This window comes from Salmo salar, chromosome ssa04, assembly GCF_905237065.1.
Source record: "Salmo salar chromosome ssa04, Ssal_v3.1, whole genome shotgun sequence".
Lineage (NCBI taxonomy): Eukaryota > Metazoa > Chordata > Actinopteri > Salmoniformes > Salmonidae > Salmo > Salmo salar.
The window spans coordinates 18,251,799-18,395,977 of NC_059445.1; the positions used below are offsets into that span (position 1 = coordinate 18,251,799).

A 144,179-nucleotide genomic window follows, 5' to 3' on the forward strand; every position below is an offset into this window, starting at 1 on the left:
TTTAATCCATTTTAGAATAAGGCTGTAACTTAACAAAATGTGGAAAAAGTCAAGGGGTCTGAATACTTTCCAAATGCACTGTATTTTGCAGAATTGCCCATTGTTGATATGCTGTACGTGTGTGAGTGAGATTTAAACATGAACACACAATGAAAAGCTATTTGGCTTCAGCTTTTCAAACAGGCATGGCAGTGGCACTCAAAGTCTTATATATACCAAGAGCCTTATGAAACCCTTTTAAAGACTGAATAACACAATACAAAATAATAAAGGGCAATTTATAGTCAAATGGTATTATGGCAGCCATATTGGATTTTGTGGGTCCCGTGTAGCTCAGTTGGTAGAGCATGGTGTTTGCAACGCCAGGGTTGTGGGTTCGATTCCCACGGGGGACCAGTACGGAGAAAAAAAATTATGAAATGTATGCATTCACTACTGTAAGTCGCTCTGGATAAGAGCGTCTGCTAAATGACTAAAATGTAAATGTAATGTACCCATTGGATTTGAGGCAAAATACATGGAGGCCCTAAAGAAAATATTTGGTGGCCTGACTTTAATTACAAAACTAGGAGCTACAGATACAAAATCTTTCAAGCAACCTCAGAACCCAAAAAATCTAATTCCGATGTCTGAGTCCACTTGTTTTGAGCAGATTACAATAGCCACAACATAAAAAATTAACGTGTAACTATGTATTTTTGTCAGGCAGGACCATACAGCACTGAATGAGAGCACATGACTTGGAAAGTTGTCTATTAATCAGATACCAAAAAGTAAAGCTTACATTCATGAACGGATGATCTATGCATGTGTGTTTCCCACCATGAAGCACAGAGGTGATGGTGCTTTGCTGGTGACACTGTCAGTGATTTATTTAGAATTCAAGGCACACTTAACCAGCATGGCTACCACAGAATTCCGCAGCGATATGCCATCCCATCTGGTTTGCACTTAGTGGGACTATCGTTTGTTTTTCAACAGGACAATGACCCAACACATTGAGGTGGCAGGTAGCCTAGTGGTTAGAGCGTTGGACTAGTAACCGAAAGGTTGGAAGATCAAATCCCTGAGCTGACAAGGTAAAAATCTGTCGTTCTGCCCCTGAACAAGGCAGTTAACCCACTGTTCCTAGGCCGTCATTGAAAATAAGAATTTGTTCTTAACTGACTTGCCTAGTCAAATAAAGGTAAAATAAAAAACACTTCCAGGCTGTGTAATGGCTATTTGAACAAGAAGGAGAGTGATGGAGTACTTCATCAGATGACCTGACCTACACAATCACCTGACCTCAACTGAATTGAGATGGTTTGGGATGAGTTGGACCGCAGAGTGAAGGAAAAGCAGCCAACAAGTGCTCAGCATATGTGGGAAGTCCTTCAAGACTGTTGGAAAAGCATTCCTCATGAAGCTGGTTGAGAGAATGCCAAGCGTTTGCAAAGCTGTCATCAAGGCAAAGGGCAGTTACTTTGAAGAATGTAAAATAGTTTGATTTGTTTAACTTTTTTGATTACTACATGATTCCATATGTGTTATTTCATAGTTTTGATGTCTTCACTATTATTCTATAATGTATAGAATAGTAAAAATAAAGAACCTTGAATGAGTAGGTGTGTCCACACTTTTGACTGGTATATATAAACACATACATACATCCATCCACAAATACATACATACAGTTGAAGTCGGAAGTTTACATACACTTAGGTTGGAGTCATTACAACTTGTTTATCAACCACTCCACAAATTTTTTGTTAACAAACTATAGTTTTGGCAAGTCGGTTAGGAAATCTACTTTGTGCATGACACAAGTAATTGTTTACAGATTATTTCACTTAAAATTCACTGTATCACAATTCCAGTGGGTCAGAAGTTTACATACACTAAGTTGACTGTGCCTTTAAACAGCTTGGGAAATTACAGAAAATGATGTCATGGCATTAGAAGCTTCTGATAAATGACGTCAATTAGCCTGAGTCAATTGGAGGTGTACCTGTGGATGTATTTAAAGGCCTACCTTCAAACTCAGTGCCTCTTTGCTTGACATCAAGGGAAAATCAAAAGAAATCAGCCAAGACCTCAAAAAGAAATAGTAGCCTCCACTTTTCTGGTTCATCCTTGGGAGAAATTTCCAAACGCCTGAAGGTAGCACGTTCATCTGTATAAACAATAGTACACAAGTATAAACACCATGGAACCACGCAGCCGTCATACCGCTCAGGAAGCAGATGCATTCCATCTCCTAGAGATGAACGTACTTTGGTACAAAAAGTGCAAATCAATCCCAGAACAACAGCAAAGGACCTTGTGAAGATGCTGGAGGAAACAGGTACAAAAGTATCTATATCCACAGTAAAACGAGTCCTATATTGTCATAACCTGAAAGGCCGCTCAGCAAGGAAGAAGCCACTGCTCCAAAACCGCCATAAAAAAGCCAGACTACGGTTTGCAACTGCACATGGGGACAAATATTGTACTTTTTGGAGAAATGTCCTCATGTCTGAGGAAACAAAAATAGAACTGTTTGGCCATAATGACCATCGTTATGTTTGGAGGAAAAAGGGGGAGGCTTGCAAGCCGAAGAACACCATCCCAACCGTGAAGCACAGGGGTGGCAGCATCATGTTGTGGGGGTGCTTTGCTGCAGGAGGGACTGGTGCACTTCACAAAATAGATGGCATCATGAGGAATTAACATTTTGTGGATATATTGAAGCAACATCTCAAGACATCTGTCAGGAAGTTAAAGCTTGGTCGCAAATGGGTCTTCCAAATGCACAATGACCCCAAGCATACTTCCAAAGTTGTGGCAAAATGGCTTAAGGACAACAAAGTCAAAGTATTGGAGTGGCCATCACAAAGCCCTGACCTCAATCCTAGAAAATTTGTGGGCAGAACTGAAAAAGCGTGTGCGAGCAAGGAGGCCTACAAACCTGACTCAGTTACACCAGCTCTGTCAGGATGAATGGGCCAAAATTCACCCAACTTATTGTGGGAAGCTTGTGGAAGGCTACCCTGAAACGTTTGACCCAAGTTAAACAATTTAAAGGCAATGCTACCAAATACTAATTGAGTGTATGTAAACTTCTGACCCACTGGGAATGTGATGAAAGAAATAAAAGCTTAAATAAATCACTCTACTATTATTCTGACATTTCACATTCTTAAAATAAAGTGGTGACCTAATTGGCCTTAGACAGGGAATTTTTACTAGGATTAAATGTCAGGTATTGTGAAAAACTGAGTTTAAATGTATTTGGCTAAGGTGTATGTAAACATCTGACTTCAACTGTATATATAAACGAGTTTTAGTGATTCCAACCTAAGTGTATAAACTTGTACATACATGTACTGTACATACACACATACATACATACATCACACAATGGCTGAATTCAATATTCTACCCAGGAATATTAATCACTGAAATCTGTTACTTTCGTTATTACAAAGGCATCTGTGGATCTTTTTTGCTGACAATGAAATAAAAATTCATCTTTGACTTTAATGCAGGGTTTCAGGTATTGAGTGCAATGGTTACTTTCTATGTTATAGAGTGGAATGTTTTTTCAGCTGGTGTATGCTGAGGTAGCTCCTCTCTGAACCTCTTCCCGCAGTGCGTACAGGCTAACGGCCTTTCTCACGTGTGGACCTTCAGGTACATCTTCAGCTGGTTCTGTTGGGAAAACCTATTTTCACACTGGGAGGCAGCTGTAGGATTTCTCCCCTGTGTGGATCCTCTGGTGCCTCTTCAGGCTGGACGAATGGGAGAAGTGCATATGACACTGTGTACAGCTGAAGGGTTTCACCCCTGTGTGGACCCTCTGGTGGATCTTTAGGTTGCCAGCCTGGGCAAACCGCATGTGACACTGGGTACAGCTGTAGGATTTCTCCCCTGTGTGGACCCTCTGGTGGATCTCCACCTTCTGGAGGCAGCTGAAGCCTTTCTTACAGAACATGCAGAGGAACTGTTTCTCTTTACTATTACCTGATGTTGCTCCGGCTCCCTGAGCCTTTGAGTTCAATACCTGATCGAAAAGGACACGACTGTGGGAATCCGAAGGCCCTATTGACGGGGACACCGGGTCGCAATCCCTGAACGCGTGTAAAGGGGAGTGGGTGGCGACATTTGGATTTGTCTCTAAGCTTTCCCTATAATCTAAGAAATCTCTGCCTTGTGAGTGTCCTTCTCCTAAGTGAGTCTTGTCTGCATTCCATGTCAGAGGAACATCTCCATCCACTTCATCTACAACTATAACCTTCCTTTTCTTATCTTGGCACCCTTCAGAGTATACACTACTACTGTACCGGTTCCAGTCCCCTCTAGACAGATCAGTCTGTGTCTCTAAACCCAAGGGCATGTTGCCAGGGTCCATCTCTGTAGTGTAAGAACAAGACAGATCATCACTAGTGTCTAACGTGTCACCATCTCCACAGGAATGAACCATCTTCTGTCTCTGGTGAAATACCGGTAAATACTCTGAGCCGGGAGCAGGAGGACAGCCCAGTGGCCCCTGCCCCAGCCTCTCTGGGTCTGATCTGTGGTCAGATCCTGTGTGTAAGAGACTGTGTGTTACAGTTAAAGTCTCCGTGTCTGTCTCTGACTTGAGGACCGCGTTCGGCGTTCCACTGACCTCCATGATGCTGCGTTGAGTCCTGGGCGGTGCTGGGGCGGTGGTGGAGTCCTCCATGGCTATAGTGTGCGCTCCAGTCTGGATGTTTCTGCTGTGCCGTGGGTCCTCCTCTCCTTCAGACCTTCCTGTTTGACCCCAGGACCTGCAGCCTCTGCATCTGCAGACTGACACAAGAAGAGAGGAGGTTATTACCGGTAAATTTGTTTAATTGAATAACAATGTAGTAAGGAAGTCTCACAAGCTCCCATATGGCAGATAAATGAAGATGTACATGTAAGGAAGTGAATAGCTGAGGGGAGCCTTTCTGAAATAAACCGGCAACATTTGATGACAGCCAACAATGACAGCCTAATAAACTGGCCACATTTAATGTACTGGAATTTTTTATGCAACACTATTACACTAACCTCTATCACAATAACATGATGGGTTGAGGTTCCACTCCCCTCATCAACAGTGATTGGTTGGTCATCTCTCCAAATATTGCGTCCCGCTGGCTTCACAAAGCTCCTGTGGCCTCCAGTGAGATGTCCTTCACCCGAGAGTGATTGGGGGAAAGAAAGAGGTGGTTAGGTTAGCTACTGTCAATGGTATATTGTACACTATAGACACTATCTAGAATTGACAAGGATGTAAGGTAACACTTTGCATAACTTCTTAATACACTACTTATAGATTGATTGATTATGTTCCATGCATCATATTGTTTTCAATTAGTAAATGATAGGAAATGTAGTAAATCAAGAAAGTAGTTAGAATGATAGTGTCTTTGAGCAAGATAGTAAACTAATCACGGGAATTATTGAATAATACCCCAAAACTGAACAAGACACAATACTGGTTAACACATCTTAAGTCACATATGGGGAAGGGGGCGATAGGCTCCGCAGCTTGGCCTTGTGAAAAATGTACCTCTTGCCATTCTTCTGTTTCGATCGAGGATCTTGACACTACTTGGACGACTGCCGAGGACGCGCTCTCGCATTGTCCTCTCTGCCCGCTCCCGTGACACCTTCAGTTCCTGTAGCTGTAGTTTCCTCCGCAATGACCTGTTTTCTTTCTGGCTTTGAGTTATTTCCAAACGAAACACTGCATAGTCGTCGTCTACGAGTTTACAGATCTCTGCCACGGCTGCATTCGCTAGCTCCTCCATAATGGAAGTTATTTGAGTGTGAAAAAACATAGTTAGCCATTGTTAGCTAACGTTAGATAGCGTTACCTAGATAACGTCTATCAACCAAGTCCTGTCTCCAACACGAACTAAACATTACCTGGGAAAAGTATGTGATGCTGTGCCGTTAAATGAGTAATATTTGGAGTTACATGGTTTCAATAAACGCTAAAGTGGAAATTGTTCATGGTCAACGTTCACTTCCGATTAAACGGAAGAGAAAGGATCTATTGGTGGCGTCATAGCTCAAAGGGTGTGGTTAAATGTGCGTTTTGAGGTGTTTTGACTGATTTCATGTCAATACTAATATGGCCAAAATTCCTTAGCTAGCTAACCAACAACTTTAACGATGTATTTGAGATACAACAAGTGCTCATTGTACAAATGTATTTATGTTTTCAATAAACATTGGACACAAAATATACCTTACATGTTGTCAACAATCTAAGCCAACCCCATCTGTTTTTCCCCATAGTTGTGCATGTGTTGGTTTTGATGCTGATCAAAACCTTGTGGTTGGGATTGTGTGCTGTGTTATAGGCTCGGTACCTCTTGTGGTGAACGTCCATCCTTACCCTGTCTGTATTGGTTGGGTAACTCATAGGGAGGCTAGACCCAGGCCCAGGCTTTGTATGAACCCATTCACCAGGCATTAGATGAGATCCTAAAAGAGAAGACGGACTTCCTGTTAAGTCTACAACCACTTTCTGTGAATCCTGGAGCCCAGGCCAGAGTGACCTGCTCGGTTCATCATGGATACTGTGGTGTTTGTATCATAGTAACAGGAGGGTCTATCTTTATCAGCTTCCCCCCTCCACTGTGAAGAGAGAGACTGCCATACATATTTGCCCAATGTAGAAGTGCTCAGAAAGTGACTTTTTGGACCTGAATGCCAAAACATTCAAGAGGTTTGGAACCGGTTCAGGGAATAGAACCAAAAACTGTTAAAGAATGAAACAGAACCGGGAACAAAAGTGATATCTAGTGTTCCGGAATAGAACCGTTATTTTCAAATCTTGAGAACCGGGTAATAACATTCTTTGAAGTTCTGAGCCTTTTTTTCATTCCCATAGATAATGCCATCATAGCATCTATGCTAATAACTCACTGATACTTCTCCTTCCAGTGTCTGCATATCAGCTTTTTCTCAGTTAAGGATACTATTAGTTATCAAGTTTGACAAAGTTCCTCCATATTAGCTGCTCCTCCGTAGGTAACTAGCTATTATATCCTGGGTGGTTCCAGCCCTGAATGTTGATTGGCTGACAGCAGTGGTATATTTAAGCATTAAAGCACGAGGGGGTGTGGTATATGGCCAATATAGCACGCATTGCGGTGTGCCTAGACACAACCCTTAGCCGTGGTATATTGGCCATATACCACAAGCCCCCGAGGTGCCTTATTGCTATTATAAACTGGTTCCCAACGTAATTAGAACAGTAAAAATAAATGTTTTGTCATACCCGTGGTATAAGGTCTGTTATACCACAGCTATCAGCCAATCATCATTCAAGGCTCGAGCCACAGTTTATAAAAGACCATATACCATGGGTATGACAAGACATTTAATTTTACTGCTCTAATTACTTTAGTAACCATATTATAATAGCAATAAGGCACCTCGGGGGTTTGTGGTGTATGGCCAATATACCACGGCTAAGGGCTGTATCCAGGAACTCTGCGATGCGTCATGCATAAGAACAGCCCTAAGCCGTGGTATATTGGCAATATACCACATGGTCTTATATGGTCTTTTATAAACTGTGGTTCGAGCCTTGAATGATGATTGGCTGTGGTATATCAGACCTTATACCACTAAGACAAAACATTTATTTTTACTGTTCTAATTACGTTGGTAACCAGTTTATAATAGCAATAAGGCACCTCAGGGGTTTGTGGTATATTGGCAATATACCACACCCCCTAATGCCTTATTGCTTAAGTATATAATTATAATGCAAGTCATATCATGATGCTAAGCGCTTCAAGCCAATCCTCCTCATCTATGGCCACACCTCTCTCTTGCTCTCTTCTGTCCATCAAGCATGTAAACAATTAGCTTGCTTGGTCTATAGCAAGCTGCTCTGATTGTTGGAGTAATTTTAATGAGCTAAATGTAAAAACGATGTTGATTTCACAGGATGAAATGGAACAGAAAGGAACAATATAAACCTGTATTTTTCGGTGGGTTCATCATTTTATTTTGACCAGTTCAGAACTTTATATGTTGGTCGGAACATTGTTTGAGTATGATATGTTGGATAAAGAAATAAAGACAGACACCAATGTCAAGTTCAATAGCCTTGTTCATGCATTGTACAAATCCCTACACACGGAGTCCGGGGAACAGTCCGGTTAGTCGATTACCGATCAACTAGACTCCGTAACATCCCTTTCAATATGAAAGTGCAAACATAATGGCACAACTTTAAGTTCTTTTTTTTTAAGTTAAAATGTTTTTTATTTGATTGAATATCCGAAACATATATACTTGCAGTGAAGCCGCTCAACAACTACACCATACCAGTCATCCAACAGACTCCCATTCAGATCGACACACAGAAGCATCCAGGGTCAATGCCCTGCTCAAGGACATGTTGACAGATCTCCCACCAGGCAAAAAAATGTGAACCCGAACCCTCCAACAGTTCCCCAATTGCTGTCCCTCAACCATTTGAGACCCCTCCCACAGCCCCCCCTCCCCTCAGGAAGAAAAGAAAATACAATTAATTCCATTCCCCACCCCCAAGAATCCCCCAATGCACCAACAACCAACAGAACAAACTAAAGAGAAAAAAAACAGAAAAAAACAGCAAACAACAATGAATAAAAAAGGACATCAAGGACAACTAAAATCATAACAGCAATGCCAACTGTATATGTTTGTGTTCATGTCTGGCACTATTACATGTATGTGTGTGTTCTTGTATGCGTTTATTTGAATGAGTGTGTGTATATGCATGTGTACAAACACCTGAACAGCATCAGCCTCAGGCAAACCGGCTTTAGCAGTAAAAACACTGCCCCTCAGTGTCATTCAAGCATATTTTTTATTATGTTTTATTTTGACTTTATCTTTGACCATCATTCTATCTCCCGCACAGCAACTCCACTCTCACTTGTCTCCAATTCCACATCCCAACCCTCAGCCCATCCCACCTATCTCTGCTGGTCACTCTCTTCGGGTTTCTATGCAACACCTATCTTTCAACTATGCTGTGACGTTTAACATACAATTTCAATCTATCTAATCGAATCCACAGATTGCGAGTTGAAGATAAATACTTTTACTAAGAGTATTAGTAATTGACTGACCCGGTCTCTCCAAATCTCCTAACAATACTATTTCTAGGGTCAATTTTCGATCAGTCCTATGCATTTTCAGCCATTCCTGAACCTGAGACCAGAAACAGGCTACCTGAGGGCAATACCAAAATAAATAGTCTATTGATTCTGTGTCGTCACAACAAAATCTGCAGAGCTTCAATGATTTTATGCCCCAAATATTCAACATTTTGTCAGTGGTGAGAATTCAATATAATATTTTTAGCTGAAAAGCACAGTCTTGAATCTTGCGTTGTTTTATATATAAACTTATACACCCTGTACCATGGAATCGGTACATCCAAAATCTCTTCCCAACTATTTTGCAATCTGTATGGCACAGTTGTCAACATCCTGGTACTCAAATGAAACTTGTATACTTTCCTATTTATGCTATTTTTATTCCACCGCCAGTTTTGATCCTTTATATTGGGCAGACAGACCAGTTCCCTACTTCCTCCCGCTGCCACCTGCCTCCTCCATTTTTGGGGTAATGCTGTAATCAATTGGTTGTACTCTTGGAATGAGCAGACCTTCCCATGAAGGACATAACGCTACCATTCCAATTTCCATCCAATATCATTTAAGAACAAAATACCCTTTTCAAACATCTTTCCCATAAATACATTTATTTTATCAACCAGCATATTTGAGTTCAGCCATAATATTTGTTCTATCTTTTCAGGGGGATGAAATTGAAATTGTAGCCAGCTCTGCAATGCTTGTTGGAAATTTTGCTTTTTTTTTTTTAAATGCCATTTTTAAACAATGGATGAGCTTTTCTTAGTAATCTACTTGAGAACCATTTATGGTTCAAGTAAAACTTTTGAATAAGTGAAGCTTTTAGAGAGAGGTTTAGTACTTTTATATTTATTAATCTCAACCCACCCAATTCATATTCATTATATAGATAGGCATGCTTTATTTTGTCTGGTTTAGCATCCTAGATGAAGCGAAATATTTTTTGGTCATATGATTTGAAAAATGAATCATCAGGAGTAGGCAGCGCCATAAGTAGAGTAAACTGAGATATGACTAAGGAATTAATCAGGGCAATTTTTCCATAAATAGACAGGTATTTACCTCTCCATGGTTGCAGGATCTTGTCTATTTTTACAAGTTTTCTATTGAAATTCATTGTGGAGAACTTAATTATATATTTTGTGATGTAAATACCAATATGTCTACTTCACGTCAGCCCATTTTATAGGTAAACTGCAGGGTAATATAAAATGTGTATTTTTTTAAAGATCCAATACATAATATTGTAAACTTATAATTAGGTTTTAGTCCAGAGAGTACAGAAAAGTTATCTACAGTTGAAGTCGGAAGTTTACATACACTTACGTTGGAGTCATTAAAACTTGTTTTTCAACCACTCCACAAATCTCTTCTTAACAAACTATCGTTTTGGCAAGTTGGTTAGGACATCTACTTTGTGCATGACACAAGTAATTTTCCCAACAATTGTTTACAGACAGATTATTTCACTTATAATTCACTGTATCACAATTCCAGTGGGGCAGAAGTTTACATACACTAAGTTGACTGTGCCTTTAAATGGCTTGAAAATTCCTGAAAATTATGTCATGCCTTTAGAAGCTGCTGATAGGCTAATTGACATCATTTGAGGCAATTGGAGGTGTACCTGTAGATGTATTTCAAGGCCTACCTTCAAACTCAGTGCCTCTTTGCTTGACATCATGGGAAAATCAAAAGAAATCAGCCAAGAACCTAGAAAAATAAATTGTAGACCTCACAAGTCTGGTACATCCTTGGGAGCAACTTCCAAACGCCTGAAGTATAAACACCATGGTACCACGCAGCCGTCATACCGCTCAGGAAGGAGACGCGTTCTGTCTCCTAGAGATGAACGTACTTTGGTACAAAAAGTGCGAATCAATCCCAGAACAACAGCAAAGGACCTTGTGAAGATGCTGGAGGAAACAGGTACAAAAGTATCTATATCCACAGTAAAACGAGTTCAATATCGACATAACTTGGAAGGCCGCTCAGCAAGGAAGAAGCCACTGCTCCAAAACCGCCATAAAAAAGTCAGACTATGGTTTGCAACTGCACATGGGGACTCATACTTTTTGGAGAAATGTCCTCTGGTCTGATGAAACAAAAATATAACTGTTTGGCCATAATGACCGTCTTTATATTTAGAGGAAAAAGGGGGAGGCTTGCAAGCCGAAGAACACCATCCCATCCGTGAATTAAGGGGGTGGCAGCATCATGTTGTGGGGGTGCTTTGCTGCAGGAGGGACTGGTGCACTTCACAAAATAGATGGCATCAAGAGGAAGGAAAATGATGTGGATATATTGAAGCAAAATCTCAAGACATCAGTCAGGAAGTTAAAGCTTGGTCGCAAATGGGTCTCCCAAATGGACAATGACCCCAAGCATACTTCCAAAGTTGTGGCAAAATGGCTTAAGGACAACAAAGTCAAGGTATTGGAGTGGCCATCACAAAGCCCTGACCTCAATCCCATAGAACATTTGTGGGCAGAACTGAAAAAGTGTGTGCGAGCAAGGAGGCCTACAAACCTGACTCAGTTACACCAGCTCTGTCAGGAGGAATGGGCCAAAATTCACCTAACTTATTGTGGGTAGCTTGTGGAAGGCTACCCAAAACGTTTGAGCCAAATTAAACAATTTAAAGGCAATGCTACCAACTACTAATTGACCCACTGAGAATGTGATGAAAGAACAAATGCTGAAATAAATCATGCTCTCTACCATTATTCTGTCATTTCACATTCTTAAAATAAAGTGGTGATCCTAACTGACCTAACATTTTTACTAGGATTAAATGTCAGGAATTGTGAAAAACTGAGTTTAAATGTATTTGGCTAAGGTGGATAAACTTCAGACTTCAACTGTATAAACAGACTTTTTAGGCTTATATATCTACTATGTCTGGTGGCAATATTCTACCCAGGAATATTCAACACTGAAATCTGTTACTCTCGTTATTCCAAATGCATCTGTGGATCTTTCCTGCTGACAACAATGAAAATGTATCTTTGTCTTTAATGTAGGGTTTTATCTAAACTTCTAACGAGTGGAAAGGTTACTTTCTATGTTATAGAGTGGAATGGTTTTTCTGCTGGTGTATCATGAGGTAGCTCCTCTCGGAGAACCTCTTCCCGCAGTCCATACAGGCGAACGGCCTCTCTCCCGTGTGGACCTTCAGGTGCATCTTCAGGTTGCCAGCCTGGGCAAAGCGCATGTGACACTGGGTACAGCTGTAGGGTTTCTCCCCTGTGTGGACCCTCTGGTGCCTTTTCAAGTCACCAGCCTGGGCGAAGCGCATGTGACACTGGGTACAGCTGAATGGTTTCACCCCTGTGTGAACCCTCTGGTGCCTCTTAAGGCTGGACGAGTGGGAGAAGCGCATATGACACTGGGTACAGCTGAAGGGTTTCATCCCTGTGTGGACCATCTGGTGGATCTCCAACTTCTGGAGGCAGCTGAAGCCTTTGTTACAGAACATGCAGAGGAACTGTTTCTCATTACTATTGTCTGATGTTGCTCCCACTGCCTGAGCCTTGGCCTTTTGGCCCTTTGAGTTCAATACCTGATCAAAAACGATGCTGTCGTGTGAATCGGAAGGCCCCATCGTCGTGGACACTGGGACACGATCCCTGAACGCGTGTAAAGGGGAGTGGGTGGCGACATTTAGATTTGTCCCTAAGCTTCCCCTGTAGTCTAACAAATCTCTGCCCTGTGAGTGTCTGTCTCCTAGATGACAATCTACATTCCATGTGGGAGGAGCATTGCCCTCCACTTTCACAGTCACTTCATCTACGACTATAACCTCCCCTTTCTTATCTAGGCACCCTTCAGAGTACACACTACTACTGTACTGGTTCAAGTTCCCTCTAGACAGATCATTCTGTGTCTCTAAACCCAAGGATATGTTGCCAGGCTCGATCTCTGTCGTGTAGGAACAAGACGGATCGTTGCCTGTCTCTAATGCGTCACATGAGTCCCGATGGGAATGAACCGTCCTCGGACTTGGGTTACCGTAAAGTAAATACTCTGAGCCAGGAGCAGGAGGACAGCCCAGTGGCCCCAGCCCCTCTGGGTCTGACCTGAGGACAGATCCTGTATGTAAAAGCCTTTGTGTTACAATTAAAGTCTCTGTGTCTGTCTCTGACTTGAGGACCTCGTTCATTGTTCCACTGTTCTCTGTGATGTTGCGTTTTGTCCTGGGCTGGGGCGAGGCGGTGAGGTCCTTTGTGGCTACAGGGGGCGCCACTCCAGCCGCTACTCCAGTCTGGATGTTTCTGATTTGTTGTAGGTCCTCTCCTTCAGTCCTCTCCTGCTTTACCGGAGACGATCCTCCAGGACCTGCAGACTCTCCATCTGCAGACTGACTCAAGGAGAGCAGAGGTTATTTTCAGTACATGAGTTGCATTGGATAACAATGTCATAGGGAAGTCTCTCTATAAATTAGGATGTACATGCTAGCAAGTGAATAGCTGAGGGGAGCCTTTCTGATTTTTTAAAATTTTATTTTTAATTGAACCGTTATTTAACTAGGCAAGTCAGTTAAGAACAAATTCTTATTTACAATGACAGCCTACATTAATAATGACAGTCTACAATGACAGCCTAATAAACTAGCCACATTTAATGTACTGTAATTTATTATGGTACATTATGACACTAACCTCTATCACCATAACCTGCTGGGTTGAGGTTCCACTCCCCTCATCAACAGTGATTGGTTGGTCATCTCTCCATGTATTGTCTCTCACTGGCTTCACAAAACTCCTGCGGCCTCCAGTGAGATGTCCTTCACCGGAGAGAGTGATTGGGGGAAAAGAGGTGGTTAGGTACTCTGCTGTCAATGCTCAACACTATATAGTACACTATTGACAGTTTTGACTGTGGCCGTGTCCGAATGCCCATACTTGCGTCCTAAATAGTATGCTGTTTGAGTATGCGAAAACAAAGTGTAATAGTATGCGACATTTAAAAAAATCTAGTATACCTTAAATACTAATTCGGCCTTTGACAACAGCCGATCAATTAGATAAGCGGATGCGCTACCGAAATCAACGAATAGCGTGAAACAATGCAATCGCGCATTACACATTTTCAGTATGCGAAAATAGAATGTTCTATATTATGTGAATTTTTTTAAATCAAGATGGTTTAAATGCAAGGATGTTATAGTCATCTCAGCTCTTTATATAGTAGAATTAGATGCACACTTTTCCACAATGCATTGGAAGAGGTGGGCTGCAAGTGATTGGCTACTCAAAGAGAAATAGGGAAAAACAACAAAACTAAGCTACTTAATTGGGAAGATGTAGACTTTGTTCTCCTTAAAATAATTGAGTATTGAATCGTAGGCACTACATCATTGAAACGTGTTTATTGTTCTCTTGGCCATCGTCAGAGCTTTTAAACTAAATACTACAACATCTTTTGATTTCTGAACGTGTCGGCACTGGGGACTCGGGATGTGTCTGCGTTATTGATGTCATGTTAATCAGGCCGTTTGATTTTAACATACGGATTGTTTTCGTTTTGCAGGCTAGGCTACATATTTAATGATTTAATATATGGATGAAGCCTTACCAGTGATTCTGATCTCGTTCCCAATGATCAGTGCTTTAGTTTATGTTGATGTCCAGGGGTTCTGAATTTGCCATGCATCTGACTGTCCACGGTTTTCTGTGAAATAGCCTTTTTAATTGAACATTTGAAAAGTTTTGGTGTGTGTACTAGGCTATTTTGATTTCATGTATATACAGTGCATACGGAAAGTTTTCAGACCCCTCGACTTTTCCCACATTTTGTTACGTTACTGCCTTATTCTAAAATGGCAAAATCATTTTTGTTCCCCTCATTCTACACACAATACCCCATAATGACAAAGTGAAAACAGGTTTTTAGAAATTTCTGCAAATGTATTGCAAATAAAAAACTACCAAAGGTGCTTCAACAAAGTACTGAATAAAGGGTCTGAATACTTATGTAAATGTCATATTTCATTTTTTTATATTTTTTATATACATTTCCACATAAAATATATGTTACAGCATTTTGGTTTCACTAATAAATATGTTGAAATGGAACCAAATTCTGTTTTTGTCTTCAGTCCTTTTTAAATAGGACATATGGGCTATGGCAGGGGTAAGCAACCCTGTTCCTGGAGTGCTGCAGGTACTACAGGATTTTGTTCCAACTAGGCACCACACCTGACCAACTGAGCTCATTTATCAGTTCAGTGATTGCCTAAATTCAACACACATGGTCTTCCAGGTCAGTTAAAACAAAACCATGAAGTGCCTGTAGCACTCCAGGGTTGCCTAACCCCTGCAACCTTGTCTCAGAGCATTTCGTTTGATTCTGTACATAAATCCGAGACGCTCTATTTAGAATTATATGTTACATTTCGTATGGTATGTATTAATTTGTGGATGCCCATCACCCATTTTGTGTGATATGTTACGAATTTGCAGAACTTACAATATGTTACGAATTTTAGCTAGGGGGCTAGCTGGCTAAAGTTAGCTAGGCTAGGGGTTAGGGTTAAGTTTAGGAGAAGGGTTAGCTAACATGCTATGTAGTTGCAAAGTACCTAAAAAGTAGTTAAAGGTAGCTAAAGTTGTCCATCATGAGATTCAAACTCACAACCTTTGGGTTGCTAAATGTTCGCACTAACCGGCTAACATTTTTGCCTTAAATAACCATCTGCCATACCTAACATATCATACTAATTTGGTCTCCTGGATTTACAGTTACTATGTTATGTCTAGTCTATGAGACCAGGCTGACCCCTGGGCTACAGTGTAGGTCTAATGTGACAAGTTTCCTATAACCAGCCTGAGTAGGCCTTAATTAAGCTCTATTCCTATTCTATTTAGAGTTTAGAGAAATTAATCAAATTGGAAATTAGCCATTATCAGGTTGATTAACGTAATGTCTGTTGAATTTATAAAAATCCACCAGCACTCAGCCCTGCCCCACCTACTCAGCCAGTCAGAAGCAGTTACTGCGTTGCATATTGCATATTTCTTTACTAATGGTATTTGCTAAATAGTACGCGACAATGAGTACACAGTATGCAGTTTAAGTATGTAGTATGGGTATTCAGACATATACGCTGTCTAGAATTGGCACGAATGTAAGGTAACAAACACATAACTTCTTGACATACTATTTATTTATAGATTGATTATGTTCCATGCATCATCTTATTTTCATTGAGTAAATAATAAGAAATGCAGTAAAAAAATAAATCTGGTTAGAATATGATAATGTGTCTTTGTGCAAGATTGCTAAGTAATCAGGGGAATTATTGCATAACATCCCAAAACTGTCAAAGACCCAATTCTGGTTAATTAACTATGTGGTTAATAACGCATTAAAGTTACACATGCGCAGAGGGGAACGGGGCGACAGGCCCAGAAGCCTCGTCCTTCTGCAAAATGTACCTCTTGCCATCTCTCTGTATTGATCGAGGATCTTGACACTACTAGGACGACTGGCGACGACGCGCTCTCGCATTGTCCTCTCTGCGCGATCCCGTGCCACCTTTAGTTCCAATAGCTGTAGTTTCCTCCGCAATCCCCTGTTTTCTTTCTGGCTTTGAGTTATTTCCAAGCGAAACACTGCATAGTCGTCGTCTACGAGTTTACAGATCTCTGCCACGGCTGCATTCGCTAGCACCTCCATAACGGAGGCTATTTGAGTGTGAAAAACCACACAGTTAGCCATTGTTAACAGCTAGCTAACCGTTACCTAGATAACATCTATCAAAAAAGTCCTGTCATATTTTGAGTTCCAGGGTTAATAAACGCCTATAACCGTATAAATAACAACAAAAACGTTGAAATTATTATTGGCCGCTAGTCGTTCTTGATTCCGTTTACTTCTTCTTTGGTAGATTGGCGGTCTTAAACAAACGTTTAAAGGTGCATGCTGCCACCTATTGTGCTGGAGTGCGTGGTCAATTACGATTCCCAAAGCTCTACTTTGGTAAAAAAAAAGAAAACAAACCCATAAACCTAAATCCTCATACTACTAAGAAAATAAAAAAGAGCCCTACTAACTTCCAAAAGACCTTTTCCCATCCTCCAAACCTTAAAATCTCTCCCTCTCCTCAACATACTTGCAACAACACAACATTTACGTCATTTAGTAGACACTCTTATCCAGAGCGACTTACAGTAGTGAATGCATACATTTCATGCATTTTTTTCTTGTTGTACTGGCCCCCCATGGGAATCGAACCCACAACCCTGGAGTTGCACACACCATGCTGGCATTGCAAACACCATGCTCTACCAACTGAGCCACAGGGAAGATCACATACTCCACCATTACATCAACCATGTATTCCAGACACAAAGCATTCATATGCTGACCAAACACCACCTCTAACTTCCTAATCTGACCTTTGAATCTTGGTCCACCGACCTTTCTTTAGAGGGCATATAAATCCTGGCCCTTGGGCTCAGAGTCACACCTCTTCTGCCACACATCTATCAAAACAGCTCTGAGCTTACATTTGGCCTCTCCTCTACCCAGTGGTAGAGTTAATCTGTTTGTCCTCTACATACATACATTTCTGGGATTTCCGCTCCATCAGTGCAGTGCAGTTGATCACCATGGCTATAAACGCAAGAAATCCAACCTTTCTAAAACGTATCCTCTCCGGATCTCTTTTATTCGCTATAAGTTATTGTCTAAACTTGTTGGGAAAATGGTCAAAGTAGCTGATTTGTGTCAAAAGTTGAATGTTGGAAGTCATGTCACAATGGGCCATTTGGAATGATGTGTAAATCCCATGAAAGTAGATGGATAAAAAGCTTAATAGTTTAAAAAGTAGAAAATATATCAAACACTTGTTTTAAAGTTTGAGTGGCGTTTCTATCTTAAATGGTGTAAGAGGAGTAAGAGTGTTAAATAATAATAATAGCTAGATGGTAATTTTACATGAAGTAAAATTGTGGGACTTGCTTTACCTGTTTAAAAGTATTTTTGCAGTTTTAAGCAGTTAACTATAGTCAAAGTTAAATGTAGTAAAATAATTGGTCTGATTACTTTGATATACCACTGTCAACCTTATTACTTTGGATTGTGGGGCAATTAGATCACAAATTTCATCAGAAATATTTACTCTGACTCATAGACTTGTATACAGTCTCATACTAGAATACCACAGTACATGACAACTGTAATAATAGAGAAGAGAAGACAATGAGGCATTGTTGAAGCTAAGTAAATGAAAAAGCAATTTTTTCACAATGTATTTGGACAACAGCTGGATGTTCATGAAGTCCTCTCTGGGCTGTGCCTGGAACGGGGAAGCCCTTCCCTTGGGGCACCTCTCAGTTAACTGAGCAGAGCACACTGTACATCTGAGAGTCATTCTTTTAAATGCAAATGTAGATTGTTCATTTTATTTGGACTTTTGTTATTTATGCTAACATGAAGACAGAACTAATGCAAGCAGTGAAATGTGATACCAATGTTTTGGTCAAGAGTCATACCTGGGAGATGTCTGAAGTGGAATTGCAATACACTGGGTTGTGATAGCTTTAGTATCTCTGCAGCACATCTGAATGGAATCAACTTTGGGGTCGAGAAATGAACACTGGATCCAGCAGGGTATTCTTTTTTGTGGTAGCAGCTTGTATCAACTGTGCGTACCCTCTCTCATGAAAGAACGTCAAGATGGGCTTGTCGATCTAGACAGCAGATCCTTGTGGAAGGAGTGTGTGTGTACTGGTTTAAATGATTTTGTGACTTCTTACCTGTAGAAAACGATAATTGTGGCACTTCTAACAGACTGAGTAAGCAGGGCTATTAATGCAAAGTGAGACCAGATGGTAAAGTGAGACCTATGGTAACCAGGGAAATGTCACCAGCAAAGTTACATAAGTGGGAAGTTAGCTCAATGAAAGCAGTTGATGCGGTTACTAAAACAGCTCTCTAACCTTTGATTGGTAGAAGCTATTCCTGTTCTGATTTCATATTTGAAAAGCAGAGGAAGATTTCCCTCACTAACTTTTTGTCTAACTTCTTGGCAAAGTGTTCAGAATTTCAGTTGTTGAATTTTTTGGGGATGAGGTTACCAAAACAGCTGTGTAGTTCTTTTTGCTCTGATTTCAGATTTGAATAGCAGAAAAGTAGAAGAAGAGTTTATACACACTCCCTTTGTCTAACTTGTTGGGAAAGTGGTCAAAGTAGCAGATTTTTGTCAAAAGTTATTGTTGTTTACAGTGAACAGAATAGAATGTTGGAAGTCATGGTGTCACAATGGGCCCTTTAGAATGATGAGGAAATCCCATGAAAGTGGATTTCCAATGCCTCACAAAGAAGGGCACCTATTGGTAGATGGGTACAAATAAAAAAAAAAGCAAACATTGAATATCCCTTTGAGCATGGTGACATTATTAATTACACTTTGTATTGTGTATCAATACACCCAGTCACCACAAAGATACAGGCGTCCTACCTAACTCAGTTGCCAGAAAGGAAGGAAACCACTCAGGGATTTCACCATGAGGCCAATGGTGACTTTAAAACAATTACAGAGTTTAATGGCTGTGATAGAAAACTGAGGGTGGATCAACAACATTGTAGTTACTCCAATACTAACAGAAATTACAGAGTGAAAAGGAAGCCTGTACAAAATAAAACAATTCTAAAACATGGATTCTGTTTGCAACAAGGCACTAAAGTAATACTGCAAAACATGTGGCAAAGCAGTTAACTTTTTGTTCTGAATACAAAGTGTTAAGTTTGGATACCACTCCATATTTTCAATCATAGTGATGGCTGCATCATGTTGTGGGTATGCTTGTAATCTTTAAGGACTGGGGAGTTTTTCAGGACATAAAAAAGAATTGGAATGGAGCTAACCACAGGCAAAATCCAATAGGAAAACCTGGTTCAGTCTGCTTTCCATCAGACACTGGGAGATGAATTCACCTTCAGCATGACATTAACCTAAAACACAAGGCCAAATCTACACTGGAGTTTCTTACCAAGAAGACAGTGAATGTTCCTGAGTGACCGAGTTACAATCTATGGCAAGACCTGAAAACAGTTGTCTAGCAATGATCAACAACCAATTTGACAGAGCTTGAAGAATTCTGAAAATAATAATGGGCAAATGTTGCACAATCCAGGTCTGGAAAGCTCTTAGAGACTTACCCAGAAAGACTCACAGTTGTAATCGCTGCCAAAAGGTGCTTCTACAAAGTATTGACTCAGGGGTGTGAACACTTATGTAAATTAGATATTTCTGTATTTCATTATCAATACATTTGAAAAAAATGTCTAAAAACACATTTTTGAATTCAGGCTGTAACACAACAAAATATGGAATAAGTCAAAGGGTACTTTCACTGTATATTCCGGATAAGACTCATTCTAATATGTTTTAATTTCTTTATTTTTACTTTTTGGATTATGTGTGTATTGTTTTGTATTACTAGGTATTAATTACTGCACTGTTGGCGCTAGAAACACAAGTATTTGGCTGTACCTGCGATAGCATCTGCAAATCTGTGTATGCGACCGATTTGATTAGATTTGTTAACGCGCTGTCGGGTGTATGCAGAATAGGGTGAAAACCACACATACTTAGTTGAGGTCTGTGTATCTGCATTAACTTTATAAACTGCATTCATTTTCTCATTAAAAGTGTCTTAGAAAAAAACGAAGTAGGTGAATGGATGTAATAAAATAGGCATTTGTGAACATCATATAGCCTACACCAGTGGTCACCAACCAGTCGATCTTCAAGCCATTCCTAGTCGAACGCCAAACATTTCTGTAGAAAAGCAGACGATAAAGGCTTGTGCTCCTTTTTTTATTTGATTTGTGTAGCGCTGTTGGCGGTAGGTGCTGTGCACCGGTTAAGCAAAGTCTTCCCATTTTGAACCATTTAATTTGTCTGAAAAGACAAACCTACCAGACGGACCGAGAGATCTGTGGCTAAATCGAGTGCGTCTACTGCACTGGCCAATAGGATAGCTCAAATTACTGCGCCTACAGAGCTTCCACGACCCCGGCCACAGTAAAGTTTGATACTTGCCTACGTAAGATTTAATCACTTTTAAAACCATGACCACAGAGACTGTCAAATAATAAAGTGAAGAGCTGCTGTTATGAGTATATATATAAAAAAAATAATACTATTGCAAAACAAAACGCGCTTCTCTACTACTTCCACTCGCGATGCGGCTGCAATGAATGAGTAGCCAAGTGTATTGCTAGCCCTGCGTTTTTATTATTATTAGCCGTTCGTGGTGTCTATTTTAAGAGGAATATTTCACTTTCTCCGGTCATAGGAACAAGAATTTGTGCATGAGGCAGAGGTGGTGGGACTTAAGTTTCGCCATCAGGTGGACGTGTCCCCTCTCTGGTCAGTCTCACCAGAGGAAAGGTCGGAGAGAGCAGTTGTTTGGTGTACTTCCTCTCCAGCCTCTAGGTCATCAGGGTGCTGATTATCCCGCAAACCTGTCACTTCCGCCTGATGACACTCACCTGGACTCCATCACCTCCTTAATTATCTTCCCTATATCTGTCACTCCCCTTGGCTCTTTCCTCAGGTGTTATTGACCATGTTTTCATGTCGTTGCATTGTTTGTGTTCATTGTTTCTTTTATTTGTTAAAACACTCACTCCCTGAACTTTCTTCCTGACTCAGCACACTCATTACAGCAGGACTGTGAGAAGTGGAACCTATGCTGTTCTCTCCCTCCACTGAGACTAATGCTGTGTTCAAAACAACTGGGAACTATTGAGATCCAACTGGACATTTTTTTTTGAACGGTCATGAATTCCAAGTCAGAAACTCTGGCATCTTTCTAGACCTCTGACTTTCCAACCTGAAAATCACTGACGTCCTGATTTGACCTCGTTTTTTACCCCAGTTCCCATTTGTATTGAAAGCACCATGACAATCAGTCCAGTAAAATAAAAAAGCAAATTATTTCAATTTATGCTCAGCAAGTTGCTACACCAACTGATCTATTTTGTAATCAAAGCTTGAGTTTTGAAATATGGTCTGAGAGGACCAATATTGGCAGGCCAGGCATATACTTAATATGCTGTGATAATGTATTAGGCCTACTGCACAAACCTCAGTCCTACATAACTGTTCAGTAATGTTTAAAAAAAAATCTGAGTGAGAGATCAGTGAAAGTGATCTTGACTCAGAATAGGTTGGTGACCACTGGCCTACACAGTACAAACACAATATGTAACAGACTTTTTAGGCACAATGCCTGGATGCAATATTCTACCCAGGAATATTCAACACTGAAATCTGTTACTCTCATTATTCAAAATTCATCTGTGGATCTTTTCTGCTGACAACAATGAAAGTTCATCTTTGTCTTTAATGCAGGGTTTGATATAAACGTCAGAAGCTATCGAGTCGAATGGTTACTTTCTATGTTATAGAGTGGAATGTTTTTTCTGCTGGTGTATCCTGAGGTAGCTCCTCTCCGAGAACCTCTTCCCGCAGTGTGTACAGGCAAACGGCCTCACTTCAGTGTGGATCTTCAGGTGCATCTTCAGATGGTGCTGGTGGGAGAACCTCTTCTCACACTGGGGGCAACTGTAGGGTTTCTCTCCTGTGTGGACCCTCTGGTGCCTCTTCAGGTCACCAGCCTGGGCGAAACGCATGTGACACTGGGTACAGCTGTAGGGTTTCTCCCCTGTGTGTACCCTCTGGTGCCTCTTTAGGTTGCCAGCCTGGGCAAAGCGCATATGACACTGGGTACAGCTAAAGGGTTTTACCCCCTGTTTTTTGCCTGATGTTGCTTCCCCTCCCCGAGCCTGGGCTCTAGCCCTGTCGTTTGAGTGCAATGCCTGATCCAAAAGGGCGCAGTCGTGTGAATCGGAAGGCCCCATTGACGTGGACACTGGGTCGCGATCCCGGAACGGGTGGAAAGTGGAGTGGGTGACAACGTTTGGATTTGTCTCTAAGCTTTCTCTGTAATCTAAGAAATCTCTGCCCTGTGAGTGTCCGTCTCCTAGGTGACTATCTGCATTCCACGTGGGAGGAGCGTCGCCCTCCACTTTCACAGTCACTTCATCTACCACTATAACCTCCTCTTTCTTATCTAGGCACCCTTCAGAGTATACACTACTACTGTACCGGTTCCAGTCCCCTCTGGACAGATCAGTCTGTGTCTCTAAACCCAAGGATACGTTGCCAGGGTCCATTTCGGTAGCGTAAGTACAAGACAGGTCATCAACGCCAGTGTATAACACCTCACCATCTCCACAGGAATGAACAGTCCTCTGGCTCTGGTGATATATTGGTAAGTATTCTGAGCCGGGAACAGGAGGACAGCCCAATGGCCCCAGACCCAGTCTCTCTCCTGTGTGTAAGAGCCTGTGCGTTACATTTAAAGTCTCAGTGTCCGTCTCTGACTTGAGGACAGCGTTTGGCATTCCACAGACCTCTGTGTTGCTGCGTCGGGTACTGGACTGCGCTGGGGCAGTGTCCTCCGTGGCTACAGGGGACACTCCAGTCGGTCCAGTCTGGATGTCTCTGCTTTGCTGTAGGTCCTCCTCTCCTTCAGTCCTCTCCTGCTTAACCTCAGGACGTGCAGCCTCTGCATCTGAAGACTGACACAAGAAAAGAGGAGGTTGTTACCAGTACATGAGTAAAATTGGTTTCACAAGCTCCCTTATGGCAGATAAATAAGGATGTACATGTAAGCAAGTGAATAGCCGAGGGGAGCCTTTCTGAAATAAACTGGCCACATTTGATGTACTGTAATTTTGATGTAATACTATTACACTAACCTCTATCACAATAACGTGCTGGGTTGAGGTTCCACTCCCCTCATCAACAGTGATTGGTTGGTCATCTCTCCATGTATTGTGTCCCACTGGCTTCACAAAACTCCTGTGGCTTCCAGTGAGATGTCCTTCACCTGAGAGAGTGATTGGGGGAAAAGAGATGGTTAGGTTAGCTACTGTCAATGCTCAACACTATATTGCACACTATTGACAGTTTTGACACTGATTATAATTGGTAAGGATGTAAGGTAACACTTCTCATAACTTATTGATATACTATTTATTGATAAATGTATTATGTTCATGCATAACAATGTTTTCATTTAGTTAATAATAGGAAATGCAGTAAATCATGAATCTGATAAGAATCTGGTTAGAATATCATATTGTCTTTGCTCAAGATTGCAATTACTTAGCTTACTATCCAAAAAATGACCAAGACCCAATTCTGGGTAATACATCTGAACACCTGTGCAGAGGTGAACGGTGCGACAGGCCGCGTAAGCTCGGCCTCCTGCAACATGTACAGTACCTCTTGCCATTCCTCTGTCGTGGTCGAGGATCTTGACACTACTGGGACGACTGGTGAGGACGCGCTCCCGTGCTACCCTCAGTTCCAGTAGCTGCAGTCTCCTCCGCAATGCCCTGTTTTCTTTCTGGCTTTGAGTTATTTCCAACCGAAACACTGCATAGTCGTCATCTACGAGTTTACAGATGTCTGCCACGGCTGCATTTGCTAGCACCTCCATAATGGAGGCTATTTGAGTGTGAAAAACCATACTGTTAGCCATTGTTAGCTAACGTTATCCGCTAACTAGCTGGCTAGCGTTACATCGATAACATCTGTCAGCCAAGTGCTGTAAGTATGTGATATTGTGCAGTTAAATTACTCATATTTTGAGTTCCATGGTGTTAATAAACGTATAAATAATAACAAAAACTCTAATGTGGAAATTATTCTTGGTCGCTGTTAATTTCCGTTTACACTTCTTCTTTGGGTTTCATGTCGAACTACACGCAAAAGGTGTATTGTCGCCACCAACTGTGCGGAATGAAATAAAATGTGAATAAAAATACTCATACCGACTACCCAAAAATCACTCATCAACATGCTCCTTTCTTCATCTGTTTAAATCAATAATCCATGTCTGATCCCTGCACAGGCTCAGGAGCCTGGGTGGGTGGCACACTTTCCATCACCAATAACCCTTGTAAATCTTCACTGTGAATTCCTAAAGACCCAGATACTTTTTCTATCGTAGTCACAATGAGTTCCTTTCTACTTGAGCCGTACAATTTATCACAGTTGCAATGAAAGCCCCAAAATCCACTTTCTTTACATACAGCATGTTCGGTTCTCTTGGTTGACAAATAGGCCTATTGACTATGGGCATTGGTGCATCAACTACAATTTCTTCAACTTCATTTGCTCACTCAATTATTTTGATTGCCTCCGCATAGGAGCTCTGATGTACCGCCCTAACTTTTGCCACCTCAACCTCCTTCACCCTTACAGGGCACTCCACGAACTCTGGGCCATGATCCCAACCACAATTGCAAAAAGGCCATTCTTCACCCCGATCTGTATACTCCACCCATTTGAAACATGGCCAAATCCTTTACAATTTTTACACTGTAATGTTTTGGAGACAAAAGCTCTTACTGCGTAACTCATATACCCCAGCTTCACATGCGTAGGGAGGTGCTCATCATCAAAAAACTATAGAACCGACTAACTTTCTTCCACTCTTCCTTCCACCATGCAGGTCAAGCGACGGGCATTAACCACACCTGCGATTCCAGTTGCAAGGTTTTCATCCTTACCTTCCATTGACACCCCGGAGACACCCTACTCCGGAGTTCAAAGCACGATACTTCGGGTGACTCGATTCTTGTGAGACCCACTGCCTTCTTCCTCTGTTCCACAGACACAAAATGAATTAAGCCCACTCCTGGTCACTCTGGTCTAACTTTTCCCAACATACGAATCACCCTCTTCGAGACCCCAAACGGATATCCCAGTTAAACATCATCATCAAAAAAATCTCATCCCAACAAGAAACGAATCCTTGTTGGATATATTATCATCCCCTTCAATTATTGACACTTTTTAATTTTTCATTCCATTCTTCGACACTACTGTTCAGAGTCCATTCCTCTTCTCCAACTCCACTCAATGTGCTTTTCATTTCACTTCTGCCATCACCGACGGTTACCTCTGTTTACTTCTTGTTTGGGATTGGGTTCTTCTTCTTCTATGATATAATGGCGGTCCGCAAACAAACATTAGCTCCACATTTCTAAATCCTCCTACCTAACTAAGTAATTCTAAGAAAATTAAAAAGAGTCCTACTAAAAAAAGAGCCCTTTTCTTCAGAGGGCATATAAATGCAGACCCTTGGTCTGAGTCCCATCTCTTCTGCCACACATCTATCAAAATGGCTTTGATCTTACATTTGGCCTCTCCTCTACTCAGTGGAACATTAATATCAATTATATCTTGTTTCAAAGCTCTTTTGGCTATCTGGTCTACAATTTCATTCCCTTCCACAACCGAATGGGCTGGGACCCAGCAGAATCTCACTACTATAACTAGGCTCTCAATTCTTCATAATAATATGAATGCCTCCAATAGTAGGTCACTCCTATTCAATTTGCCAGATGATAAACTATTCAATACAGACAGGGAATCTGTTCATACTATAATTCTGACAGGTTGTACATCCTCCACAGTTCAACTGAGTATATGGAAAGTTCATCTGTTAGTCTTCTACATTACTGCACATCAAATTCAGGAACGCAAACACGTGCTCCTGTGCGCCTACTATCTGGGTCCATCTGTGAAAAGCGGTAACAATTCATAAAAACGTATGTAATTGTCAACCAGTTTCCCTATATCACTGACTTCTGACCAAACTTTTATTTTCTCTACCGAGGTTAGATCAACAACAGGATCTGGGAGTATCCACAGAGGAACATCCCCTATCACCACAGAAGGGCCAACCTCCAACTCCCTCAGACCACTCTCATCAGCAAGCTTTCCAACTGTCCAACCAAAACCACTGCCTTGTCTACTAGTATATTCCCAACAGTAATCTAGAACAGTAGCAGTGGGATTGTCAACCTCACAGCCTTTCAGCCTAACGTGCTTCTACACCTGCATTGCTTGCTGTTTGGGGTTTTAGGCTGGGTTTCTGTACAGCACTTTGAGATATCAGCTGATGTAAGAAGGGCTATATAAATACATTTGATTTAATTAACCCAATAAGCTAATGACAATTTTTTTACACTGTATATCCAAAGGCATCTCACCTCCCTCCACTAATAAGGCACATACATATGTTGATTTAAATGCACAGTGGTAAACCATGGGGTGTTGGGTTGAGCGTGCAGAGATTGACACAGAGACGCTTTAGTCCGCAAAAACAACTTTACTAATACAGAAAATAAACATAACAAAGAAAATCACTGAAGTTTTGCTAGGTCCTTCTTCTCTCCTTTCACTTGATGTGTCAGTCTCTCCCTGTTCTCTCTCATGGTGTGTCACCGTGCTCCTTTTATTTGGCCTCCACGGCTGGTTGGCACTTTCCTCTAATTACCTCCACTTAGAGTTGTCCGTGTCGGGGTGCCCAGCTCCCGTATTCCCAGCAGAGGGGGCCAACGTCGCCTCACGTACCTCCCCTCTATTACCATCCCCCCGGGGTAGACCTCCTGGGATACCACAGCCTCTGAAGCCAAGTCTTCGCCGCTGTTCCATAAACTATACACCCGTAATCAATTGTTGTCCGGATCAGAGCTCTATAAATATCCATAAACAATTATCTGTCAGCACCCCATTCATAATCAGAGACCGAGCGCATAACATTCCCCACCTTCTAACACTTTGTTTCAACATTTATGACATATGATATTTCCATGTATATCGCTCATTGAACCATAGACCCAAATATTTGAACTTAGAAACCCTCCCCATAGGCTGTCCATACAGAAACAACTGTATGTTATCAGCAACTTTCTTCTTAGAGAAGAGCATACAGCAAGACTTTCACCACTAACAATTTAAATCCTCAGTCAATTGACCATCTTTCAAAATCCACTATAGCTTGTTGAATAGATTTGGTCACGAGAGACATTCCTTGCCCCCTTCCAAATAGCTCTATCATCAGCATATACAGCAGATAAGCCCCAATACCACTACTTACATTAAAAAACACATTCTTAATCATAATATTGAACAAAATAGGACTGATAGAACTGCCTTGAGGAATGCCATTGTCAACTCCACAGGCATCAGATAAAATGTATCCTATTTTAACTCAAAAAGAGTGATTAAATAAGAACACCAAAACTCAGTTGTATGATCTCCCAGAAATACCAAGTATGTCCATCTTAATCACAGAGTCATATGCCTTTTCAATGTCAAAAAAGACAGTAGCCATTTCTTCATGACCAGAGTTTTTTCAACTTCATTGCTCACCTTTACTAATGCAGCCAAAGTAGATCTACCTTTATGGAATCCACTATACCATTGACTCAATAAACCTCTATGTTCCAGTAAATATGACAATCATCTTTTCCATCAGTTTACACAACTTAGAGATCAATGCTATTGGTCTGTAACTATCAGCGCATGAAGGGTCCTTACCAGGCTTTACAAAAGTTAATATTACTGCACGTTTCCAACCAGATGGTATAACCCCCTCACTCAAAATTGTATGAAATAATCCCAGCAGAACATGTATGACCTCATCAGGTAGATGCTTAAACATTCCATAGCACAACTGATCATGACCTGGGGCTGTATATCCAGAGCCTATTAAGGCTGAACGCATCTCATGTGTGGTAAAAACTGCATCCAAAGAAGAGTCAACAGTATCCCTTTTCTTATACACATTAACATGAGCATTTAAAATCTCCCACCTGTGTTGCTTATATACTTCATCCAAAGTAACCCCACTAGGTACCCTAGAAAATGTCTTGCCAAACAAGTCAGCTTTGTCTTTATCAGTTACAGCCATTTTTTGACCCACAACCAAAACTGTGGACTTGCTTCTTCCTGTCATCTTCTTTAACATAGACCATACATCCCCCAGCTCGGTAACCCTGTCTCTTGTAGAGCAGAACTGTCTCCATGCATTTCTCTTGACAGATTTAATGACCCTACGTACTAAAGCTTTCTTCCTTTGGAAACCAAATAGATTCTCAGGAGTCATATTCCTACACAACACTCTGTAAGCCCTATTTCTTTCTCGAATACCCACAGTGCACTCTTCAGTCCACCAAGGAATCACCTTCCTTTTCTCATCCACTTCACTCACTGGCACATGCAGTGCCTTCGGAAAGTATTCAGACCCCTTGACTTTTTCCACATTTTGTTACATTACAGCCTTATTCTAAAATTGATTAAATAAAACAAACCCTCAATCTACAGACAATACCCCTTAATGACAAAGCGAAAACACGTTTTTTTACATTTTTGCTAATTATTACAAATAAAAACAGAAATACCTTGTTTACATAAGTATTCAGACCCTTTGCTATGAGACTCGAAATTGAGCTCAGGTGCATCCTGTTTCCATTGTTCACTCTTGACATGTTTCAACAACTTGATTGGAGTCCACCTGTGGTAAATTCAATTGATTGGACGTGATTTGGAAAGGCACACACCTGTATATATAAGGTCCCACAGTTGACATTGCATGTCAGAGAAAAAACCAAGCCATGTGGTCAAAGGAATTGTCCGTAGAGCTCCAAGACAGGATTGTGTCGAGGTACAGATCTGGGGAAGGGTACCAATAAATGTCTGCAGCATTGAAGGTCCCCAAGAACACAGTGGTCTCCATCATTCTTAAATGGAAGAAGTTGGGAACCACCAAGACTCTTCCTAAAGCTGGCCGCCCAGCCAAACTGAGCAATCGGGGGAGAAGGGCCTTGGTCAGGGAGGTGACCAAGAACCCAATGGTTACTCTGACAGAGCTTTAGAGTTCCTCTGCGGAGATGGGAGAACCTTCCAGAAGGGCAAACATCACTAAAACACTCCCCCAATCAGGCCTTTGTGGTAGAGTGGCCAGACGGAAGCCACTCCTCAGTAAAAGGCACATGACAGCCTGCTTGGAGTTTGCCAAAAGGCACCTAAAGAGTCTCAGACCATGAGAAACAAGATTCTCTGGTCTGATGAAACCAAGATTGAACTCTTTGGCCTGAATGCCAAGCATCACGTCTGGAGGAAACCTGGCACCATCCCTACGGTGAAGCATGGTGGTGGCGGCATCATACTGTGGGGATATTTTTCAGCGGCAGGGACTGGGAGACTAGTCAGGATCGATGAAAAGATGAACGGAGCAAAGTACAGAGAGATCGTTGATTAAAACCTGCTCTAGAGCTGGGGCGCAGGTTCACCTTCCAACAGGACAACGACCCGAAGCACACAGCCAAGATAACTCAGGAGTGGCTTTGGGACAAGTCTCTGAATGACCCTGAGAGGCCCGGACTTGAACCCGATCGAACATCTCTGAAAATAGATGTGCAGCAAAGCTCCCTATCCAACCTGACAGAGATTGAGAGGATCTGCAGAGAAGAATGGGAGAAACTCCCCAAATACAGGTGTGCCAAGCTTGTAGCGTCATACCCAAGAAGACTCGATGCTGTAATTGCTGCCAAAGGTGCTTCAACAAAGTACTGAGTAAAGGGTCTGAACGCTTATGTAAATTAAACATTTGTAAAAACCTGTTTTTGCTTTGTCATTATGGGGTATTGTGTATAGATTGATGAGGGGGAAAAATGATTTAATCAATTTTAGAATAAGGCTGAAATGCAACAAAATGTGGAAAAGTTAAGGGGTCTGAATACTTTCCAAAGGCACTGTATACATTTGTAACACTCAAAATCAGAGAGGTCACAGAGGCAGCACATACATCAACCGGCCTCTCCAAAGACAACTCTCCAACAGACTTTAAGCAATGATCACCAAACTTTTCCCAGTCTGCTTTATGAAAGCCCCATCTTCTGAATGGTGCTCTATCTGGAATAGGAACATCACAGTTCATGGTACACCATATCAGGAACAAATCATGGTACACCAAATCACTTCCAACAGTAGAATCATACATTCCATTCACACATAGATGCAATAGAGTTAGAAGCCAGTGTGAGGTCCAGGCAGGATGTAACCCCTCTAACAACATCAACTCTTGTACCACATCCATCGTTAAGACATGCTAATGCTCTTGTTTCCATCATATCTTCCACAATAGTGCCATTAGAATCTGTATGTGTGCTTCCCCATAAACTGCTATGTGTATTAAAGTCACCGTACCATATCTCTCTAGAACTCAATTCTCCTGATATTTCATCAAACATCGCTACAGATGGTTGACGACAAGGGTTGTACATTTTTTTTAACTTAAAGATCAAACCTGATGTGATATGTGTTCAAGAAATGTGGCTTAGACCACATCTTGTTTTTATTATTCCTGGTTATTGTTAAATCAGATCTGACAGATCAATTGGCTGTGTTACGTTCATAAGGGAATGTCTATCGTAAAATACCTGTCCCATCTGAATATGAATGTGTGATGGTGGAAATCTACAGTGCAGGTAGTACTGTTAAATCAATTACATATATCTTAAAATCCAGACCATTAGAAAAAAGGTTTCTAGCATTCCACTGAAGGATGACAAAAACCATAACTCTAATTATCATCATACTGAGACATTCCATCATTAGTATTAGGAGTCAACATATCAACAATCATGGCGACATTAAATCAAATCAAAGCAAATTGTATTGGTCACATGCGCCGAATACAACAGGTGTAGACCTACAGTGAAATGCTTAATTACGAGCCCCTAACCAACAATGCAGTTTAAAGAAATACAGATAAGAATAAGAAATAAAAGTAACAAGTAATTAAGAGCAGCAGTAAAATAACAATAGCGAGACTATATACAGGGGGGTACCGGTACAGAGTCATTGTGCGGGGGCACCGGTTAGTTGAGGTAGTATGTACATGTAGGTAGAATTATTAAAGTGACTATGCATAGATGATAACAACAGAGTAGCAGTGGTGTAAAAGAGGGGGAGAGTGGGGGGCCTGGCATTGCAAATAGTCTGGGTAGCCATTTGATTAGATGTTCAGGAGTCTTATGGCTTGGGGGTAGAAGCTGTTTAGAAGCCTCTTGGACCTAGACTTGGCGCTCCGGTACTGCTTGCCATGCGGGAGCAGAGAGAACAGTCTATGACCAGGGTGGCTGGAGACTTTGCCAATTTTTAGGGCCTTCCTCTGACACCGCCTGGTATAGAGGTCCTGGATGGCAGGAAACTTGGCCCCAGTGATGTACTGGGCCGTTCGCACTACCCTCTATAGTGCCTTGCGGTCAGAGGCAGAGCAGTTGCCATACCGGGCAGTGCTGCAACCAGTCAGGATGCTTTTGATGGTGCAGCTGTAGAACCTTTTGAGGATCTGAGGACCCATGCAAAATCTTTTCAGTCTCAAGGGGGGAATAGGTTTTGTCATGACCTCTTGACGACTGCCTTGGTGTGCTTGGACCATGTTAGTTTGTTGGTGATGTGGACAACAAGGAACTTGAAGCTCTCAACCTGCTCCACTGCAGCCATGTCGATGAGAATGGGGGCGTGCTCTGTCCTCTTTTTCCTGTACTCCACAATCATCTCCTTTGTCTTGATCACGTTGAGGGAGAGGTTGTTGTCCTGGCACCACACGGCCAGGTCTCTGAACTCCTCCCTATAGGCTGTCTCGTCGTTGTCAGTGATCAGGCCTAGCATTGTTGTGTCATCGACAAATTTAATGATGGTGTTGGAGTCGTGCCTGGCTGTGCAGTCATGAGTGAACAGGGAGTACAGGAGGGGACTGAGAACGCACCCCTGAGGGGCCCCTGTGTTGAGGATCAGCGTGGCGGATGTGTTGCTACCTACTCTTACCACCTGGGCGCGGCCCGTCAGGAAGTCCAGGATCCAGTTGCAGAGGGAGGTGTTTGGTACCAGGGTCCTTAGCTTATTGATGAGCTTCGAGGGCACTATGGTGTTGAACGCTGAGCTGTAGTCAATGAATAGCATTCTCACATAAGTGTTCTTTTTGTCCTGGTGGGAAAGGGCAGTGAGATTGCATCATCTGTGGATCTGTTGGAGCGGTATGCAAATTGGAGTGGGTCTAGGGTTTCTGGGATAATGGTGTTGATGTGAGCTATCACCAGCCTTTCAAAGCACTTCATGGCTACAGATGTGAGTGCTACGGGTCGGTAGTCATTTAGGCAGGTTACCTTAGTGTTCTTGGGCACAGGCATTATGGCGGTCTGCTTAAAACATGTTGGCATTACAGACTCGGACAGGGAGAGGTTGAAAATGTCAGTGAAGACACTTGCCAGTTGGTCAGCGCATCTGGTAGGCTCGTGTCACTGGCCAGCTCGCGGCTGTGCTTCCCTTAACCTGTAATGGTTTGTAATGGTTTACATAGGGCGGCCCAATTGTGTGCCGCCCTATGGGACTCTCGGTCACGACTCACCGACACGTTTTATCTATACTTTGTCTTCATATGACAAGGATTGAAAAGGATTTGCCAGTAGATTGTCGACGTGATTCATGATGACTGCTTGTCTTGCTTGAAAGTATGATGTTGACATGATCAGTCTAATCATAGCTATGGTAGATATAATGTGATTTGACGTTATTTTATCTGTGGCCAATGACCTTGAGCCTTCTTGGATGGGAACTTCTAATGTAACTCTATGGCATTACCTAAGGGGCTTGAATTTTCGAGCTCTCCCCTTAGATTTTGCGTCCCCATGAGTGACAGAACACTGAGCCAATCACGGCACAACTAGAGAACATTACCAACAACTACACTCTATATGTTCTGCTGGCTGCCCCACCACCACAGAAAGTACTGCATTTTGGAACTGCCTTACTCAAGAAAGCAAAAAAAGAGACCATGTTTGTATGCGGCTTTATTAGCTCAATTATTATTATTATTTTTTTTTACATTGTTTGCAAACTGATGTGTGACATATATTAATGCCAAAATAACATGCAAAACAGGCTATTTTTTTTATATATATGCCCTGAATGACAGGTTGCCACTGCATATTAAGACATAGTTATGACCATCTCATAATGTGTTATGACACTGGGTGTCAAGTACAGAAATTGTTTGCTCAGTGGGAAATTAATATCCAATTAGTCAGTGACAACTGTCTGGAGTTTGTGGCAGCAACTATGTGAGCTTATTACAGTATAATTTCCCATGATCTTCTATGTAGAAGAACCCCTTACCTTTTAACAACTCTTGTGTAGCTTGTGAGCGTCATAAAACATGTTACATGTGTGTGTCTGTGAGTCTATAGCTCACACTGTCTGTGTGAAGGGACCATTTCAGCTTGTCAGTGATGTGCACGCCGAGTAACCTTCTCCACTGCGGCCCCGTTGAGTTGGATGGGGGGCCTACAGTGGGGGACTACAGTAGGCCTACAGTGCCTTGCAAAATTATTCATCCCCCTTGATGTTTTTTCTATTTTGTTGCATTACAACATGTCATTTAAATAGATTTTTATTTGGATTTCATGTAATGGACATACACAAAATAGTCCAAATTGGTGAAGTAAAATGAAAAAAATAACTTCTACAAAATAAATTCTACAAAATAAACAGCGGAAAAGTGGTCCGTGCATATGTATTCACCCCCTTTGCTATGAAGCCCCTATGAAGCCCCTAAATAGCCCTTAAATAAGATCTGATGTAACCAATTACCTTCAGAAGTCAAATAATTACTTAAATAAAGTCCACCTGTGTGCAATCTAAGTGTCACATGATCTGTCACATGATCTCAGTATATATACACCTGTTCTGAAAGGCCCCAGAGTCGGCCACACCACGAAGCAAGGGGCACCACCAAGCATGCGGCACCATGAAGACCAAGGAGCTCTCCAAACAGGTCAGGGACAAAGTTGTGGAGAAGTACAGATCAGGGTTCGGTTATAAAACTTTGAACATCCCACAGAGCACCATTAAATCCATTAAGCTGAAGAGGAAGTTCACCTTTCAGCACGACAACGACCCAAAGCACACATCCAAATCCACGAAAGCATGGCTTCACCAGAAGAAGATTAACATTTTGGAATGGCCCAGCCAGAGCCCAGACCTGAATCCAAATGAACATCTCTGGGGTGATCTGAAGAGGGCTGTGCACAGGAGATGTCCTCGCAATCTGACAGATTTGGAGCGCTTTTGCAAAGAAGAGTGGGCAAATATTGCCACATCAAGATGTGCCATGCTAATAGACTCCTACCCAAAAAGACTGAGTGCTGTAATAAAATCAAAAGGTGCTTCAACAAAGTATTAGTTTAAGGGTGTGCACACTTATGCAACCAGGTTATTGTGAGTTATTTTTCATTTTTCCCCCTCAAAGATTTCAGTTTGTTTTTCAATTGAATTGTTCACATTATAGGTCACATTAACAGTAGAAAAAGTTCTGACATGATTTATCTTTGTCTCATTCTTTTACATCACAAAAACCTGGCATTTTAACAGGGGTGTGTAGACTTTTTATATCCACTGTACATATGAGTTGAGTAAAGCAGTATGTAAACATTATTAAAGTGACTAATGTTCCATTATTAAAGTGGCCAGTGATTCCATGTCTATGTATATAGGGCAGCAGCCTCTAAGGTGCAGTTGAGTAACCGGGTGGTACCCGGCTGATGATGGCTATTTAACAGTCTGATGGCCTTGAGATAGAAGCTATTTTTCAGTCTCTCAGTCCCAGCTTTGATGCACCTGTACTGACCTCGCCTTCTGGATGATAGTGGGTGAACAGGCAATGGCTCGGGTGGTTGTTGTCCTTGATGATCGTTTTGGCCTTCCTGTGACATCGGGTGCTGTAGGTGTCCTGGAGGGCAGGCAGTGTGCCCCCGGTGATGCGTTGGGCAGACCGTACCACCCTCTGGAGAGCCCTGCGGTTGCAGGTGGTGCAATTGCCGTACCAGGAGGTGATACAGCCCGACAGGATGCTCTCAATTGTGTGTATCTGTAAAAGTTTCTGAGGGTCTTAGGGGCCAAGACTCATTTCTTCAGCCTCCTGAGGTTGAAGAGGCGCTGTTGCGCCTTCTTCACCACACTGTCAGTGTGGGTGGACCATTTCAGATTGTCAGTGATGTGTATGCCAAGGAACTTGAAGCTTTCCACCTTCTTGCCAGGTGGAATGCCCATTCAAAACTATTTTTCCCAGTCTGTTCCCAGTTGTCTTGAACGAACTGAAGTCTGAGATTTCCTAGTTCCCAGTTGTTTTGAACAAAGCATTAGTCTGAGCGGAGGGAGGAAGAGAGCAGCAGAGGGTGTCCGCCTCTCACGGTCCCTGCTCTCTCCTTTTCTCTGGTGAGACTGACCAGAGAGGGGACCCCGTTCTTCCACCTGATGGCAAAACTCGAGTCGCACCGCATCTGCCTCATGCACAATTTCATGTTCCTATGACCAGAGAAAGTTAAATATTCCTCTATATTAAAATAGATACGGCGAGCTGCAGGCCTATCACTTTGCTGACCCGATGCGCAGGGCTTCTGAATCAAGTGCACCTACCGCCAACAGCGCAACACTTAAGCAAACGAAGCACAAGCCTTTATTGTTGGCTTTTCTACAGAAATGTTTGGTGATGGACTAGGAATGCATTGAAGATTCGACCAAGGACTGTAGACTAAATACAGTGACATACACTGTCCTACATATTTATTTGGACATTGAAGCTAAAACTTTTAATTTGGCTCTATACTCCAGCATTTTGGATTTGAGATCAAATGTTTCATATGAGGCTATTATGTTGTGCCCAATATAAATTAATGGTAAATAATGTATTGTATCATTTTGCAGTCACTTTTATTGTAAATAAGAACATTATTTGTTTCTGAACACTGCTACATTAATGTGGCTGCTACCATGATTGCGGAAAATCATGAACGAATTGTGAAAATTGATGAGTGAGAAAGTCAAAGGCACAAAAATCCTACCCCTAAGACATGCTAAGCTCTCACCATTACCAATAACAGGGGAGGTTAGCCATTTCTTTTTGCAGGGGGGGGGGTGTATGATATTTATGCCTCTGTAACCTTCTCACTCTTAAATATCTCCAGTTGGCTGCCTGAAATTGGCAGTTTGGTGAACGTTTTTAAGGACACATCTCAAATAGATCCCTTAATGTCTTATTCAGCCGACTGTGTCCCACCCTTAGCCTTGTAAAGACGGTCTCCTCTCTTCTGTTTCTTCCTGCCGTCCTCTGTAGCCTACTTGGAATAGATGCCCACCCTTATTGTCTCTAAGCAGTTCCACTGCTCCTGCCATCTCTGCACCACCACTGTCCATATCAGTCCCTTAGCCTCTGCCTTCCTCATGGGGACCTCCACCTCCTCCCTCCTAAGGGCCTGTCTAGCTAGCACATCTACTTCCTCATTCTCTTCCACCCCCACACGGGGACACAAGCTAAATTAATCTGTACACCCATCTGCCTCAGCGGGAATGAATTGGAGTACCTCATATAGCATGTCATGTCTCCTCCGTGATCTGAAGGACTTCACTCACAATACTGCACACGAGTCAGAACACACAACAACCCTGTCCGGCTTCATGCCCTCCACCCACTGCAAGGCCAACAGTACTGCCATCAGCTCTCCCGTGTATACAGCCAGTTGGTCTCTGTGATACGTCTGCCGATTGCCACCCCACGTTCTTTCACTACAAGTGTGGTGGATACATTACCGTAAATTACCTGAAATGAATGGCTGGCTAGATCCCATCAGTGTCAAGGACAGAAACCTATATGTTTGAGGAAGCCATTGAAACCAAGGCCAATTTAAATTCTAAATGATAAACAAGCAGAGTCAACATAACAAAAGGACAACAGGATTGATCGCCTATTTTACATTTTTTTGGTACATAAAGAAACAGGTACCACATAATGTTGGGGTATATTTGTTATGAATAGAACATCTGCAAAACCAAATTGAGGGAAAATATAGTGTTATACTTCAATGACAGTGTTTCGGTTATGCCAGCACACCAAACAACAAGTCTGTATCATCTGAGAATGTGAAAGGACACAGAAAAAACTCTTACCCCAAGACACTTCACATGATAACTATAATATGTCAGCTAAAGAATGGTTCGCAGATATCCCCTGTGTACATTTCAAGCCACACTGATACGATTTCTCCCCTTTGTGGACACTTCTATGTCTGGTAAGGTTATTCTAGAAGGAGAAGCTCTTGTAACATAGATTGCACTGAGGAAGGCTAGATCCAGGATCAAGCCTTCTATGAACCCATTCACCAGGCATTAGACAAGACCCTGAAGGAGAAGACAGACTTCCTGTTAGACTATCACCAGGAGGGTTTCCCACCACTCTCTTTGAAGGCTGAAGCCCAGGGGACCTGCTCTGTTCATCATGGATACTGTGGTGTTTGTATCATAGGAACAGGAAGGTCTATCTTTATCAGTCCCAGGCCCTGCTTCATCCCTGCACTGAGACTGTGAAGAGAAGGGTCTGGTCTGCAGACTGGATCCCTGACTGGAGCCTCTGTCTCTCTGATGACCACCAGGACTGAGGTTGTTCAGTCCACCTGTCCACTGGTTGTGTTCTGTGTGGTGGTGGAGTCTCTGTCCCTTGTGGTTCAGTCCTGGTTGTGACTCGGGAAGGAAGAGCGATTGCTCCTGATACAGGGTACTGATCCAGGGCCAGGGTTTGTGACCAGACAATTTCAGAAAAGCATAAAGGTTTATATAAGATACTCTTTCTTGAACACAGAAACATGACATGATATTATAAAATGTTAACCACAGTCAAGGCCATCTCTATGACTGTGATTCAAGTACCAAACAATTTGCAGCCATTGGAGTTTATTGTAAAAAATACCCTCGCTTTGATAAAATACACTTCAGAATACTTTGGAAAAGGTTCAACATTACACACATCTTTATGTTCTTATCTCTATCGTTCTTTATCTTAACTTCCTGTCAAGTAAACATGAATTAACGCACTATAATTTCCTCATTATAAAACACCAACATCAAACAGGACAAGGTTGTCACTCTTCATCAGTGAAGCATTTTTACACACACCATCACACCAACCACCACCATATAATCTATCTGCCTCATCATACTCATTTCCTCAGTTCACCTCATCCAGTTCCCTCCTACATCCAAAACCAACAGAATTAACTAATTAGTTCTACATTACATACACTATACATGGTTCTTGAGCATTTTCTGCTGGTGTATCCGGAGGTAGCTCCTCTCTCCCATGTGGACATTCAGGTGCATCTTCAGCTGGTCCTGGCGAGAGATCCTCTCCTCACACTGGGGGCAGCTGTAGGGTTTTTCCCATGAGTGGACTCTCTGGTGCCCCTTTAGGTGGTGCTGGTGGGTAGTGCTGAGCGATTACTTACACTTTTATGACTGATGATATTTGGTATTCAATCTTAGATAATGTATTTTTTGACTAACAGCAGATCAGGCTTCCCATCCTCCATGTCTACTGACTGTAAGAGATACAGAGTGAGAGGATGTTGGATCAAGAAATCAGATATAAGCATCCTGCTATGGAGCATCTTCTCATTGGGCAGTGAGGGATTGCTATGAGTACTATGCAAACATGTTAGTTGATTTCATACTATGCAACGTGTACATTGATTTGATTATTTGAAATTCTTTAATGGTTTGACAATTCAAAGACATGGTCCCACACTTACAGATCCACAGAAGCAGAAATGCTATATTTTTTTCCTCTGTGGGTTCAGGAGATGTAGTCTGGTTATCCTCCATGACCATGGTCCCCTCAGGGTTCCCCAGACCCTCCTCACACCCCTCCTCCTTCACCAGCAGCACCTCTGGACCCTCCTCCTCCTGGAAGAGACAGATGATACAGATTACACAGTTATACACTCCCTCAGGTACATACGCACGCACACACCGATAATAAACACACTTTAAACATAGTGTTTACCCATCCACACTACATTTGAGTCCTATACTGTAGTTATAGAATGACTTCATTGTTGTTAAACTCATCATGGACATAAATATGATGTTGTGGGTAGAAATTGCCAAAAGTCATCATCAGACAAACATGACTAAACTATTTTGACGTATACAGTAGGTGTTTGTTAGTGTGTGGGTATGTGTAGGTATATTTAGTAAGTGTATATTGGTTATAAAGTGCTGTTGGGTGTATGCAGAATAGGGTGAGATCAGATGTGATGTATATTAAAGACAGTTTCAATGAAAGTCTTAGAATGAAAAGTCCCATTTTGTGTTTATTAAACATAAACAAGTGTTAAATACACCATATGAAAATCACACATACAAGTCTCAACTAAAAATCTGCATGAACTTGAAAAACGTAATTCATTTTCTCATTAAGAATGTCTTGGGGGAAAAAAATAAAGTCGTTTAATGGAAGTAATGAAATAGGCATTTGGAAACATCATATTGCCTACACAGTACAAACACAATATGTAACAGACTATTTAGGCTTACATATCACACAATGTCTGGATGCAATATTCTACCCAGGGATATTCAACACTGAAATCTGTTACTCTCGTCACTACAAATTCATCTGTGGATCTTTTCTGCTGACAACAATAAAAAGTATTATTTTCTCTTTAATACAGGGTTTGATCTAAACCTCAGAAGCTATGGAGTGGAATGTTACTTTCTATGTTATAGAGTGGAATGGTTTTTCTGCTGGTGTATCCTGAGGTAGCTCCTCTCTGAGAACCTCTTCCTGCAGTGCGTACAGGCGAACGGCCTCTCTCCTGTGTGGACTTTCAGGTGCATCTTCAGCTTGTCCAGGCGGGAGAACCTCTTCTCACACTGTGGGCAGCTGTAGGGTTTCTCCCCTGTGTGGACCCTCTGGTGCCTCTTCAGGTCACCAGCCTGGGCAAAGGACATGTGACACTGGTTACAGCTGAAGGGTTTCACCCCTGTGTGGAATCTCTGGTGAATCTCCACCTTTTGAGGACAGCTGAAGCCTTTGCTACAGAACATGCAGAGGAACCGTTTCTCTTTACTACTGTCTGATGTGGCTCTCCCTCCCTGAGCCTGGGCTCTAGCGCTGTCGTTTGAGTTCAATACCTGATCGAAAAGGCTGTGTGAATCGGAAGGTCCCATCGATGTGGACACTGGGTCTCGATCCCTGAGCGTGTGTAAAGGGGAGTGGGTCACGTTATTTGGAATTGTCTCTAAGCTTTCCCTGTAATCTAAGAAGTCTCTGCCTTGTGAGTGTCCGTCACCTAGGTGACTATCTGCATTCCATGTGAGAGGAATGTCACCCTCCATTTTCACAGTCACTTCATCAATGACTATAACTTCCCCTTTCTTATCTAGGCACCCTTCAGAGTATACACTACTACTGTACCGGTTCCAGTCCCCTCTAGACAGATCAGTCTGTGTCTCTAATCCCAAGGGCATGTTGCCAGGGTCCATCTCTGTAGAGTAAGAACAAGACGGATCATCAACGGCAGTTTCTAACGCATCACCATCTTCACGGGAATGAACCGTCTTCTGGCTCTGGTGAAATACCGGTAAGTATTCGGAACCGGGAGCAGGAGGACAGCCGAGTGGCCCCAGCCCCAGTCTCTCTGGGTCTGATCTGTGGTCAGTTCCGGTGTGTAATAGCCTGTGTGTTTCAGTTAATGTCTTGGTGTCGGTCTCTGACTTGAGGGCGGAATTCGGCATTCCACTGACCTCCGTGATGCGGTGTCGGATCCTGGACTGGGTAGGCGATGTGGGGTCCTCCGTGGCTACAGGGGGCACCCCAGATGCTGCTCCAGTCTGGATGTCTCTGCTGTGCCATGAGTCCTCTTCTCCTTCAGACCCCTCCTGCTTGACCAGAGACGATGCTCCAGGGCCTGCAGCCTCTGCATCTTCAGACTGACACATGAAGAGAGGAGTTTATTACCGGTACATGAGTTGAATTGGATAACAATGTCAAAGGGAATGCGCTCTAACCTCTATCACGATTACGTGCTGGGTTGAGGTTCCACTCCCCTCATCAACAGTGATTGGTTGGTCATCTCTCCATGTATTGTGTCCTGCTGGCTTCACAAAGCTCCTGTAGCCTCCAGTGAGCTGTCCTTCACCTGAGAGAGTGATTGGGGGAAAAGAGGTGGTTAGGTTAGCTACTGTCAATGCTCAACAATATATTTATTGATACTGTCTAGAACAGACAAGGATGTAAGGTAACACTCATAACTTCCTGGTATACTATTTATTGATTGTATTATTTTCCATGTGTCACACGGTTTTAATTGACTAAATAATAGGAAATGCAGTAAATCAAGAATCTGGTTAGAATATGATAATGTCTTTGCACAAGATAAGTAATCAGGGGAATTATTTATTACTATCCAAAAACTGACCAAGACCCAATTCTGGTTAACACATTTGAACACATGTGCAGAGGGGAACGGGGCGACATGTCCTCGCGACATCGTGACGTATTTTATTACACCGTACGTCATCTTCACGCAATCTCGTTCGGCTACTGGACGGAGACAAAGGCCTTTCTAAATGTTCCGGAGTCCTCTCGCCTCCTTTTGAAATAGGCCAAAGGTAATCGAGGAGAGCCGGCGAGGAGATTGAACGTGGACGAAAATGTGCTTGTATGAAATGAGAATCTGCTTCTCCACAATTTCCATCAGGCAAATGACAGGTAGATCCCAAAATAAATATGTAATGCGATAAAAACAAATGAAGTTAGCTGCGCAAGACATTTAATCGATAAAAGGACAAGTAGCATATCAAACGTAATGTGTGCATGCTTTTCTCCTCTGGAAGTACAACAGCTGATTCAAAGGGGGTGTGGCAGATTAAGGCAATTTCCATAGGAATTGTCTAATCGCACTTCTCTAAAACACTTTAGTCCCAAAACATCCATTGAATTATATAAAAAAATATAATAAATCACTCACAGCCAAAGATAAACATTTTATATCCACCCAATGTCTGCCATGTTTTGGGGTGACGTCGTCGCTGCTACCTGTGCCCACTGAGTTCTTGTGCGCATCTAACGTTAGTCTGTATAAACCAGATGCAACCCAGATATAGACGGTCCAGGAGTCGGCGTATGCGAACATGAGTTGATTACCTTAAACTGCGGTCAGACATTTTAAATGCAGTCTCCAGTTCTTATTTTACGTCAGTGATTGACACGCTCCTCGACCACTTATCGGTTTCCGGATCACGGAAGAGAGACAAAGATTATGGATATACTGACAAGAAACACGTCTCTCCGCCCTAACAATGGGAGTTGTTGTCCACAAAGCGGCACGGAGGGCTGTATAGCACCCGACTATCCTTTCTTTGGATTGGTGGATACGTCTCATTATTGTAATCCTTTTTTGAATATTCCTCATGACAATAATAGCCATCTAGAGACAATTCCGATGTCAAATGGGTTTTTTTCTCCAAAGTTGCCGTGATGTCACGTCCTACTTACACTCGTAACAACTTAAGCATTACGAAGCTTCTATTCGATCAAATAAAGCTCACGTAGAAAATAAGCCATAACATTTTTTGTTGGCAAAATTCAACTGACGTCCCTACAAAAAATTCCTTGCTTGGTGGGCGAAAATTATCAAACGCCACCTGCTGGAAAGGGAGTCAGATTTTCCTCGGGGTTGGGCCTTTCTTCCTCCCTGGGTCTGATGCCAAGCAGCTGCCATATCAAACGGTGATGCAGCCAGTCAAGGTTCTCTCAATTGTGCAGCTGTAGAATAGTGCAGCTGTACTATCTGAGGGCCCATGTCAAATCTTTTCAGTCTCCTGAGGGAGAAGAGGCGTTGTCGTACCTTCTTCACAACTGGGTTGGTGTTTGTGGACCATGCTAATTCCTTAGTGATGTGGACACCGAGTTACTTGATACTCCAACTACTGGGCCTCGGTTTCCTGTAGTCCGTGATCAGGTCCTTTGTCTTGCTGACGTTGAGGGAGAGGTTTCCAGGTCACTGACCTCATCCCTATTAGCTGTAGTGTTGTCACGATACCAACATTTTACAAACGATACCAGGCCAAGTATCGCAATACCACGGCAGAAAGATTCAGTGGCCTAGCGTCCTGTTCGCTCCGTCCCCTCCAACGCTTGTTCCTGTTTTTCTAAACGCTATGCACGTGCTACACAATAAACCTGTCACTGATATTCCTTCTTTAGGAATACACATGCATAATGATCTGCATGTCATTGTGGCAGTAAGGAGGAAACACTGCATGAAACCTTCTTTACTCTTCAGTTGTAACTCACTCACACTCTGTCTCTCTCCCACAAACACATACTGCTCCCAACTTTAAAAACGTTAGCCGCAAAACAACGTATCGAGCACCAGAAGGGTAATCTATTTTTTTAAATATATTTTAGGGTTGCATTAGGCCCATATGAATCCTACCTTTGAAGCAGATCTCATGAGTAGCAGACCCTTTTCCTTTCTTCCAGTGCCGATCAAATTTGCCTAGACCTACTGTCAAGTTACCAGGTTGTTAGCTAGCTAGGTAACATGACTGAACAATGTTTGTTATCAAACCAGTAATTATCGGCCAAGGACTAGTTTAACACGGCCCACGACATGGTTTGTGAAATTACATCAAATGTGCACGAAATCGCAGGTCATATTTTTATTTTTTTTACCATTTGAGCTTAGAGATGAGCAGTTTTATTTGCTGTAAATCTGCACACATGCTTGTTACAAAGCTGTTTTTCTTCTCTGGCACTGCTGCGTGACAACGAACTTGCAAAGCCTACCCAGACTGGCCTGTGCACTGGTTATACCAAGGATGAAAAGATATACAATGTATCAACTTTGCTCACTCTAGGAGCTGCTCCAATGTATCAAATGTAACAACAGATAACTGATCAGGGACTGCATCCCTGCTCGGCATCACAGCTAAATTTTACTTTTTTGAATGATGGAGGAATAGATGAGCATGAAGGGCGGACGGAGAGAAGCAGGTAAGTGATGGCTGGAATGGGATGCGGTTGGCTGATTACAAGAGACTAGTTGCTAAATTCCTTTTGCCACTACGCTATATCTGACTGGGTAAATAACTTTTGAGTTAATGTGGACCCAGTGACTCAGACTTGAGCACTTAAAGTCCCAGTGCCCGAGTCCTGGTCCAACTTCAGCCATAGGGACTTGTGACGTGACTTGAGCACAGGGGACTCAAGGTTTAGTGACTCTACTACATCACTGGGCGAAACACTACTCTCGCTCTGCACTTGTGTGTGTCTTTTTGTTTTGTATGTAATGTGTTATCTATGTAGCCTGAATTAGGAATTTACATGGCCAGATAATTCTTATATAATCAGGGGTGAAAGTAGATTTAATTTATTCCCGGTATGGACGAGCTTAATCATAGAATCGCTATTAATTCAACAGGATCTCTGTGGACCTAGTCGTAAAGATTTGCTATTTAACTTTTAAAATGTATTACATTTTATTGTGGTATAAACACAACCAGTCATGTTTTCATCTGATCGGTGGAGGTTCATCACGAGGAAGGGGAGGACCTCCCTCAGTGAATTTCATTAAATAAAGAAAGTTAAACCTGAAAAAAGTTATCCTTTTAAGATAAAACTATACTAAATATATTCACATTTGACCAAATAATTGACTTCAATACAAAACCTAGGAAGCTCTTGGTTCTACCCCTTTCCATAGACTTTCACAATAATCATGACAACTTCTGGAGGCAGTCCTCCAACCTATCAGAGCTCTTGCAGCATGAACTGACATGTCCACCCAATCAAAGGATCAGAGAATGAATCTAGTATTGAAAGCATAAGCATCAGCTTGCTAGCACTGCAGTGCATAAAATTAGTTGACTCAGAGAGAAAGACAATAGTTGGAGAGTTTTGAACAAATTCATTTGCTAGCAAATGCAGCTAGCTAGTTTAGCCTACTCAAACACCCATCTCAAACAGGGAGGGATGCCATGTTAGCTAGCTGGCTATGGCTAGCCAACACTAACTTTCCGAAGTCAAGGTAAGCTTTTGGTTTTCATTTAATGCCACCGGGGCCTGACAGTGTAACTGCTAAACTGCTTGCTAACTGTACTGCATGATTGTAGCGGGTTTATTAACATGATAGTTCTAGTAGCTAAGTTGACAACGATGTAGGCTGTGTGTAGCGATTATGATATGAACGTTTGGCTTGGAAAGGTTTTGTTGCCTGGTCACACAGCCTGGGTCACAGACAGCTGATGTGTTGTGCACTAAAGGCCGCAAGCGAAACGCGTAGATGCGAGAAGAAATTAACGAGAAAAGTGATTATGCTGTTTGTATGTGGCTGCTATGAAAGTGAACTGTGTTTGCATGTGATCAGGGGTGTATTAATTCCGCAGATTCTGTTGAAAAACGTTTCTTAAACGGAACGGGGATAAACATACCAGAAATTGTACAATAGAAACTCTTGTTTGCGACTGTTGGATTACACCCTAGATCAGCTAGATGCAGGCAAGAGTGTACAAGGCGGTATTGAATGTGTCACTGTCTGTCACCTTGATTACTCAAATGTTTCTCTCGACCTGTGCACCTACATTGTAAACTTTCATTCATAGGCTAGGTTGTAGCAACCTCATGATGGGTATAGGGCAGATTTGAGTATCATGTAGTAACCTAAACCTATCAAAGTTACATTGAGCTGGGTGAAAGGAATATTAATGACTGTCACCCAATATGCTGTAAAATAAATAAGGTAATGCTCAACAGTTTCCTGTGTGTATAAAGAATGGTCCACCACCCAAAGGACATCCAGCCAACTTGACAACTGTGGGAAGCATTGGAGTCAACATAGGCCAACATCCCAGGGGAAAGCTTGGCACCTTGAGTCCATGCCCCAACAAATTGTTGCTGTTCTAAGGGCAAACATTTGGAAGGTGTTCCTAATGTTTTGTACACTGTCTATGTTTGTCATATTTCTGCTGTTGGGAAGAGAATAGGATGTTGTGCAGAAAAATATATGTTGGTAGGACAAGGCTATGTATGTGTACATGGAAGTCAGTGATTTATGTTTACTATAGGTTAATGAGACAATACAAATGTGATGTGACTAAAATGAAAGGGAATTTAGTTGTCAATAACTTAACTAAATCATTCAAACGACAAAAATGCGACTTAATTATATTTTATAAGGCTAAATGGTTTGTCAAAATGACTAGACCAAACCAAACATTAACACTGCTCCGCCTGCAAAATGTACCTCTTGCCAGTCCTCTGTATCGGTCGAGGATCTTGACACTACTGGGACTGGCGAGGACGCGCTCCCGTGCCACCTTCATTTCCAGTAGCTGTAGTTTCCTCCGCAATGCCCTGTTTTCTTTCTGGCTTTGAGTTATTTCCAAACGAAACACTGCATAGTCGTCGTCTACGAGTTTACATATGTCTGCCACGGCTGCATTTGCTAGCACCTCCATAATGGAGGCTATTTGAGTGTGAAAAACCATACAGTTAGCCATTGTTAGCAGTTAAATTTTGTAAGTAACGCTTGCTAGCTATCAACCAAGTCCTGTCTCCAACGCGGATTAAACACTACCTGAGGTAACTAATGTAATGCTGTGCAGTTAAATTAGTCATATTTTAAGTTCCATGGTGTTAATAAACGTGTAAATAACAAAAGCGCTTTCGGGGAAAATGTTCTTGGTCACTGTTCACTTCCGTTTACACTGAAGTGAAAAGGATCTTATGGGTTGGCGTCATAGTGCAAAGGGTGTGGTTAATTGAAAAAGGTATGCGCGCAGTTCTCTGAAATACGGTACTGCTTATTATAAATCTAATCTCCTATTCATCAGTATCTTTCAAACTCAGGCCAGACTTGTTTAGAAAGAATAGAGTAGAAAATAATGACTTTATTACGTCTAAGTAAGCTTACTATTTAGTTGTGTGTGAACAACTCTCTAAAAACAGGTATTTACACAAGCCTGTTTCAAATGACAAGTTAACAAAGGGTTATTGAGGGGTATGTGGTTAATTACCATCTTACCCCAAGACACTAGACATGATAACTATAATATTTTAGCTAAAGAATAGTTCAAAGAAATCCACTGCGTACATCTCAAGCCACACTGCTACAATTTGTCCCCATTGTGGACACTCCTATGTCTGATCAGGCTCGTCAGGAAGGCGAAGCTCTTGTAACATAGTTTGCACTTGAAGGGCTTGTCCTTGGTGTGAACGGTTTGATGCGTCTTCACATAGTTTGCATGGGCAAAGCACTTCCCACATGTGGGGCACGCGTACGGCTTGTCTGAGTCAGTTCTAATGCTCAACTTCCCACATTGTGACGCAACGACACCGGGGGTGGTAGCAGCAGGAGCCACCACACTCAGGTGGTTAGTCTTTGAGCTCCCTCCTTGACCTCTAGCCATTGTTTGGGTGTTGTTGGGATTGTGTGCTGTGTTATACGTTAAGTACCCCTCGTGGTGAACACCCATCATGACCCTGTCTGTATTTGTGGGGTAACCATGAGATGACCTGGGTCTAGTGTTTCTCAGTTTTCTATGAACCCAGTCACTAGACATTAGATGAGACCCTGAAGGAAAAGACAGATTTGTTGATAGACTACCACCAGGGGGTCTCCCACCACATTCTGTGAAGGCTGAAGCCCAGGGTAACCTGCTCTGTTAATCATGGATACTGTGGTGTTTGTATCAAAGGAACAGGAGGGTCTATCTCCATCAGCCCCAGGCCTTGCTTCATCCCTGCACTGAGACTGTGAAGGGAAGGGTCTGGGCTGCTGACTGGAGCCTCTGTCACTCTGATGACCACCAGGACTGAGGTTGTTCAGTCCTCCTGTCCACTGGTTGTTTTCTATGTAGTGGTTGTGGTGGAATCTCTGTCCCTCGCGGTTGGGTCCTGGTTCTGACTCGGAAAGGAAGAGTGACGGCTCCTGATCCATGGTCGTGATCCGGCGCCAGGGTTTGTGACCAGCCGCTTCACTTGTCCAGTCTCTCCCGCCAGTAACACCGGATATCAGCAGGTCTTCATGGACTGCAGACTGCAAACAAAGATTGTTCAGAAGAGCATATAAAGGTTTATAAAATAAACACTTTGTTGTTCACACAGAAACATGACATATTATAAAATGTTAACCACAGTGAAGCGTAACTAACACTGTGATAAAGGTACCTAACAATATGGAGGTATTGGAGTTAATTTTATATATACACACACACTACCGGTCAAAAGTTTTAGAACACCTAATCATTCAAGTGTTTTTATTTATTTTTACTATTTTCTACATTGTAGAATAATAGTGAAGACATCAAAACAACACATATGGAATCATGACGTAACCAAAAAAGTGTTAAATCAAAATATTTTATATTTGAGATTCTTCAAATAGCCACCCTTTTCCTTGATGACAGCTTTGCACACTCTTGGGATTCTCTTAACCAGCTTCACCTGGAATGCTTTTCCAACAGTCTTGAAGGAATTCCCACATATGCTGAGCACTTGTTGGCTGCTTTTCCTTCCCTCTGCAGTCCAACTCATCCCAAACCATCTCAATTTGGTTGAGGTCGGGGGATTGTGGAGGCCAGGTCATCTGATGCAGCACTCCATCACTCTCCTTCTTGGGAAGGTAGCCCTTACACAGCCTGATGGTGTGTTGGGTCATTGTCCTGTTGAAAAACAAATGATAGTCCCACTAAGCGCAAACCAGATGGGATGGCATATCGCTGCAGAATGCTGTGGTAGCCATGCTGGTTACGTGTGCCTTGAATTCTAAATAAATCACAGACCGTGTCACCAGCAAAGCACCACCGCACCATTACACCTCCTCCATGCTTTACAGTGGGAAATACACATGCAGAGATCATCTGTTCACCTACTCTGCGTCTCAGAAAGACACGGTGGTTTGAACCAAAAATCTCCAATTTGGACTCCAGACCAAAGGACAAATTTCCATCGGTCTAATGTCCATTGCTCGTGTTTCTTGGTCCAAGCAAGTCTCTTCTTCTTATTGATGTCCTTTAGTAGTGGTTTCTTTGCAGCAATTCGACCATGAAGGCCAGATTCACAGTCTCCTCTGAACAGTTGATGTTGAGATGTGTCTGTCACTTGAACTCTGAAGCATTTTGGGCTGCAATTTCTGAGGCTGGTAACTCTAATGAACTTATCCTATGCAGCAGAGGTAACTCTGGGTCTTCCATTCCTGTGGCGGTCCTCATGGGAGCCAGTTTCATCATAGCGCTTGATGGTTTTTGCGACTGCACTTAAAGAAACTTTCAAAGTGTGGAAAGCTGTGGCTATTTGAAGAATTTCAAATCTATAATATATTTTCATTTGTTTAACACTTTTTTGGTTACTACATGATTCCATATGTGTTATACAATGTAGTTAAATAGTAAAAATAAAGAAAAATCTTTGACTGAGTAGGTGTTCTAAAACTTTTGACTGGAAGTGTATAAAAAAAAGTCCAAACAGTCTCTGCAATGATACAAAATAACCAAGTTAGTATTTAATTTAAACAAAATGGCATTAGAATCATTTTTATTGTTCAAAACGATACATGACAAGTAGAATAACTTCTCACTATGGTAACACTTGACCTTTTCTGTAAATCTGGTACTATCATAATAATAAATGTTGATTCACATCAACCAAAAATAAAAGTTTAAGAATAAGATTAAATCAAAATTTTGATCAAATTAATTTTACAATACTTAGTTAAAGGTTCAATATTACATTACACAGCTTCATGTCAAGTAAACATGAATTAAGGCACTATCATTTCCTCACTATAAAACATCAGTATCAACCTAAAGGCCCAGTTTCACTCTTCATCAGTGAAGCATTTTTACAGACACCATCACACCAACCATCACCACATCATCTACTGTCTCATCATACTCATTCTTTCCTCAGTTCACCTCATCCAGTTCCCTCCTACATCCCAAACCAACAGAATTAACTACAAACTAACTAGTACTATATTACACCTCACTACCCACTGGGCACAAACAGGTTAAATCAACGTTGTTTCAACGTCATTTGTCAACGTATTGTGACGTGGAATCTGTGGCAAATACTTTGCATTTGAAAAAAGTCAAACGAATAATCTTTTTTATTTTTACCTTTGAAACAACTTCATCTTCAAAGTAATATCCACTTTAAGAAAAAAAAAACAATAGGCTAGAGAGTTGATCTATCTACAAGCCCTGCTTAGCTTTGATATTCGTCATTGACTGTTACCAATGTGCTATCGTTAGAATGATTGTTGAGAAATGTCCACTTGATAGATTCACTGTTGCTATGGAAGTCATTCTAAAGGACAGGTTACACAGAGCAAATGAAATGTAACCATAGTTCATCAATCATATCATCAATGATGCTATTTACTGTAGGCCTCTAATATAGCATTTGGAAAGTCATCAACGGCTATTGTTTCAATTCAGCCCAGTTTTAAACTAGAAATAGACAATACATATAGGCCTCGAGTTTTCAAACTTCGGTTGGTTTCAAATGGAATCTATAAATTAATAATAAATGTTGATTCACATCAACCAAAAATAAAAGTTTAAGAATAAGATTAAATCAAACTACTTAAAATACCTTATTTGATTTAGATCTATTTACAAAATATATACATATGTTGGCAAATGTTTTATAAAATAAATAAGGCATGAGAACCCGGGAATTATTGTGTGACAACTCCCTCCTAAGGGCTGTATTCCCGGCCCTTGGCTTCATCTTGGGCATAAGAACAGCCCTTAGTCGGGAGTTAACACACGATAACCCCCGGGTTCTCATGCCTTATTGCTGAAACAACATCTAGGTTGCTAAGAGAGATATCCAAATAGTCATCACCAATTTCAAGTTAAGATAGTTGTTTTATGAGATCGCCAGTGTCTCAAGTATGAGGGCAATTGCACCGCTACAGTGCACCACTACAGGACAGCCAGCCGCTAGATCTGCACTATCGTCTAGGACTGATGTGCATTCCCAATAATACACTAGATTCCCCAGTGGACCAGCTTGTACATAAAGCATCCTCTATTCAGGCTGCAAAGGCATCATTTTCCTCCTTAACTAGCTTTAAATGGTCAGCAACGGGGGTGGATTAAAAAAAAAAAATGTGTACTGTCGTAATAAAACAACATTTTCCACCACTAGTTTCCGACACCTTAGGATGTTGCACACACTTGGCTGAATGTGGTGGGCAACACCTTAAGTTGTCGGAAACTCCAGGTCATTTGGTTGTGCTATTAGATCAATCATATTCATTACACATTAAGTTATTGTATAAATAAACAAAATATCTGACAATGTATTCCCATTTTAACTTTAGTGTGATTTTAAAAGGTTGAAAATGCAGTGATAACACATAGATAAAAACTAAACCAAAAATCTGACATAGAATTTGGTTTTACTTTTAGATGGTTGAAAGCATAGTGATAACATTGGGAATTCAACAAACTTTTAGCAGTCATTTTGAGTGGGTGAAAATAGGTTGGAATCTCATTGATCAACGTATCTACCAAATATTACCCAATTATCCATGTTGAAATGATGTGGTGTACCCAGTGGGTATACAGTATTCGTGGGCCATGTACAAATTCTGCTAGTGTATCCTAAGGTAGCTCCTCTGAGAACCTTTCCCCGCAGTGTGTACAGGTGAACGGCCTCTCTCAAGTGTGGACCTTCAGGTGCATCTTCATATCGTGCTGGCGTGAGAACCTCTTCTCACACTGGGGACAGCTGTAGGGTTTCTCCCCTGTGTGGACCCTCTGGTGCCTCTTCAGGTTGGATGATTGGGAGAAACTAGCCCGGCACAGGTGGCAACCGAATGGTTTCTCCCCTGTGTGCATCCTCTGGTGGATCTCCATCTGTTTGGGGAAACTGAAGGATTTCCCACAGAATGAACATGGGAAGCGCTTCTCTCTGCCACCGGATCTACTGATAGCGTTACTACTACTGTCATTTGTCAATGGGCTTGTGTAGCCATTTAGTGTTGAGGCACTGGCATTATCTGAGGTCTGGTTTAACAGAAGAGTGTGAGGAGGATGAAGGCCAGGGAGTGTCTGTGTTGTGGCAGGGTCCATATTCCAGTTGATAGATCCTATAGAAGGCAGGCTGAAGGCAGCACCTGTTAGGGGGTTAACCTGAGGCGCCATCAGTCTCTCTGAATCACAACTATAGGAGCAGGACGGAGCATCGCTAACAGAGTCTGTGTCTGTTCTCATACGGACACCTCTCTGTCCCCGCAGACCAAATCTACGCCTCGCCCTGGTCTCAGCCAGTCTGTTGTCATGGAGACTAAGTTCAGTTGTTGTTTTGTGTTCGACTGTTTGTTTCTGGTTGTGGTTAACAGTGTTGTTCCCCAGCCCATAGTTGAGGACACTGTCCCATCCACTGACCTCCACTATGTCGTCTCTAGTCCTGGCCTGCTCAGTGACATTGTCCCCTGGTCCCTTGGTTGCACCCGTCTGGGTCTGGGAATCCAAGATGGACGCCCAGTCTCCTCTGTTAGCCTCCAACCAACCACCTGCAGGAAGAGGTTAGAAAATAGACTTTACAAAGAAAAACAATTAGTCAAGTTCGTACATTATAATGTGTGGTTTTGTATGTAAACATAAGTTCTATTGATTTAAGAAAAAACTATCTAGGCAAATGTCTAATCCCATTGAAGATCTATTACTGTATGTAGGCTATATGTATTTCTACCTTACCTTGCTCCCCCATCTTTAGTCCACTCAGCAGGTCAATGCTCTCTGGTCCATCTTCTATTGTCTCCTCTTTGACCAGCAGCAGATCAGGCTTCCCATCCTCCATGTCTACTGACTGTAAGAGATACAGAGTGAGAGGATGTTGGATCAAGAAATCTGATATGAGCACCCTTCTATGGAGCAATGAGGGATTGCTGTGAATACTATGCATACGTGAATACTATGCAAACGTATTAATTCATTTGATACTATGCAAACGTGTTAGTTCATTTGATTACTTGACACTCTTTAATGGTTTGATCATACGAAGACATGATCCCACACTTAAGACAAAAATGTATCAAGACCTGGGCCCGTATCCACAAAAGAGTCTGAGTAGGAGTGCTGATCTAGGATATTTCCATATAGTCTTATTCATTATGATCTAAAAGGCAAAACTGATCCTAGATCAGCACCTCTTCTCTGAGAGGCTTAGTGAATACGGGCCCTGACCTAATACCATTCAGACAGTAGTTTACAGTGGGCTCACCTCAGTGAGACTGTGTGTGGTCCTGTGCTGCTCAGCTGGTTCCTCTGTGGGTTCAGGAGGAGGTGTAGTCTGGTTGTCATCTATGACCATGGTCCCCTTAGTGTTCCCCAGACCCTCCTCACAGCCCTCCTCCTTCACCAGCAGCACCTCTGGACCCTCCTCCTCCTGGAAGAGACAGGTGATACAGATTACACAGACATACACTCCCTCAGATACATACACACAGATAAACACACTTTAATGATGGATGGGCCATACTTGTGAACACTAGAAACAGTTTACATTCAAACAGTTGCTCTGTCACAAAATGTGCATCAGACAATTAAAATTGTCAATTTACTTGCACGTGATGGAACGCTGCATTGTAGCTGGTCCCATCAGATAATCTGGTACATGTTAGCCCTATGCTAACATCACCAGATGACTGATTATTTTCTGGAACAAAATGCCACATCAGCCTATCAAAAGATCTTAGACTTTATATCCAGCAACAAATGGTATTTCTTAAAATAGGTCAACCCTGGCCACCAGAGGGATATTTTAAACCGACAAATTCAAGGTTGCCTTATGTTCCGTTGGTCTGTAACAAAATGTTGTGTGCCAATATTGCATTGATGCATCCTTGACAAGGCTACTAGCTAATAGTACTAATGTTAGACAATGTTCCGCAATGAAGATGTAGGAGGATTATACAACATGTACGTTTATATTCAAAGTCGAAGACTCGTGGTCTTGTCAAATAGTCGTAATTTACCCTTACTGCCATCACTAACTGGTGGTGTGATCCACTAAGGCAGTAAGCCCAGAGACGGCAAGGTACGATGGCTGCTAGTTTGAATCCCCCTCGAGGCAAGGATTTCATTTTGAGGAAAAAGCGCTCCACTGTGGGCCCTCGACTCAAATAACACAATGTGAAAAAGTAGATGATTATAAAAATGCATCTAAAACATTGTACATGGAAATGTAGCCTACAATTCTATGTAATATAGCCTATAGTAGCAACAGGCTTTATGTAGCAGTGCCAGTAGCCTGTGTGTCAGTCAGCAAGAGGGACTCTAACAAGAAGCTACTCATAAAATGTTTTGCCTGCACTTCCCTTCACACAATTAGTGTAAGCCTAATATCTAGCTTCTTACTTTCAGTTGTCTCTATGACTATGGACACCCTGAAAGCACTGAATGGTCTTGTGTTACCACCTTATTAATAGGCCTACGGCGTGCAGTAGGATGCGTTGATCTGTTGATTGACAGGTGTATTGTAGAACAGTGCCGGTCCAAGGCACAAGCGGCATACACCCCATGGCAAAATGTGTAGAATTGCAGGAACTTTAAAACTGAAATTCTCTCCCTGCCGTCAAAGGGGACCACTAAAATGTTTTGCCGTGAGGTGGTGGGCCCCCCCCAACTAAATCTCGCTTAGGGCCCCCAAAAGCTAGGACCGGCCCTGCTTTAGAAGACACACTATAAACTTTCCTCAAGTGTGGATACACGCCAACGTGGGTTTGAGTCCGGACTCGTGATCACATTTTAAAAAACTAACCAACACTGTTACTGCAATACTGCCATTTGTAGGATAATAACGAGAGTGCTTGACTTCAAAGTCACTCTTATGGTAGTGTTTGTTCACCTCAATCTGTGTCAACATTTATAATTGGCTGATGCAGAACTTGTTCCAGGAAATAATGACTGTGATCTGGTGAGGTTAGCATAGGACTAACGTGCAGCAGATTATCTGATGGGACCAGTTACAATTTTGGGCTCCCAAGTGGCACAGTGGACTAAGGCACTGCATCTCAGTGCTAGAGGAGTCACTACAGACCCTGGTTCAATCCCGGGCTGTATCACAACCGGCCGTGATCGGGAGTACCATAGGGCGGCGCAACAATTGGGCCAGCGTCGTCCTGGTTAGGGGAGGGTTTGGCCGGGGTAGGCCATCGTTGTAAAATAAGAATTTCTTCTTAACTGACTTGCCTAGTTAAATAAAGATTAAATAAAAAATATTTTAAATCACATGCAAGTAAATCAATTATTTTAATTGGCAAATGCACAGAAACAGAGCCATTTTTTTTTTTTTTTACAATTAAACAGTTTCTAATGTTCAAGTATGGCCCCGGAGTATTTACCCATCCCCACTATGTTTGAGTCCTATACTGTAGTTACAGAATGACTTCATTGTTGTTAAACCCATCATGCTGGACATAAATATGATGTTGTGGGTAAATATAAGTCAGCTATGATAAGTCAAGTAATCATCAAACCTGACTTAATTATTTTGATGTATACAGTAGGTGTTTGTTAGTGTGTGGGTATGTGTAGGTATATTTAGTAAGTGTATATTGGTTATAAAGTGCTGTCGGGTATATGCAGAGTAGGGTGAGATCAGATGTGATGTATATTAAAGAGAGTCTCAATAAAAGTCTTAGAATGAAAAGTCCCATTGTGTTTATTAAACATAAACAAGTGTTAAATACACCATATGAAAATCACACATACACGTGTCTCTCTACGTACCTGGCAGACATCTCAGCTTGGATGTCTGCCCACCACCTCAAGCTCCACAAGCCGGAACAGCTCTTCCTTCCGGGGAAGCCCTGACCCGCTCCAAGGTTCATGCTCTACAACATCCGTAGAGTACGACCCTTCCTCACTCAAGAAGGGGAACAGGCCCTAATCCAGGCTCTTGTCATCTCCAGTCTAGACTACTGCAACTCTCTGTTGGATGGGCTCCCTGCTTGTGCCATCAAACCCCTGCAACTTATCCAGAACACTGCAGTCTGCCTGGTGTTCAACCTTCCCAAGTTCTCCCAGGTCACCCCACTCCTCGGCCCACTCCACTGGCTTCAAGTCAAAGTTCTCATCCACTACAAGACCATAACGGTTGCCTACAGAGCAGCAAGGGGAACTACCCCTCCCTACCTTCAGGCTATGCTCAAATCCTACACCCCAACCCGAGCACTCCATTCTGCAACCTCTGTTCTCTTCACCGTCCCACCCCTACGAGGGATCAGCTCCCGCTCAGTCCAGTCAAAACTCTTTCTGTCCTGGCACCCCAATGATGGAACCAGCTTGCCCCTGAAGCTAGGACAGCAGAGTCCCTGACAAAAAAATAAGGCTTCTTCCTACTAGCACTGACTTTATTTAGGGAAAATGTACTTGCTACGACTGTGTTGTGGTTGTTGAACCCAGCTTTCTTAAAATGAATGTATTAACTGTAATTCACCCTGGACAAGAGTGCCTGCTAAATTACTCAAATGTAAATTTAAAATGTAGTGTCTCAATCTGTATGAACATAGCCTACACCGCACAAACACAATATGAAACACACTTTTTAGGCATATATATCTATCTCACACGTCTGGATGCAATATTCTACCCAGGAATATTCCAACACTGAAAAATGATAGTCTTCCTATTCTAAATGCATCTGTGGATATTTTCTGCTGACAATGAAAATGTATCTTTGTCTTTAATGCAGAATTTGATCTAAACTTCGGAAGCTATTGAGTGGAATGGTTACTTTCCATGTTACAGAGTGGAATGTTTTTTCTGCTGGTGTATCCTGAGGTAGCTCCTCTCTGAGAACCTCTTCCCACAGTGAGTACAGGCAAACAGCCTTTTTCCTGTGTGGATCTTCAGATGCACCTTTAGCTGGTTCTAGTGGGTGAACCTTTTCTGACACTGAGGGTAGCTTTAGGGTTTTCCCTTGTGTGGACCCTCTGGTGCCTCTTCAGGCTGGATGAGTGGGAGAAGCGCATCTGACACTGAGTACAGCTGAAGGGTTTCTCTCCTGTGTGGACCCTCTGGTGCCTCTTCAAGTCACCAGCCTGGGTGAAGCGCATGTGACACTGGGTACAGCTGAAGGGTTTCTCCCCTGTGTGGACCCTCTGGTGGATCTCCACCTTCTGGATGCAGCTGAAGCCTTTGTTACAGAACATGCAGAGGAACCGTTTCTCTTTACTATTGTCTGATGTGGCTCCCCCTCCCTGAGCCTGGGCTCTAGCCCTGTCGTTTGAGTTCAATACCTGATCGAAAAGGACACGGCCGTGTGAATTGGAAGGCCCCATCAATGTGGATACTGGGTCTCGATCCCTGAACGCGTGTAAAGGGGAGTGGGTAGCGACATTTAGATTTGTCTCTAAGCTTTCCCTGTAATCTAAGAAATCTCTGCCTTCTGAGTGTCCTTCTCCTAAGTGAGTCTCATCCACATTCCATGTGGGAGGAGCATCACCCTCCACTTTCACAGTCACTTCATCAATGACTATAACCTCCCCTTTCTTATCTAGGCACCCTTCAGAGTACACACTACTACTGTACTGGTTCCAGTCCCCTCTAGACAGATCAGTCTGGGTCTCTAAACCCAAGGATATGTTGACAGGGTCCATTTCTGTTGCGTAAGAACAGGACAGCTCACTGCAAGCCTCTAACACGTCACCTGAATCTCGATGGGAATTAACTTGAACCGCCCTCGAGCTCAGGTTATTGTAAAGTAAATATTCTGAGCCAGGAGCAGGAGGACAGCCCAGTCTCCCCAGCCCCTCTGGTTCTGACCTGTGGTCAGATCCTGTGTGTAAAAGCCTTTGTGTTACAGTTAAAGTCTCTGTGTCGGTCTCTGACTTGAGGACGGCGTTCGGCGTTCCACTGACCTCCGTGATGCTGCGTCGGGTCCTGGGCTGGGGTGCGGTGAGGTCCTCTGTGGCTACAGGGGACGCCACTCCAGCCGCTTCTCCAGACTGGATGACTCTGCTGTGCCGTGGGACCTCCTCTCCTTCAGTCCTCTCCAGCTTGACACCAGGATCTGCAGACTGACACAAGAAGAGAAGAGGTTATTACCGGTAAATTAGTTTAATTGGATAACAATATCTCAGGGAAGATTCACAAGCTCCCATATGTTAGATATATAAGGATGTACATGTAAGCAAATTAATAGCCGAGGGGAGCCTTTCTTAAATAAACTGGCCACATTTGATGTACTGTAATTTTGATGTAATACTATTACACTAACCTCTATCATGATAACGTGCTGGGTTGAGGTTCCACTCCCCTCATCAACAGTGATTGGTTGGTCATCTCTCAATGTATTGTGTCCCGCTGGCTTCACAAAGCTCCTGTGGCCTCGAGCGAGATGTCCTTCACCTGAGAGAATGATTGGGGGAAATGGGTGGTTAAATGAGGTACTGACAATGCTCAATGTTATATTGTACACTATTGAAACTGTCTAGGATGTAAGGGATCACTTCTTGATATACTATTTATTGTTCCATGCATCATATTATTTAAATTAAATATGACAACAGGACATTCAGTAAAATCAAGAATCTGGTAAGAATATTATATTTTGTATTTGTGCAAAATATCACTAGCACTTTGTGAAGCCTGGTCAAATAAAAATAAAAACATTTTCAAGATGGTTAAGTATTGGTAATCAGGGTAAGTATTGCATACTATCCAAACACTGACCAAGATCCAATTCTGGGTCACACATCTGAACACATGCGCAGAGAGGAACCGGGCGGCAGCCTCTGCCTTCTGCAACATCAAAATGTACCTCTTGCCATGCCTCTGTATCGGTCGAGGATCTTGACACTACTGGGACGACTGGCGAGGACGCGCTCTCGCGCTGTCCTCTCTGCGCGCTCCCGTGCCACCTTCAGTTCCTGTAGCTGTAATTTCCTCCGCAATGCCCTGTTTTCTTTCTGGCTTTGAGTTATTTCCAAACGAACCACTGCATAGTCGTCGTCTACGAGTTTACAGATCTCTGCCACGGCAGCATTCGCTAGCACCTCCATGATGGAGGCTATTTGAGTGTGAAAAATCATACAGTTAGCCATTGTTAGCTAACGTTAGCAGCTAGCTAGCTAGATAACATAAATCGTCCTGTCTACAACGCGAATTAAAGACTACCTGGGGGTAAGTATGTGATGCTGAGCAGTTAAAGGATTCATATTGAGTTCCAGGGTGTTTATAAACGTCTAAATAACAATAAAAACGCTACCGTAAGAAATTGTTCTTGGTCAATGTTAACTTCCGTTTACACTGGCGAAAAAAGGGTTTTTAATTATTCTTTTCTGGTTTAATGGCTTCCGCAACACTTATGTGCATGTCGCCACCTACTGTATGGGTGGATAAGTCAAACGATCAAAAATAAAATTCAACTGTTCAAAATCAACCTGCTTTTCTGTTAAAATCAAACATTGGAATCAGAAAAGAGCCTCGAAGGTCGTGCCATCTTCCAACGACAGTATCCTTGCCGTGCTTCTACCTTGAAATATTGATGCCCCTAATACTTATCAGCAACATGATTTCTTGGACACTTGAACAGTACAATTAATAACTGTGGCAATAAGCGTTACAAAATCCACCTTCACAATGACTGTATCCAGATCTCTTGACTGATGAGGAACATTTACAACGGGCTGTTGTGCATCCACCGCCATTTCTTAGCGCTGTGGCCACTTGCCCCTTAGACTCTCTCCCCAGCTCCACATAGGAGATCTGCTGGACAGCCCTGATCCTTGACACCTCAACCTTTCACCCTAACAGGGCACTCAGGGAAGTCGGGAATATGATGCCCACCACAGTTGCAACATTTTACATTCAGACCCAATAACATACACCTCCCGGTTTTACATGAACGTTCTCATGGTGTATCTTTTTTTTTTATCCTAGGGGACTAAAATCCACGGTGAAGTTTGTTTCTGATGAACAGTGGTGTAAAGTACTTAAGTGAATATACTTTAAAGTACTACTTAAGTCGTTTTTTGGGGGTATCTGTACTTTACTATTTATATTTTTTGACAACTTTTACTTTACTACATTCCTAAAGAAAATAATGTACTTTCTACTCCATAGATTTTCCGTGACAGTCGAAAGTACTCAGTACTCGTTACATTTTGAATGGCTAGTATGACAGGAAAATTGTCAAATTCATGCACTTATTATCAAGAGAACATCCCTGGTCATCCCTATTGCCTCTGATCTGGCGGACTCACTAAACACATGCTTCGTTTGTAAATTAAGTCAGTGTTGGAGTGTGCCCATAGTTATACGTAAATAAAAAAAATGGTGCCATCGTTTTTTAATATAGGGAATTAGAAATGATTTATGTTTACTTTTCCTTTCAATACTTAAGTATATTTTAGCTATTACATTTATTTTTGATACTTAAATATATTTAAAACCAAATATTTTGTCTTTTACTCAAGTAGTATTTTACTGGGTGACTTTCACTTTTGAGTAATTTTCTATCAAGGCATCTTTACTTTTACTGAAGTATAAAAATTGCATACTTTCTCCACCACTGCTGATGAACTTCATCACCTTCGAGCCGAGACCAGCCCTGACTACATTGATTCGACCAAGGTCAATACTTTCAACAACAAAAAATATTCAACGCCCACCTAAGTATGTTTGTCCTCTGTAGTTGCGTGACTTACTTTGGTTTGCTGAAATCAATACTTTTTCAATAAATGTTAATCAAATACAACCACTGACTGTTTTCTCATTGCTGTTGCTCTAATATGGTAACTAGTGGTGAAGTTCATTAGAAAACTTCCTTCACCGTGGAGTGGTGTTTAGTCCGCTAATAAACTCAGCAAAAAAAGAAACGTCCTCTCACTGTCAACTGTGTTTATTTTCAGCAAACTTAACATGTGTAAATATTTGTATGAACATGACAAGATTCAACAACTGAGACATAAACTGAACAAGTTCCACAGACATGTGACTAACAGAAATTTAATAATGTGTCCCTGAACAAAGGGGGGGGGGGGTCAAAATCAAACTTAAATCAGTATCTGGTGTGGCCACCAACTGCATTAAGTACATCTCCTACTCATGGACTGCACCAGATTTGCCAGTTTTTGCTGTGAGATGTTACCCCACTCTTCCAACCAAGGCACCTGGACGTTCCCGGACATTTCTGGGGGGAATGGCCCTAGCCCTCACCCTCCGATCCAACAGATCTCAGACGTCCTCAATGGGATTGAGATCCGGGCTCTTCGCTGGCCATGACAGAACACTGACATTCCTGTCTTGCAGGAAATCACGCACAGAATGAGCAGTATGGCTGGTGGCATTGTCATGCTGGAGGGTCATGTCAGGATGAGCCTGCAGGAAGGGTACCACATGAGGGAGGAGGATGTCTTCCTTGTCACGCACAGCGTTGAGATTGCCTGCAATGACAACAAGCTCAGTCCGATGATGCTGTGACACACCGCCCCAGATCATGATTGACCCTCCATCTCCAAATCGTTCCCACTCCAGAGTACAGGCCTCTATGTAACGCTCATTCCTTCGACGATAAACGCGAATCCGACCATCACCCCTGGGTGAGACAAAACCGCAACTCGTCAGTGAAGAGCAATTTTTGCCAGTCCTGTCTGGTCCAGCGACGGTGGGTTTGTGCCCATAGGCGACGTTGTTGCCAGTGATGTCTGGTGAGGACATGCCTTACAACAGGCCTACAAGCTCTCAGTCGAGCCTCTCTCAGCCTATTGCGGACAGTCTGAGCACTGATGGAGGGATTGTGCATTCCTGGTGTACCTCGGGCAGTTCTTGTTGCCATCCTGTACCTGTCCCGCAGGTGTGATGTGCGGATGTACCGATCCTGTGCAGGTGTTGTTACACGTGGTCTGCCATTGCGAGGACGATGAGCTGTCCGTCCTGTCTCACTGTAGCGCTGTCTTAGGCTTCTCGCAGTACGGACAATGCAATTTATTGCCCTGGCCACATCTGCAGTCTTCATGCCTCCTCGCAGCATGCCTAAGGCACGTTCATGCAGATGAGCAGGGACCCTGGGCATCTTTCTTTTGTTTTTCAGTGTCAGTAGAAAGGCCTCTTTAGTGTCCTAAGTTTTCATAACTGTGACCTTAATTGCCTACCGTCTGTAAGCTGTTACTGTCTTAACGACCATTCAACAGGTGCATGTTCATTCATTGTAAATAGTTCATTGAACAAGCATGGGAAACAGTGTTTAAACCCTTCACAATTAAGTTAATTCGTAAAAATCAGGGTAAAAATCAAAGCCAGGGTCCTGAAAAAGAAAATAAAAAATGCTGAGTTTATGTACACTGAACAAAAATATAAACGCAACATGTAAAGTGTTGGTACCATGTCTCATGAGCTGAAATAAAAGATCCCAGAGATTTTCCATACACACAAAAAGCTTATCTCTCATTCTGTACATACATTTGTTTACGTCCCTGTTAGTGAGCATTTCTCCTTAGCCAAGATAATCTATCCACCTGACAAGTGGCATATCAAGAAACTGATTAAACAGCATGATCATTACACAGATGCACCTTGTGCTTGGGACAATAAAACTCTACTCTAAAATGAGCAGTTTTGTCACACAACACTGCCACAGATGTCTCAAGTTGAGGGAGCGTGCAATTGGCATGCTGACTGCAGAAATATCCACCAGAGCTGTTGCCAGATAATTGAGTGTTCATTTCTCTATTATAAGCTGCCTCCGTCGTTTTAGAGGATTTGGCAGTACGTCCAACCAGCCTTACAACCGCAGACTGTGTAACCATGCCAGCCCAGGACCTCGACATCCGGCATATTCACCTGCGGGATAGTCTGAGGGGGTGCTGAGGAATATTTCTGTATGTAATAAAGCCCTTTTGTATGGAAAAAACGAATTCTGACTGGCTGGGCCGATGCCCTCCAAGGTCCACCCATGGCTGCACCCCTGCCCAGTCATGTGAAATCCATAGATTAGGGCCTAATTCATTTATTTAAATTGACTGATTTCTGTAACTCAGTAAAATCTTTGAAATTGTTGCATGTTGCGTTTTATATTTTTGTTCAGTGTATAAATGACTTATACACTGTGTACAAAACATTATGAACACCTGTTCTTTCCATGACAGACTAACTAGGTGAAAGAAATATGATCTCTTATTGTCGTCACTTCAATCAGTGTAGATGAAGGGGAGGAGACTGGTTAAAGGAGGATTTTTAGCCTTGAGACAGTTGAGTCATGGATCGTGTTTGTGTGCCATTCAGAGGGTGAATGGGCAAGACAAATGATTTAAGCGCTTTTGAACGGGGTATTGTAGTAGGTGCCGGGCGCAACAGTTTGTGTCAAGAACTGCAATGCTACTGGGTTTTTCACGCTCAACAGTTTCCCATATGTATCAAGAATGGTCCACCAGCCAAAGAACATAGACAATTTGACACAACTGTGGGAGGCATTGGAGTCAATATGGGCCAGCATCCCTATGGAACGCTTTCGACACCTTGTAGAGTCCATGCCCCTACGTGTTGAGGCTGTTCTGAGGGCAAAATGAGGGGGGTGCAAATAAATATTTGGAAGGTGTTCTTAATGTTTTGTGCATTCAGTGTATATCACAAAGTCTGGATGCAATATTCTACCGAGGAATATTCAACACTGAAATGTCATTCCAAATGCATCTGTGGATCTTTTCTGCTGACAACAATGACACTTATTCTTTCTCTTTAATGCAGGGTTTGATCTAAACCTCAGAAGGTATCGAGTGATATGGTTCCTTTCTATGTCATAGAATGGAATGATCTTTCTGCTGGTGTATCCTGAGGTTGCTCCTCTCTGAGAACCTCTTCCTGCATTGCGTACAGGCGAATGGCCTCTCTCCCGTATGAACCTTCAGGTGCCTATTCAGCTGGTGCTTGCGGGAGAACCTCTTCTCACACTGGGGGCAGCTGTAGGGTTTCTCCCCTGTGTGGACCCTCTGGTGCCTCTTCAGGTCACCAGTCTGAGCGAAGCACATGTGACACTGGGTACAGCTGAAGGGTTTTACCCCTGTGTGGACCCTCTGGTGGATCTGCACCTGTTTAGGGAAACTGAAGGCTTTCCCACAGAAAGGACACGGGAAGCGCTTCTCTTTGCCAGCAGATCGACTGACAGCATTAATACTACTACTGTCATTTGTCAATGGGCTTGTGTAGCCATTTAGTGTTGAGGCACTATTGCCTGAGGTCTGGTTTAACATTAGGAGAGTGTGAGGAGGATGAAGGCCAGGAAGTGTCTGTGTTGTCGCAGGGTCCATATTCCAGTTGATAGATCCTATAGAAGGCAGGCTGAAGGCAGCACCTGTTAGGGGGGTAACCTGAGGTGCCATCAGTCTCTCTGAATCACAACTATAGGAGCAGGACGGAGCATCGCTAGCCGAGTCTGTGTCTGTTCTCTCCAGCTGCATACGGACACCTCCCTGTCCCCGTGGACCAAATCTACGCCTCGCCCTGGTCTCAGCCAGTCTGTTGTCATGGAGACTAAATCCGGATGTTGTTTTGTGTTCCACTGTCTGTTTCTGGTTGTGGTTAACAGTGTTGTTCCCCAGCCCAGAGGTGAGGACGCTGTCCCATCCACTGTCCTCCACTATGTCACCTCTGGTCCTAGCCTGCTCAGTGATGTTGTCCCCTGGGCCCTTAGCTGCACCTGTCTGAGTTTGGGAATCCAAGATGGCCACCCAGTCTCCTCTGTTAGCCTCCAGCCAACCACCTGCAGGAAGAGGTTAAAAAAATGACTCTACAAACATGGCAGAGAACTCTACATATGGAGATTTTAAGTCAATTACCTGGTGAAGTTCATACAAAAACACACAATGTATGTAAACATAAGTTGTATTGATTTCATTTTATGAATGAATAAAAAAAGGATAGCCAGGTGCATCACTATTCACATTGAGGTATATCTATTAGCAGTGACTACTTTTTGACCATAGCCGTGATGGCATTCTATTCACTCTAATTATACTAAATTCTCTGAGTAAATCGTCCAACATTTGAGCCATATGGTAGAGATGTTTTTCTGCTGTAAATCATTATGAATTGACATTTTATTACCATGAAAGAAAAAAATAATTGTATGGGTGAGCATGTCATGTCAAATAGTGTCCCGCAGCATCACAATGGGATTCCATGAGTTCTAGCTTCCGTTGCTAGGGCTGTTGCTCGGGCTGTTGCTCGAACTTGCAAAATTTTGACCGGCCTACAATAGCATAGCAACGGACTATTGCTATGCTATTGTTTTTCTGATGTCATGTACTATTGAATGGACATCTTGTTATAAACCTTGAATGATTATTAGTGAACATCCAATATTATGTTCTAATATGTAGTCACCTCATTATTGGCACCCTTGATAAATATAAGCAAAAAAGACTATATAATAAAAATACTGAGCTTTATTATATGCTCAAAAAATTGGGAAAATTATATTTTATAATAACACAATTGGTCAGAGATTTTGTTTAACAAGTAATACAAAAAAATCTTATAAGCGTCAAAGTTAATTGGCACCTGTTTTCAATAGTCCAGCACCCTCCCCTTGCGAGGATAACGACGCAGAGATTTTTTCTAAAATGTTTTATGAGATTGGAGAACACATTGGGAATGATCTTAGACCATTCCTCCATACAGAATCTTTTCAGATCCTTGATATCCTTCGTCTGTGCTTATGGACTGCCCTCTTCAATTCAAGGTTTTTGGCAAAAATGTCCTGGGACTTCGTAAGGTTCATGATGCTGTTGACCTTAACAGGGGCCCCAGGACCAAAGGAAGCTAAATACCCCCATAACATCAAAGATCCACCATCATATGCTTCTGTTTCTCAACATCAAACCCACCACTGGTGTGCGTGGCCAAAGAGCTCTATTTTCATGTCATCTGACCACAGCACTTTCTGGAGTTTGCTAAATGGGATTGGTACTTGGATTGACACCGGTACTATGAGGAACTAGCGTCTCGTAGGAGTGGCACCACCTGGCAGAAGAAAATGTGCTATATGTATTTCTCCCTTACCTTGCCCACCCATCTTTAGTCCACTCAGCAGGTCAATGCTCTCTGGTCTGTCTTCTATTGTCTCCTCTTTGACTAGCAGCAGATCAGGCATCCCATCCTCCATTTCTACTGACTAAGAGATACAGAGTGAGAGGATGTTGGATCAAGAAATATGATATGAGCCCCCTGCTATGGAGAGGCTTTGTGGATACGGGCCCTGACCTAATACCATTCAGAGAGTAGTTTACAGTGGACTCACCTCAGTGAGACTGTGTGTGGTCCTGTGCTGCTCAGCTGGTTCCTCTGTGGGTTCAGGAGGAGGTGTAGTCTGGTTGTCCTCCATGACCATGGTCCTCTCAGGGTTCCCCAGACCCTCCTCCTTCACAAGCAGCACCTCCAGACCCTCCTCCTCCTGGAAGAGAGAGGTGATACAAATTACACTGACATACACTCCCTCAGGTACGTACACACGGAGATAAACACACTTTCAACATGGAGTGTTTACCCATCCCCACTACGTTTGAGTCCTATACTGTAGTTACAGAATGACTTCATTGTTGTTAAACCCATCATGGTGGACATCATTATGTTGTGGATAAATGAGTCAGCTATGATAAGTCAGACAAACCTGACTGAACTATTTTGACGTGCTTGTTAGTGTGCGAGTATGTGTAGGTATATTTAGTAAGTGTATATTGGTTATAACTGCTGTCAGTGTATGGAGAAATCAGATGTATACTAAAGAGTTTCAATGAAAAGTCCCATTTTGTGTTTATTATACAAAGAAGTTTTAAATACACCACATGAAAACCACACATACACGTGTAAGCATGAACTTATTCAAATTAAGTAGTTGAATGGAAGTAATGAAACTGACCATCATATAGGCTACACTGTAAAAACACTATGTAACAGACTTTTTAGGCATATACATTAAGTGTACAAAACATTAGGAACACCTTCCTAATATAGAGTTGCACCCCATTTTGCCCTCAGAACAGCCTCAATTCGTCGGGGAATGGAATCTAAAAGGTGCCGAAAGCGTTCCACAGGGACGCTGGCCCATGTTGACTCCAATGCTTCCCACATACGGGAAACTGTTGAGCATCTTTTGTCGTACCCAGCAGCGTTGCAGTTCTTGAAACACTCAATCCGGTGCACCTGGCACATACGACTATACCCCGTTCAAAGTCACTTAAATCTTTTGTCGTACGGGTTCACCCTCTGAATGGCACACACGCACAATTCATGCCTCAAGGCTTAAAAATCCTCCTTTAACCAGTCTCCTCCTCTTCATCTACACTGATTGAAATGGTGATATTGTGAAATGGTGATAACAAGTGATATTAATAAAGGATCGTAGCTTTCACCTGGATTCACCTGGTCAGTCTGTCATGGAAAGAGCAGGTGTTTCTAATGTTTTGTACACTCAGTGTATATACCTTATATCATAATGTCTGGATGCAATATTCTACTCAGAAATATTTAACATTGAAATCTGCTACTCTCGTTATTCCAAATGTATCTGTGGATATGTATTGCTGACAACAATGAAAATTATAGTTTCTCTTTAATGCAGGGTTTGATCTAAACGTCAGAGGCTATCGAGTGGGATGGTTTTTCTGCTGGTGTATCCTGCGGTATCTCCTCTCTGAGAACCTCTTCCCGCAGTGCGTACAGGCAAAGGGCCTCTCTCCCGTTTGGACCTTCAGGTGGATCTTCAGCTGGTGCTGGTGGGAGAATCTCTTCTCACACTGGGGCTGCTGTAGTGTTCTCCCCTGTGTGGACCCTCTGGTGCCTTTTCAGGTTGAATGAGTGGGAGAAACCGGCCTGGCAAAGGTGGCAGCTGAACGGTTTCTCCCCTGTGTGGACCCTCTGGTGCCTCTTCAGGTTTCCAGCCTCAGCGAAGCGCATATGACACTGGGTACAGCTGAAGGGTTTCTCCCCTGTGTGGACCCTCTGGTGCATCTCCACCTTCTGGAGGCAGCTGAAGCCTTTGTTACAGAACATGCAGAGGAACCGTTTCTCTTTAGTATTGCCTGACTTTCCTCCCCCTCCTTGAGCCTGGGCTCTAGCCCTGTCGTTTGAGTTCAATACCTGATCGAAAAGGATGCGGCCGTGCGAATCAGAAGGCCCCATCAACTTGGACACTGGGTCGCATTCCCTTAATATGTGTAAAGGGGAGTGGGTCACGACATTTAGATTTGTCTCTAAGCTTTCCCTGTAGTCTAAGAAGTCACCGGTGTTGCCCTGTGAGTGTCGTTCTCCTAAGTGAGTTTCGTCTGGATTCCATGTCAGAGGAGCATCGCCCTCCACTTTCACAGTCATCTCATCTACGACCAGACCCTCTCCTTTCTTATCTAGGCACCCTTCAGAGTATATACTATTACTGTACCGGTTCCAGTCTCCTCTCATTGGATTAGTCTGTTTATCTAGACCCACAGGCATGACACCAGGTATCATCTCTGTAACATATGAACAGGATGGATCATTGCCAGTCTGTAACGCGTCACCTGATTCCCGATGGGACAGAACTGTCCTCGGGCTCAGGTTACCGTGAAGTAAATACTCTGAGCGGGGGGGAGGAGGACAGCCCAGTCGCTCCAGCACCGTTAAAGTCTTTGTATCTGCCTCTGACTTGAGGACGGTGTTCGGCGTTCCACTGACCTCCGTGATGCTGCGTCCGCTCCTGGGCTGCACTGGGGTGGTGGTGAGGTCCTCCGTGGCTACAGGGGGTGCCACTCCAGTCTGGTTGTCTCTGCTGTGTTGTGGGTCCTCCTCTCCTTCAGACCTCTCCAGCTTGACCCCAGGACCTGCAGCATCTGGAGACTGACACAAGAAGAGAGGAGGTTATTATGAAAGTCCTGCCTACTTCCTGTTTCCAGTCCCATATGGTTTTTGAATGGGCTTCAAGCTTATATCATCAAATTCATGAAAACGCGGTCATAAGTTAAATATAAAATGGTATTCGTATTCATTTGATCAAATCCGAAAACATTTGACGCTCAAGAAGACACATTGGCGAAAGTTAGAAAAGTCTCATTTGAACTACAACTCAGCAGCCTTGTTAGCATGCTTGCACGAGTTGAGGACTCACAGGACAATAAAACCCTGTTAGTTACAGTCAGTTTTATGTATTTTATATTAGATTACACTGGAACCTTTTTACTGAATGTTGCCAGCCAGTACTTTTTTTAAAAGGCAAAAAAATATGTTTTTGTAGACCGGCAAACTGTTGAAAGACAAAGACTCGTACAGCTGGTGGGAGTTGTAGTTCTAATTAAACAGTTCTAACTTTTCGGCTTAGTGCTTCTTGACCGTCAAATAAGTTGAAAACCGGTATATGGTAACTAAATTCACTCGGAAACACATTTTTATGTCTTATATGACTGCGTTTTATGAATTTCACGATGCAAATTATTAACCTACAAAACAAGGAACAAGAAAGTACAACTTTCATGGTGCATTAGGCAACAATGGGCTTGTTTGAGTGGTAAGCAACCCACTAGACGTAAGTCGAGAAGTGAAATCGGGAGGTGCATCTGCCACAGCCAAAAGTCAGGCACTATAGTGGTTTTCCAACAACAAGGCCCAGATCAAAATGGCAGTGTCCAAATAGCTGCTATTGTTTCTAAAAGTTTGTCTGTATGAATGTCAAAATAAACTTTTATATAACCCCATATCACACACTCAAACTGGAAACATAACGCGTGTACAATTAGAGACGTCTCATATCACTTTACATTTGCATCTTTGAAATATTGCGAACTTAGTTCCTTATTTGGCCACATTTGCGTGGGTCAAACAAAAACCCCCTAATGATTGCTTGACAAATAGTGCCTCCCACAATGTATGTGACGGCTTCATGGCGACTTGAAGTAGAGAGGAAGAGGCGACGCGAAAGGGATAAGTGGCCATTTTGTTTCTTTTTTTGCTCACTAAGTGTGGAGTTTTTATATGGAGTTCAATGCGTGTCGAATTTGGTTAACAAAAATGGCTATGCCTTATTTGCTACATGTGGCTTATTTGATTGAAAATAATTTTTGTATTAGGTTGTTTTGAGTGTACTGATATACACTGGACAAAAATATGAAAGCGACATGTAAAGTGTTGGTCCCATGTTTCATGAGCGGAAATAAAATATCCCAGAAATGTTCCATACACACAAAAAGCTTCTCTCTCTCAAATGTGGTGCACAAATGTGTTTACATCCCTGTTAGTGAGCATTTCTCCTTTGCCAAAATAATCCATCCTTTTGACAGGTGTCATTGCACAGGTTCACCTTGTGCCGGGGACAATAAAAGGTCACTAAAATGTGCAGTTGTCACACAATGCCACAGATGACTCAAGATTTGAGGGAGCATGCAATTGGCATGCTGACTGCAGGAATGTCCACCAGAGCTGTTGCCAGAGAATGAAATGTTAATTTCTCTACCATAAGCCACCTCCAACGTTGTTTTGGAGAATTTGGCAGTACGTCCAACCAGCCTCACAACCGCAGACCATGTGTATGGCATCGTGAGGCGAGCGGTTTTCTGTCAATGTTGTGAACAAAGTGCCCCATGGTGGGGTTATGGTATGGGCAGGCATAATCTATGGACAACGAACACCAATTGCATTTTATCGATGGAAATTTGAATGCACAAAGATTTTGTCATGAGATCCCGAGGCCCATTTTTTTTAAAGGTATCTGTGACCAGATCTGTATTTCCAGTCGTGAAATCCATAGATTAGGACCTAATGAATTTATTTCAATATGCCACACCTGTCAAGTGGATGGATTATCTTGGCAAAAGAGAAATGCTCACTAACAGGGATCTAAATAAATATGTGCACAAAATTTGAGAGCGAATTTATTTCAGCTCATGAAACATGGGACTAACAGTTTACATGTTGCATTTATATTTTTGTTCAGTGTAAATATTATTGGCAACAGAATACATAGCAAAAGAATAACTGCAGATTAAATAATGCTGTAATTGGAAATTGTACACCCAATGTAGGCCACTGACTCTTAATTGGATAACAATGTCGTAGGGAAGTCTCACAAGCTCCCCTATGGCAGATAAATAAGGATGTAAGCAAGTGAATAGCCGAGGGGAGCCTTTCTGAAATAAATGGGACACGTTTGATTTACAAAGTAACTGTAATTGTTAATGCAACACTATTACACTAACCTCTATCACGATAACTTCCTGGGTTGAGGTTCCACTCTCTTCATCAACAGTGATTGGTTGGTCATCTCCCCATCTATTTTGTCCTGCTGGCTTCACAAAGCTCCTGTGGCCTCCAGTGAGATGTCCTTCACCTGAGAGTGATTGGGGCAGAAGAGGTGGTTAGGTAAGCTACTGTCAATGTTCAGTGGTATATTGTACACTATTGACAGTTTTGACATGGATGTAAGGTAACCTCTCATAACTTCTTAATATACTATTTATCGATTAATGTATGATGTTCCATGCATCATTGTTTTCATTGAGTAAATAATAGGAAATGCAGTAAATCAAGAATCTGGCTAGAATATGATATGTCTTTGCGCAAGATAAGTAATCAGAGGAATTACTGTACACTATTCAAAAACTGACCAAGACCCAATTCTGGGTAACACATATAAACACGTGTGCAGAGAGGAAATGGGAGACTGGCATTAAACTATATATGAACTGCGACAGGCTCTGCCTTCCGGGAAACGTACCTCTTGCTATGCTTCTGTATCGGTCAAGGATCTTGACACTGCTGGGACGACTGGGTAGTATGCGCTCCCGTGCCACCTTCAGTTCCAGTAGCTGTAGTTTCCTCCGCAATCCCCTGTTTTCTTTCTGGCTTTGAGACATTTCCAAACGAAACACTGCATAGTCGTCGTCTACGAGTTTACAAATCTCTGCCACGGCTGCATTTGCTAGCACCTCCATGATCGAGGCTATTTGAGTGTGAAGAACCATACAGTTAGCCATTGTTAGCAGCTAGTTAGCGTTACCTAGCTAGATAACATGTATCAACCAAGTCCTCTATCCAACGCGAATTAAAGACTACATGGCCTAAGTATGTAATGCTGTGCAGTTAAATGAGTTATATTTTGAGTTCCATGGTGTAAATAAACGTCTAAATAACAACAATAAAAATGCTAACGTGGAAATGTTCACTTCCGTTTACACAGAAGAGAAACGGTGTTATTGGTTTGGCGTCATAGCTCAAAGGGTGTGGTTAAATGAAAAGGGGACGCTCGCTGGTCTTGTGTGGTTAAGCCGTTTGTTCACCCGCACCCCCAATTGCTAATAACTTATCTGCAACCGCCCGACTATATGTGATAACGTGAAAATCGGAGGCCTGCACCCGAACCTAACCCGCAAATATAAAAAGGTGGCGAAACGATTTTGACAGGGGCTGCATTTTTTTGTTGTTGTTGCCTAATTTAGATATGTTTCTGCTTATCATTTCCGACATTTTTGTAGGCTATTTGTTAGTCAACGTATAATGATATACATGTAGCTTGTCTCCTGTCATATTACAATCATTTCGCTACACCCACAATAACATCTGCTAAAAATGTGTATGTGACCTAAACTTGATTTGATTTTGATATGTTGCCCTAGAAGACGAAATAAACCCTTGCTCAACAGAATGGCATAAATGATGGAATTAATGTTTCAATGGGTGAAGTTTTCACTGACATCTCTACTTCTTTCGCTGAGCAATGACGTTTATTGGCCAGGAAGAAAATGCAAAATCAAAAACATTTTCTGTGCAAAATTTCCAAATGACATCCGTTTGACCGGTTGTAAGGAAATAGAAAGCAGTTTGGTCGTTTTCACATGTTTCTGATAAGATTTCAGTTCGGCTTGGATGCATATTTTTTATGTGATTTATTAGGATCCACATTAGCCAACGCCAATGGCGACAGCTAGTCTTAATGGTGTCTGACACATAAGGAAAAATACATTACAGACAAGTCTTAACAATTTACATACGTTTAAAAACATTAACATGTACATACATGTAAGTACAAACACAAGTAGGTCACATAGGGGTGAGGCGTTGTGCCGTGAGGTGTTACTTTATTTGTTTTTTGAAACGTGTTTTAAATCCTATCAGCTTTTATGATGCTAAAAAAAATAACACCTCTACAGACAGTATTTAACTATATTTCTCCATTCAGGTTCCAAAGTCAAAATGTACTTTTGATGTATAATTTTACTGCAAGAAATGCTTAATTCTGTAGGAGTTAATATTAAGACTATGTGAGCAGCCTGCTCTCATAGACTAGACGTAACATAGTAAATGTAAATACGGAACACACAAATTAGTATGATGTGTTACGTTTGGTATGGTTACTTAATGCAAAAACAAACCCAAAGGTAGCAATTTAAAATGTCATCACAGACAATTTTAGCATTTTTAGCTACACTGAACAAAAATATAAACTCAACATGTAAAGTGTTGGTCCCTTGTTCCATCTTCTAAAATAAAATATCCTAAAAATATTTTATACGCTCCAAAAGCTTATTTATCTCAAATTCTGTGCACAAATTTGTTTACATTCCTGTTAGTGAGCATTTCTCCATACTTTTATTTCTACATTTTTGGGTTTTTTTCTCGCCAATTTCGTGGTATCCAGTTGGTAGTTACAATCTTGTCCCATCGAGGCAACTTCTGTACGGACTCGGGAGAGGCGAAGGTCGAGAGCCAAGCGTCCTCCGAAACACAGCCAAGCCGCACTGTTTGACACAATGCCGCTTTACCCGGAAACCAGCCGCACCAATGTGTCGGAGGAAACACTGTACACCTGGCAACTGTGTCAGCGTGCATGCACCCGGCCCGCCACAGGAGTCGGTAGAGCGCGATTGGACAAGGACATGCCGGCCAGGCCAAACCCTCCTCTAACCCGGAAGACGCTGGGCCAATTGTGCGTCGCCCCATGGGTCTCTCAGTCGCGGCCCGGCTGCGACAGAGCCTGGACTCGAACCAGGAGCATTTCTCCTTTGCCAAGATTATCCATCCACCATGCTGACTGCAGGAATGTCCACCAGAGCTGTTGCCAGAGAATTGAATGCTCATTTCTCTACCATAAGCTGCCTCCAACGTTGTTTTAGAGAACTTTGCATCACGTCCAACCAGCCTTACAACCGCAGACCATGTGTAACCATGGAAAAACGAATTCTGATTGGCTGGGCCTGGCTCCACCCATGGCTGCCTCCCTGCCCAGTCATGTGAAAACCATAGATTAGGGTCTAATGAATTTATTTAAATTGACTGATTTCCTTATATGAACTGTAACTCAGTAAAATCTTTGAAATTGTTGCATGTTGCAGTTATATTTTTGTTCAGTATATTAACTTGGGTCCAGCCCGAAGCCCGTGCTAGCAAAGTTGTAACATTATTTAAAATATTTGGGGCCCTTAGAGTCTCTTGCGTCAATGAGCTTGAGACAGACACAGTGATAAGGGAATTATATGTTTAAAGGTAATGATTAAAGAATCCCACCCTGAAACGTAACTAATTAGTAATTAGTCGTTTATGTAGCATGTATAATGAATAATTAAAGTACTAAACGTAAGTCTCATAAGGTTTAGTAGAGACCCGGAAGGAAGAGAAATGTATGTGTGTATGTGTGTGCCTAAGAAAATATCGAGAACAATTAGACTGTGTTTGACCCGACCTAGCGAGAACTTTGAGAAACTTATGAGAGGACAGGGAGTACCTCTCAAGGTTCCTCTAATCTCGGGGGACTGGAACGGACTGCGCCTGGTAGTGATTAACAGTAGTGAGAACTCCGGGGAGGGATACAACTCACCTACTGTTCGTGTGTATGTATGTGTGTAGGATATCTACTGTTTGTGTGGAGGTATGTGGAGGGAGTGAGCATAAAATGAATATCTTTGTATAATGGACTGCAGAACGTTCTCTGAATAAACTGTACAGACCTCTTGCAGAAGCTGAGTCTTTGACTAATTATTATTATTAACCCAGTGTCTTACAAACCTTGGGGATTAGTCAAAGCTTATTGATTGTTAGTTATTATCATTGGGATAGAAAATTCTCGTGACACACAGCTGTAGGCTATTTGAGCAAGGGATAAGAAGTAATCAGGTAGGCCTATTTTATGACGTTTCCACCGGATCAGAGAATTACATTTTAACCTTTCACGCTAAGTTGTTGTCTAAAGGGAGAGAGCTGGATTTTTTTTTCCAAATACATTGAAGAACTATTGTCATTCTCAGTGCATGTAAAAACAGACTTTGTTTGCTTGCTGTTTGAGGTGAAGAAAACATGCTTTGAGAAGCTCCATAGCTCATTAGTGGTGGTGCTTTAAGCCAATCAGAAATACTATCAGATCCACAAATAGGCACATTCATATGTCTACATTTGCTCGCAGGCCAGGTAGCCCATAGGCCTAGTTCTATGCTTAATCAGGTGCACGTCCTTACTCAACATTGACAGGAGCGCTCCAAACAGAAGACAATGACTAAATTGACAAAACCTGTGAATGAAATGAACTAAACTTGTCTCCCACAAGTATAGCATAGGTTGTGCGCTCTGCAAACAATGTGTCCACTCCGACAATGAGAACATAAAAGACTGGGATAATAATATAGGCTATTGAATGTATTAACATAAATGAATGTAACCACCAAACAAAAATTGTAGATTAGAAATTACAGCCATTAACGGTAAATATACTACTGTAATGGGGAATTGATATACACTAACAATCAAACGCAAACAATTTGGTTATGAAACAATGATTGTGCACAAATTTGCAGGAGAGAGCGCATTGTAGAGAGAGACATGCATTGTGCATCTTAGCCACACTCCCCTTCTTCTTGGACTGTGCCATCCCCTGGGCCTCCGCAATGGATTAGTCAACTGAGATGGGTGCGAATAAGACAGGTGTCTTGTGTGCCTATAAAAAAATATATATATTTGAAACTGCTCGACAAAAATAATCTTGGTTGACCAACAGCCTATCGACCAAAAAATTTACCAGTGGACTAATTGGGGTCAGCCCATTCTATATCCAGAAAGAAAACTGAAAATAATACATTTCAGAATCTGTGGAAGGGAATTTGGGATGTCTGAGAAACACAATATTGTCATCGGCATAGTGACTTTATGCTGCAAACCTTTTTAATATTGATGAGTGAAATAAGTGGGTCCAATCTGATCACTTGAGATAGGGGCTCTAAAGACAGGGCAAAGAGCGTTGGTGATAATGGACATCCTTGTTTTGAGGAACGTTGTAAACATCAAGGCTTGGATGAAATGTTTCCTGTCTGGTAACAAATGCTTGGGGTGCAGAATGCAATGTTTTTAAATCCTATACCAAAACCAATGGACTCCAAAACAAACTACAGATAGGCTAGAATGGAACTATCAAAGGCTTTTTCTGCATCCAAACTAAAAAGTGCAGCAGGGACTGGGTGATTGTCTGACTCATACAGTTGAAGTCGGAAGTTTAAATACACCTTAGCCAAATACATTTAAACTCAGCTTTTCACAATTCCTGACATTTAATACTAGTATAAATTCCCTGTCTTAGGTTAGTTCAGATCACCATTTTATTTTAAGAATGTAAAATGTCAGAATAATAGTAGAGAGAATGATTTATTTCAGCTTTTATTTCTTTCATCACATTCCCAGTGGGTCAGAAGTTTACGTACACTCAATTAGTATTTGGTAGCATTGCCTTTATACTGTTTAACTTGGGTGAGACATTTCGGGTAGCCTTCCACAAGCTTCTCACAATAAGTTGGGTGAATTTTGGCCTATTCCTCCTGACAGAGCTGGTGTAACTGAGTCAGGTTTGTAGGCCTCCTTGCTCGCACACACTTTTTCAGTTCTGCCCACAAACTTTCTAGAGAATTGAGGTCAGGGCTTTGTGATGGCCACTCCAATACCTTGACTTTGTTGTCCTTAAGCCATTTTGCCACAACTTTGGAAGTATGCTTGGGGTCATTGTTCATTTGGAAGACCCATTTGCGACCAAGCTTTAAGTTCCTGACTGATGTCTTGAGATGTTGCTTCAATATATCCACATAATTTTCCTGCCTCGTGATTCCATCTATTTTGTGAAGTGCACAGTCCCTCCTGCAGCAAAGCACTCCCACAACATGATGCTGCCACCCCCGTGTTTCACGGTTGGGATGGTGTTCTTCGGCTTGCACGCCTCCCCCTTTTTCCACCAAACATAACGATGGTCATTATGGTCAAACAGTTCTATTTTTGTTTCATCAGACCAGAGGACATTTCTCCAAAAAGTACGATCTTTGTCCCCATGTGCAGTTGCAAACCGTAGTCTGTCTTTTTTTTATGGTGCTTTTGGAGCAGTGGCTTCTTCCTTGCTGAGCGGCCTTTCAGGTTGTCGATATAGGACTCGTTTTACTGTGGATATAGATACTTTTGTACCTGATTCCTCCAGCATCTTCACAAGGTCCTTTGCTGCTGTTCGGGGATTGAGTTGCAATTTTCGCACCAAAGTACGTTCATCTAGGAGACAGAACGCGTCTCCTTCCTGAACGGTATGACGGCTGCGTGGTCCCATGGTGTTTATACTTGCGTATTATTGTTTGTACAGATGAACGTGGTGCCTTCAGGCATTTGGAAATTGCTCTCAAGGATGAACCAGACTTGTGGAGGTCTACAATGTTTTTTCTGAGGTCTTGGCTGATTTCTTTTGATTTTCCAATGATATCAAGCAAAGAGGCACTGGGTTTGAAGGTAGGCCTTGAAATACATCCACAGGTACACTTCCAATTGACTCAAATTATGTCAATTATCCTATCAGAAGCTTCTAAAGCCATGACATTATTTTTTGGAATTTTCCAAGCTGTTTAAAAGCACTGTCAACTTACTGTATGTAAACTTTTGACCCACTGGAATTGAGATTATTTCACTTAATCAGTCTGTAAACAATATAAATATTACTTGTGTCAGTGCCAAAGTAGATGTCCTAAACGACTTGCCAAAACTATAGTTTGTTAACAAGAAATTTGTGGAGTGGTTGAAAAACTAGTTTTAATGACTCCAACCTAAGTGTTAGTAAACTTCCGACTTCAACTGTATATATGATATGGAATAGATGTCTAATATTGTCAGAAGCTAAACAACCCTTTATAAACCGTTATTTAGATTTCCTACAAGCAGTTCCAATCTAATGGCAAGTACCTTTTGCAAACAGCTTGAGCTCAGGTGTGATAAAGCTTAAGGGCCTATACATTTTACAGTCTAGGGGAGATTTGCCCTTTTGTTAGCAAAACTGTAATCAGTGATGTGTATTGGTCTCTATGGAATGTACCATGTTTTAATGCATGATTGATGGAACCAAGAATTAGTGGCCTGACAATATCCCATATTTCAAGAAAGGTCTCAGGAGGAAAACCATCAAGCCCTGGTGATTTTCCTCTTCTTATAGATGTTAATGCACTCCTGAGTTCATTATGACCAAGTGGGGAATCATGGAATTCAGATTGCCCTCTATTGAGTTTGGGACGGTCCAATGTTAAGAAATGTGTCATCTTACTATGATCAGGGTCCTCCTCTGACATATATAATTGGGAATAAAATTCCCTAATCGAATCATTAATTTCTGCTGGGTCATGTGACATCTTACCAGATGGTGTTTGAATTGTATTGATACAAGAGAAGGCTTCATTTTGCTTAAGCCTTGCAGCCAAAAGTCTACTATCATTCTCCCCTCAGAATAGTATGTTACTTTTGTGCGATGCATTATAAATTAGATCGTAGTAAGGTGTTATACTCATGTTTTAGCATTGCTAAAATCTTCCCCTTTTGCTCTGTAAACATTTGTTTCTGCTCATTTTCAAACAGAGTAATGTTTTTCAAAGTCTACTATTTTTTTATTGCGAGTTTTAATTAAGATGTGAGGCAAATGAGAGTTTCCTCTCAAAAAAGGTTTTGCCACCTCCCAAAGTGACTGAGGAATGTTGCTGTATCTATTAAATCCATCATAGTAAATAAATATGATGATGTGGGTAAATAAGTCAGCTATAGAAAGTCAAGTCATCAGACAAACCTGACTAAACCATTTTGACGTGTTCTCCTGTCTTTGGCTATGCCGGATTAAGTGATATGACATGCTATTCTATAAAATCCTTTCTCTGTAATTAATATTACCTGATTGAGCTAATCATGTAAATGTAATTAACTAGAAAGTCGGAGCACCACGAAAGAGTGTTTATAGAGTTGTTATCTTCCGCATACTCTTAAAGACCTAGTAATATTTTACATCAATCTCATCTGAAAGTTGTAAATTCTTGGTTATCTTCATGAACCCTGGCTAACAAGTTGAATCAGCAATACAAAATTGGGTTTCATTATTTATTTACTAAATACCTAAATAATCACACAGAATGACATATACACTGAATGCAAATATACACTGAATGCAAATTATGTCATACAGAAAACGTCCCTGGTGGACGGTGCCGATGTAACGGCTGTCGTAGAGAGGGGACCAAAGCGCAGCATGTTGATTGCTCATGATGAGTATTTATTATAACTCAAAACACTAAAGGAAAAATAACAAAGAGAAAAACGAAAGCGCACAGTTCTGTCAGGTACATAAACTAAACAGAAGACAACTACCCACAAACGCAGGTGGAAAAAAACCCTACTTAAGTATGATCTCCAATTAGAGACAACGAGGACCAGCTGCCTCTAATTGGAGATCATCCCCAAAAAACAACATAGAAATAGAAAAACTAGAACCTAAACATAGATATACAAAACATAGAAAAACACAAAACACCCCCTGTCACGCCCTGACCTACTCTACCATAGAAAATAACATCTTACTATGGTCAGGACGTGACAGCTGACATGACGGCTGGTTACACAAAGGAAAGGGGGTTGGGTTTGAGTGAAAACCTTATGAAAACTCAATTCTCTCATTTGGAAGCTAAAATTACATTTAATCTTTTCACAAATTGTTTTATATTTAAACATTTAAATTACACAACAATTCCATGTGAATCTGATAACTAGAAAGTCTACACATTCACGTCATAATGTCTCAGATAACAACCGAACACACATCATATTCATTAAGTACCAACGCATATTTTCCACTGGTTGGATTACCGAAATATGGTTCCTTTCCCCCCACCGTTTGATGTTCCCAGGCTCTCTATGTTTAACAAAGGCTATTCAAGAGTCCTTCAGTAGAGTCAAGAGAGAGAGGGGAGAAAGGTATTTATGGGGGCGTCATAAACCTTACCCACAGGACAACGTCATGACAGGCTATGCGAAAACCCTACACCCGAACCTGAGCCACCTCAGGTCTCTTGGCCGTCCCACCCCTACGGGGGATCAGCTCCCACTCAGCCAAGTCAGAAGCTCTTCTCTGTCCTGGCACCCCAATGGTGGAACAAGTGTCCCCTTGAAGCTAGGACAGCAGTCCCTGCCCATCTTCCAAAAACGCCTAAAACCCTATCTCTTCAAAGAGTACCTTAAATGAATCCCACAGTGCCCCTCCCACCCACCCACCACCCAAACGTTTAAATGTCTCTTCCTACTAGCACAGATTTTGCTGATACAGCGCCTTCAGAAAGCATTTATACCCCTTGAAGTATTCCACATTTTGTTGTGTTATAACCTGAATTCCAAATGGATTAAATACATTTGTTTTCTCACCGATATACACACATTACCCCATAATAGCAAAGTGAAAACGTTTTTTAGAAGTGTTTGCAAATGTATTAATGAAATACAGAAATGTCTTTTACATAAGTATTCACACCCTTGAGTCAATAGGTGTTAGAATCACCTTTTGGCAGTGATTACAGCTGTGAGTCTGAGTACATCTCGAAGAGCTTTGCACACCTGGATTGTGAAACATTTGACCATTATTCTTTTCAAAATTCTTAACGCTCTGTCAAATTGATTGTTGATCATTCCTAGACAACCCCTTTCAGGTCTTGCCATAGATTTTCAAGTAGATTTAAGTCAAAACTGTAACTCGGCCACTCAGGAATATTCACTGTCGTCTTGGTAATCAACTTCAGTGTAGATTTGGCCTTATATTTTTGGGTTATTCTCCTGCTGAAAGGTGAATTAATCCCCCAGTGTCTGGTGGAAAGCATACTGAACCAGGTTTTCCTCTAGGGGTTTGCCTGTGCTTAGCTCCATTCTGTTAGTTTTTTTTATCCTGAAAAACTCCCCAGTCCTTAACGATTACAAGCATACCCATAACATGATGCAGCAACCATTATGCTTGAAAATATGGAGAGTGGTACTCAGTAATGTGTTTTATTGGATTTGCCCCAAATATAACATGTGAATTGCTTTGCCACATTTTTTGCAGTATTACTTTAGTGCTTTGTTGCATGGATGCATGTTTTGGAATAGTTTTATTCTGTACAGGCTTCCTTCTTTTCACTCTGTTAATTAGGTTAGTATTGTGGAGTAACTACAATGCTGTTGGTCCATCCTCAGTTTTCTCCTATCACAGCCATTACTCTCTGTAACTGTTTTAAAGTTATCATTGGCCTTATGGTGAAATCCCTGAGCGGTTTCCTTCCTCTCCAGCAACTGAGTTAGGAAGGATGCCTGTATCTTTGTAGTGACTGGGTGTATTGATAAACCATCCAAAATGTAATTAATAACCAAACCATGCTCAAACAGATATTCAATGTCTGCTTTTTAAAAAATCCATCCACCAATAGGTGCCCTTCATTGCGAGGCATTGGAAAATCTCCCTGGTCTTTGTGGTTGAATCTGTGATTGAAATGACCTGCTCAACTGAGGGGCCTTACATGTAATTGTATGTGAGGGGTACAGAGATGAGGTAGTCATTGAAAAATCATGCTAATCCCTATTATTGAACACAGAATGAGTCTATAAAATGTATGTGATTTGTTAAGCACAGTTTTACTCCTGAACTTATTTAGGCTTGCCATAATAAATGGGTTGAATACTTATTGACTTAAGACAATTTCGAAAAACACATTTCCACTTTGACATTGAATCAATGAAAAATGTAGTCTGTAACGGAACAAAATGTGGAAAAAGTCGAGGGGTGCTAATACTTTCTGAAGACACTAAGTACTTTGAGGAAAAATGGATTTTCTATGACTGTGTTGTGGTTGTCTTACCCAGCTTTCTTACGATGAATGCATTGTAATGTCTCAACAAAAAAATCAGCATGAACTTGATAAGATAGGCATTTGTGAACATAATATAGCCTACACAGTAGAAACACAATATGTAACAGACTTTTTAGGCTTATATATCACACAATGTCTGAATGCAGTAGTATATATTGAAATGAATTGAACTGAAATCTGCTACTCTAGTTATTTGAAATGCGTCTGTGGATCTTTTCTGCTGACAATGAAAATTCATCTTTGTCTTTAATGCAGGGTTTGATATAAACATCAGAAGCTATCGAGTGGAATTGTTTTTCTGCTAGTGTATCCTGAGGTAGCTCCTTTCTGAGGACCTCTTCCTGGCAAACAGCCTTTCTCCGGTGTGGACCTTCAGATGCATCTTCAGCTGGTTCTGGTGGGAGAACCTGTTCTCACACTGGGGGCAGCTGTCGGGTTCTCCCCTGTGTGGACCTTCTGGTGCCTCTTCAGGTTGGACGAGTGGGAGAAGCGCATATGACACTGGGTACAGCTGAAAGGTTTCTTCCCACTGTGGACACTCCTATGTCTGATAAGGTTACTCCGGAAAGAGAAGCTCTTGTAACACAGCTTACACTTGAAGGGCCTCTCCTTGGTGTGAACGGTCTGGTGCTCCTTCACATAGGTCGCCTCGGCGAAGCACTTCCCACATGTGGGGCAGGCGTACGGCTTGTCGGTGTCCGTCCTAACGCTCGGCCTCCCACGTTGTGACCCAATGACACCAGAGGTATAAGCAGGAGCCACCACCCCCAGGTGGTTAGTATTTGAGCTCCCTCCTTGACCTCTAGCCATTGTTTGGGTGTTGTTGGGATTGTGTGCTGTGTTATAGCATAAGTACCTCTTGTGGTGAACACCCATCCTGACCCGGTCTGTATTGGTGGGGTAACCATGAGGTAGCTGAGGAAGGCTAGACCCAGGTCCAGGCCTTCTATAAACCCATTCACCAGGCAGTAGATGAGATCCTGAAGGAGAAAGACTTCCTGTTAGACTACCATCAGGGGGGTCTCCCACCACTCTCTGTGAAGGCTGAAGCCCAGGGTGACCTGCTCTGTTCATCATGGATACTGTAGTGTTTGTATCATAGGAACAGGAGGGTCTATCTCTATCAGCCCCAGGCCCTGCTTCATCATTGCCCTGAGACTGTGAAGAGAAGGGTCTGGGCTGCAGACTGGATCCCTGACTGGGCCCTCCGTCTCTCTGATGACCACGATGATTGTGGTTGTTCAGTCCCCTTGTCCACTGGTTGTGTTCTGTGTGGTGGTGGAGTCTCTGTCCCTCGCGGTTCGGTCCTGGTTCTGACTCAGGAAAGAAGAGCGACGGCTCCTGATCCAGGGTTCTGATCCGGGGCCAGGATTTGTGACTAGCCGATTCAGAGGTCCAGTCTCTCCCGCCAGCAACACCGGATATCAGCAGGTACTCATGGACTGTAAACACAAATTGAACAGAAAAGCATAAAGATTTATATAAGAAACTCTTTGCTGTACACACAGAAACTTGACATATTATAAAATGTTAACCACAGTCAAACCCATCATTAAAAAAATATATAATTATGTTTTCTTCTTTTACCCCTTTTTCGTGGTATCCAATTGGTAGTTAGTCTTGTCTCATCGCTGCAACTCCCGTACGGACTCAGGAGAGGCGAAGGTCGGGAGCCGTGCGTCCTTCAAAACACAACCCAACCAAGCCACAGTACTTCTTGACACAATGCCCACTTAACCCAGAAGTCAGTCACACCAATGTGTCAGAGGAAACACCATACACCTGGCGACGGTGTCAGCGTGCACTGCGCCCGGCCCACCACAGGAGTCGCTAGTGCGCGATGGGACAAGAACATTACTGCTGACCAAACCCTCCCCTAACCCGGATGACGCTGGGTCCCGGTCGCGGCCGTGACAGAGCCTGGACTCGAACCCAGAATCTCTAGTGGCAGAGCTAGCACTGCGATGCAGTGCCTTAGACCACTGCGCCACTTAGGAGGCCTAAGCCCATCTCTAACACTGTGATTCAAGTACCTAACAATATGGAGCCATCTGAGTTTATTGTAAAATATTTCCATATGTGTTGATTCAAGAATTAAGTATAATGTTTTGGTTCGACTGAGCTAAGGGAAACTCAGTCACTGCAATTATTAAAAAAAATTGTCAGCACAGAGTCAAGTTAGTATTTAATTTCAACTAAATGGTCATACACTCACATAACGTGAAGTAAAGTACTTTTATTGCACAAAACCATACATGTGACAAATAGAATAACTTCTCTCACTATGGTAATATGACCTTTTCTGTAAATCTGGAACCCTTGCTTTGATAACATACATTTTAGAATACTTTGGAAAAGGTTCAACATTACATTACACACACCTTCACTACTACATGACAATCAAACCCAAATGAAGGCACTATCCTTCTCACTATAAAACACCAGCATCAACCTAAAGAGTCGACTTATGTCACTCTTCATCAGTGAAGCATTTTTACAGACACCATCACACCAACCATCACCATATCATCTACTCTGCCTCATCATACTCATTCTTTCCTCAGTTCACCTCATCCAGTTCCCTCCTACATCCCAAACCAACAGAATTAACTAAAAACGAACTAACTAGTACTACATGGAAAGATGTGGACTGTGGTGTGAAGGGATGACAGAGGCTCGCCTCGTAGGAGACTGTTGCTGATGTGTGTGGTGGTCTCTCAGGCACTTATTGCTGCCGATGCATCACGCAGGTGGGGGCTACACATTCGGTGGTGGATGTTCCAGCCTACCTACAGAGGAGGAGGAGCTGTGAACTGCAGAGACAGATGTGCCTGATAAAGCTCCGGGCCTGTCTGATGTCTCCCTCCCTGGCTGTATCAACGCCGACTCCAATCAAGCTACTACTTTACTGAACTGCATCATCATCTAGCTGTGACCCTCTTCCATGAACTGCCAGCTCCCTGAATTAGTTGTACTTTTTAAAAGAGACTTTGAGATTCTGTATGAAAAGCGCTATATAAAATAAAGAAATACATTTATTATTATTATTACTACATATCATCATACACTAATCATTTTCTGCTGGTGTATCCTGAGGTAGCTCCAGCTCCCCGTCCCCACGTACCAACTCTGCGCCTCACCCTGGTCTCAGCCAGTCTGTTGTCATGGATGTTGTTTTGTATTTCTGGTTGTAGTTAACAGTGTTGTTCCCCAGCCCAGAGTTCAGGATGCTGTCCCATCCACTGACCTCCACTATGTCACCTCTGGTCCAGCCCTGCTCAGTGATGTCGTCCCCTGGGCCCATAGCTGCACCCGTCTGGGTCTGGGAATCTAATATGGTCGCCCAATCTCCCCTGTTAGCCTCCAACCAACCATCTGCAGGAAGAGGTTAGAAAATAGACTTTACAAATATGGTAGAGAACTCTACATATGGAGTTTTTTTTGAGTCAATTACCTGGTGAAGTTCATACATTATAATGTGTGTTTTTGTATGTAAACATAAGTTGTATTGATTTCATTTTATGAATGGAAAGAAATAGCCAAGTGCATCACTATTCCCATTGAAGTTCTATTACTGTATGTACTCTCCTTCCGTGGCCTCCAACTGCTCCTAATTACAAGTCAAACTAAATGCATGCTCTTCAACCGATCGCTGCCTGCACCTGCCCGCCTGTCCTGCATCACTACTCTGGACGGTTCTGACTTAGAATATGTGGACAACTACAAATACCTAGGTGTCTGGTTAGACTGTAAACTCTCCTTCCAGACTCGCATCAAACATCTCCAATCCAAAGTTAAATCAAGAATTGGCTTCCTATTTCGCAACAAAGCATCCTTCACTCATGCTGCCAAATATACCCTAGTAAAACGGACCATCCTACCGATCATCGACTTCGGCGATGTCATTTACAAAATAGCCTCCAATATCCTACTCAAAAAACTGGATGCAGTCTATCACAGTGCCATCCGTTTTGTCACCAAAGCCCCATATACTACCCACCATTGCGACCTGTACGCTCTCGTTGGCTGGCCTTCGCTTCTTAATCGTCGCCAAACCCACTGGCTCCAGGTCATCTACAAGACCCTGCTAGGTAATGTCCCCCCTTATCTCCGCTCACTGGTCACCATAGCAGCACCCACCTGTAGCACGCGCTCCAGCAGGTATATCTCTCTGGTCACCCCCAAAGCCAATTCCTCCTTTGGCCGTCTCTCTTTCCAGTTCTCTGCTGCCAATGACTGGAACGAACTACAAAAATCTCTGAAACTGGAAACACTTATCTCCCTCACTAGCTTTAAGCACCAGCTGTCAGAGCAGCTCACAGATCACTGCACCTGTACATAGCCCATCTATAATTTAGCCCAAACAACTACCTCTTCCCCTACTGTATTTATTTATTTTATTTTGCTCCTTTGCACCCCATTATCTCTATTTCTACTTTGCACTTTCTTCTACTACAAATCTACCATTCCAGTGTTTTACTTGCTATATTGTATTTACTTTGCCACCATGGACTTTTTTGCCTTTACCTCCCTTATCTCACCTCATTTGCTCACATCGTACATAGACTTATTTTTCTACTATATTATTGACTGTATATTTGTTTTACTCCATGTGTAACTCTGTGTTGTTGTATGTTGTCGAACTGCTTTGCTTTATCTTGGCCAGGTCGCAATTGTAAATGAGAATTTGTTCTCAACTTGCCTACCTGGTTAAATAAAGGTGAAATAAATTAAATAAATAAAAATGTAGGCTATATGTATTTCTCCCTTACCTTGCTCCCCCATCTTTAATCCACTCAGCAGGTCAATGCTCTCTGGTCCATCTTCTATTGTCTCCTCTTTGACCCGCAGCAGATCAGGCTTCCCATCCTCCATGTCTACTGACTGTAAGAGATACAGAGTGAGAGGATGTTGGATCAAGAAATCTGATGAGCAGCCTGCTGTGGAGCATCTTCTGATTGGGCAATGCAAGCAAATTTTATACTATGCAAATGTGTTAGTTGATTGGATTACTTCACACTCTTCAATGGTTTGATCATTCAAAGGCATGGTCCCACACTTAAGACAAAATCAATCAAGACCTGGGCCCATATCTACAAAGAGTCTCAGCGTAGAAGTGCTGATCTAGGATCTTTCCATGAAATCTTATTCATTATGATCTAAAAGGCAAAACGGACCTAGATCAGCACTCTTACTCTGAGAGGCTTTGTGGATATGGCCCCGACCTTACACCATTCAGACAGTAGTTCACAGTGGGCTCACCTCAGTGATACTGTATGTGGTTCTGTGCTGCTCAGCTGGTTCCTCTGTGGGTTCAGGAGGAGGTGTAATTTGGTTGTCCTCCATGACCATGGTCCCCTCAGGGTTCCCCAGACCCTCCTCACACCTCTCCTCCTTCCCCAGCAGCACCTCTGGACCCTCCTTCTGGAAGAGAGAGGTGGTACAAATTACACAGACAGTGGTATGCAGGTTTGTTCACCCGCACCAGCAAGCAATTGCTAATAACCCATCCGCATCGGCCTGACCATATGTGATAAAGTGAAAATCAGAGGCCCCGTACCCCACCATAACCGTAAATATAGAAAATGCACTATGGGCTAGTCAGAGACAGCAACAACAACAAAAATGTACAGAGGGTGTCTTTAAAACAATTTTGGCCTGATTCTGCTTATAATTTCCGACATTTTGGTATGCTATTTGTTAGTCAACTTGTCAATAATTATACTGAACATAAATATAAATGCAAAATGCAGCAATTTCAAAGATTTTACTGAGTTACAGTTCATATAAGGAAATCAGTCAATTGAAATAAATTAGGCCCTAATCTATGGATTTCACATGACGGCAGGGGCACAGCCATGGATGGGCCTTGGAAGGCATAGGCCCACCCACTTGGGAGCCAGGCCCAGCCAATCAGAATGCGTTTCACCCCCGTGGTCTGTGGTTCTGAGGCCAGTTGGACTTACTGCCAAATTCTCTAAAACAACGGAGGCGGCTTACGGTAGAGAAATTAACTTTAAATTCTCTGGCAACAGCTCCGGTGGAACTTCCTGCAATCAGCATGCCACTTGCACGCTCCCTCAAAACATGATACCTCTATGGCATTGTGTTGTGTGACATAACTGCACATTTTAGTGGCCTTTTATTGTGATAAGCACAAGGTGCACCTGTGTAATGATCCTGCTGTTTAATCAGCTTCTTGATATGCCACACCTGTCAGGTGGATGGATTATCTTGGCAAATGAGAAATGATCACTAAGAGGGATGTAAACAAATTTGTCAACAAAATTTGAGAAAATAATATTTTTGTGCTTATGGAAAATTTCTGGGAGTTTTTATTTCAGTTCATGAAACATGGGACCAACACTTTATTTGTTGCATTTATATTTTCCTTCAGTGTAGATAGAAGAGAAGCTGCTTGTGTCATTACATGTTGCCATAGAAGACAAAATAAACCATTGCTCACCAGAATGTCATAATTCGATTGAAGCATTCATTCTATCTAGTTGACATCGGTGATGTTCTCTGTCACCTCTGTTTCTTTCACAGAGCAAAGACTTTTAGGGACCGGGAAGAAAATGCAATAAAAAAATAAAAAAATGTGAATGAATTTCCAAATGACATTAGTTTGACCGGTTGTAAGGAAATTGAAAGCTGTGACAATGACCCAAAAGGTTTCTGATAAGATTTCACTTTGGCTTGGATGCATATTTTATGTGGTTGAAATACTATCAGCTTTTATGATGGTGAAAAAGATTGCACCTCTACAGACAGTATCGAACTGCGCATTCACATTCCCTCAAGATGCTAAAATAAATATTTATTCAACCCTGTTCCGAAGTAAAATTATTATTTCTATTTTTACCTACATTTGCTGTGTCATTTTACTGCAAGAAATGCTTATAGTGCCTTCGGAAAGTATTCAGACCCCTTGACTTGTTCCACATTTTGTTACGTTACAGCCTTATTCAAAGATGTATGAAATAAATAAAAATCCTCAGCAATCTACACACAATACCCCATAATGACAAAGCAAAAAGTTATTTACACATTTTTGAAAATGTATTAAAAAGAGACCTTATTTACATACAGTACCAGTCAAAAGTTTGGACACACCTACTCATTCCAGGGTTTCTTTATTTTACTATTTTCTACATTGTAGAATAAAAGTGAAGACATCAAAACTATGAAATAACACATATGGAATCATGTACTAACCCAAAAAAAGTTAAATAAATCAAAATATATTTGAGTCTTCAATGTAGCCACCCTTTGCCTTGATGACAGCTTTGCACGCTATTGGCATTCTCTCAACCAGCTTCATGAGGTACCTGGAATGCATTTCAATTAACAGGTGTGCCTTGTAAAAGTTCATTTGTGGAATTTCTTTCCTTCTTAATGTGTTTGAGCCAATCAGTTGTGTTGTGACAAGGTATGGGTGGTATATAGAAGATAGCCCTATTTGGTAAAAGACCAAGTCCATGTTATGGCAAGAACAGCTCAAATAAGCAAAGAGAAATGACAGTCCATCATTACTTTAAGACATGAAGGTCAGTCAATCTGGAAATTTCAAGAATTTTGAAAGTCTCTTCAAGTGCAGTTGCAAAAACCATCAAGTCCTATGAAGAAACTGGCTTTCATGAGGACCGCCACAGGAAAGGAAGACCCAGAGTTAACTCTAATGAATTTATCCTCTGCAGCAGAGGTAACTGCACCTCAGATTGCAGCCCAAATAAATGCTTCACAGAGTTTAAGTAACAGACACATCTCAACATCAACTGTTCAGAGGAGACTGCGTGTATCAGGCCTTCATGGTCGAATTGCTGCAAAGAAACCACTAAAGGACACCAATAATAATAAGAGACTTGCTTGGGCTAAGAAACACAAGAAATGGACATTAGACCGGTGGAAATCTGTCCTTTGGTATGATGAGTCCACATTTTTAGATTTTTGGTTCCAAGAGCCATGTCTTTGTGAGACGCAGAGTAGGCGAACAGATGATCTCTGCATGTGTGATTCCCACCATGAAGCATGGAGGAGGTGGTGTGATGGTGCTTTGCTGGTGACACTGTCAATGATTTGTTCAGAATTCAAGGCACACTTAACCAGCATGGCTACCACAGCATTGTGCAGCGATACGCCATCCCATCTGGTTTGCGCTTAGTGGGACTGACAGATAGACAACACACATTTCTATGTGAATTTGGTTGGGTCGCATTGCAGCTTTAACTTTTTCTGCCCCTTGGTGTATAGGCTGTTGGGCGTACATACAATTAAAGCTTAGGCTTACACACTAAAGCCAGATAGGTTTTCCTTTCATTATTTTAGGCTAAATGTACCCTATAGATATAAATTACACAAGAATTATACATTTATGTATTTTTTAAGGTATCGTTTTCGCTTTACTCAACCCACCCGCCACCAACCACACAATATTTCATGGCCCTAAACCCACTCTCATTGAGTCAAACCGCACACACAGATAAAACACACTTTCAACAAAGTTTTTTTTTGCCATCCCCACTATGTTTGAGTTCTATACTGTAGTTACAGAATGACTTCACTGTTGTTAAACCAATCATGGTGGACATAAATATGATGTGGGTAAAAATAAGTCAGCTATGATAAGTCAAAAGTCAGACAAACATGACTAAACTATTTTGACGTGTACAGTAAGTGTTTGTTAGTGTGTGGGTATGTGTAGGTATATTTAGTAAGTGTATATTGGTTATAAAGCGCTGTCTGGTGTATGCAGAATAGGGTGAGATCAGATGTGATGAATATTGAAGAGTTTCAATGAAAGTCTTAAAATGAAGTCCCATTTTGTGTTTATTAAAACATAAACAAGTTTTAAATACTCCATATGAAATCCACACATACAGTTGAAGTCAGAAGTTTACATACACTTAAGTTGGAGTCATTAAAACTCATTTTTCAACCACTCCACAAATTTCTTGTTAACAAACTATAGTTTTGGCAAGTCGGTTAAGACACCTACTTTGTGCATGACACAAGTCATTGTTCCAACAATCGTTTACAGACAGATTATTTCACTTATAATTCCCTGTTTCACAATTCCAGTGGGTCAGAAGTTTACATACACTAAGTTGACTGTGCCTTTCAACAGCTTGGAAAATTCCCGAAAATGATGTCATGGCTTTAGAAGCTTCTGATAGGCTAATTGACAATACTTGAGTCAATTGGAGGTGTACCTGTGGATACATTTCAAGACCTACCTTCAAACTAGGTGCCTCTTTGCTTGACATCATGGGAAAATCAAAAGAAATCAGCCAAGACCTCCACAAGTCTGGTCCATCCTTGGGAGCAATTTCCAAATGCCTGAAGGTACCACGTTCATCTGTACAAACAATAGTACGCAAGTATAAACACCATGGGACCACGCAGCCATCATACCGCTCAGGAAGGAGACGCGTTCTGTCTCCTAGAGATGAACGTACTTTGGTGCAAAAAAGTGCAAATCAATCCCCGAACAATAGCAAAGGACCTTGTGAAGATGCTGGAGGAAACAGGTACAAAAGTATCTATATCCACAGTAAAACGAGTCCTATATCGACAAACTGAAAGGCCGCTCAGCAAGGAAGAAGCCACTGCTCTAAAACCGCCATAAAAAAGCCAGACTACGGTTTGCAACTGCACATGGGGACAAAGATCATACCTTTTGGAGAAATGTCTTCTGGTCCGATGAAACAAAAATAGAACTGTTTGGTCATAATGACCATTGTTATGTTTGGAGGAAAAAGGGGGAGGCTTGCAAGCAGAAGAACATCATCCCAACCGTTAAGCACGGGGGTGGCAGCATCATGTTTTGGGGGTGCTTTGCTGCAGGAGGGACTGGTGCACTTCACAAAATAGATGGCATCATGAGGAAAATTATGTGGATATATTGAAGCAATATCTCAAGACATCAGTCAGGAAGTTAAAGCTTGATCGCAAATGGGTCTTCCAAATGGACAATGACCCCAAGCATACTTCCAAAGTTGTGGCAAAATGGCTTAAGGACAACAAAGTCAAGGTATTGGAGTGGCCTTCACAAAGCCCTGACCTCAATCCTCTAGAAAATTTGTGGGCAGAACTGAAAAGGTGTGTGCGAGCAAGAAGGCCTACAAACCTGACTCAGTTACACCAACTCTGTCCGGGAGGAATGGGCCAAAATTCACCCAACTTAATGTGGGAAGCTTGTGGAAGGCTACCCGAAAGGTTTGACCCAAGTTAAACAATTTAAAGGCAATGCTACCAAATACTAATTGAGTGCATGTAAACTTCTGACCGACTGGGAATGTGATGAAAGAAATAAAAGCTGAAATAAATCACTCTACTATTATTCTGACATTTCACATTCTTAAAATAAAGTGATGATCCTAACTGACCTAAGACAGGGATTAAATGAAAACCTAGGATTAAATGTCAGGAATTGTGAAAAACTGAGTTTAATGTATTTGGCTAAGGTGTATGTAATCTTTCGACTTCAACTGTACATGTCATGTCTCAACTAAAAATCTGCATGAACTTGATAAACTGCATTAATATACTCATTAAAAGTGTCTTGGGGGAAAAAAAGTAAGTAGTTAAATGGAAGTAATGAAATAGGCATTTGTGAACATCATATAGTCTACACAGTACAAACACAATATGTCACAGACTTTTTAGGCTTATATATATATATATATCACACAATGTCTGGATGAAATATTCTCCATCACTGAAATCTGTTACTGTCGTTAATCCAAATGCATCTGTGGATCTTTTCTGCTGACAACAATGAAAATTAATCTTTGTCTTTAATGCAGGGTTTGAGCTAAACGTCAGAAGCAATGGAGTCGAATGGTTACTTTCTATGTTATAGAGTGGAATGTTTTTTCTGTTGGTGCATCCTGAGATTGCTCCTCTCTGAGAACCTCTTCCCGCAGTGCATACAGGCAAACGGCTTCTCTCCCATGTGGACCTATAGGTGCATCTTCAGCTGGTGCTGGTGGGAGAACTTCTCACACTGGGGGCAGCTGTATGATTCTCCCCTGTGTGGACCCTCTGGTGTCTCTTCAGGTTGAATGAGTGGGAGAAACTGGCCCGGCACACGTGGCAGACAAAGGGTTTCTCCCCTGTGTGGACCCTCTGGTGCCTCTTCAGTGTGCCAGCCTCTGCGAAGCGCATGTGACATTGGGTACAGCTGAAGGGTTTCACCCCTGTGTGGACCCTCTGGTGGATCTCCACCTTCTGGGGGCAGCTGAAGCCTTTGTTACAGAACATGCAGAGGAACTGTTTCTTTTTACTATTGCCTGATGTTGCTCCCCTTTCCTGAACCTGGGCTCTAGCCCTTTCGTTTGAGTTCAATACCTGATCGAAAAGGACGCGGCTATGTGAATCGGAAGGCCCCATTGACGTGAACACTGGGTCGCGATCCCTGGGCGTGTGTAAAGGGGAGTGGGTTGCGACATCTGGATTTGTCTCTAAACTTTCCCTATAATCTAAGAAATCTCTGCCCTGTGAGTATCCGTCTCCTAGGTGACTATCTGCATTCCATGTGGGAGGAGCATCACCCTCTACTTTCACAGTCACTTCATCTACCGCTATAACCTCCCCTTTCTTATCTAGGCACCCTTCAGAGAACACACTAGTACAATGCCGGTTCCAGTCCCCTCTAGACAGATCAGTCTGTCTCTCTAAACCCAAGGGCATGTTGACAGGTTCCATCTCTGTAGTGTAAGAACAAGACGGATCATTGCCAGCTTCTAACGCGTCACCTGAGTCCAGATGGGAATGAACTGTCCTCAAGTCACCGTAAAGTAAATACTCTGAGGCGGGAGCAGGAGGACAGCCCAGTCTCCCCAGCCCCAGTCTCTCTGTGTCTGATCTGTGGTCAGATCCTGTGTGTAAGAGCCTTTTTGTGACAGTTAAAGTCTCTGCGTCCGTCTCTGTCTTGAGGACGCCGTTCGGCTTTCCACTGACCTCCGCGATGCTGTGTCGGGTCCTGGGCTGAGGCGTGGCGGCGGTGGATAGGTCCTCCATGGATTCAGGGGGCACCACTCCAGCCACTGCGCCAGTCTGGATGTTTCTGCTTTGTTGTGGGTCATCTCCTTCAGTCCTCTCCTGCTTGACCAGAGATGATTCTCCAGGACCTGCAGCTTCTACATCTGCAGACTGACAAGAAGAGAGGAGTTTATTAAGGGTACATGAGTAGAATTAGATAACAATGTCGTAGCAGTATTTCCTCTGGCAAAATTAGTAGCAGTGAATTTTAATCCAAAATGAATGAAAATAAAATTATGCTGACACCATCTAAAATATAATTTATACCTTCATAATTGGGCCCCAATAACATATTTGTACAATTATTTGTTTAAATAAATTTTAGGGCTGACCCCATTTAGTCGACTGATCAATCGTCTGGTCGATAGGCTGTTGGTCGACCGAGATTTCTTTAGTCGAGCAGTCTAAATGTTTTGTTTTTTCCCCATGGTGCACAAGACACCTGTCTGATTCGCGCCTGTTTCATACATTGCGGGGGCCACGGGGATGGCACAGTCCATCACTCTAAGACATGTGATACTGAAGTTATATGGTTATATTATGTAAAAATAAATGGTGCAACACTAATAAATCAAATCATATTTTAGAACAAATGCACTTTCTCCCGTGTTGGATACAGTCGCTGTCCACATAATCTTCAGTGCGCCGTAGAATTGGCGCCTTTCCCTATGTTATGTTATGATTGAGAACCATGCGGCAGAGGCAGCAGCAGCAGAGATGAGGAAACAGCCCTTGCCTTAGCCTAATTGTCTAAGAAAGTTGAGGAGAGAGGAAACTGCAATTTAATTAGGTCTACAATCAATAGCCTAACTGTTAAATGTGCCTGGATTTATAAATCATCTATATATATATATATATATATATATATATATATATATATATATATATATATATATAGCCTACGGATTCCGTTGACACCAAGCCTTATGCAATGGCAAAATGTTGGATAAAGCAATTTCACAGATTCGGCTGTTTTTAATCTTTGCTATGCTGTAATAAAGGCTTTAAAAAAGTTTGTTACAACAGACTGGCATTACTTATTTATTTAGTGTTGTTTACACTGTTCCAAACAGCCAGAAAAATAATATTGTAATCTAACAACACCTGTTTGTCACACATAATATGCTCGCAGCTCTCGCTCCAATACTCTACATTTTCTTTAACTTCTTATTGTTATTATTACAATTATTATGATCATCATTATAATACGTAATGTCATTATGATTAGTCATCTTTGTATAGTAGCCTTGTATAACCACCATCGAGCTACAGGCCTAAGAGCGCATCCTGTTTAGTTATAATACCTTAACTTACTTAGCCATATATTTCAATATATAGGCTACCGTAGCAATCAATCAATCAATGATTCCCTTGTTCATGCCATCACACAGCATACGAGGCATTCATGCTTTGAAATGCAATCAAGCATTTTCGTTTTAAATTAAATAACAAAGGCAGCTTTGAATAATTAGCCTAAACAATAAATAAACTGCAATTCACAAATGCATGCAACTGTTTTTAGTCTGCTGTAATAAAGGTTTTATAAATCATTAGTGCTGTTATTTAGTGTTGTTTACACTGTTCAAATGGTCCGAAAAAATTATATTGTAATCTAAGAGCAACTGTTTGGCACACGTAACTCACGCAACGTTTGCTCCTAGACCCTAATTTTTATTGATCTCCAGTAGTTTCCACAACTAAGTCAAATGTCTTCCCCAGATCTGACTTCCCCTTTACCTCCTGAGCAACCAATAAACATTAACCCATATTTTTCACGTCCTCTGCATCCATTTTGCTGTCACGTGTTACTGTGTTCGTAGTTTGCTATAACCAATTTATTGACATCATTATGATAGGGCCTAACCTATAGCCTATTGGTTGCATGTGATACTTACATGTTTCACGTAAAGAGAGCAAGGGTTGAGGGAATAGGGAATGTTTTTCCTAAACAAATTAGGGATTTCGGTAAAATAACTTTTCAGTCAGAAACAAGTAAGAAACTAAATGGCTGAAATGAGGTTGCAGCATCAGCACCGACAGCGCAATAAACACATGCTGTCCCTCTGGTGCCTTTTCACTGCAGTAGGGAGGAAATCGAGACAACGTGAGCCAGTCACACAGGCACTCCATGTCTTTCTTTTTTTTTTGCACAGTGTGATCCTCAGGCTCTTTCTTGAGTAATTTGTGTGTCTTAATTATTTAATCAAACAGTGTGCTTAAAGCATTAGACAAGCTTTATTCAAACATATATGGAAAAATAAGTTTAAACATTTCAACCAATCGATTGGTTGAAATAACAGGACGACTCTCGGTTGACCAATATTTTTATTTTAACATATTGGACCATAAAAATAGCCTATGCATGGTCCATATTATCAAATGTGCTATTAGCAATAAGCATTATCACCTGTAGCCCAACTGATGCAGCATTGTGGCTATAAATTAATAGGCTGAAGCATGGGGTTGCCTATCTGCATTTACCCTATTGGGCTAATCATCTTTTAGCTAGTTAGCATCCTATTGCTGAATTTTATGTCCCAAAAAACATGAATAACAGAGCGAATATAATACAGGCCTACCTCTTATGATAACTTGGAGTAACCCCCCCCCCCAGAAACCATTTTATGTCACTATCCCCCCCCACCCCCCCAACACTTTCCCTGGTTGCCACTACTCTTGCTCAACTAAAAATGTTATCTGTCTCATCAAAAAGAATGTAAGTAACTCCCCCAAAATATTTTGAGGAAGGGTTGTGTTTTACCCCAAGTTACCCTACAATTGGCCCGTGTTACATTTAGCCCCACTCTCCCCTATACACTCACAGGGAATTGGAGCAGGAATGTGCTTAACCATGCCACTGCTAAAAACTACGGGTTTAAAATGGTGCAGTTTGCTAAGGAGTTGAGAAAGTTGGAATGGAAAATTGGGATCCTTCTGTTTTTAACAAAGGCCATTACAACTGCTGTTTTCCCGGTGATTGCAAGAATTGTTATGCATTGACTGCCTATCAGAATTCATGTTTTTCGCACTATGGCACTCATAACTTGAATGCGCCTCGAGAGGAATATCTCTCTCGCATAGAACACACAACAACAAGCCGACTAGGTAAAAAGAAACTATTCTACTATGGGGTTGTCGTGCATTACTCGTTTTGTTTGCAGAGGCAAAGTAAATGTGTACTGTTCTAGAATCTTTAAAGTGCGCCTCGGCAGACACATTCTTTTCATGTTCCATATTTCTTTGCCGTTGCGCAGCGCCACAGATAAATGACTGCAGCGAAAACACTGTGTCAGAGAAGTCTTACAAGCTCCCCTATGGTAGATACATGTAAGAAAGTTAATAGCTGAGGCGAGCCTTTCTGAAATAAATGGGCCACATTTGATTAACAAAGTAACAATCTTTTTATGCAACACTATTACACTAACCTCTATCACGATAACTTCCTGGGTTGAGGTTCCACTCTCCTCATCAACAGTAATTGGTTGGTCATCTCGCCATGTATTGTGTCCGGCTGGCTTCACAACGCTCCTGTGACCTACAGTGAGATGTCCTTCACCTGAGAGAGTGATTGGGGGAAAGACGTGGTTAGGTTAGGTACTGTCAATGTTCAACGGTATATTGTACACAATTGATAATGTCTAGATTTGGCAAGGATGTAAGGTAACACTTCTAACTCCTTGATATACTATTTATTGATTGATGTAATATGTTCCATGCATTACATTGTTTTCATTGGGTAAATAATACAAAGTGGACTAAACAACAATCTGGTTATAATATGATAGTGTCTTTGCACAAGACAGCCAAGTATTCCTGGGGAGTTATTGCATACTATCAAAAAACTGACCAAGACCCAATTCTGGTTAACCATCTACACTACAGTACGTGTTTAACACATCTAAGGCCACACATGCGCAGAGGGGATTGGGGCGACAGGCAGCGCAACTTCGGCCTTCTGCAAAATGTACCTCTTGCCATTCCTCTGTATCGGTCGAGGATCTTGACACTTCTAGGACGAATGGTCCTCTCTGCGCGCTCCCGTGACACCTTCAGTTCCAGCAGTTGTAGTTTCCTCCGTAATGTCCTGTTTTCTTTCTGGCTTTGAGTAATTTCCAAACGAAATACCGCATAGTCGTCGTCTACGAGTTTACAGATCTCTGCCACAGCGGCATTTGCTAGCACCTCCATGACGGAGGCTATTTGACTGTGAAAAACCATACAGTTAGCCATTGTTAGCAGCTAGCTAGCTTTACCTAGAACATCTAGCAACCAAGTCCTGTCTCCAACGCGAAATAAACACTACCTGAGGTAAGTATGTGATTCTGTGCAGTTAGGCATATTTTGAGTTCCAGGGTGTTAATAAACGTCTAAATAACAATACTAAAAACGCTATCGTGATAATTGTTTTGGGTAACTGTTCACTTCCGTTTACACTGAAGAGAAAGAATCTTATTGGTTGGCGTCATAGCTCAAAGGCTGTGGTTAACTGAAAAAGGTGTGCGCTTTGTTCTTTGAAATACGGTACTGATTATTACCTTACATATCAAATCTCCTATTCATGATCACTATCTTTCAAGCTTACACGGAACTCAAACCGGCTGCCCGCGTTCGCCATCGTGCATACATTTATTTTGCCCCCCTACACCAAACGCAAGTTAAAATATCAAAACAAACTCTGAACCAGTGACATTAATTTGGGGACAGGTCGAAAAGCATTAAACATGTATGGCTAGTTAGCTTGCACTTGCTAGCTAATTTGTCCTATTTAGCTAGCTTGCTGTTGCTAGATCATTTGTCCTGGGATATAAACATTGAGTTGTTATTTTACCTGAAATGCACAAGGTCCTCTACTCCGACAATTAATCCACACATAAAACGGCCAACCGAATCGTTTCTAGTCATCTCTCCTCCTTTCAGGCTTTTTCATCTTTGAATTTATATGGTGATCTGCATCTAAACTTTCATATCTTTCAATCACCCACGTGGGTATAACCAATGAGGAGATGGGAGAGGCCGGACTTTCAGCGCGATATGTGTCAGAGATAGGAGTTCTATTTTAGCCCTTGGCATCGCAGACGCTCGTTGGCGCGCGCGAGCAGTGTGGGTGCAATAATTGAATAACATGGATTTCTAAACACGCTCGCGCACGCGACGTGTCCGGTCTGGTCAGCATGTTAGAGCATACTCTTTCAAGCTTAGAGAATACTTGTTTAGAACGAACAGTGTGTTAGCAAGAATAGAGTTGAAAATAATAATTACTTTATTCCGTCTACTCAGTAAGGTAAATATTCAAGTGCTTGTTCTAGCCTAGGCTTACTGTCGCTGTAAAAACAGGTATTTATACAAGCCTGTTTCAAATGACAAGTTAACAAAGTGTTAATTAATAAGGGGTATGTGGTTAATTACTCTCTTACCCCAAGACACTTCACATAACTATAATATTTCTGCTAAAGAATAGTTCCCAGACATCCCCTGCATACATCTCAAATCGGTCACATAGATGTTATTGCGAGTGCAGCGAAATGCTTGTGCTTCTAGTTCTGACAGTGCAGCAATATCTAACATGTAGTCTAACAATTCCACAACAACTACCTAATACACACAAATCTCAGGAAGGAATGGAATAAGAGTATATACATATAAATATATGGATGAGCAATGAAAGAGCATGTGGCGTAAGAATCAAAATTAGTTATTTAACATAGATAATTATGATTTATTATCTGCATAATATGATAGTTATTAGAATGCAGCCTTTCGGACTCTGGTGTTGGCAGTTGCACTTCCTCCCTCAGCTGGGGCTCAGTCACCTGGGGCCCATAGAGGGGAGAAGTCAGGCTAGTCTTTCACATGTCCCTGGTGCTATGCAAAATATCAGAAAGAGAAGAGAACAGGAGGGACCATTGTCTTTATATGTGAATGTGTCTTTACCTATTTGAAACCATGTGAAGGAATGGCGTGATTAATGGGGAACCAATGACTTGTCTCCACAATGTCTGTGCGCCAGTCACTCCCTCCTTTGGCCTTGGGGGAGGTAAGGTTTGAGACAAGATGTGTGGGGTAGTGTCTGGAACCATTGTATGTCATCTCTGATGTTGCACCTATCCTGGGATAGTGTATGACCTAGAGGCTTACTCCCCTCAGTGAGCTTGTCCAGGAGTGTGGTCGAGAAGGGGTTTTACTTGAGATGGGAGTATCTGGAGTTGACAATTGATTTATGCCAATAGAGTGAGTTGGTGTTTTTGTGCTATGAAGTACCAGGAACAAGATTGGAGCCTCGTCTTAGGGGCCAAACTGAACAATAAGAACAGTCTTCATAGCAAATGCTATCTGGCTGTGGGATACTCCTTTCTCATTTATCAAGTCTCACCTTGTGACCCATTCCACACATCTGTTGTTTGTCATGTCGACTAGGGAGTGGATCTTTTCTATAAAAGATTTTAGCAGCCTTTGTGTCGTGGCTCTCAACAAATCATCTGAGGGTGGTTTGTCGACCAGCCATCGCTATTGCAGAGCTCTCACTAATAAAGATTCAGTTTAAGTATAACTCTAACTTGTGTGATAAGTTTGTCTCTCCTCATTTGGTAATACAGAAATTAACCGCCACAAGCGGCATAGGCAAGATGCAATAGATGGTATAAAATACAGTATATACATATGAGATGAGTAATGCAAGATATGTAAACATTATTAAAGTAACTAGTGATTAATTTATTAAAGTGGCCAATGATTTAGTCTGTATTTAGGCAGTACCCTCTCTGTGTCAGTGATGGCTGTTTAACAGTCTGATGGCCTTGAGATAGAAGCTGTCTCTCGGTCTCAGCTTTGATGCACCTGTACTGACCTCGCCTTCTGGATGGTAGCGGGGTGAACAGGCAGTGGCTCGGGTGGTTGTTGTCCATCTTTTTGGCCTTCCTGCAACATCGGGTGCTGTGGGTGTCCTGGAGGGCAGGTAGTTTGCCCCCGGTGATGCGTTGTGCAGACCGCACCACCCTCTGGAGGGCCTTGCGGTTGTGGGCGGTGCGGTTGTCGTACCAGGTGGTGATACAGCCCGACAGGATGCTCTCAATTGTGCATCTATAAAAGCTTGTGAGGGTTTTAGGTGACAAGCCAAATTTCTTCAGCCCCCTGAGGTTGAAGAGGCGCTATTGCGCCTTCCTCACCACACTGTCTGTATGGGTGTACCATTTCAGTTTGTCTGTGATGTGTACGCCGAGGAACCTTCCACCTTCTCCACTGCTGTCCTGTCGATGTGGATAGGGGGGTGCTCCCTCTGAATCCCAGGGTGATCTACTCTGCTCATTATGGATACTGTGGTGTTTGTATCATAGGAACAGGAGGGTCTATCTATCAGCCCCATTCCCTGCTCCATCCCTGCACTGAGACTGTGAAGAGAAGGGTCTGGGCTGCAGACTGGACCCCCCCCCCCCAGTCTTTCTGATGACCACCAGGAGTGAGGTTGTTCAGTCCACCTGTCCACTGGTTGTGTTCTATGTAGTGGTTGTGGTGGAGTCTCTGTCCCTTGCGGTTGGGACCGTTGTTCTGACTCGGGAAGGAAGAGCGACAGCTCCTGATCCATGATCCTGACCAATTGCTTCATAGGTCCAGTCTCTTCCGCCAGTAACACCAGATCAGCAGGTCTTCATTGACTACAGACTGCAAACAAATATTGTACAGAAAAGCATAAAGCTTTATATAAGAAACTCTTTGCTGTACACACAGAAACATGACATGATATTATAAAATGTTAACCACAGTCAAGCCCATCTCTAACACTGTGATTCAAGTACCTAACAATATGGAGGCATTGGAATTTATTATAAAAAATGTATATATATTTATATATATAAAAATGATACAAAATAACCAAGTCAGTCAGCAGAGTCAATTTAGTATTTCATTTAAACAAAATAGCAATCACAAGTAGAATAACTTCTCACTATAGTAACACTTTACCTTTTCTATAAATCTGGTACCATCGCTTTGATGAAGGTTCAACATTACATTACACACAGCCTCACTACTTCATGTCAAGTAAACATGAATTAAGGCACTATAATTTCCTCATTATAAAACACCAGCATCAAACAGGACAAGGTTGTCACTTTTCATCTGTGAAGCATTTTTACAGACACCAACCACCACCATATCATCTACTCTGTCTCATCATACTCATTCTTTCCTTAGTTCACCTCATCCAGTTCCCTACTACATCCAAATCCAACAGAATGAACGACAAACAAACAAACTTTGGTGCGACAGGTAGCCAGCCTAGTGGTTAGAGCGTTGGGGCAGTAACCGAAAGGTTGCTGGATCGAATCCCCGAGCTGACAAGGTAAAAATCTGTTGTTCTGCCCCTGAACAAGGTAGTTAATCCACTGTTCCCCAGTAAGCTGTCATTGTAAATAAGAATTTGTTCTTAACTGACTTGTCTAGTTAAATAAAGGTAAAAAAATTAAATAAATAGAACTACATTACATGTCACTATACACAAGCCGTGTGCATTTTTTGCAGGTGTAACCTGAGGTAGCTCCTCTCTGAGTACCTCTTCTCGCAATGCGTACAGGCAAACGGCCTCTCTCCCGTGTGGACCTTCAGGTGCCTCTTCAGCTGGTGCTGGTGGGAGAACCTCTTCTCACACTGGGGGCAGCTGAAGGGTTTCTCCCCTGTGTGGACTCTCTGATGGCTTTTCAGGTGGCCAGCCCGGGCAAAGCGCATTTGACACTGGGTACAGTTGAATGGTTTCTCCCCAGTGTGCATCCTCTGGTGGATCTCCACTTGTTTGGGAAAACTGAAGGCTTTCCCACAGAATGAACATGGGAAGCGCTTCTCTTTGGCGCTGCCAGCTTTACGGATTCCATCTCCACTACTGTCATTTGTCAATGGGCTTGTGTGGCCATTTAGTGTTGAGGCACTGGCATTGTCTGAGGTCTGGTTTAACATTAGGAGATTGTGAGGAGGACGAAGGCCAGGAAGTGTCTGTGTTGTCGCATGGTCCATGTTCCAGTTGATAGATCCTATAGAAGGCAGGCTGAAGGCAGCACCTGTTAGGGGGTTAACCTGAGGCACCATCAGTCTCTCTGAATCACAACTATAGGAGCAGGACGGAGCATCGCTAGCCGAGTCAGTGTCTGTTCTCTCCAGCTGCATACCGACACCTCCCCGACCCTGCAGACCAAATCTACGTCTCGCCCTGGTCTCAGCCAGTATGTTGTCATGGAGACTAAATTTGGTCATTTTGTGTTCGACTGTCAGTTTCTGGTTGTGGTTAACAGTGTTGTTCCCCAGACGAGAGTTGAGGACGCTGTCCCATCCACTGACCTCCATTATATCGCCTCTGGTCCTGGCCTGATCAGTGATGTTGTCCCTTAAGCCTTTGGCTGCACCGGTCTGGGTCTGGGAATCCAAGATGGCCGCCCAGTCTCCTCTGTTAGCATCCAGCCAACCACCTGCAGGAAGAGGTTACAAAATGTAAACATGTAGAGAAAACTCTACATATGGAGTTTTTTTCAATTACCTAATAATTTTCGTACATTATGTGTGTTTTTGTATGTAAACATAAGTTGCATTTTATGAATGAAGAAAATTAAGGAAACATAATAGCCAAGTGCATCACTATTCCCATTGAAGATCTATTACTGTATGTAGACCATATTATTTCTCCCTTACCTTGCTCCCCCAGCTTTAGTCCACTCAGCAGGTCAATGCTCTCTGGTTCATCCTCTATTGTCTCCTCTTTGACTAGCAGCAGATCAGGCTTCCCATCCTCCATGTCTACTGACTGTAAGAGATACAGAGTGAGAGGATGTTGGATCAAGAAATATGATATGAGCACCCTGCTATGGAGCATCTTCTGATTGGGCAATGAGGGATTGATATGAGTACTATGCAAACATGTTAGTTGATTTGATCCTATGCAAACGTGTTAGTTGATTTGATTACTTGACCTTCTTTAACAGTTTGATAATTCAAAGGCATGGTCCCACACTACCTGACAATATATCAAGACCTGTGCCCTTATACACAAAGAGTCTCAGAGTAGAAGTTCTGATCGAGGATCAGGTCCTCCACCTGATTACATAGTCATTCATTATGATCTAAAAGGCAAAACTGATCCTAATTCAGCACTCCAACCCTGAGAGGCTTAGTGGAATACAGCCCGACCTAATTTAATTCAGACAGTAGTTTACAGTGGGCTCACCTCAGTGAGACTGTATGTGGTCCTGTGCTGCTCAGCTGGTTCCTCTGTGGGTTCAGGAGGAGGTGTAGTCTGGTTGTCCTCCATGACCATGGTCCCCTCAGGGTTCCCCAGACCCTCCCCACACCCCTCCTCCTTCACCAGTAGCACCTCTGGACCCTCCTCCTCCTGGAAGAGACAGATGATACAGATTACACAGACATACTATTCTGCCCTTGAATTGCGTTCCCATGCAAAACTAGACAGAATAGTGAAAAAACAAATATTTTCCGAGGCTGAAGCGTGAAAAGAAATAGCTACACTGAAAGACCTGCACCGTAGCGTTGTTTTTAGCTGCCTCTATGCGTGCAGAACGAATTCTCTACTTCCTGTTTGGGTACAGTCTTTCTAAGTACCAGAAAGCTCCACTAGGGGGCGAATAACACCATGGAACACAATGAAAATCCATCTTAACCATTGTAATAAAATGATCTGTTACCTTCTAACAGGATGGCAGCACACATACACTCCCTCAGGTACATACACAGATAAACGCATTTTCAACATGGAGTGTTTACCCATTCCCACTACGTTTGAGTCCTATACTGTAGTTACAGAATGACTTCATTGTTGTTAAAACCATCATCGTGGACATAAATATGTTGTGGGTAAATATGAGTCAGCTGTGAAGTCAGCTAGAAAATCAAGTCAACATCATACAAACTAAACTAAACCAACTAAACTATTTTGACGTGTTCATTAGTGTGTGTACACTATACAGTGCATTTGGAAAGTATCCAGACCCCTTGACTTTTCCCACATTTTGTTACGTTACAGATTTATTCTAAAATGGATAAAATTGTTTTTTTCCTCAATCTACACACAATATCCCATAATGACAAAGCAAAAACAGGTTTAGACATTTTTGCAAATGTATAAAAATATATATTTTTTTACATAAGTATTCAGACCCTTTACTCAATACTTTGTTGAAGTACCTTTGGCAGCAATTACAGCCTCGCGTCTTCTTGGGTATGACGCTACAAGCTTGGCACACCTGTATTTGGGGAGTTTCTCCCATTCTTCTCTGCAGATCAGGTCGCTGCACAGTTATTTTCAGGTCTCTCCAGAGATGTTCGATCGGGTTCAAGTCTGGGCTCTGGCTGGGCCACTCATGGACATTCAGAGACTTGTCCCGAAACCACTCCTGCGTTGTCTTGGCTGTGTGCTTAGGGTCGTTGTCTGGTTGGAAGGTGAACTTTCGCCCCAGTCTGAGGTCCTGAGCAGGTTTTCATCAAGGATCTCGCTGTGCTCCGTTCATCTTTGCCTGATCCTAAATAGTCTCAGAGTTACGGCTGCTGAAAAACATCCCCACAGTATGATGCTGCCACCAACATGCTTCACCGTAGGGATGGTGCCAGGTTTCCTCCAGATGCGACTCTTGGTACTCAGGCCAAAGAGTTCAGTCTTGGTTTCATCAGACCAGAAAATCTTGTTTCTCATGGTCTGAGAGTCCTTTAGGTGCCTTTTGGCAAACTCCAAGCGGGCTGTCATGTAACTTTTACTGAGGAGTGGCTTCCGTCTGGCCACTCTACCATAAAGGCCTGATTGGTGGAGTGTTGGAGTGATGTTTGTCCTTCTGGAAGGTTCTCCCATCTCCACAGAGGAACTCTGGAGCTCTGTCAGAGTGACCATCAGGTTCTTGGGCACCTCGGGTTCTTCTCCCCCGATTGCTCAGTTTGGCCGGGCGGCCAGCTCTAGGATGAGTCTTGTTGGTTCCAAACTTCTTCCATTCTCAAAACCTACACCCCAACCCTTACACTCTCTTCTGCGAACTCTGGTCTCTTGGCCATCCCACTCCTACAGGTAGGTCAGTTCAAGCTCAGCCAAGTCAAAGCTCTTCTTTGTCCTGGCACCACAATGGTGGAACAGCAGAGTCCCTGCCCATCTTCCGAAAATGTTAAACCCTACCTCTTAAATTAATCCCACCTCCACCTAAAAATAAATAAGCAATTTTAAAAATCTTTCTACCAAGGTTACTATAGTTGTTTTTATTTATTATTATAAAAAAATTTGCCCCTTTTCTCCCTAATTTGGTGGTATCCAATTGGTAGTTACAGTCTTGCCCCATCGCTGCAACTCTCGTACAGACTCGGGAGAGGCGAAGGTCGAGAGCCGTGCGTTCTCCGAAACACAACTCAACCAATCCACACTGCTTCTTGACACAATGCCCACTTAACCCGGAAGTCAGTCGCACCAATGTGTCGGAGGAAACACGGTACACCTGGTGACCGTGTCAGCGTGCATTGCGCCCGGCCCGCCACAAGAGTCGCTAGTGCACGATCGGACAAGAACATCCCTGTCGGCCTAACCCGGATGACGCTGAGCCAATTGTGCGCTGCCCCATGATGGGTCTCCCAGTTGCGGCCGGCTTTGACAGAGCCTGGACTCGAACCAGGATCTCTAGTGGCATAGCTAGCACTGCACCACTCGAGAGGCCCATAGTTGTGTTTTTATATTCATTTTTCATTTCTATACGATTTAAGATTTTTGTTTGAAATGTAGTTTTGGTTAGTTTTCAGATCTGATTTACTAGTTGTTATTTACTTTAAGTTTTATAAAAAATATATTTTGTTTATATTATTTAGTGTCAGTTTTAGGGACAGAAAGTAACCTGCGCGTGGGAGGCTAACAGACATTTATGTGTTGTATAGTTTTTGATGTCCCTTCTTGCCACTGTGTGGCAGTAATACATAAGGTGATGGGTCAGGTCATAGGTTAGGTTTAAAGGGATAGTTTACCCAAATGACACATTGGTTTCCTTAACCTGTAAGCAGTCTATGGTCAAGGTATGACGGCAAACCATGCAAAAAAATGTCGGTACCATGACTTGAATGGGATTTTTTGCCACAAATGCTAAAACGTTAGCATTTGGAAACAGTGCCAGGGAAACTAAACCAAAGCATGGACTGATGTCAAACCTTGTCCATAGACTGCTTACAGGGTAAGGAAACCAATATGTCATTTTGTCATTTGGTGAACTGTCCCTTTAAAGCACGTGTCAAACTCATTCCATGGAGGGCCTTCGCTTCTCCCTTGTACTTGATTGATGAAATAAGGTCACTAATTAGTAAGGAACTCCCCTCACCCTTGCTTTAAAGGTAGACTCAGCGAGATGTGAGGTAGATGCACCAAGTAAACAGTAGTAGTGGGTAAATTCCTGCAACAACCAGAAGCATTGAAGCGTGACACTAAACTTCTCAGCTGTTTTGATCCCAGAGCTACCACGTTTATAGCAGTGTGAAGCACACGCGCAAAGCCGCAGATACTCTGTGTGACAGTTAAGTCTTGCATCGTGCTCATCTCAATGGGCACGCTTCTCTGCTTATATGTTGCTGACACCTGTCAGATCTTACAACACCTGGATATGTATTTTACGTATCAGCTAACCACATCATGGTCGCGTTCCCCTGCTCAGACGTTGCAAGCATCATAATGTATCTTTAACAATTAGGGAAGACACAGTGGGATCTGAAATTGACACACTTGATAAAGATGAGCAAAAATGACTGAATAAAATACATAATTCAAATACTGAGCTATATGCAATTTTATTTTTTAAATGTATGGTATTTTATACTAATACAATTGCTCAGAGAAAGATTTTCACAAAAAGATAGGGGTCAAAATGATTGACACTCCTGTTTTCAATACCTCACCGTGCTAAGATTATAGCACTGAGCCTTTTTCGAAAATGTTTTCTAAAATTGTAGAACACATTGGGAGGATGGATCTTAGACCATTGCTCCATACAGAATCTTTCCAGATCATTGGTATCCTTTGTCTGCGCTTATGGACTGCCCTCTTCAATTCAAACCACAGGTTTTCAATGGGATTTGATTCAATTTACCATTTCTTTGTGGATTTTGATGTGTGCTTGTGGTTATCGTCTTGCTGGAAGATCCACTTGAGGCCATGTATCAGCTTCCTTGCAGAGGCAACCAGGTTTTTGGCTAAAATGTCCTGGTACTGGGTAAAGTTCATGATGCCGTTGACCTTAACCAGGGCCCCAGGACCAGTGGAAGCAAAACAGCCCCATAAAAGATACACCACCGTATTTTTCAGTAGGCATGGGGTTCTTATCTGCGTATGCATTCTCATTTCAACACCAAACCCACCACTGGTGTGCATGGCCAAAGAGCTCAGTTCTTATCTCAGTTCTTCATCAATGAAGACTTCTCCGAAAGGTACGCCTCAAAAGAAAGGACCCGCTTTCTTTGAACAGCAAAAGAGATGCAACATCGCATACCTGAAGTAGGACCAGCTGGTGTTTCACCCCCTCCGCCCAGTAGGCCTGCTGCAGGCGACTTGGCTGTAGCCCACTGATCTATTCCTTTGATTAATTTGACTTTTTTTTATCTTAAAAAAAAATCTTTCTCCCCAACTCACCATGGACATTTCCAACATAATTTTATGGTAAAATGATGCGCCTATGTATCATCTGTATTCATCAGTGGAGGCTCCTCAGAGGAGGAAGGGGAGGACCATCCTCCTCAGTGAATTTAATAAAAATAGTTAAACATTTAAAAAGTTGTCCTTTTTAGATAAAACTATACAAAATATATTCACAATACCAAATAATTGATTAAAAACACACTGTTTTGCAATGCAGGTCTACAGTAGCCTCAACAGCACTCTAAGGTAGCACCATGGTGTAGCCCGGAGGACAGCTAATTTCAGTCTTCCTCTGGGTACATTGACTTCAATACAAAACCTAGGAGGCTCATGGTTCTCACCCCCTTCCATAGACTTACACAGTAATTATGACAACTTCCGGAGGACATCCTCCAACCTATCAGAGCTCTTGCAGCATGAACTGACACGTTTTATACCCAATGAAAGGATTAGAGAATGTACTGAAAGCATAAGCTACAGCTAGCTAGCGCTGCAGTGCATAAAATGTGGTGAGTAGTTGACTCAAAGACAATAGTTAATGTTTTGAACAAATTAATTTCTTCAAAAATGGAGGAGCGAGAGAGCTATACTTCATCACTTTTTTCACATCTAGCAAATGCAGCTAGCTAGTTTAGCCTACTCAAACACCCGGCTCAAACAGAGGGTGCGATGTTAGCTAGCTATGACTATCCAACACTGGAAATCTTCCAAGTCAAGGTAAGCTTTTGGTTTTACAAATTTATTGCCACCGGGGGGCCTCGGTGACTGTACTGCATGATTGTAGCGGGTTTACTAACGCATTAGTTCTATTAGCTATGTTGACTATGACGTTACTTTAGCTAATATGGTGACAACAATGTAGGCTGTGTGTAGCAGTTATAATATGAAGGTTTTGCTTGGAAATGCTTTTTCACCTGGTAACAGACAGCCTGGTAACAGACAGCAATGCACAATGTGTTGTGGATTGAAGTCCACAAGCAAAGGGAAAAGGTGAGAGGAGAGTGCATACGAGAAGGAATACAACAAGCTGTTTGTATGTAGCTATGAAAGTGAATTGTTTGTGTGATCAGGGGTGTATTCATTCCGCCAATTCTGTTAAAAAACGTTTCTTAAACAGAAGCAAACAGAACACAATGGGGATAAACATACCTGGCTTTGTCCAATAGAAACTCTCGTTTGCAACTGTTGGACTAATGATTACACCTTAGGCCAGCTAGATGCAGGGAAGCGTGTGCAAGGCGGTATTGAATGTGTGTGATGGAAATGTTTACGTTTGTGTTTTTGTAAAAACCTATTTCTGTATTCATGCAAGTGACTGATTGAACGAATCCTCATTATCACGATCTGCAATTTGGCAGCCCAGAACCTTGTTTAGAGAAAGGGATATCTCCGTTTCAAGGTCACAGCTTAGAGAGAAGCCTTTTGAGGTATTGGTCTGTCACATGCAAACGTTATTGATTAATTAAATATGAATTATGAATAAGCTAAATCATGCAAATATAACTTGTCTGTATATAAGAAATGACGGGACTGCCCCAGTAGATTGACATGTGTACTTGATGCATTGAGTTGGTTGGAACCTCTCCAGCACGCTGATAATAAACAATGATTAATTTATGATTGACTTTTTGAGTCTCCCTGTGTAAGAATTTCCACAACAATTTGGCATCACGAACTGGATGATTGATTCTGCCTGCAGAGCTTTCCAGTTGGGGGTCTGCGAGGAAAACCGGTGGCGCATTTTGAGGGAAATTCCCGTCTGACCAAAAGATGACGAGACCCGCCCAGACCAGACCCTTATTGTTAACTGCCCAGGAGGAGACACATCATCCGCGAACAATTGAGGGATGGGAAATAATTTCAGTAAGCCAATTTTAAATGTATTTTTTTAATTTATTATAAAACCAATACAATTAAGGTGAATAATGCATAGAAAGGTACCCATAGTCTTATAGAGAAGGCTATTCACTAGTCTTATAGAAGACTAGAGCGAGGGCGTAACAGTACCATGGAAAGCCCAGCTGACAGCTGTCTGTAGGCATTTATTGAAGAAGTGTCTACGTGGTCTGCAGCCACTAACAATGACACATGGTGTTATTAAATATACAGTGCCTTCGGAAAGTATTCAGATCCCTTGACTTTTTCCACATTTTGTTACGTTACAGCCTTTCTAAAATGGATTAAATAAAAAAAAATCCTCAGCAATCTATACACAAGACCCCATATTGACAAAGCGTAAACAGGCTTTAAGATTTTTTTATGCAAATGTATTAAAAATAAACAGATACCTAATTTACATAAGAGACTCGAAATTGAGGACAGGTGCATCCTGTTCCCATTGATCATCCTTGATGTTTCTACAACTTGATTGGAGTCTACCTGTGGTAAGTTAACCTCTTACATCTAGATGTGCCGCTAGCGGAACGCCTCGCCAATATCCAATGATAGAGCGTGGCGCGAATTACAAACACCTCAGAAATCCAAAAACTTCAATTTTTCAAACATATGACTATTTTACACCATTTTAAAGACAAGACTCTCCTTTATCTAACCACATTGTCCGATTTCAAAAAGGCTTTACAACGAAAGCAAAACATTAGATTATGTCAGGAGAGTACCCAGCCAGAAATAATCACACACCCATTTTTCAAGCTAGCATATAATGTCACAAAAACCAAAACCACAGCTAAATGCAGCACTAACCTTTGATGATCTTCATCAGATGACACTCCTAGGACATTATGTTATACAATACATGTATGTTTTGTTCAATCAAGTTCATATTTATATCAAAAAACAGCTTTTTACATTAGCATGTGACGTTCAGAACTAGCATACCCACCGAAAACTTCCTGTGAATTTACTAAATTACTCACGATAAACGTTCACAAAAAACATAACAATTATCTTAAGAATTATAGATACAGAACTCCTTTATGCAATCGCGGTGTCAGATTTTAAAATAGCTTTTCGGTGAAAGCACATTTTGCAATATTCTGAGTACATAGCCCGGCCATCATGGCTAGCTATTTTGACACCCACCAAGTTTGGCACTCACCAAACTCAGATTTACTATAAGAAAAATTGGATTACCTTTGCTGTTCTTCGTCAGAATGCACTCCCAGGACTTCTACTTCAACACCCAATGTTGTTTTGGTTCCAAATAATCCATAGTTATATCCAAATAGCTGCGTTTTGTTCTTGCGTTCAAGACACTATCCGAAGGGTGACGCGCCGGCGCGTATCGTGACAAAATAATTCAAAATATTCCATTACTGTACTTCGAAGCATGTCAACCGCTGTTTAAAATCAATTTTTATGCGATTTTTCTCGTAAAATAGCGATAATATTCCGACCGGGAGACCTTGTTTTCGTTCAAACACTGAAAATAGAAAATGGAGTCTTCACATGCACGTGCGCACCCTTGTCATCGTTCTCAGAGCGACCACTTTCCAAAAGCCCTACTGTTTTTCGCCCAGGGACTGCAGAGTCATCATTCCCCGTTCTGGCGCCTTCTGAGAGCCTATGGGAGCCTTAGAAAATGTCACGTTACAGCAGAGATCCTCTATTTTCCATAAAGAGGCTATAGAAGGCCAAGAAATGGTCAGAGAGGGCACTTCCTGTATGGAATCTTCTCAGGTTTTGGCCTGCCATATGAGTTCTGTTATACTCACAGACACCATTCAAACAGTTTTAGAAACTTTAGGGTGTTTTCTATCCAAATAAAATAATTATATGCATATTCTAGTTTCTGGGCAGGAGTAATAACCAGATTAAATCGGGTACGTTTTTTATCCGGCCGTGAAAATACTGCCCCCTATCCTAAACAGGTTAAATTGATTGGGCATGATTTGGAAAGGCACACACCTATCTCAATAAGGTCCCACAGTTGACAGTGCATGCCAGAGCAAAACAACAAGCCATGAGGTTGAAGGAATTTTCAGTAGAGCTCCGAGACAAGATTGTGTCGACACAGATCTGGGGAAGGGTACCAAACAATTTCTGCAGCATTGAAGGTCCCCAAGATTCTTAAATGGCGAAAGTTTGGAACCACCAAGACTCTTCCTAGAGCTGGCCGCCCGACCAAACTGAGCAATAACGGGAGAAGGACCTTGGTCAGGGGGGTGACCAAGAACCCGATCGTCAATCTGACAGAGCTCTAGAATTCCTCTGTGGAGATGGGAGAACCTTCCAGAAGGACAACCATCTCTGCAGCACTCCACCAATCAGGCCTTTATGGTAGAGTGGCCAGACGGAAGCCACTCCTCAGTAAATTGCACATGACAGCCCACTCGGAGTTTGCCAAAAGGCACCTAAGGACTCTGACCCTGAGAAACAAGATTCTCTGGTCTGATGAAACCTAGATTGAACTCTTTGGCCTGAATTCCAAGCGTCACGTCTGGAGGAAACCTGGCACCATCCCTACAGTGACGCATGGTGGTGGCAGCATCATGCGGTGGGGATGTTTTTCAGTGGCAGGGACTGAGAGACTATTCAGGATCGAGGCAATGATGAACAGAGCAGTACAGAAAACTTGATGAAAACCTGCTCCAGAGCACTCAGGATCTCAGACTGGGGTAATGGTTCACCTTCCAATAGGACAACAACCCTAAGCACAAAGCCAATATAATGCAGGAGTGGCTTTGGGACAAGGGTCTGAGTAGTTATGTAAATGTAATATTTCAGTTTTGTATTTTTTATAAATTAGCAAAAATGTCTAAAAACCTTTTTTGCTTTGTCATTATGGGGTATTGTGTGTAGATTGATGAGGGGAAAACTATTTAATCAATTTTAGAATAAGGCTGTAACCTAACAAAATGTGTAAAAAGTCAAGGGGTCTGAATACTTTCAGAAGGCAAAGTAGGAGATGCATATTGTGCATAGGAAGTAACGACAAGAGAATCATTGAAGATGCACATGGGGTAATAATGTAGGGATTCAATCGAGGGATTCCATCCACCACGGCCCATCGTAGTCAGGGACTACTAGTGTATAGGAAGTAGCGGCAAGAGAACCGTTGAAGATACATAGGATGTAACGATAGAAAAGTCTACGTGGTCTGAGAACCACTGATAATAGCACGAGGTGTTATTGTAGGCATTTAGAATCGTTGAAGATGCACATGGAGTGATGTGAATACCTAAGTATAGTTATATAAGGAAAATAATGAATACCCCAACCAGTTCTGTGTGAGCTGAGTTTTCAGATCTATAACATTATATAGGGATTCTGTATGTAGATATGAAAGAAAATAGTATTATTCCTGAATATGCTGTTAAATAGAAGACTAGAGTGAATATTTAAACCCCTGTATGAATAGAACACTGGTGTAGAGGAGGAATTTGTGATGTAACACAAATGTATAATGGGTTACTAGAGATCTGATGAAGTAACAATAGAACAAATATATATACAACCTGCTCACCCACAATTAGACATACGTAAGTGGTGTAAAAAGTATTCTGAGAAATGTTCAGAGTGGTCCCTTTATGGATCATTTGAGAAAGATAGGGTTAAAGCATTGTGTAGGATTTGACTTACCCCTAACCAATAAAACTATAAACACTTAAAATGTTTCTTCCACCCTGGTAATACATTTTGAAATAAACCCCATACCATGTTAAATAGAACCAATGATGTTCTGTATTCACCTAATCAACCGTTTAAAATGCTAGGTAGAGACTTATTATGGACAGAAAATGCGATATACAGGGGACTGATATAGAGTGCCAGTCCAGTTAATACATATTGATCCCTCCAAAGCATTACATATGAATCTTAAAATAGACATTTAATAAGTGTGAAGGAACAAAGTGAATGGTAATTGGCTTTCAGATAGCACTCTAGTAATGCAATATCTTAGTCATTTGAAGAAGTAAATGTTTCAATACAAGGTCACATGACAAACAGAGGGATTAAGCATTAGGACTGATATTAAATTAGAGGCAGCCATCTGGTGTTTGGGTTAGAGATAATCTTCCTGTGGAACAACAGCTAGCCGCCAGTACTCGCTGAGGAAAAAAAACAGGCTGTAAGGGACACAGTGGGGTAATTTGGAACAGAGGTATGAATAATTGAAATTACATGTTTTTTACAATTTCCAATTATTATTCTATAGTTTGGGTAGCACAAGTGATTTAAGTAATTTCTAGAGCATTGTGACCTGCAGTAGCGCAGAGGTCTAAGCACCGTGCTCCGCCTCCGAGCCTCATGAGTTCGCGCCCAGTGCAGGGTGATCTAGTGGCAAGCCTGAGCCTACATTAGGCTCACAAGTGAATTGCATTTATTTCAATGTTTTCCAGAAGTAAAACAAATAGTGTGATAATTTACTATTCAGAGAAAGCTCAACAAAATCATCTTTGGATAGGCTTAAACATCTTCACAGCTTTACAAAATGAAATATTAAGGCCACACAATATAGGCTTTCAATCCATACCAAAGACAATAACTAAATTGACAAATTATACACAGCCTAACTATAAAACTAGGTGAGCATCCACACTGGAGGAAAATATATCGTTCTACAGTTAGCCTACATCTGTCAATCAACTGATGGCCCAAATCAGCTCATCAACAGCCAGGGACACAAACAATAGCCTATAATCTGTTTTCACACCTTCCATAATGTGACAATGGATAGGCTAAAAGCCAATTTATGCTTGATCCAAAAATGTGGTCGGAGGCTCCGTATGGAAGGTGTGAAGCAATTGCGGCGCCTACGGAAGCATGCAGAGGCCAAATTGAGCTCCGTACCACATCGCCTCTAGCCTCCCATATTTTGTAACAATGCAGAGGACTCCGTATAGCTCCGCATTGACATGATTGGCTGACGGTAGGTGGGGGGCAGGAGGTCCTGTATAAACACAAACTCACTTCCTTGACAAGTTCCTTCACAACAGCTCTGCGAAGCACAAGATGTATGAATTCCCTGACTTCTGCAGAGGCCGTATCACCGTAAATGCTACACGGCCAATGCAGATGTCGGATTGACCATGCAGCGCCTTTTACAGGTAGCCTACAGAATGTAGCTCATTGGAATATAACCAAATGGCATATTGTAACCAGTGTCTGCCCTCGGTCAAAGAGTCTAAAACGGTCTAAGACGTTGGTTTCTCCCGTGGGAGATCAGGTTACACTTGCAACTTTCTAGATATGTTCGCCCTTTGGTTGGTGTTGTCATCAGAAAAACGTAGCTCTTTTTGAACAGACTAAGGGCGATTGACAAGCATTCCGTACAACAGAAAAAAGGATTTCCTTGTTTACCACGGAAAATCTACTGTGGCAATTTACCCGACACTTTGTATGAATGGAAACTAATGTTGGTGTAGCGTAGCCTATTGTTCTTATTTTGTTTCCTTTTTATGTTATCCAAAAGTGTCTGGTATGGTAATTTCTTATCAAGATCGGGGGTAAAATATCCCTGGACTGTCTATATTTGAAATGTGTAACTTAATCAAGTCAATCAGGGGGATTGAGTTATTTGTGCCAGAAATGCGTTGGCCGGAATCGAACCCCCACCGAAACAGTATTGAAGGCAGCAGCCCTAACCGCAAGACCACCCCAGGCCACGATTGAATTCAATTTTGACAGTTCATTTGTAACCTAAGATACACTTGTATGTAGTAGCCTAGTGAAGACCAATATCCATCTTGTTTTATTAAGCTATGTAAAACGACAATTGTTGATGTATATGGCTGCTGCATTTCAGATACATTTTTGTACATTTGAATTTTGCAGTAATAGGGCCTAGCGTTTGAGCGAGTGAGAGACAATATTATTTTTTATAGCAAGCGCTGATCCCAATGGCTTGACTGCCCCTGCATGGAGAGAAAGAGAACTGATCATTTTCAGGGATTCACCAGGCTCATTTGAATTTCCTGATGCAGCAGGAAAATTCTCTGTGACAGAAGAGTGATCAAGTTAAGATCAATAACTTTCTTGATCCTAAATCTTGCCATTATTATACTTAAGAATCATTGCTACAAATAGCACTCTGACAACATATTTACTCATTTATTTTTAAATCGGGGGTATCTGGTCTCTTGTACAGAGATATCTGATAATTTCCCATTATTTTATCTCGTTTGTACCAGCTCTCAAAGCAATCAGGTCAATAGAATTTGTTTCAGGAATTTTGATCACAAACACATTGCTACATTTACAGAATAACTTTTTGATATATACTGGTCAGATGTTGTAAATGAAACTGCTGCTCAAAACCCCAATAACATTTTCCATGGCATTTTCATTCAATGATTAGTATCTCAAAACTTTATTTGTAATTAAATGTTGACAACTGGTTTAAATCAAATAAGTTGTCCCTAAAAAAAAATGTAAAGCTATCACATGCATTTTATTGCCAAAATTAAATTAAATTAAACAATTTCCTTTACTACCCCGTGTTAAAAATACCAAATTCCTAGGTGTTCTCATTGACAAAAATTTTTTACTGGGCAAATCCCATTTAATTTGTCTAGAATAAAATTAAGAAAAGTATTGGTGTCATCAGACAAATTCAACATCTCATCCCAAGTAAAATAATATTAAATCTGTAATAGACCTTAATGCATCCTTATGTTATAGTCTAGGACCCTCAATATAGTCTAGGCCCCTCAAACTCAACTCTGGAACTCGAAGCCAGTTCTGCTGCATTTTTTTCTCCATTGTTCCCCTCTACTCATGGAGTGATTTAGACCTGGGACAACAATTGGGTGCAATTCATTATCAGTTAGAACAGAAAACCAGCAGGTTCTGGACCTCGTAGGGTAAGAGTTGAATAGCCCTGGTCTAAGCCAATACCTACAAAAGCAACCATAACATATTCATTCTCCAAAAACGTTTTGTGATGCTGGCAACTCATTCAGACAGTCGTGCCAGTTCCTCTCCATTTTTTCCATCGCTTTTAAGTTCTTAATATTTATGACATCAACCAACTTAGAATCTGTTTGCATTTCAATTCAAAACATATGTACTCCCTGTTTTAAAATGTTTCATCTCCTACAGAGGTACATTTTTAAAACAGTCTTCCAGAACACCTCAAGCACTTATTTTAAATGTTTTGGCTTATATATGCCTTATATATCACACAATATCTGGATGCAATATTCTACCCACAAATATTCAACATTGAAATCTGTTACTCTCGTTATTCTAAATGCATCTGTGGATCTTTTCTGCTCATAACACTGAAAATTAATCTATGTCTTTAATGCTGGGTTTGATCTAAACGTCAGACGCTATAGAGTGGAATGGGTACTTCCTATGTTACATAGTGGAATGGTTTTTCTGCTGGTGTATCCTGAGGTTGCTCCTCTCTGAGAACCTCTTCCTGCAGTGTGTACATGCAAATGGCCTCTCTCCCGTGTGGACCTTCAGGTGCATCTTCAGCTGGTCCTGGCGGGAGAACCTCTTCTCACAATGGGGGCAGCTGTAAGGTTTCTCCCCTGTGTGGACCCTCTGGTGCCTCTTTAGGTGACAAGCCTGGGAAAAGCACATATGACACTGGGTACAGCTGTAGGGTTTCTCCCCTGTGTGGACCCTCTGGTGTATCTCCACTTTCTGGGGGCAGCTGAAGCCTTTGTTACAGAACATGCAGAGGAACCGTTTCTCTTTACTATTGCCGGATGTGGCTCCCTCTCCCTGAGCCTGGGCTCTAGCCCTGTCGTTTGAATTCAACACTTGATCGAAAACAACGCAGCCGTGTGAATCGGAAGGTGCCATCGACGTGGACACTGGGACACGATCCCTGAATGCGTGTAAAGGGGAGTGGGTGACAACATTTATATTTGTGTCCAAGCTTTCTCTGTAATCTAAAAAATCTCTACCCTGTGAGTGTCCATCTCCTAGGTGACTATCTGCATTCCATGTGGGAGGAGCGTCGCCCTCCACTTTCACCTCGTCTACCACTATAACCTCCCGTTTCTTATCTAGGCATTCTTCAGAGTATACACTACTGCTGTACTGGTTCCAGTCCTCTCTAAACAGATGAGTCTGTGTCTCTAAACCCAAGGATATGTTGCCAGTGTCCATCTCTGTAGCGTAAGAACAAGGCAGGTCATCAACACCAGTGTCTAACGCGTCACCATCTCCACAGGAATGAACCGTCCTCTGGCTCTGGTGAAATACCGGTAAGTACTCTGAGCTGGAAGCAGGAGGACAGCCCAGTGGCCCCAGCTCCAGTCTCTCTGAGTCTGATCTGTGGTCAGATCCTGTGGGTAAGAGTCTGTGTGTTACAGTTAAAGTCTCGGTGTCTGTCTCTGACTTGAGGACGGTGTTCGGCGTTCCACTGACCTCCGTGATGCTGTGTTGGGTCCTGGGCTTAGGCAAGGCGTTGGGGTCCTCCCTGGATACAGGGGGCGCTCCAGTCAATCCAGTCTGGATGTCTCTGCTTTGTCTTGTGTCCTCTCCTTCAGTTCTCTCCTGCTTGACCCCAGGACCTGCAACCCCTGTATCTGCAGACTGACAGAAGAAGAGAGGAGGTTATTACTGGTACATGAGTGGAATTGGATAACAATGTTGTAGAGAAGTCTGACAAGCTCCCCTATGGCAGAGAAATAAGGATGTACAGTACCAGTCAAAAGTTTGGACACCTACTCATTCAAAGGTTTTTCTTTATTTTGACTATTTTCTACATTGTAGAATAATAGTATAGACATCAAAACTTTGAAATAACACATATGGAATCATGTAGTGACCAAAAAAGTGTTAAACAAATCAAAATATATTTCAATATTGAGATTCTTCAGTAGCCACCATTTGCCTTGACAGCTTTGCACACTCTTGGCATTCTCTCAACCAGCTTCATGAGGTACTCACCTGGAATACATTTCAATTAACAGATGTGCCTTGTTAAAAGTTTATTTGTGGAATTTCTTTACTTCTTAATGTGTTTGAACCAATCAGTTGTGTTTTGGTAAGGTAGGGGTAGTATACAGAAGATAGACCTTTTTGGTAAATGACCAAGTCCATATTATGGCAAGAACAGCTCAACTAAGCAAAGAGAAATGACAGTCCATCATTACTTTAACTTCTTGCGGATTAGTGGGACGCTACCATCCCATTTCGACAATTTCCGGGGAAATTGCAGAGTGACAAATTCAAATTAAATTACTATAAATATTAAACTTTAATGAAATCACAAGTGCAATACATCAAAATAAAGCTTAACTTGTTGTTAATCCAGCCGCCGTCAGATTTCAAAAAGGCTTTATGGCGAAAGCAAACCATACGATTATCTGAGGACAGAGCCCAGCACACAAATGCATAACAAATCATTTTCAACCAGGGAGTTGCAACACGAAAGTCAGAAATAGCGATATAATATATGCCTTTGAAGATCTTCTTCTGTTGGCACTCCAAAAGGTCCCAGTTACATTACAAATTGTCCTTTTGTTCGATAATGTCCTTCTTTATATCCATAAAAACTCAGTTTAGCTGGCGCGCTTCAGTCAATAATCCACTCGGGTTTTCCCTTCTTCAAAATGAATCCCAAACGTTACCAATAAACTTATCCAAACAATAGGTACCCTAATACGCAAATAAACAATCAAATTTAAGATGGAGAATCGTTATTGTCTTTACCGGAGAAAAATACCAAAGAACGCGCTCTCATTCATGCACTTGGAAACACTACAGCCAAAATGTGAGCCACCTAGAAAAACTACAATTTCTGGCTCATTTTTCAAAAAAACAGCCTGAAACTCTTTCTAAAGATTGTTGACATCTAGTGGAAGCCCTAGGAACTGCAATTGGGCACGATTTCGCCCTATTATAAAAGTGCCAGACATTTTTTTAATTTTTTTTAATTTCACCTTTATTTAACCAGGTAGGCTAGTTGAGAACAGGTTCTCATTTGCAACTGCGACCTGGCCAAGATAAAGCATAGCAATTCGACACATACAACAACACAGAGTTACACATGGAATAAACAAAACATACAGTCAATAATACAGTAGAACAAAAGAAAACAAAAAGTCTATATACAGTGAGTGCAAATGAAGTAAGTTAAGGCAATAAATAGGCCATGGTGGCGAAGTAATTACAATATAGCAATTAAACACTGGAATGGTAGATGTGCAGAAGATGAATGTGCAAGTAGAGATACTGGGGTGCATAGGAGCAAGATAAATAAATAAATAAATACAGTATGGGGATGAGGTAGGTAGATAGATGGGCTGTTTACAGATGGGCTATGTACAGGTGCAGTGATCTGTAAGCTGCTCTGACAGCTGGTGCTTAAAGCTAGTGAGGGAGATATGAGTCTCCAGCTTCAGAGATTTTTGCAGTTCGTTCCAGTCATTGGCAGCAGAGAACTGGAAGGAAAGCTGACCAAAGGAGGAATTGACTTTGGGGGTGACCAGAGAGATATACCTGCTGGAGCGCGTGCTACGAGTGAGTGCTGCTATGGTGACCAGTGAGCTGAGATAAGGCGGGGCTTTATCTAGCAGAGACTTGTAAATAACCTGTAGCCAGTGGGTTTGGCGACGAGTATGAAGCGAGGGCCAACCAACGAGAGCGTACAGGTCGCAATGGTGGGTAGTGTATGGGGATTTGGTGACAAAACGGATGGCACTGTGATAGACTGCATCCAGTTTGTTGAGTAGAGTGTTGGAGGCTATTTTGTCAATGACATCGCCAAAGTCGAGGATCGGTAGGATGGTCAGTTTTACGAGGATATGTTTGGCAACATCAGTGAAGGATGCTTTGTTGCGATATAGGAAGCCGATTCTAGATTTAATTTTGGATTGGAGATGCTTAATGTGAGTCTGGAAGGACTCATACCCAGGTATTTGTAGTTGTCCACGTATTCTAAGTCAGAGCCGTCCAGAGTAGAGGTCGACCGATTATGATTTTTCACCGCCGATACCGATTATTGGAGGACCAAAGAAAGCCGATACCGATTAATCGGCCAATTTCTTTTAAATTTATTTGTAATAATGACAATTACAACAATACTGAATGAACACTTATTTTAACTTAATATAATACATAAATACTATCAATTTAGCCTCAAATAAACAATGAAACATGTTCAATTTGGTTTAAATAATGCAAAAACAAAGTGTTGGAGAAGAAAGTAAAAGTGCAATATGTGCCATGTAAAAAAGCTAACGTTTAAGTTCCTTGCTCAGAACATGAGAACATATGAAAGCTGGTGGTTCCTTTTAACATGAGTCTTCAATATTCCCAGGTAAGAAGTTTTAGGTTGTAGTTATTATAGGAATTATAGGACTATTTCTCTCTATACGATTTGTATTTCATATACCTTTGACTATTGGATGTTCTTATAGGCACTTTAGTATTGCCAGTGTAACAGTATAGCTTCCGTCCCTCTCCTCGCTCCTACCTGGGCTCAAACTAGGAACACATCGACAACAGCCACCCTCGAAGCAGCGTTACCCAACCAGAGCAAGGGGAACAACTACTCCAAGTCTCAGAGCGAGTGACGTTTGAAACGCTATTAGCACGCACCCGGCTAACTAGCTAGCCATTTCACATCAGTTACACCAGCCTAATCTTGGGAGTTGAAGTCATAAACAGCGCAATGCTTGAAGAATTGCGAAGGGCTGCTGGCAAAACACACGAAAGTGCTGTTTGAATGAATGCTTACGAGCCTGCTGGTGCCTACCACCGCTCAGTCAGATTGCTCTATCAAATCATAGACTTAATTATAATATAATAAACACAGAAATACGAGCCTTAGGTCATTAATATGGTCGAATCCGGAAACTATCATCTCAAAAACAAAACGTAAATTTTTTCAGTGAAATACGGAACCGCTCCGTATTTTATCTAACGGGTGGCATCCCTAAGTCTAAATATTCCTGTTACATTGCACAACCTTCAATGTTATGTCATAATTACGTAAAATTCTGGCAAATTAGTTCGCAACGAGCCAGGCGGCACAAACTGTTGCATATACCCTGACTCTGCGTGCAATAAACGCAAGAGAACTGACACAATTTCACCTGGTTAATATTGCCTGCTAACCTGGATTTCTTTTAGCTAAATATGCAGGTTTAAAAATATATACTTCTGTGTATTGATTTTAAGAAAGGCATTGATGTTTATGGTTAGGTACAGTCGTGCAACAATTGTGCTTTTTTCGCAAATGCGCTTTTGTTAATTCATCCCCCGTTTGGCGAAGTTGGCTGTCTTTGTTAGGAAGAAATAGTAATCACACAGTTCGCAACGAGCCAGGCGGCCCAAACTGCTGCATACACCCTGATTCTGTTGCAGAGGTGACACATTTTCCCTAGTTAAAAGAAATTCATGTTAGCAGGCAATATTAACTAAATATGCAGGTTTAAAAATATATACCTGTGTATTGATTTTAAGAAAGACTGATGTTTATGGTTAGGTACACGTTGGAGGAACGAGTCCTTTTTCGCAAATGCGCACCGCATTGATTATATGCAACACAGGACAGGCTAGATAAACTAGTAATATCATCAACCATGTGTAGTTAACTAGTGATTATGATTGATTGTTTTTTTATAAGATAAGGTTCATGCTAGCTAGCAACTTACCTTGGCTTCTTACTGCATTCGCGTAACAGGCAGGCTCCTCGTGGAGTGCAATGTAAAGCAGGTGGTTAGAGCGTTGGACTAGTTAACCGTAAGGTTGCAAGATTGAATCCCCAAGCTGACAAGGTAAAAATCTGTCGTTCTGCCCCTGAACAAGGCAGTTAACCCACCGTTCCTAGGCCGTCATTGAAAATAAGAATGTGTTCTTAACTGACTTGCCTAGTTAAAAAATATTATAATAAAAAAATCGGCAAATCGGTGGCCAAAAATACCGATTACCGATTGTTATTTGAAATTGGCCCTAATTAATCGGGCATTCCGATTAATCGGTCGACCTCTAGTCCAGAGTAGTGATGCTGGACGGGCGAGCAGGTGCGGGCAGTGATCGATTGAATAGCATGCATTTAGTTTTACTTGCGTTTAAGAGCACCTGGAGGCCACGGAAGGAGAGTTGTATGGCATTGAAGCTCGTTTGGAGGTTAGTTAACACAGTGTCCAAAGAGGGGCCAGAATTATACAGAATGGTGTCGTCTGCGTAGAGGTGGATCAGAGAATCACCAGCAGCAAGAGCAACATCATTGATGTATACAGAGAAGAGAGTCGGCCCGAGAATTGAACCCTGTGGCATACCCATAGAGACTGCCAGAGGTCCGGACAACAGGCCCTCCGATTTGACACACTGAACTCTATCAGAGAAGTAGTTGGTAAACCAGGTGAGGCAATCATTTGAGAAACCAAGGCTGTCGAGTCTGCATTGAAATCAGTGGTAGGATGAATTCTTTCGGGGGGGATGGTTTGTCCTCGGGGTTTCGCCTGCCATTTCAGTTCTGTTATACTCACAGACATTATTTTAACAGTTTTAGAAACTTTAGAGTGTTTTCTATCCAAATCTACTAATTATATGCATATGCTAGCTTCTGGGCCTGAGGAGCAGGCAGTTTACTTTGGGCACGCTTTTCATCTGAACGTCAAAATACCGCCCCCTATCCCAAAGAAGTTAAGACATGAAGGTCAGTCAATACGGAACATTTCAATAACAACATTTTTTCAAGTGCTGTCGCAAAAACCATCAAGTGCTATGATGAAACTGGCTCTCATGAGGACCGCCACAGGATAGGAAGACCGCGTATTTCTGCTGCAGAGGATAAGTTCATTAGAGTTACCAGCCTCAGAAATTGCAGCCCAAATAAATGCTTCACAGAGTTCAAGTAACAGACACATCTCAACATCAACTGTTCAGAGGAGACGGTGTGAATCAGGCCTTCATGGTTGAATTGCTGCAAAGAAACCACTACTAAAGGACACCAATAAGAAGAAGAGACTTGCTTAGGCCAAGAAACATGAGCAATGGACATTAGACTGGTGGAAATCTGTCCTTTGGTCTGATGAGTTCAAATGTGAGATTTTTGGTTCCAACCGCCGTATCTTTGTGAGACGCAGAGTAGGTGAACGGATGATCTCCGCATGTGTGGTTCCGGTGAAACATGGAGGAGGTGTGATGGTTTGGGGGTACTTTGCAGGTGTGCCTTGAATTTATTTAGAATTCAAGGCACACTTAACAAGCATGGCTACCACAGCATTCTGCAGCGATACGCCATCCCATCTGGTTTTCGCTTAGTGGGACTATCATTTGTTTTTCACCAGGACAATGACCCAACACACCTCCAGGCTGTTGAATGGCTATTTGAACAAGGAGAGTGATAGAGTGGTGCATCAGATGACATGGCCTACACAATCACACACCCTCAACCCAATTGAGATGGTATGGGATGAGTTGGACCGCAGAGTGAAGGAAAAGCATCCAACAAGTGCTCAGCATACGTGGGAACTCCTTCAAGAAAAGCATTCCAGGTGAAGCTGGTTGAGAGAATGCCAAACGTGTGCAAAGCTGTCATCAAGGCAAAGGGTGGCTACTTTGAAGAATGTCAAATAAAATATATTTTGATTTGTTTAACCTCTTACATCTAGACGTTCCGCTAGCGGAACACCTGCTCCATTATCCAATGATGGGCGTGGCGCGAAATACAAACTCCTCTAAAATACAAAAACTTCCATTTTTCAAACATATGACTATTTCACAGCATTTTAAAGATAAGACTCTCCTTTATGTAACCACACTGTCCGATTTCAAAAAGGCTTTACAACGAAAGCAAAACATTAGATTATGTCAGCAGAGTACCAAGCCAGAAATAATCAGACACCCATTTTTCAAGCTAGCATATAATGTCACAAAAACCTAGAAGACAGCTAAATGCAACACTAACCTTTGATGATCTTCATCAGATGACAACCCTAGGACATTATGTTATACAATACATGCATGTTTTGTTCAATCAAGTTCATATTTATATAAAAAACCAGCTTTTTACATTAGCATGTGACGTTCAGAACTAGCATACCCCCCGCAAACTTCCGGGGAATTCGCTAACATTTTACTAAATTACTCACGATAAACGTTCACAAAAAGCATAACAATTATTTTAAGAATTATAGATACAGACCTCCTCTATGCACTTGATATGTCCGATTTTAAAATAGCTTTTTGGTGAAAGCACATTTTGCAATATTGTAAGTACATAGCCCAGGCATCACGGGCTAGCTATTTAGACACCCGGCAAGTTTAGCACTCACCAATATCAGCTTTACTATTATAAAAGTTTCATTACCTTTTGTTGTCTTCGTCAGAATGCACTCCCAGGACTGCTACTTCAATAACAAATGTTGGTTTGGTCCAAAATAATCCATCGTTATATCCGAATAGCGGCGTTTTGTTCGTGCGTCCCAGACACTATCTGAAATGGTAAATCAGGGTCGTGCGCATGGCGCAATTCGTGACAAAAAAAATCTAAATATTACATTACCGTACTTCGAAGCATGTCAACCGCTGTTTAAAATCCATTTTTATGCCATTTTTCTTGTAAAAAAGCGATAATATTCCGACCAGGAATCTCCTTTTAGCTAAACTGAGGAAAGTAAACAAAGCTTTCGGTCGACGCGGGCACGAGCCTGAGTCTCACAGTACTGTAACCAGCCACTACCCAAACGCGCTACTTTTTTTCAGCCAGAGCCTGCAAAGCCACGATTCAGCTTTTTACCGCCTTCTGAGACCCTATGGCAGCCGTAGGAAGTGTCACGGGACAGCTAAGATCCTCACTCTTCAATAAACAGAGACAAGAAGAACGACACCTTGTCAGACAGGCCACTTCCTGCCTGAAACCTTGTCAGGTTTTTGCCTGCCAAATGAGTTCTGTTATACTCACAGACACCATTCAAACAGTTTTAGAAACTTTGGAGTGTTTTCTATCCATATGTAATAAGTATATGCATATTCTAGTTACTGGGTAGGAGTGGTAACCAGATTAAATCGGGTATGTTTTTTATCCAGCCGTGAAAATACTGCCCCCTAGCCATAACAGGTTAACACTTTTTTGGTTACTACATGATTACATATGTGTTATTTCATAGATTGATGTGTTCACTATTATTCTACAATGTATAAAATAGTAAATATAAAGAAAAACCCTTGAATGAGTAGGTGTGTCCAAACTGTTGACTGGTACTGTACATGTAATCAAGTAAATAGCTGAGGGGAGCCTTTCTGAAATAAATTGGCCACATTTGATGTACTGTAATTTTGATGTAAAACTATTACACTAACCTCTATCATGATAACATGCTGGGTTGAGGTTCCACTCTCCTCGCCAACAGTGATTGGTTGGTCATCTCTCCATGTATTGTGTCCCCCTGGCTTCACAAAGCTCCTGTAGCCGCCAGTGAGATGTCCTTCACCGGAGATTTAATTGGGTGGAAAAAAGGTGGTTAGATTAGCTACTGTCAATACTCAATTGTATATTGTACCCAATTGACAATGTCTAGAATTGGCAAGGATGTAAGGCAACACCTTATAACTTATTGATATACTATTTATAGATCAATTGATTGTTTCATGCATCATATTGTTTTCATTGAGTAAATAATAGGAAATGCAGTAAATCAAGAATCTGGTTTGAATATGATGTCTGCACAAGATAAGTAATCAGAGGAATCATTGCATACTATCCAAAAACTGACCAAGACACAATTCTGGGTAATATACATCTGAACACATGCGCAGACGGGAACTGGGCGACAGCCCCAGCCTTGTGAAAAATGTACCTCTGGCCATTCCTCTGTATCGGTCGAGGATCTTGACACTACTGGGACGACTGCCGAGGACGCGCTCTCGCATTGTCCTCTCTGCGCGCTCCCGTGTCACCTTCTGTTCCAATAGCTGTAGTTTCCTCCGTAATGTCCTGTTTTCTTTCTGGCTTTGAGTTATTTCCAAACGAAACACTGCATAGTCGTCGTCTACGAGTTTACAGATGTCTGCCACGGCTGTATTCGCTAGCACCTCCATAATGGAGGCTATTTGAGAGTGAAAAACCATACAGTTAGCCATTGTTAGCAGCTAGTTAGCGTTACCTAGATAAATCTATCAACCAAATCCTGTCTGTGATGCGAATTAAACACTACATTGGGTAAGTATGTGATGCTGGGTAGTTAAATGAGTCATATTTTGAGTACCAAGGTGTTCATAAACGTCTACATAACAACAATAAAAACGCTAATGTGGAAATTGTTCTTGGTCACTGTTCACTTCCGTTTTCTTATTCGTGTGATTATCCGTCAGACTAACCGCTTTCGTCACAGTTTCTAATACCAGAGAGAAAGAGGAAGAGACATGCCCAACTCGGCAGAAAATCTGTCTCCTCCCAGCAGGTGGCGGTTTTTTCGTCGTTTCGCCAACCAAGCAAGGAGTTTTTGTTTGGTTAATGAAAGTGTAGAATTTGGTCAACAAATAGTTTTATGGCTATGTGGGTTTATTTGATCGAATAATAGTTTCGTAATGCTTAATTTGTTACGAGTGTACTGATATAAGATGTCCCGGCAAATCTGAGGAAAAACCACTTTATATCAAATCAAATTTTATTGGTCGCATGCACATGGTTAGCAGATGTTATTGCGGGAGTCGCGAAATGCTTGTGCTTCTTGTTCCGACAGTGCAGCAATATCTAACAAGTAATATCTAACAGTTCCACAACAAATACCTAATATACACAAATCTAAGTAAAGGAAATGTATTTTTATTTATTTTATTTTACCTTTTAACTAGGCAAGTCAGTTAAGAACATAAGTACAAATTCTTATTTTCAATGATGGCCTAGGAACAGTGGGTTAACTGCCTCGTTCAGGGGCAGAACGACCGATTTTTACCTTGTCAGCTCGGGGACTCGATCTTGCAACCTTTCGGTTACTAGTCCAACGCTATAATAAGAATATATAATAGATGAGCAATGTCAGAGCGGCGAAGGCTAGGATGCAATAGATAGTATAGAATACAGTATATACATATGAGATGAGTAATGCAAGATATGTAAACATTATTAAAGTGGCCAGTGATTTAAAGTCTGTATGTAGGCAGCAGCTCCTCTGTGCGAGTGATGGCTGTTTTTCAGTCTCGGTCCCAGCTTTGATGCACCTGTACTGACCTCGCCTTCTGGATGGTAGTGGGGTGAACAGGCAGTGGCTCAGGTGGTTGTTGTCCTTGATGATCTTTTTGGCCTTCATGTGACATCGGGTGCTGTTGGTGTCCTGGAGGGCAGGTAGTTTGCCCCTGGTGATCCTTTTTGCAGACTGCACCACCCTCTGGAGAGCCCTGCGGTTGTGGGCGGTGCAGTTGCCGTATCAGGCGGTGATATAGCCGGACAGGATGCTCTCAATTGTGCATCTGTAAAAGTTTGAGGGTTTTAGGTGACAAGCCAAATTTCTTCAGCCTCCTGAGGTTGAAGAGGCGCTGTTGCACCTCCTTCACCACACTGTATGTGTGGGTGGACCCTTTCAGTTTGTCTGTGATGTGTACATTGAGGAACTTTCCACCTTCTCCACTGCTGACCCGTCGATGTGGATAGGGTGGTGCTCTCTCTACCATGTTTAATTTGGTTTAAATGATGCAAAAACAAAGTGTTGGAGAAGAAAGTAAAAGTGCAATATATGCCATGTAAAAAAGCTAATGTTTAAGTTCCTTGTTCAGAACATGAGAACATATGAAAGCTGGTGGTTCCTTTTAACATGAGTCTTCAATATTCCCAGGTAAGAAGTTTTAGGTTGTAGTTATTATAGGACTATTTCTCTCTATACGATTTGTATTTCATATACCTTTGACTATTGGATGTTCTAATAGGTACTTCAGTATTGCCAGCCTAATCTCGGGAGTAGATTGGCTTGAAGTCATAAACAGGGTAATTCCTGAAGCATTGTGAAGAGCTGCTGGCAAACGCAGTAAAATGCTGTTTGAATGAATGCTTACAAGCCTGCTACTGCCTACCACCGCTCAGTCAGACTGCTCTATCAAATCATAGACTTAATTATAATATAATAACACACAGAAATACGAGCCTTAGGTCATTAATATGGTCAAATCCGGAAACTATAATTTCGAAAACAAAACGTTTATTCTTTCAGTGAAATACGGAACCGTTCCGAATTTTATCTAACGGGTGGCATCTATAAGTCTAAATATTGCTGTTACATTGCACAACCTTCAATGTTATGTCATAATTACGTAAAATTCTGGCAAATTAGTTCGCAACGAGCCAGGCGGCACAAACTGTTGCATATACCGTGACTCTGTGTGCAATAAACGCAAGAGAAGTGACACAATTTCCATAGTTTAATATTGCCTGCTAACATGAATTTCTTTTAACTAAATATGCAGGTTTAAAAATATATACTTCTGTGTATTGATTTTAAGAAAGCATTAATGTTTATGGTTAGGTACATTCATGCAACGATTGTGCTTTTTTACGCAAATGCGCTTTTGTTAAATCATCCCCCGTTTGGCGAAGTTAGCTGTCTTTGTTAGGAAGAAATGGTCTTCACACAGATCGCAACAAGCCAGGCAGCCCAAACTGCTGCATATACGCAGACTCTGTTGCACAGAACGTAAGAGAAGTGACACAATTTCCCTAGTTAAAATAAATTCATGTTAGCAGGCAATATTAGCTAAATATGCAGGTTTAAAAATATATACTTGTGTAATGATTTTAAGAAAGGAGTTGATGTTTATGGTTAGGTACACATTGGTGCAACGACAGTGCTTTTTTGCGAATACGCTTGTTAAATCACCCGTTTGGCGAAGTAGGCTGTGATTCAATGATAAATTAAGGCCCCGCATCGATTATATGCAATGCAGGACAAGCTAGATAAACTAGTAATATCATCAACCATGTGTTGTTAACTAGTGATTATGTTAAGATTGATTATTTTTTATAAGATACGTTTAATGCCAGCTAGCACCTTACCTTGGCTCCTTGCCGCACTCGCATAACAGGTAGTCAGCCTGCCACGCAGTCTCCTCGTGGAGTGCAATGTAATCGGCCATGATTGGTGTCCAAAAATGCCGATTACCGATTGTTATGAAAACGTGAAATCGGCCCTAATTAAATCGGCCATTCCGATTAATCGGGCGACCTCTAGTTGAGACCCAGGGCCTCAAGCTTATTGATGAGCTTGGAGGGTACTATGGTGTTGAATGCTGAGCTATAGTCAATGAACAGCATTCTTACATAGGTATTCCTCTTGTCCAGATGGGATAGGGCAGTGTGATGGCGATTGCATTGTCTCTGGACCTATTGGGGTGGTAAGCAAATTGAAGTGGGTCTAGGGTGTCAGGTAAGGTAGAAGTGATATGATCCTTGACTAGTCTCTCAAAGCACTTCATGATGACAGAAGTGAGTGCTACGGAGCGATAGTAATTTAGTTCAACTACCTTTGCATTCTTGGGTACAGGAACAATGGTGGCCATCTTGAAGCATGTGGGGACAGCAGACTGGGCTAGGGAGAGATTGAATATGTCAGTAAACACACCAGCCAACTGGTCTGCGCACGCTCTGATGACGCAGCTAGGGATGCCATCTGGGCCGGCAGCCTTGCGAGGGTTAACACGTTTAATGTCTTACTCACGTCGGCCACGAAGAAGGAGCGCTCACAGTTCTTGGTAGCGGGCCGCGTCAGTGGCACTGTATTATCCTCAAAGTGGGCAAAGAAGGTGTTTAGTTTGTCTGGAAGCAAGACGTCGGTGTCCGTGACATGGCTGGTTTTCCTTTTGTAGTCCGTGATTGTCTGTAGACCCTGCCACATATGTCTCGTGCCTGAGCCGTTGAATTGCGACTCTACTTTGTCTCTATACTGACATTTTGCTTGTTTGATTGCCTTGCAGAGGGAATGACTACTTTGTTTGTATTCTGCCATATTCCCAGTTGCCTTGCCATGGTTAAATGTGGTGGTATGCGCTTTCAGTTTTGCGCGAATGCTGCCATCTATCCACGGTTTCTGGTTAGGGTAGGTTTTAATAGTCACAGTCGGTACAACATCTCCTATACACTTCCTTATAAACTCACTCACCGAATCAGCATATACGTCAATATTAGAGTTGTCCCGAGATGCATATTAATAGAATGAGGCTAGTAGCATAGCATCTTGGCATGGATGTGAGTTTCAATAATACTGTGTAAGGGCAAAATCTGAAAAATAGCGCCTGCTTGGTAGTGTGTCCTGGTGCTCGACCAGTTGGCGAAAGCCAACATCATCTATGACAGAGAACGGTTGGTTGTCAAGGGCAATGAATTCCATTATCTTGGCGTTAATGGATTTTGTCTTTGAGTTGTCTCGCTGCAATTTTCTTACTCTTTCAAATGACTGCTCGATCCACACATCAGACATTGTGGGCTAGGTTAGGAATTCTGTGTTGCATGTGTAGCTCTATATTTTTTGTGCGTTCATAACGTAATCTACCTACGTTATATAGGTATGCACGTCAGCTTTGACATCGGTTTGGCACGTCGGCGTTAAACTAGACATCGGGCCGATGTTGACATCGCCAAAGGACCTTGTGAAGATGCTGGAGGAAACCGGTACAAAAGTATCTACATCCACAGTAAAACGAGTCCTATATCGACATAACCTGAAAGGCCGCTCAGCAAGGAAGAAGCCACTGCTCCAAAACCGCCATAAAAAAGCCAGACTATGGTTTGCAACTGCACATGGGGACAAAGATCATACTTTTTGGAGAAATGTCCTCTGGTCTGATGAAACAGAAATGGAACTGTTTGGCCATAATGACCATTGTTATGTTTGGAGGAAAAAGGGGGAGGTTTGCAAGCCAAAGAACACCATCCCAACCGTGAAGTACGGGGGTGGCAGCATCATGTTGTGGCGGTGCATTGCTGCAGGAGGAGCTGGTGCACTTCACAAAATACATGGCATCACGAGGTAGGGAAATTATGTGGATATATTGAAGCAACATCTCAAGACATCAGTCAGGAACTTAAAGCTTGGTCGCAAATGGGTCTTCCAAATGGACAAATACCCCAAGCATACTTCCAAAGTTGTTTCAAAATGGCTTAAGGACAACAAAGTCAAGGTATTGGAGAGGCCATCACAAAGCCCTGACCTCAATCCTATAGAAAATGTGTGGGCAGAACTGAAAAAGCGTGTGCGAGCAAGGAGGCCTACAAACCTGACTCAGTTACACCAGCTCTGTCAGGAGGAATGGGCCAAAATTCACCCAACTTATTGTTGGAAGCTTGTGGAAAGCTACCCGAAACGTTTGACCCAAGTTAAACAATTTAAAGGCAATGCTACCAAATACTAATTGAGTGTATGTAAACTTCTGACCCACTGGGAATGTGATGAAAGAAATAAAAGCTGAAATAAATCATTCTCTCTACTATTATTCTGACATTTCACATTATTAAAATAAAGTGGTGACCCTAACTGGCCTACGACAGAGAATTGTTACTAGGATTAAAAGTCAGGAATTGTTAAAAACTGAATTTAAATGTATTTGGCCTAGGTGTATGTAAACTTCTGACTTCAACTGTATATATATATATATACAGCTATAACTTTTGAACGGTAGTGTGTGTATATATATATCTACTACCGTTCAAAAGTTTGGGGTCACTTAGAAATGTCCTTATTTATGATAGAAAAGCACATTTTCTGTCAATTAAAATAACATCAAATTGATCAGAAATACAGTGTAGACATTGTTAATGTTGTAAATGACTATTGTAGCTGGAAATGGCAGATTTTCTACATAGGCGTGCAGAGGCCCATTATCAGCAACCATCACTCCTGTGTTCCAATGGCACGTTGTGTTAGCTAATCCAAGTTGATCATTTTAAAAGGTTAATTGATCATTAGAAAACCATTTTGCAATTATGTTAGCACAGCTGAAAACTGTTGTTCTGATTAAAGAAGCAATATAACTGGCCTTCTTTAGACTAGTTGAGTATCTGGAGTATCAGCATTTGTGGGTTCGATTACAGGCTCCAAATGGCCAGAAACAAATAACTTTCTTCTGAAACTCGTCAATCTATTCTTGTTCTGAGTATTGAAAGCTATTCCATGTGAGAAAAAGCCAAGAAACTGAAGATCTCGTACAACGCTGTGTACTACTCCCTTCACAGAACAGGGCAAACTGGCTCTAACCAACATATTTTATTTATTTATTTCACCTTTATTTAACCAGGTAGGCAAGTTGAGAACAAGTTCTCATTTACAATTGCGACCTGGCCAAGATAAAGCAAAGCAGTTTGACAACATACAACAACACAGAGTTACACATGGAGTAAAACAAATATACAGTCAATAATACAGTAGAAAAATAAGTCTATGTACAATGTGAGCAAATGAGGTCAGATAAGGGAGGTAAAGGCAAAAAAAGTCCATGGTGGCAAAGTAAATACAATATAGCAAGTAAAACACTGGAATGGTAGATTTGTAGTAGAAGAAAGTGCAAAGTAGAAATAGAGATAATGGGGTGCAAAGGAGCAAAATAAAATAAATAAATACAGTAGGGGAAGAGGTAGTTGTTTTGGCTAAATTATAGATGGGCTATGTACAGGTGCAGTGATCTGTGAGCTGCTCTGACAGCTGGTGCTTAAAGCTAGTGAGGGAGATAAGTGTTTCCAGTTTCAGAGATTTTTGTAGTTCGTTCCAGTCATTGGCAGCAGAGAACTGGAAAGAGAGACGGCCAAAGGAGGAATTGGCTTTGGGGGTGACCAGAGAGATATACCTGCTGGAGCGCGTGCTACAGGTGGGTGCTGCTATGGTGACCAGTGAGCGGAGATAAGGGGGGACTTTACCTAGCAGGGTCTTGTAGATGACCTGGAGCCAGTGGGTTTGGCGACGATTATGGAGCGAAGGCCAGCCAACGAGAGCGTATAGGTCGCAGTGGTGGGTAGTATATTGGTGACAAAACAGATGGCATTGTGATAGACTGCATCCAGGTTGTTGAGTAGGGTATTGGAGGCTATTTTGTAAATGACATCGCCAAAGTCGAGGATCGGTAGGATGGTCAGTTTTACGAGGGTATGTTTGGCAGCATGAGTGAAGGATGCTTTGTTGCGAAATAGGAAGCCAATTATTGATTTAACTTTGGATTGGAGATGTTTGATGTGAGTCTGGAAGGAGAGTTTACAGTCTAACCAGACACCTAGGTATTTGTAGTTGTCCACATATTCTAAGTCAGAGCCGTCCAGAGTAGTGATGCAGGACAGGCGGGCAGGTGCAGGCAGCGATCGGTTGAAGAGCATGCATTTAGTTTTACTTGTATTTAGGAGCAGTTGGAGGCCACGGAAGGAGAGTTGTATGGCATTGAAGCTTGTCTGGAGGGTTGTTAACACAGTGTCCAAAGAAGGGCCAGAAGTATACAGAATGGTGTCGTCTGCGTAGAGGTGGATCAGAGAATCACCAGCAGCAAGAGCGACATCATTGATGTATACAGAGAAAAGAGTTGGCCCAAGAATTGAACCCTGTGGCACCCCCATAGAGACTGCCAGAGGTCCGGACAACAGGCCCTCCGATTTGACACACTGAACTCTATCAGAGAAGTAGTTGGTGAACCAGGTGATGCAATCATTAGAGAAACCAAGGCTATTGAGCCTGCCGATGAGGATGTGGTGATTGACAGAGTCAAGCTTTGGCCAGGTCAATGAAAACGGCAGCACAGTATTGTTTCTTATCGATGGCGGTTACGATATCGTTTAGGACCTTGAGCGTGGCTGAGGTGCACCCATGACCAGCTCTGAAACCAGATTGCATAGCGGAGAAGGTGCGGTGGGATTCGAAATGGTCGGTAATCTGTTTGTTGACTTGGCTTTCGAAGACCTTAGAAAGGCAGGGTAGGATGGATATAGGTCTATAGCAATTTGGGTCAAGAGTGTCCCCTCCTTTGAAGAGGGGGATGAAAGCAGCTGCTTTCCAATCTATGGGAATCTCAGACGACACGAAAGAGAGGTTGAACAGGCTAGTAATAGGGGTTGCAATAATTTCGGCAGATAATTTTAGAAAGAAAGGGTCCAGATTGTCTAGCCCGGCTGATTTGTAGGGGTCCAGATTTTGCAGCTCTTTCAGAACATCAGCTGAATGGATTTGGGAGAAGGAGAAATGGGGAAGGCTTGGGCGAGTAGCTGTGGGGGGTGAAGTGCTGTTGACTGCAGTAGGGGTAGCCAGGTGGAAAGCATGGCCAGCCGTAGAAAAATGCTTATTGAAATTCTCAATTATAGTGGGTTTATCGGTGGTGACAGAGTTTCCTATCCTCAGTGCAGTGGGCAGTTGGGAGGAGGTGTTCTTATTCTCCATGGACTTTACAATGTCCCAGAACTTTTTTGAATTTGTGTTGCAGGAAGCAAATTTCTGCTTGAAAAAGCTAGCCTTAGCTTTTCTAACTGCCTGTGTATATTGGTTTCTAACTTCCCTGAAAAGTTGCATATCACGGGGGCTGTTTGATGCTAATGCAGAATGCCATAGGATGTTTTTGTGTTGGTTAAGGGCAGTCAGGTCTGGGGAGAACCAAGGGCTATATCTGTTCCTGGTTCTAAATTTCTTGAATGGGGCATGCTTATTTAAGATGGTGAGGAAGGCATTTAAAAAAAATAACCAGGCATCCTCTACTGACGGGATGAGGTCAATATCCTTCCAGGATACCAGGGCCAGGTCGATTAGAAAGGCTTGCTCGCTGAAATGTTTCAGGGAGCGTTTGACAGTGATGAGTGGAGGTCGTTTGACCGTAGACCCATTACGGATGCAGGCAATGAGGCAGTGATCGCTGAGATCTTGGTTGAAAAACAGCAGAGGTGTATTTAGAGGGCAAATTGGTTAGGATGATGTCTATGAGGGTGCCAGTGTTTACGGCTTTGGGGTGGTACCTGGTGGGTTCATTAATAATTTGTGTGAGATTGAGGGCTTCAAGCTTGGATTGTAGGATGGCTGGGGTGTTAAGCATGTCCCAGTTTAGGTCACCTAGTAGCACGAGCTCTGAAGATAGATGGGGGGCAATCAGTTAACATATGGTGTCCAGAGCACAGCTGGGGGCCGAGGGTGGTCTATAGCAGGCGGCAACGGTGAGAGACTTGTTTTTAGAGAGATGGATTTTTAAAAGTAGAAGTTCAAATTGTTTGGGTACAGACCTGGATAGTAGGACAGAACTCTGCAGCCTATCTCTGCAGTAGATTGCAACACCGCCCCCTTTGGCCGTTCTATCTTGTCTGAAAACGTTGTAGTTAGGGATGAAGATTTCAGTTTTTGGTGGACTTCCTAAGCCAGGATTCAGACACAGCTAGGACATCCGGGTTGGCAGAGTGTGCTAAAGCAGTGAATAAAACAAACTTAGGGAGGAGGCTTCTAATATTAACATGCATGAAACCAAGGCTATTACGGTTACAGAAGTCATCAAAAGAGAGCGCCTGGGGAGTAGGAGTGGAGCTAGGCACTGCAGGGCCTGGATTCACCTCTACATCACCAGAGGAACAGAGAAGTATAAGGATAAGGGTACGGCTAAAAGCTATAAGAATTGGTCGTCTGTGATGTCCGGAATAGAGAGAAAAAGGAGCAGGTTTTTGGGGGCGATAAAATAGCTTCATGGTATAATGTACAGACAAAGGTATGGTAGGATGTGAGTACAATGGTGGTAAACCTAGGCATTTAGTGATGATGAGAGAGATATTGTCTCTAGAAACATCATTGAAACCAGAAGATGTCATAGCATGTGTGGGTGGAGGAACTGAGAGGTTGGATAAGGTATAATGAGCAGGGCTAGAGGCTCTACAGTGAAATAAGCACTAACCAGAACAGCAATGGACAAGGCATATTGACATTAAGGAGAGGCATGCTTAGCCGAGTGATCAAAGGGTCCAGTGAGAGTTAGATAGCTAGCCGAGCCATAGGTAGCAAGCTGGTAGAAGATGGAGGAGGTCTGTTTTTAGCCACCTCGTGCGATTCCATCTGTAGATTAGTGGGGTTCCGTGTGGTAGGGGGGACCAGTCCAATTGGCAAAATAGTTAGTTATAGTGGCCCAAGAAAATTGTCCGATAGACCAATTCAGATAGCAGCCGATAAGACAGCTAACGATTGGGCATTCGGGTTACGTCGCGACGGAGGGGCCAGTTGGATAACTCCCTCGGGCAGATAACGTTGGTGGTCCAGTCGTGAAGGCCCGATGGGGCTCCGCATTGGCAGTAAAACGGGTCCGGATAGGTGATTGTAGCCCAGGAGTGGCTGATGAAACTCTTCAGCTGGCTAGCTCCGGAATAATTTATGTTAACTCCGGGACCAACGTTGCCAATAGTCACTCAGGTAGCAGCTAGCTAGCTGCAAGATCCAGGTGTAAACGTCCAGAGCCTGCGGTAGAAATCCGGGGATATGGAGAGAGAATAGGTCCGGTAAGCTCTGGTCTGAGTCGCGCTGTACAAAAATTGGCGATAGCTTTTCGAGCTAATGGATAGCTGAGGACCGCTAACCGTGGCTAGCTGAACTCCAATGTTAGCCAGTAAAGAGGAGTGGGAGGACCCGGTGCACAACTGAGCAAGAGGACAAGTACATTAGAGAGTCTAGTTTGACAAACAGACACCTCACAAGTCCTCAACTGGCAGCTTCATTAAATAGTACCTGCAAAACACCAGTCTCAACGTCAACAGTGAAGAGGCGACTCCGGGATGCTGGCCTTCGAGGCAGAGTTCCTCTGTCCAGTGTCTGTTCTTTTGCCCATCTTAATCTTTTATTTTTATTGGCCAGTCTGAGATATGGCTTTTTCTTTGCAACTCTGTCTAGAAGGCAGAGGAGGTGTGATGGTGTTGGGGTGCTTTGCTGGTGACACTTTCTGTGATTTATTTAGATTTCAATGCACACTTAACCAGCATAGCTACCACAGCATTCTGCAGCGATATGCCATCCCATCTGGTTTGCGCTTAGTGGGATTATCATTTGTTTTTCAACAGGACAATGACCCAACACACCTCCAGGCTGTGTCAGGGCTATTTGACCAAGAAGGAGAGTAATGGAGTGCTGCAGATGACCTGGCTTCCACAATCACCCGACCTCAACCTAATTGAGATGGTTTGGGATGAGTTGGACCGTAGAGTGAAGGAAAAACAGCCAACAAGTGCTCAGCATATGTGGGAACTCCTTCAAGACTGTTGGAAAAGCATTCCAGGTGAAGCTGGTTGAGAGAATGCAAAGAATCTCAAATATAAAATATATTTTGATTTGTTTAACACTTTTTTGGTTACTACATGATTTCATATGTGTTATTTCATAGTTTTGATGTCTTCACTATTTTTCTACAAGGTAGAAAATAGTACAAATAAATAAAAACCCTTGAATGAGTAGGTGTGTCCAAACTTTTGACTGGTACCGTACATATATATTTTACACATTGAACCCCATATTTTTGGGGGCACAAAACTACCTCCATACTTCCATTTGTTTGTATGGGTTACCTTCAGACGAGTCCCGGAAAACAACATTGTGTTTATGAGTCTCCCCTTTCCATAGAGTGGTCATAATATTTTGACCACTTTTACTTTCTTCTCCAATACTTTGATTTTGCATTATTTAAACCAAATTGAACATGTTTCATTATTTATTTGAGGCTAAATTGATTTTATTGATGTATTATATTAAGTTAAAATAAGTGTTCATTCAGTATTGTTGTAATTGTCATTATTAATAATAAACAAATACAAATCGGCCGATTTAATCGGCATCGGGCTTTTTTGGTCCTCCAATAATCGGTATCGGCGTTGAAAAATCATAATCGGTCGACCTCTAGTCCGAAGCCTGGGCCTAGATACAGTGAGGAGGCCACACAAGTAACCCATGGAGCGGAGCCGTTAAACTAGGACGCCAGCATATAAGGAGGGGGGATGTGCGGGTCAAGAGAAACAAACCTTAGAGTGTGATGAAGATTTACATGTGAACGCATGTAGTGCAGCACCAGGAGGGGTTCGGGTCATAGCGCAGAATAGACAAAGAGTAACGCCATTTGACTAACTATTTTATGCCCCAGTCACTGTAAATAACCAGTTCCAATTGAAAGGGATGCTTGACACCGGCTCCATGCCCTGTACTTTAAGCGAGGCAGCAGAGCATAGAATGCTTGCGGAAAATATTAGTCTAGAGAAGAAGCCACTGTCAGAGCCAGTCATTCTCATTGGTGTAGGGGGGAAAACGGCACAACCAAAATGCATGTATGAAGTTGACCTTAATGTGTATGGGATTAGTTGTTTAGTTTCTGGGCTCATAGTCCCAGGTCAGCATGATGATCTCATTCTCAGTACAAACTTGATAAAGCACCTCATGCATCAAATGAAGGGTACTGACGAGTACTGGAGACTCATATCAGAATGTACTTCACAGCCATCACCTGTGGGAGAATACTTCTTGAACATGATGACTAGCCTGACATGTTGGCAGAGTGAAGAACTGACCAAAACTCAACCAGGCCGACACACTCCTTGCTAAACAAGAGCATCTAGTATGGGGGCGGCTTCCCAACAGAGTGTCTCCAGGGAGCACTATTGTGGTCGAACCCACTTCATCCATGACCATGCCACAAAACATGGTGGGCCGAGTCATCACACCCATGTGGGGCGACAGGTGGGTGCCCATGAAAGACACTAACCTATCGGACAAACCTATCACTCTAAAGAGAAACTGTAAGCTGGCTGATGGTGATGATGGTGGCTGTGGCCCTGATAAAGGTGGATGTGATATCCAAGATTACAAAGTTGGATCTTTACATCAAGTTTACATCAAGACAATTACATTAAGTTCCCTGATGCTGCTGCCCAAGCCAACTACAAGGTAGAGTTCTTTTGAATATGTGGAAGAGGTGGTGGGAACTGTTCATGAGGAGGCCGGACACCCTGGACGGGCAGAGCTGAGTGTGCCACCCATCCAACGAGTGTGCCATTCGTTCACTTCTCATAAGCACTTGGAGGAGAGCTGGTTGAGGGAGAAACCCAGACAAATCTATAACTGCGATGAGTCGGTTTTTTAAGCGCCCTGAGCAGGTACAAGGTGCTGGCTCCCCTGGGCGCAAAACATTTACCAGCAGGCTCAGTCTCCCCTGGTCACACCACCACAGGAGCCTTGCCTGGTGTCCCTGCCACCTGCAATTCAAATACAGCCACCTCCACAGGTAAACACATGTTAAATGAAGAAAAACATTTCAAATAAAAGACACCACCTCCTGTGCTCGCTATGGGTAGCATGATCCGCCTGCAAGCTCCATGCAGGATTGTGAGTCCGAAGTGACTGGTGTGCTGTGACTTCTGCCAGCACTTGTTATACTGCAGGTGTGTGCGGTGGGATCCAGAGTTGGCTGTGGAAATATATTTTTCTTGTGATTTATGTTACAATATAGGGACGGATGTCAAGTTGTTTGTTTTCATATGCAAGTATTTAAAAAAAAAATACAGGTAAAATATGAATTTATTCAACCCATCTTGTGTATTTCTTCCCTTAAGTGCATCACAAACACCAGCATTCCAATTGTTCATGTCAATTCACTGAAATTAAAAAGTTGACGTAAATTATTCATACTCATGTATATTAGCTACCTTCTCAAAACATAAGATTAAGCTGTAAAATAAATACATTTGCATGCAACACTGAAAAAGTTGTTGGTGAATTTTTTTTTTTAAGCACTGGAAAGTTGACAGGCAAGTCCATTTTCTTCAACCAGAAGGCTAGCCAGCTATCTAGTAAACACTTCGGAGATGAGGTTGGTGTATCTATTATGAACAAAATTAAAACATCTTTGAATTATACAAAATAGTAAGGTGGCCAATAACTGGGCTGATAGTATTTCCACTGAAATGTCAAACAGGCTAATTGTTGACATTGCCACCAACCACAAAACATTTAAGGCTTGATCACAAGATAACACATTAATTAAAAGCTGTTGAATATGCCACTAATACAGGGTGACCTGCTCTGTTCATCATGGATACTGTGGTGCTTGTATCATAAAAACAGGAGGGTTCATCTAGCCCGCAGGACCTGCTTCATCACTGTACTGACACTGAAGAGAAGGGGTCTGGGCTGCAGACTGGACTCTCCCTCTGATGACCACCAGGACAGAGGTTGTTCAGTCCTCCTCTCCAGTGGTTGTGTTCCATGTGGTAAAGTCTCTGTCCCTCGTGGTTCAGTCCTGGCTCCGACTCTGAAAGGAAAAGCGACAGCTCCTGATCCAGGGTTTGTGACCTGCAACGTCAGAGGTCCAGTCAAAGATGGTGGATCAATGAAGATAGCTCACTCAGGCCGTTTGCCATGGTCTACTTATATCGTTCATTGAAACAGACCAGCAACACCGGACATCAGCAGGTCCTCATGGACTGCAGACAGAGTATATATATATGAGAAGCTCTTTCCTGTACACACAGAAACATGACAAAAACAAGTTACCACAGCCAAGCCCATTTAACACTAATTCAAGTACTTAACAATAGAGCCAATTATAATTTTTTAAGTCCATATGTTTGGGTTCAACTGACAAGGGAAACAGCCCCTGCAATGATAAAAAAAAAATAACCAAGTCAGTCAGCAGAGTCAATTCTGTATTTAATTTAAAGTGGTCATACACTCACAACGTGAAATACAGTACTTTTATTGCACAAAATGATGTGACAAGTACAATAACTTCTCACTATGGTAACACCTTTTCTGTAAATCTGGTACCGTCGCTTTGATAAAATGAATTTTAGAATACTTTGGAAAAGGTTCAACATTACACATCTTCACTACTACATGTCAAGTAAACATGAATTAAGGCACTATCATCATCTTCTCACTTTAAAAACACAAAGATACTGAGCCTCAGGACAGGAATGAAACTGCTCAGGAATGTTACCATGAGGCCATTAGTGATTTTAAAACAGTTACAGTTCAATGGCTGTGATGGGAGAAAACAGAATGGCTCAACAACATTTTAGTGACTCCACAATAATGACTTTTTACTCAATGAGTGGAAATACAAATATTCCAAAACATGCATATTGTATGCAATAAGGCACTAGACTAATACAACAAAAACACAGCAAAGGAATATGCTTTTGAGCCTAAATGCAAAGCCTTATGTTTGGGGAAAATCCAATAGAACACGTCACTGAGTAACTACCTCCTTATTTTCAAGCATGGTGGTGGCTGCATCATATGACACAATGCCAAAATTACACTGTAGTTGCTTACCAAGAAGACAATGAATGTTCCTGAGTGACCAAGTTACAGTTTTGACTTATATCTGTGTAATGATGGGCCAGTGAGTCAGAAGCATTTTAATAAAACAAAACCAAGAACACGCCAATAACATACAGCAGACCGCCGATACACAAGAACAATATCAACTGGTGAGTGAACCTGGGAATGTGACATATAAAGGGGAGGAAATGATGACGGTAATGGAGTCCAGGTGTGAATCATAATGACTCACAGGTGCGCTTAATGACGAGTGCCAGGTGTGCATAATGATGAATCCCAGGACCGCTGGTGAGTACTCTGGCAACATCGCACACCGGAATAGAAGGAGCAGGATCAGAC

At 42.1% G+C, this 144,179-nt stretch overlaps 6 protein-coding genes across 9 annotated transcripts in view; all 6 read right to left on the reverse strand.

Annotated features, from left to right (window-relative positions):
- Positions 1-3,336: 3,336 nt before the first annotated feature.
- On the reverse strand, positions 3,337-4,784 carry LOC106602475 (zinc finger protein 235-like). The gene has a single exon (XM_014195144.2). It carries the CDS (start codon positions 4,685-4,687, stop codon positions 3,692-3,694), a length of 996 nt encoding a protein of 331 aa, XP_014050619.2. The 5' UTR covers positions 4,688-4,784; the 3' UTR covers positions 3,337-3,691.
- A 7,132-nt stretch (positions 4,785-11,916) lies between these two features.
- LOC106602422 (zinc finger protein 19-like) lies at positions 11,917-17,031 on the reverse strand. Its single transcript, XM_014195046.2, has 3 exons — positions 16,586-17,031; positions 13,808-13,932; positions 11,917-13,506 (listed from the first exon to the last, which is right to left on the reverse strand). Exons 1-3 carry the CDS (start codon positions 16,866-16,868, stop codon positions 12,214-12,216), a joined length of 1,701 nt encoding a protein of 566 aa, XP_014050521.2. The 5' UTR covers positions 16,869-17,031; the 3' UTR covers positions 11,917-12,213.
- A 23,187-nt stretch (positions 17,032-40,218) lies between these two features.
- On the reverse strand, positions 40,219-99,352 carry LOC106602404 (neurotrophin receptor-interacting factor homolog). 4 transcript variants are annotated; one of them, XM_045717559.1, is made up of 7 exons: positions 99,068-99,352; positions 98,525-98,655; positions 95,019-95,210; positions 88,317-88,478; positions 87,827-87,938; positions 52,702-53,462; positions 40,219-40,932 (listed from the first exon to the last, which is right to left on the reverse strand). In XM_045717559.1, exons 1-7 carry the CDS (start codon positions 99,327-99,329, stop codon positions 40,648-40,650), a joined length of 1,905 nt encoding a protein of 634 aa, XP_045573515.1. In that variant the 5' UTR covers positions 99,330-99,352; the 3' UTR covers positions 40,219-40,647. The 4 variants fall into 4 exon arrangements, with proteins under 4 accessions (XP_045573515.1, XP_045573513.1, XP_045573514.1 ...); XM_045717558.1 differs by lacking the exons at positions 40,219-40,932; positions 87,827-87,938; positions 88,317-88,478; ... (1 more) ...; positions 98,525-98,655; positions 99,068-99,352 and adding exons at positions 47,804-48,971; positions 53,647-53,758; positions 54,173-54,337; ... (1 more) ...; positions 59,174-59,304; positions 59,717-61,646 and having other exon boundaries at positions 53,335-53,462; XM_045717556.1 differs by lacking the exons at positions 40,219-40,932; positions 87,827-87,938; positions 88,317-88,478; ... (1 more) ...; positions 98,525-98,655; positions 99,068-99,352 and adding exons at positions 53,647-53,758; positions 54,173-54,337; positions 58,815-58,973; positions 59,174-59,304; positions 59,717-61,646 and having other exon boundaries at positions 50,406-53,462.
- On the reverse strand, positions 64,509-73,242 carry LOC123723705 (uncharacterized). Its single transcript, XM_014195019.2, has 6 exons — positions 72,629-73,242; positions 72,111-72,241; positions 69,601-69,762; positions 67,193-67,345; positions 66,955-67,066; positions 64,509-65,653 (listed from the first exon to the last, which is right to left on the reverse strand). Exons 1-6 carry the CDS (start codon positions 72,885-72,887, stop codon positions 64,692-64,694), a joined length of 1,779 nt encoding a protein of 592 aa, XP_014050494.2. The 5' UTR covers positions 72,888-73,242; the 3' UTR covers positions 64,509-64,691.
- Positions 99,353-102,970: 3,618 nt separating the features above from the next.
- On the reverse strand, positions 102,971-128,929 carry LOC106602459 (neurotrophin receptor-interacting factor homolog). The gene is made up of 6 exons (XM_014195126.2): positions 128,412-128,929; positions 127,915-128,039; positions 120,022-120,189; positions 105,301-105,465; positions 104,769-104,880; positions 102,971-104,548 (listed from the first exon to the last, which is right to left on the reverse strand). Exons 1-6 carry the CDS (start codon positions 128,692-128,694, stop codon positions 103,584-103,586), a joined length of 1,818 nt encoding a protein of 605 aa, XP_014050601.2. The 5' UTR covers positions 128,695-128,929; the 3' UTR covers positions 102,971-103,583.
- A 14,258-nt stretch (positions 128,930-143,187) lies between these two features.
- The window catches only part of LOC106602424 (oocyte zinc finger protein XlCOF8.4-like), a 13,245-nt gene continuing 12,253 nt past the window's right edge, over positions 143,188-144,179 (reverse strand). The window contains exon 2 of the mRNA XM_045717562.1: positions 143,188-144,179. This exon is cut by the window's right edge and continues 2,139 nt beyond it. The gene's annotated coding sequence lies outside the window, so the exon portion shown is untranslated.

Excerpts from the sequence above, each read along its gene's own strand:
- LOC106602475 (XM_014195144.2), bottom strand. The coding sequence starts at position 4,687 with ATGGAGGACTCCACCACCGCCCCAGCACCGCCCAGGACTCAACGCAGC.
- LOC106602422 (XM_014195046.2), bottom strand. The coding sequence starts at position 16,868 with ATGGCTAACTGTGTGGTTTTTCACACTCAAATAGCCTCCGTTATGGAG. Across the intron at positions 13,933-16,585 it reads ATACAGAGAGATGGCAAGAG|GACATCTCACTGGAGGCCGC; the intron begins GTACATTTTGCA and ends TCTCCGGTGAAG. Across the intron at positions 13,507-13,807 it reads AGCAGGTTATGGTGATAGAG|TCTGCAGATGGAGAGTCTGC; the intron begins GTTAGTGTCATA and ends TCCTTGAGTCAG.
- LOC123723705 (XM_014195019.2), bottom strand. The coding sequence starts at position 72,887 with ATGGCTAACTGTATGGTTCTTCACACTCAAATAGCCTCGATCATGGAG. Across the intron at positions 72,242-72,628 it reads ATACAGAAGCATAGCAAGAG|GTGAAGGACATCTCACTGGA; the intron begins GTACGTTTCCCG and ends AATCACTCTCAG. Across the intron at positions 69,763-72,110 it reads AGGAAGTTATCGTGATAGAG|TCTCCAGATGCTGCAGGTCC; the intron begins GTTAGTGTAATA and ends TTCTTGTGTCAG.
- LOC106602404 (XM_045717559.1), bottom strand. The coding sequence starts at position 99,329 with ATGGCTAACTGTATGGTTTTTCACAGTCAAATAGCCTCCGTCATGGAG. Across the intron at positions 88,479-95,018 it reads CCCGACACAGCATCGCGGAG|AAGGAGGGTCCAGAGGTGCT; the intron begins GTCAGTGGAAAG and ends TCTCTCTTCCAG. Across the intron at positions 87,939-88,316 it reads CCACATACAGTATCACTGAG|TCAGTAGACATGGAGGATGG; the intron begins GTGAGCCCACTG and ends TATCTCTTACAG.
- LOC106602459 (XM_014195126.2), bottom strand. The coding sequence starts at position 128,694 with ATGGCTAACTGTATGGTTTTTCACTCTCAAATAGCCTCCATTATGGAG. Across the intron at positions 128,040-128,411 it reads ATACAGAGGAATGGCCAGAG|GACATCTCACTGGCGGCTAC; the intron begins GTACATTTTTCA and ends TCTCCGGTGAAG. Across the intron at positions 105,466-120,021 it reads CCCAACACAGCATCACGGAG|GAGGAGGAGGGTCCAGAGGT; the intron begins GTCAGTGGAACG and ends TGTCTCTTCCAG.